This window comes from Capra hircus, chromosome 3 (assembly GCF_001704415.2).
Source record: "Capra hircus breed San Clemente chromosome 3, ASM170441v1, whole genome shotgun sequence".
Lineage (NCBI taxonomy): Eukaryota > Metazoa > Chordata > Mammalia > Artiodactyla > Bovidae > Capra > Capra hircus.
In genome coordinates this window covers 20,695,434-20,826,387 of record NC_030810.1, presented here as the reverse complement: position 1 = coordinate 20,826,387, position 130,954 = coordinate 20,695,434, and the positions used below count along the sequence as shown (strand labels likewise).

Here is a 130,954-nt window from a genome sequence, read left to right as displayed (position 1 = left end):
GGTTATATTTTGGGGATTCCATCCAGAATTTTTTTTTTTTTTGCTGATCGCTGGACTTTATTAAGATGAAATCACTGATAATTACACAGAAATTACTTGCCTAAGCCAAAATCCTTGAGATTCACATGAACTCCACCCAGAATTTTTATAAATCTTATTGAAATTATATCCATATCATGAACTCATCACTATATCTAGAAATAAAGCCAATAAATATTAGGATAATGACCAAGATAACATTAGAAAATTTGTGCATGGTGGTAGATGTAGACTTCTAGAAATCTCTATGCATTGTAGGATTTAAAAGAACTGTGAAAAACCTGAAATATAAGAGATGTGCAACTTTTCTGTTAGGTACCTGGGCAGATAGAGGGCCCAGTAAGGTCTTCAGGAGGAGAGAGAACACAGCCTTATTCAAGTTTCTAAAGATGTGAACTGGGCTGCAGTACTAGGAAGATACCAGGGAACAGAGTTCCAGTGTTGGATATGGTTAGAATTTCTCCTACATGAAAACAGACAGTTCCAACTCTCACCAGAGTCACTGGCCTAATTGCTGGGGACAGGTGAAAGGAAAGGCCATTCGGTCAGAGATTTATGAGATCCAAAAGTTGAGAGTATTTAGGGGGAAGGCAACCTCTGGCATGAGGAAACTCTGCTCCTGGTTGGGCCCTCTGCTGAGATACTGCAAATGGTGGATACCACTAGTGGAGAAGTGAGAGCAGAACCTCTGAGTCTGACAAAGGGAGTTTTCAAGGCTACCAAGGTCTCGGTATCAGCTGGCTGAGTGCCAAACACTCTGACTATTTTAGCACTTGGAAAGATTTATAGTCATAAGGTCATTCAGATTTTTTTCTATGCTCTATTGGAGGGTGCGGGAAAAGATGCATAGTTTTTTTTCTTTAAAGAAAGAAACAAAGTGAAGTCACTCAGTAGTGTCCAACTCTTTGTGACCCTGTGGACTGTGGCCTACAAGGCTCCGCCATCCATGGGCTTCTCCAGGCAAGAATGCTGGAGTGAGTTGCCATTTCCTTCTCCAGGGGATCTTCCTGACCCAGGGACCGAACCTGGATCTCCTGCATTGCAGGCAGATGCTTTACCCTCTGAGCCACCAGGGAAGCCCTTTTTCTTTAAAGGTGCCTACTTTTGAATTGGGGTTGGAGACACACTTACAGGAGGCAGAGTAAACAGAAGCCAAAGTTCTAAACAGTATGAATCAAGTTCTCTGTATAACAGGGAGGGACTAAAGTAAGGCTTTGGGGAAAATTTCAGCTGCAAGACCAAGAATAGTCTTTTAGGTTCTTCCAGTTATTGAAATTAACATAGGAAAAGGAGGAAGGGAGGCAGCTCAAGTCATGGGATGAAGGAAGCTCCATCAATTGAGGTGATTGTAGATAACCAGCAAGAACTCCAATGACTACTATCCATGAAGACTTCAAGGTACGTATGAAAGCCCTGCTAGTGCCCTTATAGGTTTGGAGAAAGAGCTGTGAGGGTGGATACTTCAGAGCCCTAAAAGGCAGAATGCTGGAGGAAGTGGGGGGTGAGGAGGTTCCAGAACAAGAAGAAATTCCAGTTATCCTAAGGTTGAAGAGCATCTGGGGAAGAGGGAGTGGAGATGGGCCTAGAGTTTGAGCTGTCTTCGACCCAGCCAGGAGCCCAAGGCAGGTGAAGAGCCCATCTTTGTCTTGTGGAGGGAGGATCCTAGGAAGATGAGGAGCCAAGAAAAACACCAAGCCGTAAGCATGGCTTGATAGTGAATTCATAAGTAGCAAGCTCCCAAGCCATTCCCCAAGACAAAAATAGAATGAATAAGATGTGGTTTTGCTTTAATATTGATTGTGAGGCATGAGTATCCTACAGGACTGGTGGAAATGATAGAAAAGATGAAAAATCTGTAGTTATATATTGGACCCTGGCAGTGCTTGGCAAAGGTAGGTACATTATAGGGATCAAGTCCAGACTCTTTAAAGTGTTCACTGGAAGTATTCCGTGGTGTTCTACCCTTACCCAGGAAAATCAAAGCAAGGAAGAGTCTAAAATTCCCACCCCCCGCCCCGTTTCCATTCTGGATCCTTTAACTGGGGGGTTCCTAAAATTCAAAAAGTGGAAATAGAAGGACCAAACCCGGAATAGTTTCTCTAAGAATGGGCTGTGACTGAGCATAAGGTATGCCCATAATCTTGAAGCTGGAAGCCCAGACCCTTCAGAAGATAGTGCAGGAAGTCTGTATTGTCTGAGAGGGATGATTTTTTAGATCACCTTAAAGACCTACTGATGAACTGCATCAGCTCTGGGTTCCACATCCCCTTTAGTGATAGTGAAGAAAAAAATTCAGGTAAATTCTGGGTTTGTGTGGATTTCCTGGCTCTGAACAGACAGTCTAAAATAGTTCAGCACACTGTGTTCCTTATACAGGATGGCTTAGCCACTTCCTATGGAGTCGGTTGTTTCCAGAATTGGATGTCAGAGCAGGTATTATAAAATCTCTATGACTGCAGAGAACATTAACGGGGTAGATTTTATCTGTCTTGTGTAGGTCTAGCAACGTGAAGGGATTGGGGTTTCAGGAATCCTTATTACTACTCAGAGGTTATTGTAGAAAGTGACTGGTCATTTGAATTTATCTGCAAGTGCTTATGTATTCATTTATATGTAATATTTATATATTCATTATTCATGTTCATATACATATATTCATATTCTCCCAAACCTTGGAAAAATGTGGACAGTGGGTCTTCAAGTAGTGAACATATATATAAAAAAAAGTAGTGAACGTTTTTTTTTTTTTTTGTCTGCCCGGATTTTCTTTAAAACTGCCCTTCCCAATCCTAAATCTATGTATCTTGGGTATAGCCGACCTCATACTCTGCTTCTAGGAGTGCCATATGACCAGCTGCTGCTGCTGCTAAGTCGCTTCAGTTGTGTTTGACTCTGTGCGACCCCATAGAAGGCAGCCCACCAGGCTCCTCTGTCCCTGGGATTCTCCAGACAAGAATGCTTGAGTGGGTTGCCATTTCCTTCTCCAATGCATGAAAGTGGAAAGTGAAAGGGAAGTCGCTCAGTCGTGTCTGACCCTTAGCGACCCCGTGGACTGCAGCCTACCAGAGTCCTCTGTCCATGGGATTTTCCAGGCAAGACTACTGGCGTGGGATTCCTGTCCAATTAGAACATTCCATCTAACTAGGCTCAGGGATTGGTTCAAGGTGAGTGTGTGATCCAAGTTAAGCCATTGAGACTTAACCCTCAGAATTTTTCTGTAACCATAAGGAGAAACTTGCACTTTGCTAGATGGCATTGCTGAGCGTGTGGAATGTAGGCCTGGGGTGCTGGATGCTCTCCTTGTCACCTCTTAGGGGAACATCAGAGGGAAGGAGGACTGAGAATGAATCTGATTCCTGGTAGCATTATTTGAGCACCTCAACTTAAGCTTAGGACTTTCCAGGTGGCTCAGTGGTAAAGAATTTGCCTGCCAATGTAGGAGCCACAGCAGCTGCGGGTTTGATTCCTGGGTTGGGAAGAGCCCCGGAGCAGGAACTGGCAACCCACTGTAATATTCTTGCCTGAAGAATCCCATGGTCAGAGGAGCCTGGCAGGCTACAGTCCATAGGATTGCAAATAGTCAGACATGACTAAGCATGCACATGCTCGACTTAAGCATGTTTATTTGACTTAACCAGATTTTATTTTCTTAGGCTCCAAAATCACTGTAAATGGTGACTGTAGCCACAAAATAAAAAGACACTTGCTCCTTGGAAGAAAAGCTATGACAAACCTAGACAGAGTATTAAAAAACAGAGACATCACTTTGCCAACAAAGGTCCATATAGTCAAAGCTATGGTTTTTCCAGTGTCATGTACGAATGTGAAAATCGAACCACAAAGAAGGCTGAGCACTGAAGAATTGATGCTTTCCAAATCTAGTGCTCAGGAAAATTCTTGAGTGTCCCTTGGACTGCAAGGAGATCAAACCGGTCAATTCTAAAGGAAATCAACCCTAAATATTCATTGGAAGGACTGATACTAAAGCTGAAGCTCCAATGCTTTGGCCACCTGATGCGAAGAGCCAAGTCACTGGGAAAAGACCCTGATGCTGGGAAAGATTTAGGGCAGGTGGAGAAGTGGGTAATAGAGGATGAGATGGTTGGATGGCATCATCGACTCAATGGACATGAATTTGAGCAAACTCCAGGAGATAGTGAAGGACAGGGAAGCCTGTTGTACTGCAGTCTATGGGGTTGTGAAGAGTTGGATACAACTTAGCAGCTGAACAACGACAACAAAGTTTCCTGTCACTTAAATCTGAAAATGTCAGGCTAATACAATAGTGATACTAGAACACATGGGAGACTTTACAAGTCGAGCTCAGTTAAAGAGAATGACATGTAATGTCACACAGCGTGTAAGAACAGGCCATGAGAAGATCTCTATTATTAACAACTAGTCCTACCCTATCAACTATGAAAATATGGAAATATTCATAAAGCTTATGAAGAACTCTTCCAGGATTACAGTAGTCTTGTGTTCTAACTTGGCATTATCAGGACAGACCCAGGGCACTGATTCATAAGTCAGCTTCCAGAAGGAAGTCAAATCCCTTACTCCTTTGACCCCTTTTGGGAGTTCAAGGCCTTGGCGACTTTGCTGAGCTCCTTAGCTTAAGGTTGTCCTAGCAATTGCTGATGCACACTAATATCAGTTTTGAGGACATCTAAGTAGGTGCTATGTTAGAAAAATAAAGAATAGAGGTCTACAGTTCTTGTTATCAAGTATGTCTGATAGTAAGACACCATTTAAATGGAACAAATGGAACACCATTTAAAACAGAGTTTCTGGATTGAAAGTGGGAAATCACAGGTAAATTCTGAGAGAAATAGCAGGTGTATCAAGTGCTAGACTAATCTCATTTGTCCATGTGTTTCCCAGTCCTAGGTTGATTGCTCTGGTCAGTCAGTGTTAGTCGCTCAGTCGTGTCCAACTCTTTGTGACCCCATGGACTGTAGCCCACCAGGCTCTTTTGTCCATGGAATTCTTCAGGCAAGAATACTGGAGTGGCTTGCCATTCCCTTCTCCAGGGATCAGACTCGGGTCTCCTGCATTGCAGGCTGATTCTTTACCATCTGAGCCATCAGGGGAGCCCAGGTTGCTCCTGGTACCTGGCTATTATTGACCTGTAGCATGCAGTGGTTTTTCTTCACTAGTTATATCCACAGGCCACCAAGAATCAGGCTCTGACACAGGTCTAGCAGGAAGGCTTGTACACCATGATCGTGGTGGCATTAGACTATGTGGTCGAAGGCAGATCATTACCATCCTAAGTGTGGGTGTAGAGTTGGAGAAAGGAATCATGGACAGGAGCCAAGCCTAGTATATGTGTGTGTGGGTTCTCTCCAAAGAAAATACTCACAACTTCCCAAGGGAGAGAACTAGAACATCCTCCAACAGAGATGGCTTCAAGACCTGATAAATGATGTAGTACCGAATATTTGACATTCTGTTTTGGAGGACTTGCAAGTCAGATGGGAGGCAGGGCCCACAAACTCTGATATGATGTTCAGTATGATGCCAGAAGATGCAAGAATGAAATAAAATGCTCTTTTAGGATTTGAGGCTGCCCATGAAGCTCAAAATAGATAATTGGAGGTATAACATATAGCCAGTGAGAGAGGAAAGTCACAGCGATTGACCAAAATAACTTACTACTAATAAAGAAATCAATCCTCCTTTCTTCTGGCCCACTTGGTAGGCATTAGAGTTCATGAGGAAGCCCTCCCCTGTCACTGCTCATTCACTCAGTTGCGTCCAACTTTTTGCAACCCCATGGACTGTAACCCACCAAACTCCTCTATTAGGAATACTGAACAAGAAAGCTAGAGTGGGTTGCCATGACCTTTTCTACCTTCTGTCACTAGTAGCGGCCTTATAGGGAACAGAGAGAGGAAATTGGACAGTGGTTCAGAGGGTAAAGACAGCAGCCTTCTTTAGGATTCTTGGGTTGCACGTAACAATCTACTTAATAAACAAGAAATTTATATAAACAGCCCCTATTAGAACTGAGAAAGAGGGGCCAGGGCAGGGCACATAGACTTTCTCCTCATCAGATGAGAAATCAGTATAGTTAAGGGAACTTATCCACCAAGAGCCTTTCTTCCTTCTTTTAGACCATGCTCTTGGAGTTCTTCACCCAAATGGCCCCAAGCCTGTTTCCAAGATTGCACTGGGTCTTTTCCCTGGACCTGTTCTCCTAAGGACAGATAGAATTGTCAACGTCAATACCTTTAGACCCAAGGGGTGATCAAGGGACAGCTGTTTATAGTGGAATGGATGGAAGGAGATTGGACATGTGCACAAGGATCCCCTTCACAGTGCAGGATGAAGCCAGGGGTGAAAAGAGATGGGAGTCAGAAATCCAAGGATTTGTGAATTCTAAATTTGAACGTAGTCTTTCAGGTTTGCATGGAGGTATATTTGGCAAGATAGGAGCATAGAATATATTTAGCTTAATCGCTTGTTCCTTCGATTTATAATTTTAAAGTATTTTGACATAAGGTATGTGTGCTTCTATTTATATTACTGTTGTGGGCCCTGAAAATGTTAGAGGTGAGCCTGACCTTAGAACAGGGACAAAGCTGGGCATTAGGAGGCTCGAGACTCAAGAAATTGACTATTGATCAGGTCCTTTCCATTCTACATCTTTGTTCCTTTCAGAGTGTTTCCTTCATCCTTCGTTGGCTTTCTGAACACTGGCCAGCTTCAGAGATTCCATGCTACAGATCCAAACCCCTGGAGAGACCAATTCTTGTTTTGGCCAACCCAATATTTGCAAATATTTGTGAAAGAAAATTTAACTCAACCTGTGTCCCTCAACTAAGGCCAGTGCAAGGTCATGTGCAAATTGGAAAAAGGAATGTCACATTGAACTGGAGAAAGGTCTTCAGCAGTGTGTACTGCTGCTGCTGCTACTGCTGTGTCACTTCAGTCCTGTCCAACTCCGTGCGACCCCACAGACGGCAGCCCCCATCCCTGGGATTCTCCAGGCAAGAACACTGGAGTGGGTTGCCATTTCCTTCTCCAATGCATGAAAGTGAAAAGTGAAAGTGAAGTCGCTCAGTCGTATCCGACTCTTCATGGCCCTATGGTCTGCAGCCCACCAGGCTCCTCTGTCCGTGGGATTTTCCAGGCAAGAGTACTGGAGTGGGGTGCCATTGCCTTCTCTGCAATGTGGACTACAATAGGGCAATTGACCATCCAGTCTGGGTCATCAATCCACTGACACCTTCAAGCCTTAACTCATAAACGGTATTCTTGGGGCTGGTTAATCTATCTAATGAAGTCCCAGAAGTGAGTGTACCAAGTGGAAAAGTGGAAGAGGAAAATACTACCAATAAAGAGAAAGAGTCTCAACAGAAAATTTGTAATCTTATTTCGTAGTGAGTAGTTTTTTAGGATGGGGATTTGCTGTTACCTAATCCTCACCAAATGTGGCCTTTTTTTACCTCCTATGTGTGTTCGTGCTACATTGCTTTAGTCGTGTCCAACTCTGTGTGACCCGCCAGGCTTCTCTGTCCATGGGATTTTCCTGACAAGAATACTGGAGTGAGTTGCCACATCCTCCTCCATGGGATGTTCCTGACCCAGGGACTGAACCTGTGTCTGTTGTGTCTCCTGCACTGGCAGGAGGGTTCTTTACCACGAGAAAACACCTTTCAAATCTACCTATGGCTCTCCGTCGTTTGCCTACATTGTTTCAAAAATGTTTTATCTTCAAATGATTTTCAGTTTGAATATTTAATTCACTCTGCAATCTGTAATGATTCTTGAACACAGATCTGCCCTCATTGGTCTGAACATAAGGAATGCATTCTTGGGAATTCCCTGGTGGTCCAGTGGTTAGGTCTTTGTGCTTTCACTGCTGAGGGCCAGGGTTCAACCTCTGGTAGGGGAATTAAGATCCTACAAGCTCTGTGGTGAAGCCAAAAAAAGCCCCCAAACAATACATTCTTTATCTTGGCTTACAAGGCTCTTCATGTTTACTTTGTGCTTCATCCCTCACCATCCTCTACCTCCTTCATGACGCAATTTCCAGGGTCCCCAAGAGACACTGGCTTCCCTCACGGCTCAGACAGTAAAGAATCTGCCTGCAATGCAGGAGATGCAGGAGACATGGGACAGATCCCTGGGCTGGGAAGATTCCTTGGAGTAGGAAATGGCAATTCGCTGCAGTATTCTTGCCTGGAAAATCCCATGGACAGAGGAGCCTGGTGAACTATAATCCATAGGGTCGCGAAGAGTCAAACACGACTGAACACGCACACAAGAGACACACGCTCTCTTCTGGGCCTTTGTACATGCTCTTCTCCTTGTGGGCCTACATTCCCATCTGGCCCTGTCACCCAGCTAGAAAAGAAACTGGCTTCGACATGATGATTTTGAGGTGTTCTGGGGCTATCTAGTAGGCATTTGGGTAGACAGAAGTAAGAATACTTTAGAAGGCTGATGAGGGTGCTACCTAGAGGTCAGAAAGGGTGACTAGCTTTCAACTGGAGGAAAGACATACTCCCTCAGAGAGGAAGGCAAGGAAGACAAGGATGGTACTCGTCGCTAAGCTCTGGAGGGGATGTAAGGAGGGAGGCGTGAAGCCTGATGATCTCTGTGAAATAAAAGGCCAGGTTACACTTACTGATCTGAGGGTGAAAGACAGTCATTTGTGATAAGTGATGACGGTTTGGAACGTCTGAGAAAGCACCTTGAGGATAAGTAAAAGAAACTGAAGTTATGGCCAGAGACCAGCCCAGAAGGAACTTGGCAAACTTTCTTTCTGTTTTAAATCTAAGCCCAGCTGCCTGAGTGTAAGAACAGAAGGAGGACTCATGTTTTGATCTGGAATTTGGCTTTGGCAGTGTGATTTTTGGAAGGACAAGGAAGAGAGACAATTGAAGGTACTGGGAGAAAATTGTTAAAAAGATACACCTTGGGTCTGGCCTGTGGTTCCTGGTACTGGGGCTAGCCTATGACAACGTTTCATTCATTTGAATAGCATGTTCAAAGCGACTTACAGGGTTCTCCCTGGTGGCTCAGTGGTAAGGATCTGCCTGCCAATGCAGGAGACATGGGTTTGGTCTTTGATCTGGGAAGATCCCACATGCTGCAGAACAACTAAGCCCCCACACACAATTACTGAGTCTGTGCTCTAGAGCCCAGGAACCACGACTGCTGGGCACATGAGCCACAATGACTGAAGCCGCCATGCCCTAGAGCCCATGCTGCGCACCCAGAGGAGCCAGCGCAATGAGAGCCCCGAGCGCCACAGCTAGGGCGTAGCCCCCACTCGCCACAGCTAGAGAAAAGCCCACAAAGCAACGAAAACCCGGCACCACCAAAAATAAATAACAAGTAAAATAAAAAGAAAAATAAAGTGACTTGCAAACATTTCTTGTGCAGGTTGGTCCTTTACTTTGAAGTTATATTCTTTCTATATCTTGCTTTTAAAATGTCTTAAAAAATTAAATTATTGGGCAATGTATTAGTTTCCTAGGGCTAGAATAATGAATAACCACAAACTGGGTGAATTAAAACAACAAAAATGTATTCTATCACAATTTTGGAAGTTAAAAGTCCGAAATCAAGTTGCTGGTAGTATTGGTTCTTTCTAAAGACTCCGAAGGAGAATCTGTTCTATGCCCCTCTCCCAGCTTTTGGTCGTTGTAGGCAGTTCTCGGTGCTTCTTGGCTTGGACGTGCATCTCTCCAGTTTCTGCCTGTGCTTCACGCTGTCTTACCCTCTGTGTCTGTGTCTCAAATCTCCCCTTGCCTTTTTCCTTATGGTACCTGTCTTTGCATCTAGCACTCACTCTAAATCTAGGATGATCTCATTTTAAGATCTTTATGTCTGCAAAGACCCTCTGTCCAAATAAGACCACATTCAGAGCTTCTGAAGGGTTAGGATGTAGACATATTTTTTGGGGGGGCCACTATTCACTACAGTGGTATTAGATGGCTGTCCTTTTCCTCCAATGCCTATGCCTGGTCAAAAAAAAAAAAGAGGTCAGGGAGGGCTGGAGAGAGTTGTCTGAGCTGAGATTTCAGATAAAGAGCAATTCATGGGTATAGTATCATATGATTCTCATTTGCAGAGTCCTGGAAGAACTCATAAGAAACATCAAGGCCCTATATCAGGGTAGGATATGGAGCTAGATTCCTCCATTGCCCTGGAAAAGAAGACAAGAAACATTTGAGTTGTGGTTAGGGAACACAGCCAGAAATCAGTGCTGCAAGAACAGAATCAGTGAAGAGCGTGAGGTTAAGATAATAGTCAAGGAGATCAGGAGGAGGCTAAACAGTAAAGCTATTGCAAAAGAAGATGAAGAGAGTAAATAGAGTGCGCTGTGTTGCCCTGACCTTTTGGCCTCAGGAGAGTTAGCTAGTCTAAAAGCACAAGGGTTGGGAGGGAAGGATAAATTGGAAATTTGGGATTAATAGATACATACTATTATATATAAAATAGATAAACAACAAGGACCTACTGTATAGCACAGGGAACTATCTTCAATATCTTATAATAATCTATAATGGAAAACAATCTGAAAGGGAACATGTAACTGAATCACTTTGCTTTACACCTGAAACATTGTAAATCGACTATACTTTGATTAAAAAAAATGAAAAAAGCACAAGGGTTGTTGAATGTATTACTACTTGTTCATGAGTCTCCCTTACCAGATGATGGGTTCATCAGGGACAGAATAGTGTCTTACTAAGTGTTGTTCATGCGTTGCTAAGTTGTGTCTCACTCTTTTTGACTCCACAGACTGCAGCACCCCAGCTTCCCTGTCCTTCACTATCTCCTGAAGTTTGCTCAAATTCATGTCCATTGAATTGGTGATGCTATCTAACCATCTCATCCTCTGCTGCCCTCTTCTTGTTTTGCCTCCAATCTTTCCCAGCATGAGAGTCGTCCAATGAGTCCTCTCTTCACATCAGGTGGCCAAAGTATTGGAGTTTCAGCTTCAGCATCAGTCCTTCCAATGAATATTCAGAGTTGATTTCCTTTAGGATTGATTGGTTTGGTCTTCTTGTAATCCAAGAACTCTCAAGAATCTTCTCCAGCATCACAATTCGAAAGCATCAATTCTTTGGCGCTCTTGTTGAGTATTCAGCATAAACTCTAGAACATGAAAGGATTTCAGCTGAGCTGAAAGAGCTTGTCATTTTGGATTGTTCTTCCCTTCTATCTTTAACATTTAATAAATCTACTTTGGGTATAATTATCATATTACATATTTGATATATGTGATGACCAGTTGATAGGGACAGAGTAGAGGGACAAAGTAGGTGATTAAATAGTTAATCCCACTGCTGCTGTTGCTGCTAAGTTGCTTCAGTCGTGTCCGACTCTGTGCGACCCCATAGACGGCAGCCCACCAGGCTCCCCCGTCCCTGGGATTCTCCAGGCGAGAACACTGGAGTGGGTTGCCATTTCCTTCTCCAATGCATGAAAGTGAAAAGTGAAAGTGAAGTCGCTCAGTCGTGTCCGACTCGTAGCGACCCCATGGACTGCAGCCCACCAGGCTCCTCTGCCCATGGGATTTTCCAGGCAAGAATACTGGAGTGGGGTGCCATTGCCTTCTCCGAGTTAATCCCACTAGGGGGGGTAAATAAAAAATATACTGGAAACCCCTGTAAGTTGATGGCTACTATAGAAAGCAGGTTCAGAAAAACAAATATCATATATTAATGCATATATATGGAATCTAGAAAAATGGTACTGACAACCCTATCTGCATGGAAGGATTGAGATACACATGTAGAGAATGGAAGCCTTGACATGTATGTACTACCATGCGTAAAATAGAATGCTACCATGAAGCTTCTGCATAATATAGGGAGCCCCAGCCTAGCACTCTGTAATGAGGGGTGGGATGGCAGTGAGGGTGAGAGGGAGGCTCAAATGGGAGGGGATATATGTGTGTGTGTGTGTGTATATATATATAGCTATGACTAATTTGCATTGATATATGGCAGAAACCACCACAACACTGTAAAACAATTATCCTCCAATTTAAAAAAATTAAAATAAGAAAGCAAGTTTGCTTAACTGCAAACCAAGCTGGCTTGCTTAGCAACAAAACCATATTGCAGAAGCATGAAACATGCCCCCAAACAATAAAACAATGGTGGCGTGAGACCCACATACTGCCCAGTGAGCTCAGTAAGTTAATGATCTCTAGGATATGCTGCCTGCACATATAAAAAACAATCATCTGTGGACCTAACTTGACCATGTAGGGACAAGAAAACTCCCCTGCTCAACCTGGAGGAAGAGCTGATGATGGAAGCATGACGTCTACTCAGGAAAGACAAAGAAGTTCTCCCCCTCTCCACTTTTCCTTTGATTATAATACCATAGCTCAATAAGTTCTTGGGGCACGATACCCCACCAGTCGCTTGTAAGCCTCACAAGCATCCTATTCTAATAAATCACTTCTTATCTGTCTCTTTACCTCTCACTGAATTCTTTTCTGAGACAATAAAGGACTATGGTACTGGAGCTCTTCGGATCCCCCTGAAACGACACCAAAAACGGTGTCAAATGGTGAGCATGACAGGACTGTGGTAAGATAAGAATAAAGGCTTGGGTCCTAGTAGGGGCATGGCATGCCATGGGCTAGGAGTTCCAGGGAGGATGCTTCACCCATGATAGCCCATTTCAGTCAGCCCGATCCACTCTGAATGCTTTGGGGCTCTGATTAGGTTCCCAGGTATAGGCCAGGGAGATAATGAATGGCATGAACGTCTAAAAAGACAGGGAACTGGAGGAACGGTGGCAATCAGCATGAGTTGCTATAAAAAGGTGGTGTGGATGTTTAGAGATGCCGAAGGGATCTTGTTGTTGTTGCAGGGGTCAAGAGAAATGGAATGTGAAAAGGAAGGAATTTCACAGTCTGGCTTGCTTTGGTCAGGTTTGAATCCTGGCCACATGGAAACATAAAACAGCAGTGAGGTGGTTATGCTTGTACACATTCAACAGCAAGCCTGGGATAAAGCCAGCTGCTGCGTGATATTACAGAATTTAGCCATCTATACTCTGCTCTTTCACTCTGAGGTTTTCCTTCTACGCTCTGTATCTGTTTCTGTTCCATTTCTTTTCCTTTTAATTCCAGAAAATTTTTTACTACATTCACTAGAAAAAATTCGTTCTTCTCTCTCAGTTTATTTGGCAAGAAACCAGCTAAACTCTGAGATTTTTCTTCTATACGTGATTAAAACTCAAGACTATGTGTTTCTCACAAGGCCCTTGCCTTTCAAGATGGCCCACATTCTGTCTACGAAGAGTTTCTTGTTAAATAAATACTCATCACTTTGTCTCTCACTGAATTCTTTCTTTCTATGATGAGACATCAAAAACCTAAACTTCATTAAGTCTTGAAACTAGATGTGTAAGTTCCAATTAAAAGACCCTGGGTTCAAGTCCAATCTGGCTTATGGCTGGGTTGGAGTTTTGGGTTATGTGAGTTCAAGTCCTAATCTGGGTTACACGGTTTCAGTATTAAATAAGAAAAACTGTAAATTGGCACCCACTTTGTTGGACAAAGTATACAAGCCTCTGTGATAAATTAACCAGATTTATTTTACAAACAAATCAATCTTAACTTGGCTATATTTGGTAAAAAATAAGGGCAATTTTGGGCTTCCCTGGTAGCTCAGCTGGAAAAGAATCCACCTGCAGGAGACCCCAGTTTGATTCCTGGGCTGGGAAGATCCCCTGGAAAAGGGATAGGCTACCCACTCCAGTATTCTTGGGCTTCCCTGGTGGCTCAGATGGTAAAGAAGCCACCCACAGTGTGGAAGACCTGGGTTCGATCCCTGGTTGGGAACATCCTCTGGAGAAGGGAATGGCTACCCACTCCAGTATTCTTGCCTGGAGAATTCCATGAACAGAGGAGCCTGGCAGGTTAAAGTCCATGGGGTCCCAAAGAGTTGGACATGCCTGAGCCACTTTCACTTTCAGGGTAATTTTAGAGAAAAAGTTATGTTTTAATAGATAATGCATTTTAGTTTTACTACTTGAGGTCCATATCTACTGTCTAAGATACACTTTTCAAATAGCTCTATGTTGTTATATTATTATAAAGCTTAACTGAGTTATTAAGAAGGTATTTTAAGCTTGTTACTGAAGCTGATCACTGTAATCTATCTTTGGATAAAGATTAAATGCTTATAATTTATAATCAGGGAACTTATATGTTAGAAAAAGAAATCATTTAAAGGACTGTGTCCCACCTAGATAAAAAACCTCTTATCAGGTATTCTTTAGTATATCATGCCCAAGAAAACTAAATGGAATCAACTTCCAAGACTTAAGGTACTTTCCCCTCAATTACTAAAGTGCCCCATGGAGGACTTCTTGAGCCCTGATGACAGTCTTCCTCTCCTTTCAACTCTTACAAGTGCTGACCCTTTATTTCCAGTTTGTAGCCAGACCAGCTCTCATTCACTGTCACCACCACTGGGGCACCTTCTGTCCTTCTGTCCTGTTCCCTTGCATCAGGTTCTCACGCATTGACACCTCGTTGGGAGACTACTTTGGAAGAGATAACATCTAAAGTTGCAAATATAAACCTTGATTAAATTACATGGTAGATTTTGACATGGGAAAGAAACTTTTGGACAGGTAGCTATTGCTCCAGTGAAAGCTGCTATATCCATAAAAACAGCTGCTCCAACAAGGGCTATCTCAAATGTGGGAGCCAAGGCTACAGCTGAGGATATCACAGCCAGAGCCCGTGTGAACCAAATGGTAGCCCAAGCCCAGAGGGCCATAGAGCACACCAGATGGGGAATAATGCTGTCCCTGAGGCAAATCCATCCGGACAAATTTTAGTGATAGGGATAGACGGGACTATATGGTTAATTGTTTAACAGCAGGTATAAAAACTTACAGTGAAACATTAATTATGAAAAAGTGAAAAAAGTCCAACAGGGACCAGATGAAAATCCTGTTTTTCAAGAGAGATTGAAGGAAGCTTTTAAAAAGTATACAAATGATTCCTAATCTGCCAAGGGACATGCCCTTTCAGCTATGCATTTCATTTACAGCTCAGTTTACCCTAGACATCCGGTGCAAAATTCAAAAAACAACTGTGGGTCCTCAGACCCCCTAAGAGAGATTTGCTCCAATGGACTTATTTGGTTTTCATTAATGTGGATATGGCCAAAAAGGCTGAATGCATCTAGAGGGATAAATGAAAGGCTCAAATGATGACAATGGCTTTCTCCACTCAGAGACCACCAAAGGGGAGGCTGGCTTTTCCAGGCCCATTTGGCTGTGGTAGACCACAAGGCCCATGGGTACACAGACAAAATCAGCTGGTCCTGTGTGGACAGAAAGGACGCTGGAGGAAATATTATGATCAATGTGCTCTTTACAAATAGCCCAGACATTGACAGAGGGAATGCCCCAGATGCCAGAGAGCAATGGGAGCCCCTCAGCCTTTAATGGTTTCACAATCAAAATACTAATGAGGCCCAAGGCCAAAAGTGACTCTGCCTAGTGGGGCCATCTACATAACTAATGCTGAGCCTCATGTGGACACTGAAAGGGTGAACCACTTGAAAATTTCTCATAGACACTGGTCCAACCTTCTTGGTCTTAACCCAAAGTATTGCAAACCTTAATGACTATAAGAAATATGTAATGGGAGTATCAAGAAAGAGACAAGGGCACACTTTCCTGAGACCCCTTTTGTGCCATATCAATGGCTAGTTGTTTCTTTATTCCTTTCTGTTTGTGCTTGATTGTCCTATTTCTCTAATGAAAGGGACTTATTAACTAGATTAGGGGCCACTTTGTGTCTCGAGGGACAAGGAAGCTACCCTTATCACCAAAGGATATTAACAAAAAATTTTTTAAAGCAGATTAAATCTATAACTGAAATAAAAGACTTCATAGACCCTAAGGTATTAATATAAAACACTGAGATTCTGAGACTAACCAAAAACAGATTGAGGCCTTAAGTGATGGGGGAAATGGTTTAGATCTTCAAAATCATGGATATAATCTCCTTTAACAACTTTTCTAATGCTTATTGCTGTATTTCTTCTCATTTGTATCTCTTTTGTGGACTCATCCTCCAGTGTTTTACACCTAAGAGGGCTAAAAGGATGATGCTAACCAGAGTGACATTGACTTGAAATTCTCCCAGTATAGAAGGGACAGTCAGCAAGGTGCTTTACTCCTTCCCTAGGCAGGCCTATGCCTCACCTCAGCTGGAAGTAACTAATGAGTGATCATTGCCCCTTACCCTCTTTTAAGCATAAAAGGATGAACACCTGAAGGGGGCAATGATATCAACAGAATAAGGGGGGCAAAGTAGGTGATTAAATAGTAAATCTCCCCAGGGGATTGTAAGTAGAAAAAATATGGGAGACCCCTATAAGTTAACAATTACTCAAGAAAGCAGGTTTGCTTAACCACAAAACCAAGTAGGCTTACTTAGCAACCAACCAACAGAAGCACCAACCATCCAACAGAAGCACAAGAACGCTCCCAAACAATAAAACAATGGTGGCATGAGTCTTACATCCTGCCCAATGAGCTCATTAAGTTAATGATCCCCAGGACATGCTCTCTGCACACATAAAAAACAATAATTTGTGGACCTAGCTTGACCACGTAGGGACAAAAAAACTCCCCTGCCCAACCTTGAGGAGAAGCTGATGATGAAAGCATGATGTCTACTAAAGAAAGACAAAGAAGTTCTCTTTCTCCCCACTTTTCCTTTGATTATAAAACTATAGCCCAAGCAAATGAAGCAACTGACAAACAACTAATCTCAAAAATATACAAGCAACTCCTGCAGCTCAATTCCAGAAAAATAAACAACCCAATCAAAAAATGGGCCAAAGAACTAAACAGACATTTCTCCAAAGAAGACATACAGATGGCTAACAAACACATGAAAAGATGCTCAACATCACTCATTATCAGAGAAATGCAAATCAAAACCACAATGAGGTACCATCTCACGCCAGTCAGAATGGCTGCAATCCAAAAGTCTACAAGCAATAAATGTGGGAGAGGGTGTGGAGAAAAGAGAACTGTCTTACACTGTTGGTGGGAATGCAAACTAGTACAGCCACTATGGAGAACAGTGTGCAAATTCCTTAAAAAACTGGAAATAGCACCGCCTTATGACCCAGCAATCCCACTGCTGGGCATACACACCGAGGAAACCAGAGTTGAAAGAGACATGTGTACCCCAATGTTCATCACAGCACTGTTTATAATAGCCAGGACATGGAAGCAACCTGTCCATCAGCAGATGAATGGATAAGAAAGCTGTGGTACAAAAAACAAACAAACAAAAAAAAGAAAGCTGTGGTACATATACACAATGGAGTATTACTCAGTCATTAAAAAGAATACATTTGAATCAGTTCTAATGAGGTGGATGAAACTGGAGCCTATTATACAGTGTGAGGTAAGCCAGAAAGAAAAACACCAATACAGTATACTAACGCATATATATGGAATTTAGAAAGATGGTAATGATAACCTTGTATGTGAGACAGTAAAAGAGATACAGATGTATAGAACAGTCTTTTGGACTCTGTGGGAGAGAGAGAGGGTGGGATGATTTGGGAGAATGGCACTGAAACATGTATAATATCATATAAGAAACGAATTGCCAGTCCAGGCTCAATTCAGGATACAGGATGCTTGGGGCTGGTGCACTAGGATGACCCAGAGGGATGGTACGGGGAGGGAGGTGGGAGGGGGGTTCAGGATGGGGAACAAGTGTACACCCATGGAGGATTCATGTTGATGTATGGCAAAACCAATACAATATTGTAAAGTGATTAGCCTCCAATTAAAATAAATAAATTTAAATAAAAAAAACTATAGCCCAGTAAGTTTTGGGGGCATGGCACCCCACTGCCTGCCTGCTTATAAGCCTCACAAACATCCTGTTCTAATAAATCATTTCTTATCTGTCACTTTGCTTCTCTCTGACTTCTTTTCTGCACTGAACAATAAAGGACTATAGTACTGGAGCTCTTCACAGCCTCTAAAACAACATCCAAATGGTTTCATGATTATATTTTCTTTTTTTCTCTTGCTCACTATATGAAAATATATTGCTTTTGAACTCCCAGTTCCTTATACTGGGAATATCTAAGGTGCTTTTACTTCTATTCCCAGGAACTTAGGTGCCTTTACTTCCCAGGTAGTCCTAGTGGTAAAGAATTCATCTGCCAATGCAAGAGTTGTAGCAGATAGGGGTTCAATCCCTGAGTTGGGAAAATCCCTGGAGGAGGGCATGGCAACCACTCCAGTATTCTTGCCTGAAGAATCCAATGGACAGAGAGGCCTGGTAGGCGCCAGTCCATAGGGTTCCAAAGAGTCAGAACATGACTGAAGTGACTTAGCCCACACACTTAGCTCTAAAATCTTAATGACCTGGATAACCATGATGGTGTGGTCACTAACCTGGAGCCAGACATCCTGGAGTGTGATGTCAGGTGGGCCTCAGGAAGCATTACTATTAACAAAGCTAGTGGAAGCAATGGAACTTCAGCTGAGCTATTTCAAATCCTGTGTGCTGCACTCAATATGCCAGCAAATTTGGAAAACTAAGCAGTGGCCACAGGACTGGAAAAGGTCAGTGTTCATTCCAATCCCAAAGAAGGACAATGCTAAAGAATGTTCAAACTACCACACAATTGCAATCAGTTCACATGCTAGCAAGTTCACATGATCAAAATCCTTCAAGCTAGACTTCAACCATATGTGAACTGAGAACTTCCAGATGTACAAACTGGATTTAGAAAAGGCAGAGGAACCAGAGGTCAAATTGCCAACATCCATTAGATCACAGAATAAGCAAGAGAATTCCAGAAAAACGTCTACTTCTGCTCGTTGACTACACTTAAGCCTTTGACTGTGTGGATCACAATAAACTGGAACATTCTTAAGGAGATGGGAATACCAGACCACCTTACCTGTCTCCTATGAAAACTGTATGCAGGTCAGGAGGCAACAGTTAGAACTGGACATGGAACAACAGACTGATTCAAAACTGGGTAAGAGTACCTCAAGGCTGTATATTGTAACGCAGCTTATTTAACTTATATGTCTACTACATCATGTGAAATGCTGGGCTGGATGAATCACAAGTTGGAATCAAGATTTCAGGGAGAAATATCAGTAACCTCAGATACACAGATGACACCACCCTTATGGCAGAAAGCAAGAGGAATTAAAGAGCCTCTTTTTTTTTTTTTTTTTTAAGAGCCTCTGATGAAGGTGAAAGAGGAGAGTGAAAAAGCTGGCTTAAAACTCAATATTCAGAAAAATCAGATAATGGCATCCAGTCCCATCACTTCATGGCAAATAGATGGGGAAACAAAGAATCAGTGACAGAGTTTTTTTCCCTGGACTCCAAAATCACTGCAGATGGTGACTGCAGCCATGAAATTAAAACATGTTTGCTCCTTGGAAGAAAAGCTATGACAAAACTAGACAGTATATGGAAAAGCAGAGACATCACTTTGGAAACAAAAGTCCCTCTAGTCAAAGCTATGGTTTTTCCAGTAGTCATGTAGGGATGTGAGAGTTGGACCATAAAGAAGGCTGAGGGCTAAAGAATTGATGCTTTTGAAGTGTGGTGCTGGAGAAGACCCTTGAGAGTCCCTTGGACAGCAAGGAAATCCAACCAGTCGATCTTAAAGGAGATCAGTCCTAAATATTCATTGGAAGGACTGATGCTGAAGCTGAAGCTGCAATATTTTGGCCACCTGATACAAAGAACTGACTCATTGGAAAAGACCCTGATTCTAGGAAAGATTGAAGGCAGGAGGAGAAGGGGATGACAGAGGATGAGATGGTTGGATGGCATCACCAACTCAATGGACATGAGTTCAAGCAAACCTGGGCAAATGGTGAAGACAGGAAAGCCTGCCATGCTGCAGTTCATGGGGTCACAAAGAGTTGAACACAACTTAGTGACTGAACAAGACTGCATAATTTAGAATTTCACACATTGGCATGAGAGAGGGAGAAACAGGATCCTGGATGAAGTCTGGGGAATAATAGTGATTTGTGTAGACTGATTCCTCTGCAAAAAGCATAAGATGGGCAGAATACAAGGTAGTTTCTACCCTCGAATTAAAAGAAAGTCATTATGATTATATCATTTTTCAATCAAATTCTTAGATCTGAACACACACATGACCAGGCCTTTTACATTCCATGCTGGTATTTTTATTACTCAAATGGTGATCTTTAAGCTCTAGAGGTTGCATCATTTTCCCAGGTTTCCCAAGATGCCCATGCAGAAGTGTTTGTGTGTATGTATGTGTTAGTTTCTCAGTCATGTCCGACTCTTTGCGACCTCTGTCCGTGGGATTCTCCAGGCAAGAATACTGGAGTGGTTTGCCATTTCCTTCTCCAGGGTATCATCCCAACCCAGGGATCGAGCCCAGGTCTCCCGCATTGTGGGAAGATTCTTAACCATCTGAGCCACCAGGGAAGCCTTAGAGGTGTCTGGGGAGGCTGCAAAAAGACTCTTTTTTTGAATATACATATTTTATAAAATATTTCTGAAGGCTGTTTGTGACTTTATTGTTCATAGAGGTGAGGTGATTCATAGAATCAATGAAAAATGCTATTAGTTTTTCGTTTTTTTTAAAACCAAAATTGTCCAATATGGGAACTGGACTGATTTTGCCCCCTAACAGTGAAATATCTGACAGTTTTTAGATTGAGACCCTAGAATTACAGGGAGATTATTGCACATTCCAGAAAGCAGACATGAACTACAAATTGTTTCAAACTATTGAAATAATGACCACAGAAAGTGAGCGTACTTTAAAGCCCTATATGGTGTTACATTTCAGAAATGAGCTGGACTGGAAAATGAAACCAGCTTCTCTTCTTGCTGCTGAGTTTTTCTGAATTTCCTACAAGCTGCTTGGAATTTTGCAAACAATTCACAGCTGATAAAATAAAAGGGCAGTGGAACTGAGTGTCTCCAGTGAAGACCCTAGAAGCACCCAGCAGGGCGTCACCGTCTGCCCCTTGCACTTGTGTAACCAAGAACTGTACAATTAAAATTTTTCATTTTGTCCTTTTAAATAAATGAGAGTCAATTGAGGAACTACAGAAAAAATTATCAGGCTAACTTGAACTTAGACTGCCCCAGAACCTTCTTGGAGGGTTTTGTTTCTTCTTGTGATTTTCGTTTATTCACTCAAAGAGCATTCACTGGTTGCCCACTGTGCACCAGGCCTGATGCAGGGCACTGATGGTTTGAGGACATGCTCTCCACTCCTGAGGAATTCCAAGAGCTGGAGGGGAGAGTTAGACTTGGAAACAGGCACTTTGAATGTGGTCTGCTAAGGGCTGCACAGAGGCCAATGCAGGGGACTGAGTGAGCACAATCTTCAAGATCAGATGCACATAAGTGGGAGTTTGCCACTTTGAAGTGGAGGGTGTTGTATGGAGGAGAAATTTCCTACTGTTCTGAGAACTGCAGTATTTCAATATAGCTAGTTCTTAGGAGGGACGGGAAGAAATAAATGTGTGAGAAGACTGGAGAGGTAGGCAAGGGTTAGACCACCAAAGCCTTGAACGCCAGGCTAAGAGACTGAAACCGTACCCTGAGGGCACTGGGCAGTTTCTGCAAGGGAGTGACATGTCCAGATTTTTTATTTAGAGCCATCAATCTAACTTTGTAGAATATGAATCAGACGAAGCAAGGCAGGGAGATTATGAGGGCTATTGCCGTCTGGTTAAAAATAATGAGACTGGTGATCTGATCTTTGGGTCAGTTTTCAGTGAAACTTTTTCAGGTTTTGAGCTAATCAAATGGATCTGACAAACTGAGAAGTAAAGAGACCACGTAAGTTTGCTGCTGCTGCTGCTGCTGTCGCTTCAGTCGTGTCTGACTCTGTGCGACCCCATAGACAGCAGCCCACCAGGCTCCCCCGTCCCCGGAATTCTCCAGGCAAGAACACTGGAGTGGGCTGCCATTTCCTTCTCCACCATGTAAGTTTAGGGCAGGCTAAATATTACCTCCTCTAGGAAGCCTTTACTCAGCTGCATGTGGGCAGAGATCATCATTGTTTGGGGGGCTCATAGAGTACTTTGTCAGTTTCTCTATTAGGTAATTCTATAATTACAGGTATATAATTGGACTCCTGCTCTGAGGAATCTGGAGGAATCAATGTTAGGCACTTTGTCTTATTCATTTTTTTATCCCCAGTGTTTAGAAGCATCAGTAAATATTTGTTAAATGAATGAAGGGGAGAAAGAAGCTGTGTGATGTAGTGGGAAAGGCATTGAGCTAGTTGTCGGGTCCTGGGGCTCTAATCCTGGGTCTGCTACTAAGTGGCTGTGTGACTCTGAACCAGTCTCCTTACTGCTCTGGGTCTCAATTTCCTCATCTGTAAAATGAGAATGGGTTTCCCTGGTAGCACAGACGGTAAAGAATCCGCCTGCCATGGGGGAGACCCAGGTTCGATCCCTTGGTTGGGAAGATCCCCTGGGGAAGAGAATGGCAACCCACTCCAGTATTCCTGCCTAGAGAATCCCCATGGACAGAAGAGCCTGGTGGGCTATAGTCCATGGGGTCGTAAAGAGTCGGACATGACTGAGTGACTAACACAGACATAGATACACACACACACAATAAAAATAAAAATACAGCCCTTCTCAGGGTTATGGAGATTCAACGAGATAACAGAGCTCACCAGCTGCCTGCCCTGTTTGTGCCCTGCCCTCATGAAACAGCCTGGACTATTGTTCCTGTCATCTGGATCTCATTTGCTCTCGTTCTCCTGGTGAGAGTCAAACTGAAAGCTGTTGCCTTGATGGAGGGGAAGTTTGCAGAAGCAGCATAACACATCATCCAGGTGGACATTGTGTTGCTAGTAGGGTAGACACCAAAAAGAGGCGAGCATGTTAGGCTAGAGAGAGACCTGCTATTTTTGGTGATCCCCAAAGCTGAAAAAGAACCCAAAGTGGGAGATCTATATCCCGTGCTGAGTCTGAAGAAGCCCTAAAACAGAGCCCTATAAACTCAGGAATTGAGCAGCATCTGGAGAAATGCCACTTCTATGAAAATCACTCATTCATCTCATGTCATAATTTCTCACTGCCTTGGGTTGATAGAATTAACCCTTTCCCCAAGTTTCAAGACAGATGTAGAGGAGAGATAAAAAAACTACAAATGCCAAATAAAAGGAGTACCATTCTGAAAAAAAAAAAAAAAAAAAAGGAAAGACAAGATGTTAGGCACTGTCATCTCAAGAGATTATGATCAATCCCTAGTGAAGATGTCCTTCTAGAAGATCCACTAGCACTGCTTTTTTTTTTTTACATTTTAAAGGCAAGCTTTTCCACAAAAACTTGATATATCCCTAACTTATAAGTCATGCAGTTGAGGAGGTCCTGAAATCTGCAACTGATAATTTGTAGTTTTATTGGAATTCCATTTATTGAGTTTATTTAGCTGCATGGACTTGGCCTTATCAGAAGACATGTGGTCAAGGGAAAATAATAAGAAAGGAAGAAAAAGAGGGGAATTGAGTCCAGCGATCCTTCCCCAAAGGCTAAAGCCAGTTTTGTGTTAAAGCCAGTGACCTTAAAAAAATAATAAAGTATGTTTCCATTTTGCAAGACTTAAAAAAAAATATTGTGTGCTCAGATGGCACCTTTAATCACGAAGAACTTTTGGCTGAGTTCCAGGCTGATTCTGCTGGCACAGAGAGCTCTGAGATCATAGCCTATATTCAGTGCATAGAAGACATATTTCATCCATCTCTGAAATACAGAGGGGAAACAGAGCATATTAGAACTGTTTCACAGCAAGACCAGACCAGGGTGAATCGTGAAGGACACCTGGTCCATTTGGAATCACAGAAAGGTACTATTAATTCAAAGTACTTAAGTGGCTTTCTTTTTTTTTTTTTTCCATTTTCAGAGTGTTTCACAATAAACTAAGTAGCTTGCATAAATCTGAAGGTAATCTCCAAGGCAGATTTTGTGATTTACCTAACACTACTTTAAAAGAGAAAGGAGGGCGGCAAATGGGAAAAAACCAGTTCTCAGAGTAGCCGGTGGTGACCCAGGAGTTTGAGCTCTTAGAGCTGAATTTAATCCACACCCAGGCCAAATATAATTCTCCAGGATGGAAATGGTCCAGGGCACCAGAGCTAACATTTGCCAAAAAGCCTGAGGCAGCTTGGTGACAAGTAGTCAGAACCTCACTTCTATTTCTCAACTGAAGGAAAGTAAAGCCAGCATCATATGACAGGCGCTTCCCACCATGGCAGGGCACTGGTTCAAGTCCATCTGAAAGAAGTGTGCTTCCCCTTGATTCATCCTTACCTCTTGCATCACTGTTATTCTTCAGAGGCCTCCTATTCAAAGGTTTATTTGTTGGGCAGCTGGGGCATATGATCTTAGGTGGCAAGGTTGAATCACACAGCTTTACTGTGTGTGTCAGTTTGGAGCACATATTATACACTTTCCTGCTTCTTTACTACATTTCCTGAAGCCTTAGTTGTGGGGAGGGCCTGGGTGATTGTTCTGTGTATTGAAAACTGAACCCCCACCACCAAACCATGAGAAGTGGTCCACACAAAAGCTATTATGGAAATCTCTAAGACATGATCTTTTCCACACTTCCTCTCTTCACCTTCATTTTGTTTGGGAATGCACAGGGACACCAGTGAACAAAAATAAAGCAACTTGCCCTGACTGATTGCTCTGCTTTTTGAGTTATCAAATGTGAGTACTTCTGGCTCCCAGATAGCAAGAAGTAAAGAGTCTGCTGGGAAGCCAGCCACAAATTGGGAGTTGATCTTCCAGCATCTTCTATCTGATGAATGGTCCAGGACATTCAAATTAATGCGCCCTGTCCCAGATAGATTTGCTTTCTGAATCGCATTTGAATTTCAGAAATGTAAGAAAGTAAGTCTATTAAGAATCCTGATATGTATTTTCAGCACAGTCCGGTCCATTCATTCTTCCTGGCTCTTTTCAACCCATGACTTTATACGCAGTCCATACACATTTTGACTGTCTGCTCCCAGGAACTGTCTCAACTCACAGTCAGAGCACTTTTAAGGAAGGCAGAACCACTTGAGGAGGTTGAGGGTGAAACGTGGCAACTTTCCCACAGGCATGTCCATATAGCAGAGCCACTCACGGTAGTTTTTGCTGGGGCTTAAATCAGGTTGTCAACCCAAACACAATGGGCTTTGTTATTCCTGCGTAAAGAGGAAATGGAGCAGTTTTTGGCCTCCTGACTGTATTGCAGAGTATGAAGAGCGGCAATTCCAGGCACAACCTTCAAGAGATCCTACTGTACCCCCGACCCCCAGCAAGTTAATTAGCAGTTTCTGAAATGCGTCAAAGTATTCAGCATTTCATACTTTAAGAATGAGGGGAGGGACTGGGTATACGTGGAAGAGGGTCTGTCGGGGGGTACAGAACAGAGCTCTTTCGGGGAGAGATTCCACCTGTGATTTATTTCGAAACTCACACACGCGCTGTAATTGCAAGGCTTTTCTGTTTTTGTTTTTTTTTTCCTCCTGGCTAGAGCACTCGAGTTGAGGGGCCTGCTGTGGTGCTCCACTATTTATTTCAGGTGTGGCGAGTTCCCCCTGGGTTCGAAAGTCCCGATGTGGAAAGCACAGAGGAACTACGAAATGCCTCCTTAAGAAGTGCCTTACTGCTCACGGGAAGAAATCGAGGCCGGGCTCAGGTTAGCGGCCGGGACTGCTGCACGGGGCCCACGGGCATGTCCTCTCACTGAGCAATAACGGTCCAGCAGTTGGCTTTAGGGACCTTTGCTTTATCTGACAACTTATCACGGGGGGTGGGTGAGGTGGAGCGGGCTGTCCTAGCAAGGGGAAGAGGTCCGTGGGGGAAGAACTCTGCCCGGGGACATCCTAAGGGCCAGAAGACCGCGCGTCCCGCCAAGTGACAGCACGCTCCCCTCTCGGTCCGCTCCCCTCCCCCGCGGCCAGTCTCCGGGCAGAGCTGTCTCGCGCCAGCCCGTCCTCCCCCTCTTCTACTCGTCCGAGCGGACCGAGCCTCAGCGGGAGCCCCGCCTGTCTCCGGGCAGCTTGAGCCCCCGAGCGCTCGTCCAGCCTGTCAGTAACCGCCGTTTGCGCTTTCTTTCTTTCTTTTTTTTTTTTCCTCCTCTTCTTTTCTTTCCCCCCTTCTGCCTTTGTCCCGCTTAGTAACTAGGCTCTGACCAATCGCCGCCACACCGGCCGGCGCCGGGTGGCTCCTGATTGGCCCGCTTGGGGCGCGCAGTCGTCTCCCGCTCCTTCGCTGGAGCAAGGCAGACAAAAGACGCAGGCTCCGGGCTCCGGCAACCCGGCTAAGCCAATCACCAGCCACTTTACTCTCTCTTCCCCCCTCCTCTCCTCCCTGCTCGCCTCTCCCTCCCGGCCCGGCTCGCGTGCTCCAGGCACTGACTCCTGGCGAGCAGCCAGCGCCCGGGCCCTACCATTCTGATTGAGGCTTGGGGGGGAAGAGGTTGGTGGGTTAAGGAGCCGAGGCCTAGGGAGCGATGGGGAGAATTGATAGCTGAGGCAGAGGACAGTTTTACTCACACTGTCTCAGGCACCTGACAGAAACCCCAACACTTCGACGCGGGATAGAGTGGGAGGAGCACTGGCGATGCTGGCCGTCTCCCCTGCTCGGCCTGGTTGGGTGGCGCCTCAGCGGGGGAGCTTGGGGGCGGGGAAGGGTGTCCCCCTCCGCGCCGTTAAAATGAAACTCTAGTGGCTGGAGTCAGGGCAGAGCGTGAGGGGATCAGGCGCTGGCGGGCTCGCTTACAGCCCGGCGGCAGCGTCCGGCCAAGCAGAGATAACTGGACTCTGGAACAGGACCCCATCCCAAGGCTGCGGCAGCTTCGGTTCCGAGTCCGAACGGAACGAAGCTCGGGTCCCGGCCTCTGAGGGGATCTCTCCTCGCAGACCAGTGGGACCCCGAAACTTGAACGCAATACCCAACCCCCTTTTTATTCCTTCCTTTGTCACTTCCCCACCTTTCTTGCAACGCGTTCTTTTTCCCCCTCTCTATTCTCCCTCTCGAAGGACACGAAAGTGGCTTCCGCGGAAAGATTTGAAGGCTATAGGAGCTTTTCTCTTTGCAGAACGACTGTGTAGAAGGGATTTTTGGAAAACCGCTTTTTAACACCTCTGCCCTCGCCCCCCCATCCACCCCCAAGCCTCTCTGTATCCCTTCGAAGAGAAAAGCCCATAGATTGAACATTCCGGAGGCATTTTGTTTGATGCCGGAGGAGAGGGGAGAAGGACCCCGTCCTCGTCCTGTTAGTTGGCTGGACTTGTACCGGCTGTTGGAAACCCCGAAGTACATTTTCCAGTGGGACTTTTACAGATATATATTTTTAGATTTTTAAAATAGCAGATAAAGAATATATATGCTTTCTATATATTTTCTGACGACCTGCCCCTGACAGCGCGATGTACAATACGGTGTGGAGTATGGACCGCGATGACGCAGACTGGAGGGAGGTGATGATGCCCTATTCGACAGAACTGATATTTTATATTGAAATGGATCCTCCAGGTACTTGGGAGAAAAAAAAGAATCTTGTGATGGGTCTGATTTGTGTTTAACAAGACCTTGGTGATGTTTTCCGGGCAGAAGTATTCTTGGGTGCTCTAGGTTCGGGATGAGGGGCAGATTTGCAGTTAGAGCTGCAGTAAAAACTGCTTCTGGTTTACACGTTTAAAGTTTGCAGTTAGGACCCCGATCCTATTGTCCTGTGAGAGTGGGGGTGGGGGCTGGGGTGGTGGGGGTGGGAGGAAGGACCCGTTTCTTTTACTTTGCCTTTGCTTCTCGTTCAGGTTTTCGTCGTACCCTCCACCCCCCCTTCCCCCCTCCCCGTTTCAGTTAAAGATTCTACCTGCAAAGGATGCTTTATATCCCAGTCTTAAAGTCAGTCTTTCCCTTTAGGGGAATTCTTTAAAGCTTGTCATTTCGTACGTTTGGCTCGCTGTGTTTTACCTTCGTTAACTTCTGAAACTGGGCTTGCCTATGTGATTATTCGTTTTAAAGACCCCCTTTTCTCTCGTGGAAACCGAGTGCCGGTTAGTGATTTTAAGGGGCTGGGCTTTTTTATTCAGTCATGGCCTTAGTCTGAGGTTTTTCTTTTCAGAATATAGTCACTCAGAGAGATCTGCGTGCACTGTTTTATTACTCTTTAATTTATGGTGATTTAACTTAATTTATGGGATAGTATTTAATGTAACTTCGATTCTTAGCGTAAGAAGAGGAAGAACCTTTTTTGTGTGACTATATGTGATGTGTACATATATGTGATAGGTTTGAGTCCCCATAATGTAAAGTATACATAGACTCTATTTTTACTTTAGAGCTTTGTCTGAGATCCTTACAGACATTTTGTGTATATGGTAGGACAAGCAAAGGAAGGAAAATGGAAAAGTTGGGTAATTTTTTTTCTTTTAAGTCTATGTCCTGATTATCAGCTGTCAGATTTTCAAATCCTGTTTGCAATTACAGACAGTGCTTTATGTAATGATTTTGAATAAGTAGAGGGCCTTTGTGACTATTTTTGTTGAGGATGAATTCGTTATGTCTTTTAAAAATGTGTTATAGCCAAGCCTACAGAATAAATTGTGTCATTGGGGAATCTCGGTTATCATAAGACTGTATGTTTTTGGAAACCTTTGAAAAGATCTGAGCCCATGAAAGTGTAATGAAGTATAACTGTCTTACAGGATGCATGTAGAAATTATTTCCTGTGTCCTTGTGAACAGTGAATTCTCCTCTTTGTGTGTTTTTTTCAATTAGTCATCGAGTGATAGAGTGTTAAATGATGTTATATTAAGAGCCAGTACTAATATTGAATCAACCTTTTTCACTCTCAATGATCACTTAGAATTTTTTTTCTTTCCCTTCATTTTGGAGCCTTATTTGCCTTTATAATTGTGACTGCAATCCAATACAGCTTTTTTCTTTGTATTTTGCAAAGTTTGTAAGATTTGCCACCCATCTATTGTGTGTATTTCCCTCTTTGTTTCCCCTTAATGGTAAAGCATCATTTCTACTAGATGCATTTGTCATTCACATAAATGGAAATTTAGTACATCATTGGTTCCTCTCCTCTAAAAAGTAAGGTTAATAATTCTAGATATCTGTTACTGTGAGAATCATATATTCAGACTGCCTGAGAATGATACTATGTTCATTTAATATCTGGCCTTGCAGACATACAAAGGGAATTTGTTGGGCGGAGAGGTGAGTGGGGAGGAGGGGAGAAAATGAAGAAGGCACTAATATTTGAAAAACATGGGCCTAGTAGAAATATAGACTGAGTTGAGTTGACTTGTCCAAAAATGATTTTAAGAAAAGTCAGCTGTTTTCATTATACAGTGCTGTGGGTCTTAAAAGGTTGTTTAGAAAATTCTGATCCAAACTTTGTGTATTCCATGGAAATAAACTTTTGAGTTTAGAATGTTTATTCTTAAATGAAATTTTGCATACTGAGATTCTAGTCAGAATATTAGAAGTATGTATATACTGTTCATTACCCATTTGTAGGCTTAATGTATTAATAGAATACAATTAGTTATTTCTAACAGCTTTTTGAAAAGGAAACATACTTGAGTATGCTAAAATATTGCCTATGGAATGAATGGTTTTTAATGTAAATAATGTGAACAGCCTTGTTTTGTGTGATAAATTAAGTTTTGAGATGTTTAAAACTAAGTAAATTTTTAGTGAAGAGGTTGCAGCATGTCTTGTATCCATCCTTTTCCTGGTTCCTATCATAGGATCCTAGATCAAGCTCCTGGACTGGTGTGTTAGTGCACTAACTGTTCTCCCCCTGTTTCTACTCTGTCCAGTCCACAGTGTTCTTAAAGTATCATGTAGTGATTTATCTTCCAATGGTAAACCTTCCAATGACTCAAAAACCTTCCAGCGCTTTTCCTTTGCCTACTGAAAAAAGCCACATCTTGCTTATCCTGTAATATAAGTCCCTTTATTTTTGCTTCCAACCTAATTTTCCAGTCTTTTCTCCTCCTGGAGTCCATCACAAGTTCTGTGGAAGCTGTTTTATACTTGCTGTTCCTTGACTGTGTGCTTTTCCCTCTTCCTGGGTGCCTTTCACTTTGGGTTGAAATCTCATACATGTTAAGGGTCCTGGTTAGATGACTTCTTTGCCAGAATGTGTGTTCCCTGATCCCTGCTGTTTGGAGACATCCTTCCTTTCTTTCCCTCCCTCTTCTAGCACTTCTCAGATAGAACTTTTTCCATTCTGCCTAGAGTAGCTTCTGCATTTATTTATGTATACTTCCCCCTTTGGAATTATGTTCCCACCAGTTTATGAGCTTCTTAGCTTGTCAAGGTCTTGCAAGTAGTAGACAATTTAATAAATTTGTGTTGAATTAACGAATGCCTAAGGAGTGTTGTTTCTTTCTAGCCTTTACCTGCATTTTTACTTAAGGTCTTCAGTCACTTCATTTCTTGGCTATTGCAGTAGCCTCTGTTTAAGTAACTTTCAAATTACACAGTTATTGACTTAGGGTCCTTAACTGTAATATTAATAGTACAGTTTTTAAAATATGACTTTCATTTTAGTTTTAGTCTGAAGTGTAAATGTGAAATTTTTGTCTATTATTGCTGTCAGCAGCCTCAAAAACTAGTTTTCGAAGGTCTTTCTTTCCAGCCTGTATTTTCAAAAACTACCATTACCATGTATCCTGAAGATTCTAATAACTGGCTGGATTGCTACATCTATTATAATTTACTAACAATGTAAGGGTTGGATCCAAATGAAACTTTGATGTCTTAATCTTTATATGTTTCCCAGAAATACTGGGAAATACCAAACTGTTTAGATGGAGTATAAAACGTTTTAATTTCAGAAATGTTAAGATTATGGTACAGAGAGTTGCTTATGAGCATCTTGGTTAGTCCTCTTGTGATTTGGAAATCAGGATTATTCCATAACAGAACAGTTGGTGTCCTTTCCAAGAGCCCTGTTTTTTGTTTTTTTTAGGTTTATTTATTTATTTTTTGGCTGTGATGGGTCTTCGTTGCTGTGTGCAGGCTTTCTCTAGTTGCGGCAAGTGGAGGCTACTCTTTGTTGTGGTGCTCTGGCTTCTCGTTGCAGTGGCTTCCCTTGTTACTCTTCTAGGCGTGTGGGGCTTCAGTAGTTTTGATATCATGGCACTTGGGGGCTTGGGCTTAGTTGCTTAGCAACATGTGGGATCCTCCCGGACCAGGAATTGAACTGGTTGACCCCTGCATTGCAAGGCATATTCTTAACCAGTGGACCACCAGGGAAGCCCCAGAGAGCCCTGTTTTTGGGATAAGAGCTATTGGAAGATTGCCAATATGCAGCTGATCATAAACTCATCCACAAAGCTTATAGGTAGTGGTCTGTAAGAGTGCACTTCAGTTTTGACATTGTATTTATTTTGAGAAGATGTAATAAATCATTTCTTTTTTAGACTAACATACAGTTCTTTTTAAGATTGTAGACTTTTTTGTTCTTATTTTTTTCTTATTAAGAACAAATTTCTGAATCTGTAGGGCAGCAGCAATCTCTTCAGTGATAATCAGAAAATTTTAAAAATTTAATTGCTTGGCAATACATAAATATAGGAAGGTCTGGAAAAGTGATTCTCATTTTTTAAAATCTCAGTACCCCTTTTATGGGCTTCCTGGGTGACTCGGTGGTAAAGGATCCACCTGCTAATGCACGAGACCCAGGTTTGATCCCTGGGTTGGGACAATCCCCTGAAGAAGGAAATGGCAACCCACTCCAGTGTTCTTGCCTGGGAAATCCCATGGACAGAGGAGCCTGGAGGGCTACAGTCCATGGGGTCTCAAAGAGTTGGACACGACTTAAGTGTTTAAACAACAACAACCCCTTTTATACTCTTAAAATTATTGAGGATCCCAAAGAGTTTCTGTTTAAGTGGGTTGTTTCTCTTGAAATTTGCTGTATATTAGAATAAAACTGAGAAGTTAAAAAGTATTTAATTCATTTAGAAATAATAAAGCATTGCATGTTAACATAACTTTAAAATGAGAAAATAGCTGTATTTCCCCAGAAACAAATGAAAAAAGTGAGAAGAATGGCATCATTTTATGTTTTTGCAAATAACTTAATGTCAGGCCTTTTAATCTTTAATGTATGGCTTAATAGAAGGCATATAAATTCCCATGTCTCCTCCTGCATTCAGTCTGTTGAGATATCACAGGTCATAGCCTCTGGAAAACTCCACTACATGGTTGTGAAAGAATGAGAGTAGAGAAGGCAAATAATGTCTTAGTAACACTCTGAAAAATTGTGTGAAAATTGGACCTTCTTGGGCCCTCTGAAAGGTCTTGGGGACCCTCAGTGGTCTCTGGATTACACTCAGAGAAATACTGGTTTAGTAGTTACTTGACTGCATAGTTTGATGGCCAACCTAGTGAAGTATTTTTGGAGCCAGATGAAAGGTTGTTTCAGCAAACTTACTTTTTTGGGCATACTTGATATTTTCATCCTGGTAAAATTCTAGATTAAGTAACATTCTGGTGGAGAACTAACATATTGGGCCTGTGATTGAAGAAAATGTCTGCTGAGAAACACACTGGAGAAATAGGTCACCTGCCACTGTGTAGTCCTTACTGTTAGCAAATTGGGCATCCTGCTTCTGTGATTGAATTTTTCTTTATAACTCTGAACATTTGATGGATTCATCTTACATAAAATGCTTCTCCTGTATGTATCGTAAGATATTTCTTTTATGAGCTAGGTGTCACTTTTTAATGATATTGTAGTATGGAAGGAATGTTTATATAATCAAATGATATAAAAAAGCCGTGCCAGCTTTTTCTGCATCTTCTTATTGAAAAAGATTAGTCATTGCTTTCATTTTAATATATTATAGTTTATAGTATATCCAAGTATGTTTCATTAGAAGTATGGTAAGTCTTCACTTGATAATAATTTTAAGGTTTATTCTCATTGTTTTTTTCATGCTTTATATTTTTCTTAGAATGTAGAAAATATTGGGCATCTTTATGGTCACCATATTTAACAAAGTATATAGAAAAATAATGACAAATATGTCTATGTGATATAATTTTTATTGATATTAAAGGAGGGGGCAGCCTGAATGTAGTAGAAAGAACACAGGCTTTGGAAACAGATGGTATGGGTCCCAAACCTAGCTTTGCTTCTTTCTTTGCTGTGAGCATCCCTTTCTCTTCTGTAGGATTGGATTAATACATCCCGTTCGCAGTTGCTCTGGAGATTAGAAGTACGATATCAATATCTTGTACGGTGTTTGGCATATGTTGTGTGCTGCATGTGTGCCTGCTCAGTTGTGTCCGACACTTTGTGACCCCATGGACTATGGCCAGCTAGGCTCCTTTGTCCATGACTAGGCAAGAATACTGGAGTGGATTGCCATTTCCTCCTCCCGGGAATCTTTCTGACCCAGGGATTGAACCCACATCTCCTGCATGCAGCTTCTGCATTGGCAGGTAGATTCTATACCACTGAGCCACCTGGAAGCCCTTTGGCACATGTAATGTACTCAATTCATTGTAGCTTATATCCTGGCATATTGCTAATATTCAGTTAACTCTATCTCTCTTTGCATATTCTTGCAGTCAAAACCTTTTGAGATATCTTGCTGCATGCTTTTCTTCATCCTTGACATTTAAACTGGAGCCATTTTGTTTTTGGAAGAATTCCCTAGGGTCTTTTCTAGACTCTCATGAGTCTATGGAAATATCACTCAAATCATCCTTTCTTTTTAGTTTCTATTGCCATTGTTCCTCATCACCTCACGTTTGAAATGATTTGTAATAAGGTAACAGTTGCCAGCATTTGTTGATTAGTTATTGTAGACCTGGCACTATGTTAAATGCTTTCATATGTATTATTTCTTTTAGCCACACAACAACCTTATAAAACAGGCATGATTATCATCCCACTTTACAGATGGGGAAACTGAGACAAATGTGTATATTAACTTATTCAGTTCCTCATAGTCAGCAAGTAGCAGAGCAAGTCTGTCTGCCTAACCAATGCCCAGGTTCTTAACTGGTACCTCCTAACTGGTTCTTTGTTTCTAATTTATTTTTCCCCTCCCCTATAAATTCATCCTGAATTCATCAGCCAGATTAATCCTACTAAAATGTTATTTTCATTGTTTTACAGCTCTATTTAGAAATCATTAGCAACTCTCCATTTATTTTAAGCAGAGGCCATATTCTTAAACTTGACATATGTAATCTTTAGTAATATGGTACCAATTTACATTTCCATCTTAATTACTAATCCTCTATTCCCATTTTTTTTCTTGCCCAATTCCTTGCTTATCACTTCACTATACCTTGCTTATTTCCATCTCCAGCCTTTTGCTTATGCTGCTTCTTATGTTAGATTATGCCTATCCTACCCCATCTTTAAATCAGGATCCTTTGTAAGTCCTTCTTCCTCCTTTTCTTCCTCTAAAAATTCCAGCATTGAACCCCTTTGATTATCTAGGGCTGTGGTCTGTTATTTTGACACAAAATCACTTTCTGTTTTGGCATTAATTATTTTGCAAATGTAATTTATTTCCCCAACAAGATAAGCTTAAACACCCAGTGTCTAAATATTTTGTTAACTCTTAGGCCTGTGGACCCAACCAGCTTTATTTTGTGACTCATTTAAAAATGTTGGTATTATTTATTATCAACATGTGATCTTTAAACTTATAAAGATAATTTATTGTAACAAAAGGAATAATGAAAAAATACAATACATAGTGTTATCAGCAAAATTTTATGGTTTTGCATAAAAGTCATATTTGAAATTTTGAAGTAGTAAAAATGAACAGTAAGTTTCTGAAAGTTTGGATTAAATATAGTTGTTTAATGTGTTACTATACCAATTAAATTTAGATTGTGTAGAACTTGACTTGGGATAACAAGGTAAGGTCTACCATAGAGCCTTATAAGATCAATTTTCAAATTGTTCGCCCATGGTATATTTTTTGGTTCCTTGTGCATTGTAAGTTCATATGAAGTGAGAGGGTTATCTTATTTTTTTTAACAAAAGGGGCAGTAGACTAGGTCTAGCCTGCTAGATCATACCATTTTGCATGTCCCATGTCAGTGTAAAAACTGCCCTGTGCCCTGGGACTATGAGCCAACACAAAGCCAAAGTCAACACTATGATGTCGTACCGTCCACCATTATCCTGCCTTGGATTTCTTGTCCGATGTTCTGTTTGTGGACCAGTTTAGTTGTCTACCTGTGTGTGAGAGTATAGGGCAACAAATCCAGGCTGTGTGATCTTAGGTACTTATTGTTATAGTTTCTTTCTTTCTTTTTGGCTGTACCAGGTGGCTTGCAGATCTTACTCAGTTCCCTGACCAGGGATTGAACCCAGGCCACAGAAGTGAAAGTGCTGAATCCTAACCACTGGACCAGGGAATTCCCTAGTTTCTTTTTTTTTTTTTTAATTTAGGAAAATATAAATCATGAGTCAAAATTAAAAATTTGTGTATAAATTATTTTGGAGAAGGCCGTATCAAAATGATTGTGTTACAGGAATACTGCTTTAGAGTTCATTCTTTCACATGTATCCTTCTTAGCTTTCTAACTGTACAGTCGAGTCACTCAGTATGGTATAATTCATATTGAACTTCTAACAAGGATTTGTAAAATGAACTACAGACTTCTTTTCCTGAGATTCGTCCTGGTCGTCCTGGGATATGTTTCATAAAAAAGTATATAGTTAGTATATTTTCATCTGTAAGCAGCAGAACCTCATTCAACATGGCTTAAGAAATAAGTTTTATCTTCTCATGTAATAAGCTTCAGCGTTGGTTGATTACAGAAATTCAACAATGTCAGTAAAAACCCATATTCTTTGCCTTGCCCAGTTCTGCTACTCTCCCTGGAACTGGCTCCTGTTTCCTTCTGAAAGAAGGAAGAGGTCTCTCTCTTTTTTTTTTTTTTTTAAATTTTAATTTTTACTTTATTTTGCTTTACAATACTGTATTGTTTTTGTCATACATTGGCATGAATCAGCCACGGGTGTACATGAGTTCCCAGTCCTGAACTCCCCTCCCACAGGAAGAGGTCTCTTTCTGTGCCACTGTATTTAGAGAGAGGAAACTTTCTCCAAAAGCCTCTAGCAGGCTTCTTTCATAGCTTTTTGGCCAGAATTTGGTCATATGTCCATTCCTGAACCAGTCATGAGTGGTTCAGTAGTGATTACTATCGAAATAACCGTGTTTGTGGAATCTGGAGTGGTGTTGACTTCCTCTGAGGCATTATCAGGGGAAGGATTCTGTTAGGAAGGAAGAGGAGGGGATGAATTCTAGGTTGGCAAACAACAGTGGCCACTCTAAAAAGTAATTTGGAGAACCATAGCTCTTTTCAAAGTTCTTGTCTCTGTGTTTGGAAATAAAGATAATTAGTGAGTTAATTTTTTTTCTTTTTCAAAACTAAAATCTAGTTGGTACAGTGATGTATTATGAAGCCCATTTTTATTTTATAAATTGGAATTCACAGGGTTACATAGTATTGAGAGTTAAATATGACAGGCCATTTCCTGTCTTACCAGTTGCTTTCTAGAAGATGAGGAAGCTAACATCTCTGGTTGACAGTTTCCTTATCTGAGGCTTGTAGGCGTTGGAATAGAGTAAATTAGTACATCTGGTAAATGAATGTAAGAAAGCATTTATAAAATTATAAATTTCATATTTCAAAGTTTAGTAAATTAAGTTTGATAAATTAAGCCTAAGACTTGATTTATGATTTGAATGACTAACCTTAAAAATTAGGACACTTAAAGTAACTCATAGATCATATCTTTTAATTAGATTGTATTAACTAGTTAGAAATTCAGAGGCAATATAGTGGGGCTGTTAAGAGAGAGGGTTCTGGAATCAGATTGCCAGAGTTCATGTTGGCTTCTGCCACTTCCTAGCATATATCACTAGACAATTTACTTATGTTTTCTGTGTTTTGGTTTCCTTGCCTAAAAATGGCAATGATGGTTGTCCCTACTTCAATAAGATTGTTTTGAGAATCCAGTGAATTAACAACTGTAAAGAAGCTAACATGATGCCCAGACCGTATTAAGCATCCAAAAATGTTTTTGTTCATGTGTATTAATTTAATTCATGTTTTTCAGCAAATATTTGATTGCCAGGCAGGTATAGCGTTCAACAGAACAGCAAAACTCCCTTTATTCATGGAGTATACATTTTTAAGGGAGGAGAGAGAACAAAGAATAGACAAAATCATAAGTGGAATACATAGTGATGGTGATAAATGTTATGAAGAAAAAGCAGAGCACAAAAATATGAGTGCTGGGTGAGGGAACTGCTGTTTTCAGTATTATTTATTTATTTACTCATTCATTCAGGCCACGCAGCATGCGGGATCTTAGTTCCCCAATCAGGGATCAAATCCATGCTCTCTTGCGGTAGAAGAGTGCAGTTCTAACCACTGGGCCACCGTGGATTTCCCCCGGAAGCTATTTTAGATACTAGGACAGGGAGGGCCTGACGTGAAGGAAGTGAGGGTGCTGGTCAGGTATATATATGGGAGGTAAGAGGGTAAGGGAGTGTGCCTGGCAGAGGGAATACCAGGTGACATGCAGGAGCATGCGTGTCAGGCAGTCAGGGATCGTTAGGAGGCCGGTGTGGCTGAAGTGGAGTGAGGGGAAGCTATTATATAGTAAGATTTCAAAGACAAGTAATAATGTGGATGGTGGGGAAGACTATATAGGACATTGTAAGAACTTGGGCTTTTAAAACTTGACTGAGAAATATAAATGGAGCACAGCATTTAAAAGCTGTGACTCACTCTTCTGTACATCTGTAACATATAATATTATATATCAAATATGCTTTAATGAAGAAAAAAGCTTGACTGTGATGAGAAGCCATCCAAGTGTGTTGAAGAAGGATGTGTTATGATTCCTGGCTTAAAAGGACAATTCTGGCTGCTGATGGGAGTGGAGAAACTGTTAGGAGGCCACGGCACTAAACAGGCTGAGGGGTGGTGGTGGCTTGGACAAGGGTGGATGCTGTGGAGACTGTGAAAAGTAGTTGGATTCTGAATATTATGACTAGTTATATAACTTGTCATTTCTAAACTGACTTATTTTCTATTTTTTAGCTTTAGGTATGCTTTAGTAATTAAAAGATTTAGCTTTTAAAATGATGTCAGTCTATATATTTTTGGATGGATTTTTCTATCTTTGAAGTGTTATGGTTTCTAATCTCTGACATGAGTGCAAAGCAGCATAATATGTGGCCTTAGTTATTTGATGAAGCCTTACTCATGAGTTGTTTTGATAAACATTACTGAATAAATCTAGACTGTACTATAATTTACTTTGAAAAGTAACTTTGAAAAGGAAATTATCTTGAAACTGTAAGTTTCTGTGGTGGGCTATGAAGGGGAGGGGAAATTAAAGAGAAGGAAGCCATGCCACTTATGTATCATTTTACTTTATGTGCTAAAGTTGTTGGTGTTTTAGAATAATGAAAATATATTTGTGTGTTTACGTATTAGTGGAATGATTAAGTGCCTGAGCATAGACATTGCTGAAGTGTTGCTCAGTGTTTAGGGGTTCTGGATTCAGATTATTTTGATTTCCAGTTGTATCCCTGTCTACTTCTAGTTTGTGACCCCTGGAGAGCAACTTTGAACAGTCATTGTTTTTGCTTCTTTCCTGACTTTCTCAAACTTATTAGTTTCTCTTCCAGGAGGACCGGCCCTTTCAGCTCTTTCCTTTGCCTGTTTGCTTACTGTGATCTGTATAATAAGGGCCAGGAACCAAGGGAGTAAAGAAAAGAAGCTGTGAGTACTCATATAGGAACATATTTGATTTTGTCACACTTAACCTGCCAGAGAGTTTGACATGTTTGACTTTTAGGAAGAAGTTTAAGACAGTCAGGTGATTCAGACCTATAGTAGGATGTAGTTCAGTACTTGGAGTTTACTCTTGTTCCTGAACTGTGTAAGAGCCGTTATCACTGCTGTCTGACTGAAATTGATCTGTGCCTCTCTTTTGATTCCGAGGTATCAACAGTGGGCATTTAGGGTAGCATTGCCAGATAAAATATATGCAGTATGTCCCCATGAAATACTTGGGACATATTTCTATTAAAAAGTTATTCATTGTTTATCTGAAATTCGAATTTAACTGGGTGTCTTGTATTTTTATTTGCTAATTTGCCAAGCCTAATTTAGAGAGAGGCTAGACAGTTGAATAAACACTATTTCTTAGTACATTCTCCCCATGGAGATAGATGTGTAGGAATAGACGTGTAACTTGTAAGTAATATCAGAATAGTTTTCAGACTGAGTAGCAAAAGTCCAACTCCAGTTGGTTTAAACAAAGAGAATTTATGGGTTTGTGTAATTGAAAAGTTCAAAGGGAGTGAGGGAATAAACAAGGGCCTCCTGGATAGCACAGGGAACTATATCCGATCTCCTGGGATAATCGCCATGGAAAAGTATATAAAAGAAGAATGTATAGATGTGTATAACTGAGCCACTTTTCTGCTCAGCAGAAATTAGCACAACATTGTAAATCAACTATACTGCAGTTTAAAAAAGGGAATGAGAGCCCCTGGCTAAGTTTGATCAAGACTGTCAGACTTTGGCCCAGTTTTTCTGCATTTGTTTTGGCTTTCCCCTATATCAGCTTTTTCCTCAGGCTGGCTTCTCTGGTAGTGTAAGATGACTGCTTTGGCTCCTGGGATTGCATGTTTCCTCAGTTCTTGGAGTTGGGTCGGGGGTAGGGAGGATGCTTCCCACAAATATAACACAGTGATCCTGAGTTTGTCACTAATTGGACTGTCCTGTGTCCCAAAAGATCACTGTCTTAAAATCGGGATTCCTTGAATTACTAATTGTAGCTTTCTCTGTCTCGTAAACTTGAGAGTGCATCAGAACCACCTGGAGGACTTGTGAAAAAAAAAAACCAAAAAAAACCAGAGGCCTTACCCGCAGAGTTTTTGATTTACTAGGTTCGGAGAAGGCAATGGCACCCCACTCCAGTACTCCTGCCTGGAAAATCCCAAGGACGGAGAAGCCTGGAAGGCTGCAGTCCATGGGGTCGCTGAGGGTCGGACACGACTGAGCGACTTCACTTTCACTTTCACTTTTCACTTTCATGCATTGGAGAAGGAAATGGCAACCCACTCCAGTGTTCTTGCCTGGAGAATCCCAGGGACGGGGGAGCCTGGTGGGCTGCCGTCTATGGGGTCACACAGAGTCGGACACGACTGAAGTGACTTAGCAGCAGCAGCAGCAGGTTTGGGTTTGGGTTCTAAAAATTTGTAACAAGTTTCCAGATGTTACTGCTTTGATGGGTCTGCACACCACACTTTGAGAACCACTGCTGTGTGGAATCAGGGCCTACTCCTGGAGCTGGGGAAGGGGTCAGACCCACATAATCTCCTTACCAGGGTGGGGAAGGAACAAGATATGTTTTGAGGTAATTACAGTGTCTGCTAAAGAGGACTGCTTGCTGTTTTTGCCTGTCCAACTAACCTTCCCTCTTATTTGGGTAACAAGCTTCCTGATTTTTGTTTTGGAACCGGTCCTCCCCCATTTGCAGTCAGTGTGGTTTATGTAGAGTTGATCTAATCCATTGGCTTTAAGGGTGGGCACATGACCCAGGTCTGGTCAATAAGAACACTGCATTCACCTGGCCAAAGGGATTAGTCTGAGAGTTAATAGGTCAGTGATCTTTGCAGTATACAATGCACGTTACTATACATTACTATTTCCTGTCCTAGCTAGTGATATAAAGATGGCATAATCCCTATCCTTAAGGAGCTCAGACTGTAATTAAGGAATACCCACCTGTAAACAAATGCATGTAGACTTCTTTTTATTACTTCCTCCATTTCTCATGGCTATCAGCTAACATACATTTCCATTATATACTGTATTACCCACTTTATAATCTTTAACTGCACTTACTATTAATTGTTGAGTGTCTTTAGTCCTCATTAGATTATAAATTTCCTGAGGATAAGGGCTGAGTCCGTAATTAACTGCTGGGTCTCCCATACATAGCCCTGTCTCTGGTATATAGAGGCGCTCAGTAAATATTGGTTAAGTGAATATTTTAAGTATAGTAATAAAAAAGTATAAACAGGAGAGGGAGTGATTTACTGGTCAGGTAGTAGAGAAGTAACAGCCTGGATGAATGGACACAACTTGATATATTTGGGGAACTATAATTCAGTTTTGCTGAAACAAGTATGAGGTGGGAAGTGGTGGTAAATGCATCTGGAGATATAGGTGAGGGCCAATTCATGGAAGGCCCTCAATGCTATACTTAGAGGTTGGATCTTTTTCCTATGGGTAGTTGGGGAGCTACTGACTGATTGGTTTCAAGTAGGGAAAAGAATACATTGGCTGCAAAGTGAAAAATAGATTGGAGGAAAGCCAGATTGAAGAAGGTAAACTCTCTAGGAGGCTATTTCAGTACAGATGAAAGATGTTATGAAAGCCTAAGGTAAAGGGGAGGAAAAAAAGAACAGCATGGAGGTGGGGAGACCTGTACACACCAGTTCATGTGGGCTTATGCAGATAGCTAATCTTAATTACCAACCCATATAGTTCTTCATCTATCCCCGTGTTAGATTTATAACCAGAGATTGTACTTCTGTTTTATCTCCTAATTATTTAAAAACAAATAAGTGGAAATGACAATTCCTCTCCCCCCACCCCCCAAAAAAGCCTAAGGGAAGATAGTAGCAGAGAGAATGAAGAGGAAGAGTTGTTTAAGAAGTAGAATAATGGGACTTAGAGATGTCTCTATCTTGAGAAAAATCAAAGACTCTCAAAAATCAAAGACTTAGTTTTCTGGCTTGGGAGATGGTGGTACCATAAACTAAGAGACCCAATTTAAAGAGGAAGGACAGGGACTTCCCTGGTGGTCCAGTGGTTAAGAATCCGCCTGCCGAATCAGGGGACGCGGGTTTGACCCCTGATCTAGGAAGATCTCACATGCTATGGAGCAGCTAAACCTGGGCGCTGCAACTACAGAAGCCCAAGTGCCCTAGAGCCCATGCTCCCCAAGATAAACCATCTCCATGAGCAGTTCCTGTGCTGCCACAAAGAATAGCCCCGGTTCACTGCAACTAAAGAAAACCCGTGTAGCAGTGAAGACCCAGAACAGCCAAAAATTTATTTAGTAAAATAAAGATGAAGGTTAGGCTTGGATCATATGGATAAAAGTATAGAGGTGTATTTTATTCTAGGTGCTTTTCTCATGGCTAGGAGCATGTGTGAAAAATGGGCTTTACCCTAGTGAGTCAGATGTTAAAGAATCTGCCTGCAATGCAGGAGACCCAGATTCGATCCCTGGGTTGGGAAGATCCCCTGGAGAATGGAATGGCAACCCAGTGTAAAGGTGTATTTTTTTCTAGGTACTCTTCTAATGGCTGGGAGTATAGCAATGGACAAAATGAAGTCCTTGCTTTATGCAGGAGGAAATATGACAGTAAATTAAGTAGATACATAGGTTATGTTAGGTGAAAACAAAGAAAGAAGAAAAAGAAGAAAAAAATCTACTGGCTATAGAAGGAAAAAATCTACTGGCTCAGAAATTTCCTGGCGGTCCAGTGTTTAGGACTCTGTACTCTCACTGCAGAGGGCCTGGGTTCAGTCCCTGGTCAGGGAACTAAAATTCCATAAACAGCTCAGGGTAGCCAAAAAAATGAGAGAAACAAAACAAAATGGCCACTGGCTTAGGGAGATGGAAATCAGAGAAGGAATTACTGTTTTATTTTGGGTAGTCAAGAGAAGGCCTCACCGATATGGTGATTTAGCCTTTGTATTGTGAAGTAAAATACACAATCCCATATAAAAATGGGCAAAAGACATGAAAAGGTATGTCTTTGAATAACTATATAAAATGTGTAAGTATATAAAACATAAATATACAGGTTACTGACTTCGTATAGTGTGCAACTTTGTAACCATCACTTAAAGATGTTGATGATAACTTCCCAGAAGCCAAAAGTGTACCCCTTTCCACTTATATACCCCTTCTCTTCTCCCTACCAGAGGTAACCATTGAGGTGACTTATTTATTTATTTATTTATTTTTGTTGAAGGATAGTTGCTTTACAAAATTTTGTTGTTTTCTGTCAAACCTCAGCATGTATCGCCCATCAGTTCAGTTTAGTCCAGTCCAGTTCACTCAGTCGTGTCCGACTCTTTGCAACCCTATGAATCGCAGCACGCGGGCCTCCCTGTCCATCACCAACTCCCAGAGTTTACCCAGACTCATGTCCATCAGGTCGGTGATGCCATCCAGCCATCTCATCGTCTGTTGTCCCCTTCTCCTCCTGCCCCCAGTCCCTTCCAGCATCAGGGTCTTTTCCAGTGAGTCAACTCTTCGCATGAGGTGGTCCAAGTTTTGGAGTTTCAGCTTCAGCATCAGTCCTTCCAATGAGTACCCAGGACTGATCTCCTTTAGGATGGACTGGTTGGATCTCCTTGCAGTCCAAGGGACTCTCAAGAGTTTTCTCCAGCACCACAGTTCAAAAGCATCGATTCTTCAGCCCTCAGCCTTCTTTATGGTCCAACTCTCACATCCATACATGACCACTGGCAAAACCATAGCCTTGACTAGACGGACATTTGTTGGCAAAATAATGTCTCTGCTTTTGAATATGCTATCTAGTTTAGTCATAAGTTTTCTTCCAAGGAGTAAGCGTCTTTTAATTTCATGGCTGCAGTCACCATCTGCAGTGATTTTGGAGCCCCCCAAAATAAAGACTGACACTGTTTCCACCGTTTCCCCATCTATTTCCCATGAAGTGATGGGACCAGATGCCATGATCTTAGTTTTCTGAACGTTGAGCTTTAAGCCAACTTTTTCACTCTCCTCTTTCACTTTCATCAAGAGGCTTTTTAGTTCCTCTTCACTTTCTACCATAAGGGTGGTGTCATCTGCATATCTGAGGTTATTGATATTTCTCCCAGCAGTCTTGATTCCAGCTTGTGCTTCTTCCAGCCCAGCATTTCTCATATAAGTTAAATAAGCAGGGTGACAATATACAGCCTTGATGTACTCCTTTTCCTGTTTGGAACCAGTCTGTTGTTCCATGTCCAGTTCTAACTGTTGCTTCCTGACCTGCATATAGGTTTCTCAAGAAGCAGGTCAGGTGGTCTGGTATTCCCATCTCTTTCAGAATTTTCCACAGTTTATTGTGACCCACACAATCAAAGGCTTTGGCATAGTCAATGAAGCAGAAATAGATGTTTTTCTGGAACTCTCTTGCTTTTTTGATGATCCAGTGGATGTTGGCCATTTGATCTCTGGTTCCTCTGCCTTTTCTAAAACCAGCTTGAATGTCTGGAAGTTCACGGTTCATGTACTGCTGAAGCCTGGCTTGGAGAATTTTGAGCATTACTTTACTAACTTGTGAAATGAGTGCAATTGTGCGGTAGTTTGAGCATCCTTTGGCATTGCCTTTCTTTGGGACTGGAATGAAAACTGACATTTTCCAGTCCTGTGGCCACTGCTGAGTTTTCCAAATTTGCTGGCATATTGAGTGCAGCACTTTCACAGCATCATCTTTCAGGATTTGAAATAGCTCAACTGGAATTCCATCCCCTCCACTAGCTTTGTTCTTAGTGATACTTTCTAAGGCCCACTTGACTTCACATTCCAGGATGTCTGGCTCTAGGTGAGTGATCATACCATCGTGATTATCTGGGTCCTGAAGATCTTTTTTGCACAGTTCTTCTGTGTATTCTTGCCACCTCTTCTTAATCTTCTGCTTCTGTTAGGTCCATACCATTTCTGTCCTTTATTGAAGCCATCTTTGCGTGAAATGTTCCCTTGCTGCTGCTGCTGCTAAGTTGCTTCAGTTGTGTCCGATCTGTGCGACCCCATAGACTGCAGCCCACCAGGTTCCCCTGTCCCTGGGATTCTCCAGGCAATAACACTGGAGTGGGTTGCCATTTCCTTCTCCAATGCATGAAAGTGAAAAATAAAATTGAAGTCGCTCAGTTGTGTCCAACCCTCAGCGACTCCATGGACTGCAGCCTTCCAGGCTCCTCCATCCATGGGACTTTCCAGGCAAGAGTACTGGAGTGGGGTACCATTGCCTTCTCCAGAAATGTTCCCTTGATATCTCTAATTTTCTTGAAGAGATCTTTAATCTTTCCCATTCTGTTGTTTTCCTCTATTTCCTTGCATTGATTGCTGAGGAAGATTTTCTTATCTCTCCTTGCTATTCTTTGGAACTCTGCATTCAGATGCTTATATCTTTCCTTTTCTCCTTTGCTTTTTGCTTCTCTCCTTTTCAGAGCTATTTGTAAGGCCTACTCAGACAGCCATTTTGCTTTTTTGCATTTCTTTTCTATGGGGACGGTCTTGATCCCTGTCTTCTCTACAATGTCATGCACCTCCGTCCATAGTTCATCAGGCACTCTATCAGATCATATTATCCCCTCTTTTGAACCTCCCTCCCATCTTCCTCCCCATCCCACACCTCTAGGTTGATACAGAGCCCCTGTCTTGAGTTTCCTGAGCCATACATTAAATTTCTGTTGGCTTGACTTGACTTTGTAATGCAATTACTTCCTTGTTTTTCTTGGATTCAGAATTCTGGTTTATAGAATATATGTAGAGAATGCCAAATTATTGCCTTCTGTAACAGTATATGTTATTCGACATCTACAATAACCCTTGGTATTGTCAGACCCTTAAATTTTTGCAGATCTCATAAGTGTGTAGTGGTGTCTCATTGTAGTTCTTTTATTTTTAAAAGTATTTATTTATTTATTTATTTTTGGTGGCACCAGCTGTTAGTTGTGGCATGTGGGCTTCTCTCTAGCTGTGGCTCACAGCCTCAGTAGTTGTGGTTCCCACGCTCTAGAGCACAGGCTAAATAGCTGTGGCCCGTGGGCTTAGTTGCTCCACGGCATGTGGGATCCATGATGCTGGGGGAACGTTAGTTCCCCTAGCCAGCATCAAGCCACATCCTAAGCATTGGAAGGTGATTTCCTAACCACTGGACCACCAGGGAAATCCCTTAGATTCATTTGCATTTTCCTTATTCTTAATAACATTTATAATCTTTTATAGCCATTTGTTTATCCTCTTATAAAATACCTTTTCATATCTTTTGCCCATTTTTCTATGGGATTGTTTAGTTTTTCTTAGGTTTGTAGGAATTATAAATATGAGTCTCAGTTCTTATTTATTACATGTATGCAAATATTTTAAGGTGACATTTTGGGCAGAGACCTAAAGGAAATGAAGAAGTGAGCCATGGGGATTGTTGAATGAAGGGTATTACAGGCCGAATGAACAGCAATAACATACAAAGACCTTGAGCTAGGAGTAGTTTTGAAATGTTGCAGGAGCAACAAAGGAAGCTTATGTGAGGTTGGAAAGGAGAGGGGTAGAAGGATTGCTGAAAAAAAAATGAAGCAAAATGAAAAAAAACAACTCATGGAATATTATTAAAGTGTAGGCTATAATATCCATTTCTTGCTATTGCTACCAATATGTAAAAATGGAATACAGTGAAGGAAAAGAACTAGAATATGATCAAATGAAAAGAGTAATAATAGGATTGTGGATGATTTTGTCCTAGATTTGTTATTATACATCAAAAGCAATGTTAAAAGTACATTTAATTTTATTCACTCATTTTTGGCTCTGCTGGTTCTCTTTGCTGCACGGGCTTTTCTCTGCCTGTGGTGGGCGGGGGCTACTCTCTAGTTGCGGTTCTCGCGGCTTCTCTTTTTGTGAAGCACAGGCATGAGGGCACCTCGACTTCAGTAGTTGCGGCTCCTGGCCGCTAGAGCACAGGCTCAGTAGTTTTTGCGCACAGGCTTAGCTGTTCCACGTCATGTGGGATCTTCCTACAGGGATTGAACCCGTGTCTTCTGGGTTGGCAGGCAGACTCTTTCTGAGCCACCTGGGAAGTCCCTAAAAGTATATTTAAAAAGAGAAAAGATTTATGAGTAGATATTACAGTTAAGTTAAAAAAATTAATCTTCAGAAAGATAACCTTGAAGCTGGCTCTTACTCTCAGGCATTGTTTTGTAGAAATTCTGTATTAATTTCCTATTGCTACCATAACCAGTTACCTTAAAGTTTGTGGCTTAAAACATTGTTATCTTGCAGTTCTGGAGGTCAGAATTCTAAAATCAAGGTGTTGGTCGCGTATTCCTTTTGGAAGCACTGGAGAAGAAATCATTTTCTTGCTTTTCCCACTTTCTAGAAGACATCTGTGTTCTTGGCTCCTGGTCCCTTATTCTGTTTCAAAGTCAGTAGCATTGCATCTTCAAAGCTTTCTCTCTCTCTGACCTCTGCCTCAGTTGTCATATCACCTTCTCTAACTCTGATATTCTTGCCTTCCTCTTATGAATACCTTTGTGATTTCTCTAGCCCACTTGGATAATCCAAGATGATCTTCCCATCTCAATATTCTTGACTTAATCACATCTACAAAAAGTCCCTTTTGGCATGTAATGTAACATATTCACAGGTTGCAGGGACATTTTAGGGATGTCGACATCCTCGGAGGGCCCTTATTCTATCTACTGTAGACTCGAAAGTTGAGAATAAAAAGTTCACTAATCCCTGTTTCTTAGGCTTTGATGAATGAGGAATTATAAGTACAGATAGAGAGAACCCTTATTAACAGAGAAGAAGCTTGGTGAATGTCTTATCTTAATTTTGAATATTCAACAACATCTGCCATAGAGGGACAGCTTAAAGGTAGCCTTAAACATGATATGAAAGATCACTGGAAACTTTTAAGTCATATTTCTTGTAGTTGATGGCTTGAGAGAGACGATTGTGCTTTTTTAGAAGACTGGTTTGAATTTTGTCTGCTTAACAACTGCATGACATTGAACAGTCTTCATCTATGAAATGGGAATTGTTCAGTCACTCAGTCGCGTCCCGCTCTCTGTGACCCCACGGACTGCAGCACGCCAGGCTTCCCTGTCCTTCATCTCCCGGAGCTTGCTCAAACTCATGTCCATTGAGCTGGTGATGCCATCCAGCCATCTTGTTTTCTGTCGTCCCCTTCTCCTCCTGCCTTCAATCTTTCCCAGCGTCAGGGTCTTTAATGAGTTGGCTCTTTGTATCAGGTGACCAAAGTGTTGGAGCTTCAGCATCAGTCCTTCTAATGAATATTCACGATTGATTTCCTTTAGGATTGACTGGTTTGATCTTCTTGCAGTCCAAGAGACTCTCAGGAGTCTTCTCCAACACCACAGCGCAAAAGCATCAATTCTTCGGTGTTCAGCCTTTCTTAAGATCCAGCTCTCGCATCCATACATGACTACTGGAAAAACCATAAGTTTGACAGTATGGAACTTTGTTGGCAAAGTAATGTCTCTGCTTTTTAATATGCTGTCTAGGTTTGTCATAGCTTTTCTTCCAAGCAGCAGGCGTCTTTTAATTCCGTGGCTTGCAGTCACCATCTGCAGTGATTTTGGAGCCCCCCAAAATAAAGTCTGTCAGGAGTTCAGTTCAGCTCAGTTCAGTCACTCAGTCATGTCCGACTCTTTGTGACCCATGAATCGCAGCACGCCAAGCCTCCCTGTCCATCACCAACTCCTGGAGTTCACTCAAACTCGCATTCATCAAGTCAGTGATGCCATACAACCATCTCATCCTCTGTTGTCCCCTTCTCCTCCTGCCCCCAATCCCTCCCAGCATCAAAGCCTTTTCCAATGAGTCAACTCTTTGCATGAGGTGGCCAGAGTACTGGAGTTTCAGCTTTAGCATCAGTCCTTCCGAAGAAATCCCAGGGCTGATCTCCTTCAGAATGGACAGGTTGGACCTCCTTGTAGTCCAAGGGACTCTCAAGAGTCTTCTCCAACACCACAGTTCAAAAGCATCAATTCTTTGGTGCTCAGCCTTCTTCACAGTCCAACTCTCACATCCATACATGACTACTGGAAAAACCATAGCCTTCACTAGACGGGCCTTAGTCGGCAAAGTAATGTCTCTGCTTTTGAATATGCTATCTAGGTTGGTTATAACTTTCCTTCCAAGGAGTAAGCGTCTTTTAATTTCATGGCTGCAATCACCATCTGCAGTGATTTTGGAGCTCCAAAAAATAAAGTCTGACACTGTTTCCACTGTCAGGAGTAGTAGTGCTTAATTCACAAAGATTTTTATAAGAATTATAAAATATAAATACCCACACATATATACACATATAACAAACTGATATTTAGTATCTGGCATATAGCAGGTACTCTTCTTGCAATTCAGTGCTTTTGTGACATAATGGTAGGGAAGTGTTAGCAAGGTTAAGGTGAGGGGCTTGTGCTGGAGGTTTTGCCAGAGGCAGCTGCGCATCTTACTTGTTAGAAGCTGTCTAACTCTAGTGTGTGCTTGGCTCTACCAGACTGGCCTTTTCTTCTTTTCCTGCCTTAAGAAAAGTCTACTGCTGTTCTTTCAGCATAATTATTCTTGAATCTTCCCTTTTTCTTCATGGTTAACCTAAATGCTGACCATCTCATGCATTCATTCAACAAATATTTATTGAAGGCCTTGTATCAGTGGAGACTCAGCACTGGAGACACAGAGATAAATGAGAAAAGGTGTGTCCTCAAGGAGTTCCAGTTTCAGTGCAAAGACAGGTCAACAGCTGCACTGTAATGAATAAGGTTTATGTTAAAAGGTTCAGCAGAGCTCTATGGAATCAAAGAGGGAGTAAGTGCTTACCTAGGTCTAAAAGTGTAATGGAAAGTTTCATTGATAAAATTGTATAAGACCTGAGTCTTAACAATAGCTGGATAGGAGAGTGTGGTGGGAAATGGAAAGGAGAGGGAAAGAGAGGAGACAGAGGGAGAGAAAGAGTGAGGGAGAGAGAGGGAGGGGAGAGAAGCAGGAGAGAGGAAGAAAGAGGAGAAACAGATTCCCCATGGTACAGGGAACCGTATGTACAGAGGCGTGAGAGCGTGTTGGATGAGCTGTGGGTATTTAGGTGTGGCTAGGGTGAAAGGTGACTGTGGGAAAGTCATAGGAAAATGAGCTTAGAAAAGTAAGCAGGGCCAGACTTTGAAGGCCCTTATATGGCACCCCACTCCAGTACTTTTGCCTGGAAAATCCCATGGACGGAGGAGCCTGGAAGGCTGCAGTCCATGGGGTCGCTGAGGGTCGGACACGACTGAGTGACTTCACTTTCACTTTTCACTTTCATGCATTGGAGAAGGAAATGGCAACCCACTCCAGTGTTCTTGCCTGGAGAATCCCAGGGACGGGGAAGCCTGGTGGGCTGCCGTCTGTGGGGTTGCACAGAGTCAGAGATGGCTGAAGCGACTTAGCAGCATATTCCATACCAAAGAATTTGGACTTGATCTTATAGGTAGTATAGAACTCCTGAAACATAGTATGCTAAAGCAGTATGATTAGATTAAAGACTCAAAGCAGCAGGAAAGGTAGAAAAAGAAGATGGATCTCTGGGGAAAGTTTTAGGAAGAAAAAAGTGACTTAGCATGTACCTAAGGTGAGTTTGTGACATGAAGATAAAAACGTTTCTGCTGGATTTTGTTATTGGGAAGAGTTTAACAAGACATATCTTTAGTGAATGGGTTGGAAATCATATTACAGTTGGTTGAAGAGTGGATGAGAGGTGAGAATGTAGAGACTACAAATATAGACCACTCTTAGAACATTTGCTGTGAGGGAGAAGTGAGAGGTAGCAAAAGAGAGGGACATAGATCTGAGAAACATATATATATATATATATATATTTTTTTTTTTTTTTAAGACAGAGGAATCTGGGGCTTACCTGGTGGTCCAGTGGCTAAGACTCTGTGCTTCCAGTGCAGGGGACCTACGTCTGGTCCCTAATCAGCGAACTAGGTGCCCCAGCTAAAGATCCTGCATGCCACAACTAAGACCTGGCACAGCCAAATAAATAAGTAAATATTTTAAAAATCATAAAAGCAGAAGAGTTGAACATGTGATATTTTGGTGAAGATGGTAAAGCAGAGATGAGATTGAATATATGGGAGGGTGTGATTTGATGGAACAGGAAAGTAATGTGTTTGCAGGTGAGAGGAATTGTTAACCCAACCTTTGTCTAACACTTAGAAGAAAGAAGATGAGTTTGAAGAACAATGTAGGTTGGAAAATTGGGTGAGATCAGACTTCTTTTTCTCTGGTAGAAGGCAGTTATAATAGAAGAGATGTATAGAGTAATCACTGTGTGGAATGGGAAGGGCCACTGATCAGAGGCATAGAAATGATTTACTAATAAGATAGTTAATGTCAGTGAAGGTTAGAGACTTACAGATTTGCAGTGGCACAGATTCCCAGCTCGTTGTAATTTTCTTTAGCAGCACTCAGCAGTTGTGGTATGGGAACAGAGGAAGCAGATGGTTGGATGACTTTCCATGGTTGAAGAGATGTACTGAGCTGGTGTGATAGAAGAAACAAACAGCAAGGAGCTGGGTAGAGATATTGGTAAGAAAGTGGTTGATGCTCAACACTGAGGACATAAGTGAATTATGACACATTCATATAAAAACTGACAGTTATTAAAATTTATGTTTATAAAGTGCTTATTTTATAGTATTAAAGTAATAAAAGTGCTATAGGTTGTACAAAGATTTGGTAATGATCAACTGTAGTACTTTAGGGGTTGTCTTGGGCATAATGATGAACAAACTTCTCAAAGCCAAGAGTCTTGGTTGCCCCTGTTAACACATAGACAATCATTTGACAGGGATTATTATCTCTGCTTTACAGGTGAAGAAAATGAGATTTAGCAAAGGTGATTGTTCAGAGTTATAAATTTGGTGAATGGCAGAGTAATAACTATTATAGTACTTATTGAGTAGTTGCTGTGTCAGGCATTATTTTATTTAAATAGTCTTATTTAATATTTTCCTCACATACTGCTTGAATTTTCATTTCTCAGTTAAGAAAACAGACTCAGGAGAGTAATAATATAAGCAATAGATGACTATCAAAATATGATCCCAACAAGTGCTTTTAGAAGTTCAAGAGAAGAGGGAGATCGTGGGTGGATGAAGGACTTTGGAGATGATCTTTGAACTTAGACTGTGAAGGATAGGTTGTTGTTGTTTTAGTTGCTAAACTGTGCCGACTCTTTTGTGATCCCATGGGCTGTGTAGCCCACCAGATTCCTCTGTTCATGGGGTTTCCCAGGCAAGTATTCTTGGAGTGAGTTGCCATTTCCTTCTCCAGGGGATCTTCCCAACCCAGGGACTGAACCCATGCCTCCTACATTGGCAGGCAGATTCTTTACCACTGAGCCACCTGGGAAGCCCATGAAGGATAGGTAGGATAGTCTTTTTTTGGGAAGCTGGGGGAGTTTCTTTGATTTACATTTTCCACGTTAAGAAAAGGTTCTCTATAATAGTCTAGTATACCATGTTTTGGGAGAAGGCAATGGCAACCCACTCCAGTACTCTCGCCTGGAAAATCCCATGGACAGAGGAACCTGGTAGGCTGCAGTCCATGGGGTTGCTAAGAGTCGGACACGACTGAGTGACTTCACTTTCACTTTTCACTTTCATGCATTGGAGAAGGAAATGGCAACCCACTCCAGTGTTCTTGCCTGGAGAATCTCAGGGACTGGGGAGCCTGATGGGCTGCCGTCTGTGGGGTCGCATAGTGTCGGACACAACTGAAGCGACTTAGCAGCAGCAGCAGCAGCAGCAGCAGCAGCGGCGGCATGTCGTGTTTCTGGGGGCCTTTTGCTCAGATTAAAAAAAAATTATTTGTGCTTATTTTTAGTGAAAAGACCAAGGCTATCTATAGATGTCATAAGGACTCAACATAATTTCCAGATCTTAAGTGTATTGTGTTCAAGACTGCTTTAGAAGGAATGGAAGAAATTTGCTTCCAGTCAGCTTTGCTAGTTGACTCATGAACTCCTTAGTAGGTCTTCTAGGACAGGTTTCAAATATAAATATAAATCAGCCTATTTATCTACATATTAATCTTAGGTTATTTTTCTCCTTACACAATAATTTTTATCTGGGTATTATTTTTACCTTGGTTAGTAGAAAACAGTTTACTTAAAACAACAATGAAAAGGCCACCGAAAATTAGTTTTTTTCATGCTGAATTGAAATGGTGAAAAATAAGGACTTTTTAAGGTTTAAAATTCCGTAAACCTTGAAGTAGGTTTAAATTTCCTTTCCTTCAGTCTTGACACTTTCCTTTTATTGTTTTAGTGGAAGAAACATTTGAATATAGAATATTTTACATTAAGGAATCTTCAAGAACACATCAGAAAGGATTTAGTAAGTATGATCTCACATTACTCATAGTAGGAGTTGCTCTGTGTGGATTTATTATTTATCAGGTTTTATACTTGGAGATGTGAACTCTTCGCATGAGGTGGCCAAAGTACTGGAGTTTCAGCTTTAGCATCATTCCTTCCAAAGAAATCCCAGGGCTGATCCCCGTATCACTGACTTGATGGACGTGAGTCTGAGTGAGCTCTGGGAGTTGGTGATGGACAGGGAGGCCTGGCATGCTGCGATTCATGGGGTCGCAAAGAGTCAAACATGACTGAGCGACTGAACTGAACTGAATACTTGGAGATGCCTATAATTGCTGTCTGTAAATTTCTGCAAAGTAGTCACCATTGCAGTTTGTCTCATTTTCAGATGAAGTTAGTATGTAATAGATTGTGGCTTCAAATGAGTACTTGATGCTTTGTAATATAGGACTAGTAACTGCAAAGAAGTAAAGATAAAACAATTTAATGAGCTGTGTAAAGGTAGCTTCCATAGGGAAAGCACATTTTGAAAACAACTATGAAAAACTTACTGATTTGAGAAGAAATTAAAAAATCTTTATAGTCTTTTAACCATAAAAGAAATTGAATTAGTGATTAAAGGAATATACCCTACTAAAAACAATTCCAGGTCCATATATTTTTTAAAATCATAATTTAAAAAAAAACTTTAGAAATTTACCAGCTTAACCATTTTTAAGTGTGTAAATTCAGTAGAGTTAAGGATATTCACATTATTATAGAACATATCTCCAGCACTTTTTCATCTTGCAGATCTGAACAACAACATTAAACAACTCCCTTTTCTGCCTCACCTTGGCACCTGGTAACCATGGTTCTACTTCGTGCTACTATGAATTTGACTACTTTAGATACCTCATATAAGAAGAATCATACAGTGTTTGTCTATTTATGAGTGCTTATTCACTTCCTATAATGTCCTTAAGATTCATCTGTTTTGTAGACTGTGACATGTTTTCCTTCCTTTTTAAGGCTGATATTTCATTGTATGTATATGCCACATTTTCTTCATCCATTCATCTCTCAGGGGACATTAGGGTTCTTTTCACTGGTGGCAATTGTGAATAGTGCTGTTGTGAAGGTAGATATCCAGTATCTCTTTTGAGATCTCGCTTTCAATTCTTTTGAATATATCAGATTGGAATTGTTGGATCAAATGGTATTTCTTTTTAAATTCTTTTTTACTCATTTATTTTTTCCTTTTAATTTTTTAATTTTCGGGTGCTATACTGCACATCATGTGGGATCTTGGTTCCCTGACCAGGGATTGACCTGTGACCCTGGCAGTGGATGTGCAGAGTCTTAACCACTGTATCTCCAGAGAAGTCCCTCAAATGGTATTTCTATTTTTAATTTTTTGAGGTACCTCCATACTGTTTTCCCTAGTCGTTGGACCATTTTACAGTCCTACCAACAGTGCACCAACAGAAGGGTTCCAGCTTCTCTAGATCCTCACCAACACTTGTGTTTTCTGTTTTGTTTGTTTTTAATAGTAGCCACCCTTATCAGACTTATGAGTTCAGACTTTACAAGTTAGTTCTATCAAACGTTCATGGATAATTATAACTTTAGATAAATTCTTCTAGAGTCTAGAAAAATAATTATGCATTTGAATGTTCTGGATATTTTGTATAAATGGAATCATAATTTTTTGTCCTTTTATGTCTGGTTTATTTCATTTGGCCTGATGTTTCCAAGATTTATCCATTTTGTAGTATGTATCAGAACTGCATTCCTTTTTGTGGCTGAATACTGTTCTTTTATATGTATATATTACTTTTTGTATATCTATCAATCTGTTGATGGACACTTGTTTTCACAACAAATATAATTTTAAAAAGATATAATTTACTATAGCAGCAACAGCAATTTAAAAAATACCTAGGAACAAAATCAGTACAAGATGTTCATGCCCTTTTATGGAGAAGATTATAAAATTTCATTGAAAGACATTAGAGAAGATCTAAATAAATTGGGATACCATATTAATGAACAGGAAGACTCAGTATCATAAAAAACATTAGTTCTTTCCAAATTAATTTATAAGTTCAGTACAATTCTATTTAATAATAGGATATTTCATTTAACTTGACAACCTCTGTCCAAAATTTACATAGGAGAGCAAACTGCCAATAAAAATTAGGAGAATTTTTTAGATAGTGTGACTTGAAAAACCGTGCTATTTGAACACTGTAATATTGGCACAGAATAGACCACAATGGAGCAGAATAGAGGCCAGAAACAGAACCTGTTCATGTAAGGAAATTTAATATATGACAGTGAGATTTTTGCAGATGAGTGAGGAAATAATAGACTGACTAAACAGTCTAAATGGTAATGAAATAATGAGATCTATATGAAAATAATGGAATTTCTATTCACAGCATATATACAAGTAAGAAAGTGAAAGTGTTAGTTGCTCTGTAGTAATTAAAGATGTAAATATGAAACTTTTAGAAATAATTTGTAATTTGAATGATAGAGAAAAATACAAATATATCTATTATCAAAATAAAAAAATGTACAGTTGTTAAAACATGAAATGAAATATACCCTATCATCTAGGAGAAAATGTTTGTAAAATACTTAACTAAAACGAATAGGGACTTCCGTGGTGGTCCAGTGGTTAAGAATCTGCCTTGCAATGCAGGGAATGCAGATTCAATCCCTGTGGGGGAACTAAGATCCCAAATGCCTTGGGGCAACTACTGAGCCCTCTTGCCAGAGTTAAGACCTGGCGCAGCCAAAAATAAATAAATATATATATTTTAAAGAATTGATATACAGATACACAAAGAATATTTTATAAACCAGTAATGATAGTGGGCTGGAAATTCATAGAAGAAGAAATGCAAATGAAGTATAAACATGAAGAAGTCTTTAATCTTAGTCATGAAAATGCAAATTAAAACCTCAAATAATACATTATACTTGTCATTTTGGTAAGGAGGTGGAATAATGGAAACTCTCATGTACTGCTGTGGGGAGTGGAGTATCACTTGAAACTCCACTTTAGAAGATAGTTTAGAAGTATCTGACATAGTGTATGCCCTAGGGAAACTTGAGAAGGTGGGCAAGAGTTTGTATGTGTAACAATATGAGAAAATTCGTAGCAATATTATTTATTAAAGCAAAAAACTGCCAACTGTTCAAAAGGCATCAGTAATAGAGTGAAGGAATTGTAGAATATTTATATAGTAGTAGGGAACAGCGAAAATAACCACAGCTACATGTAATTGGCAACATCCATTGGATCATAGAAAAAGCAAGAGAATTCCAGAAAAACATCTGCTTCATTGACTATGCTAAAGCCTTTAACTATGTGGATCACAACAAACTGTGGAAAAAATTCTTAAAGAGATGGGTATACCAGACCACCTTACTGCCTCCTGAGAAACCTGTATGCAGGTCAAGAAACAGCTGCTAGAACCAGACATGGAACAATTGGACTGGTTCCAAATTGGGAAGGGAGTACGTTAAGATTGTATATTGTTGCCTGGCTTATTTAACTTATATGCCGAATACATTATGCAAAGTTCCAGGCTGGATGAATTACAAACTAGAATCAAGTTTGCTGGGAGAAATACCAATAACCTCAGAGTTGCAGATGACACCGCCCTTCTGGCAGAAAGCGAAGAGGAATTAAAGAGCCTCTTGATGAAAGTGAAAGAGGAGAGTAAAAGAGTTGGCTTAAAACTCAGCATTCGAAAAACCAAGATCATGGCATCCAGTCCCATCACTTCCTGGCAAGTAGATGGGGAAACAATGGAAACAGTGACAGACTTTATTTTCTTGGGCTCCAAAATCACTGCAGATGGTGACTGTAGTCATGAAATTAAAAGATGTTTGCTCCTTGGAAGAAAAGTTATGGCCAACCTAGACACCATATTAAAAAGCAGAGACATTACTTTGCCAACAAAGGTCCATGTAGTCAAAGCTGTAGTTTTTCCAGTAGTTAGGTATGGATGTGAGAGTTGGACCAGTTGAGCGCTGAAGAATTGATGCTTTTGAACTGTGGTGTTGGAGAAGACTCTTGAGAGTCCCTTGGACTGCAAGGAGATCCAACAGTCCATCCTAAAGGCAGTCAGTCCTGAGTATTCATTGGAAGGAATGATGCTGAAGCTGAAGTTCCAATACTTCAGCGAAAACCTGATGCAAAGAGCTGACTCATTAGAAAAGACCATGTTGCTGAGAAAGACTGAAGGCAAGAGGAGAAGGGGATAGCAGAAGACAAGATGATTGGATGGCATCACTGACTCAATGGACGTGAGTTTGAACAAGCTCCAGGAGATGGTGAAGGACAGGGAAGCCTGGTATGCTGCAGTCCATGGGGTTGTAAAGAGTCAGACACAATTGAGCACCCGAACAACAACAACACATGTATTAATATAAATGAATCTTAAAGACATGTACAGAATGATTCAGGCTGTGGAATGATTCTTCCTTCTGAAAGTTACAAAGAGACAAAATATTTTAGGAGATAGAGCCCCTGGGGAAAAATAATAAGGGAATTTGGGGGATTTAAAAAGCAGTGGCAGAGGAAGAAAAGTTTGGCAAGGAATCTGAAAAGCAACAGCCAGACATACAACTAAGTATAACTGAAAAGGATCAAGACCAGGTAGTTTTTCTGTCATACATGCAATTGTAGTACTGGGTTGAAGGTAAGGCTTGAATTGAAACACATCACTCTTTCTGTGATTGGTCTTTATGTGTGTGTATTTTTATATTTTCTTTGTTATGAGGTTACAGAAGGTCTATTAAAAAGGGCTGATATAAGTCTGTTTTAAATTGGAATTTTAAAAGTAACTTTGTTTGCCTTCTTTTCTATTATTGAGATATAATTCACATGCTGTTATAGTCATCATTTTAAAATATACAATTCAGCCGCTTTTAGTATATTCATAAAGTTATGCAGCCAACTAATTCCAGAACACTCAAAAATGTAGGCATTTCCTTGGTGGTCCAGTAGTTAAGAATCTGCGTTTCTACTGCAGGGGACGTGGGAACTAAGATGCCACATGCTGCATGTAGCACAGAGCACCCTCCAAAATGTTGTAAACCTTGTAGCCTTAGCAGTCACTCCCTATTCTGCTTACCCAAGCCCATAGCAACCACTGACCTACTCCTGTCTCTATGGATTTGCCTGTTCTGGACATTTCATATAAATGGAATGATACAGTATATAGCCATTTGTGTTTGAATTCTTCAGATAGCAAAATGTTTTCAAGGTTCATCTATTTGTAGCATATATCAGTACTTCATTTCTTCTTATGGCTGAGTAATATTCCACTTTATGTATCTACCATATTTGTTTAAGTGGTAAAGAATCCGCCTGCCAATACAGGAGTCACAAGAGATACAGGTTCGATCACTGGGTAGGAAAGATCCTGGATAAGGAAGTGGCAACCTACTCCAGTATTCTTGCCTGGAAAATTCCATGGACAGAGAATCCTGGTGGGCTCCAGTTCATGGGATTGTAAAGAGTCAGACATGACTGAGTGACTGAACACACATTTGGTTTTCCTTCATCAGTTGATAGATATTCGGGTTGTTTCTGCTTTTCAGCTCTAATGAAGAATGCTGCTATGAACATTCATGTGCAGAATTTTTAATTTCCGGTTTTCTTGGGTAAATACCTTGGAGCAGAGTTGCTGAGTCATATGGTAACTTTATGTTTAAGTTTTTGAGGAACTGCCAAACTGTTTTCCACAGTGGCTGCTGCATGATCTTACATCCTTGCCAGCAACGTATGACGGTTCCATTTCTTCTGCATCCTCATCAACACTGTTATCTGTCATTTTTATTGTAGACATTCTAGCAGATGTGAAGTAGTATCTCATTGTAGTTTTGATTTACATTTCCTTGATGACTAGTGAAGTTGAGCATTTTTCATGTGCATATTGGACATTTGTATATCTTCTTTGCTGAAATGTCTGTTCAATATTTTATTCCCTGTGGGGGCTATTCTAGGTAGAATTGTTTTCTAAATTTTTTATTTATTTATTGACTTTTGACTGTGCTGGGTCTTCATTGCTACAGACTTTTTTCTAGTTGCAGTAAGCAGGGTCTAGTCTCTAGTTGCGGTGAGTGGGGACTGTTCTCTAGTTGCAGTGCACAGGCTTCTCATTGCAGTGGCTTCTCTTATTGTGGAGCACGGGCTCCGGGGCATGTGGGCATTAGTTGCTGTGGCATGCGGGCTCAGTGGTATGGCTCCCTGACTGTAGAATACAGGCTCAGTTGTTGTAGCACACAGGCCTAGTTGCTCCGCAGTATGTGGGAGCTTCCCAGATCAGGGATTGAACCCATGTCAACTGCATTGGTAGGCAGACTGGTCACCACTGAGCCACCAGAGAATTGTTTTCTTAATTTCAGTTTTGATTGTTAATTGCTAGTGTATAGAAATTCAATTGACTTTTTCTTTACTAACTAAATTAATAGTGGTTTCTTTTGGGTTATGATTATAGGAGGCTTACCCTTTTTTTAAAGTTCCTGTTAGGAACTAGGCCACACAGCAGGAAGTGAGCAACAAACGAGCAAGCCAAGCTTTGCTGCTGCTGCTGCTGCTAAGTCGCTTCAGTCGTGTCCGACTCTGTGCGACCCCATAGACAGCAGCCCACCAGCAGCTCCCCATAATTCCCCGCTGCTTGTATTACTGCTTAAAACATATTTCCCTGCCCTCCCTCCCTTCCATAGAAAAATTGTCTTCCATGAAACTGGTCCCTGGTGCCAAAAATGTTGGGGACCGCTGCATTATCAGGTTGAAGAAAATCCCTTCTGCTCCTAGTTTGTTGAGTGTTTTTATGTTGAAAGATTGTTTGATTTTTGTCAAGTGCTTTTTCTGCATGCATTGTGATGACTAAACCTTTATTCTTTTATTTTGTTAATAAGGTATGATGTCATTGATTTCTGTTTGTTGAACACCTTGCATTCCTGGACCAAATCTCACCTAGTCATGGTGTATGATCCTTTTTATGTTTTGTTGGAGTTGGTTTGCTAGTATTTAGTTGAGGGTTTTTGTATTGTTGTTCATATTGGGATATTGGGTCCATAGTTTTCTTCTCTTTTGTTGTCTTTTTCTGGTCTTGGTGTCAGATGCAATGAGTTGGAAGGAGTTCCCTCCTCTGTTTTGCTAATTCCTCTTTCCCCCTAATGTCCAATCCTAGTTTTCTTCAGTTCTGTTGTTACTTCAAAAATTTTAGTGCTATTTTTTGGTTCTGTTTTTTTTTTTTTTTGGAATAAACACCTAAAAATACTTTATAGTCTTCATAATTGCATTTAGTGTATCAATTGGGAGTATGATTCATGGTACACAGCAAACTTTAAATGAAATCTACCTAAGATACTATCTTTCTTGGACAGTCAAGTACAAGGACAGGAGGAACTATTTAGATGTAATAAAAAATTTTATAGGTAAGACGAGAGAGTTTAAGAGGATTGTTCAAGGTTACATTACTAGATTATGGCCAAGCTTGGAGATTTTATTTTAGACCTGTAGCTTTCTATGTGTTTGTGAGCAATACTAAGAAATAGTATTCTGTTTAGTTGAATGGACTATGTCTAAAACTTATCATGTTGTAAGCATCATATTTTCCAATGGAGAAGTCCTTAGAAATATAATGAATTCATTGCTGTCAGGAAGATATTATTGGAATCTTCAAAGCAGTTAATTTTAACTGAAGGAATTGCTGTTTACCTAAATTATATCATGTGAGTGGACAAAAAATAAAGTCAGTGTCAAAATAAATTGAAATCTGAAGGAACTCTTGTCTCTAGGTTGGGGAAAGGAACAAAGGGAACAGAAATCACCTTACTATTTCAACTTAAATTTTTTTTTTAATATTAAAAAAGTCTGAGGTTTATTTAGCATTTTATCTGAGGTGCTAATGAGAGTAAAAGAAGAACATGAAGATCAATCCCGCATTCAATTTTAAGGAGTCTTGCGATAGTGAAAGCACTCAGACTAACAATTTTGAAAGTATGAAATGCCTATGTTTACAACACACAGAAAATACTGAAAGGATTTCCTGTCCAAAGGAGATAATCTGAATATCTGCAAAATCTTTCCAGTCTGAAGACTCCCAACACCCATGGTTCTGCTGTTTTTCCCAATTCTAACCTGGAACTCTGGACAAAACAAGTAGTACAGAAAGCTCTTCTAGGCAGAAGAGTCTCTGCTGCTGCTGTTTAGTCACAAAGTCTGACTCTGCGACCCCATGGACTGTAGCCCACCAGGCTGCTTTGCGTCCATGGGATTTTCCAGGCAAGAATACTGGAGTGGATTGCCATTTCCTTCTCCACAACCTAGATATTTTAACTTTAAATTATTAATTAAATGTTACTTCTATTAACTTAAAAAAAAGTTTTTTTTGCTTATGAGACAGTCTTTCAGAAAAATACATTTTCAAAGAAAAAAATAAGCAATATAATTTTAAGAAAATAACATATATGTTTCTAAAGATAAAATCATAACTTCAATTTTACTGAGCCAAGAAGCTGAACTAGAAGTACTTGCTGGAAATTGCAGTTTTCTGTCTCAATGTCAATAATGTATGAATGAAATTCTGTGTTGTGATTGGCTTATGTACTGTTTTCATTCAGAGATTAGTTTTGCCAGCAATATCTGATTTGGGATTGGAATTTATCTCACAAAGCAGGTTGGTTTTTGGGACGTAGGAAAGGGTCAGTGTTACTAATGAGCATGCTACAGAGAGAAAATTTCAGTGGAGAAAAATAGCATTTGTTCATGCATGAACAAAATTGTGCTGTAATTCAGTGTTGTATGCCAAATAGCCTGTGAAGTCTGGATTGGAGTGTGGCAGCTGGGGGCGGGGGGTTGTATTTAACCATTATCGTTGAAAAAGAAGTTGGTTAAAGATGTCAGTTGTTTTTCTTTTAGAAAGATGAAACGTTTTTGTTTTTTTTTAATCTCCTGTTTTCATAATTTTATTTTTAGATTTTCAAAAAGCTGAAGATTTAAGTAAAATTGTTTTTCTTCCTTCTGTTTAGTCGGTTTTTTCCTCTGGATAGTCCGATCCACCAGTTATTCTTTTCTAAGCGTTTTTCTATATCTAACATTATATCAGCATCCACAGTAGTTCTAGTTCTTTTTAAAAAGTTCTCTAAAATGAAACAGGTTCATAAGTTTTAGGAACTGTATTCTATTCATTATTTATTTATATTTATTTATATATGTTTGATTTCATTGGGTCTTAGTTGCGGCACACAGGATCTTTGTTGTGGTGCAAGGGCTTCACGGTAGTTGTCATTTGTGGTGCGTGGGCTTAGTTGCCCCTTGGCATGTGGGATCTTAGTTCCCCGACCAGGGATTGAACCCATATCCCCTGCATTGGAAGGCGGATTCTTAAACACTGGACCACCAGGGAAGTCCCTAGGAACTGAATTTTAATACAATTATTTAGTTTTGTTACTTTTGTATTTCTTCTACCCTCCCTGGTGGCTCAGATGGTAAAGTGTCTGCCTACAATGCAGGAGACCCAGGTTCGATTCCTGGGTCAGGAAGATCCCCTGGAGAAGGAAATGGCAACCCACTCCAGTATTCTTGCCTGGAAGATCCCATGGACAGAGGAACCTGGTAGGCTACAGTCCATGGGGTTGCAAAGAGTCGGACACGACTGAGCAACTTCACTCACTTTTGTATTTAAAACCTTGTGTAATTTCAGATTATTCACAAACACATGTACTGGGAATTTTTCTCTTGTTCCCTGGTTCCTTAGCAGTGGTTAGTAACTGCTGTTTTCATGTTTCCAGAAATTCAGAGTAATTTTTTAATAAAATGGCCATCTAAAGTACCATGGTTAAGACTTTATTCAGGTAGTCAGAATTTATCATCTGATGAAATATTTCAGATCTGTTATGTGTACTTGATAACATCGTTTGCCTTTGACAATGGAGGTGGTGGTTTAGTCGCTGAGTCGTGTCCAACTTTTGTGACCCTATGGACTGTAGCCTGCCGGGCTCCTCTGTCCATGAGATTTTCCAGGCAAGAATACTGAAGTGGGTTGCCATTTCCTTCTCCAGTGGATCTTCCCGACCCAGGAATTGAACCCGGGTCTCCTGCGTTGCAGGCAGATTCTTTCCCAACTGAGCTACAAGGGAAGCCTTTGACAGTACTTCACAAGATAATTTCTTTATTTACTTGGTTTTATTTACACAGTACTCTCAATAACATATGGCCAAGGTTTATATAAATGAAACATTTTTCTTAAACAGAATTTTTAGGTCAAGGATATTTGTAGAAGGTAGAATTAAAAAACAAATGTAAGAGGTTGATACAGAAAGATTTAAAGAAAGCATTGCAAGCTCCTTTTTGACTTTTAGGTGATTGATCAGAATCAGTATCTAAATATTAACTTAAATTAGTTAAATGTAAAGAGGAAACATGAATTAGTAGTAGTTTGTTTCTTGTCATTATTAAGTTAAAAGTTTCTGATCTACTAGTTTGCCATCTCTAGTTATACTAAACTGCCAGTAACAGTTGACTAAGCTAGAGATCCTAGGGACTTTTTTCCAAATACAGAGATGACTGCTTTTATGTTTGCCTTTTGGTTCTGCATATGTTACTTAGGTCTGGTTTGGTGGTAACTTAAACATCCTGTTAATGCCTAAAAAATGGTTTTGGTGTCCACTGTGTCACCTCTAGGTAAGAAAAAAACCTTTTTCTCTACCTTTATATGTTCAGTTACTGGGGATTTCAAATTAAATTCACAATTGCCAGATTAAGAAAGGAAAAGTTTTACCCCTCGTGCACAGGAGTGTCACAGAAAAAAGAAGTGAAAACCCAAAGAAGCAGTTAGGCCTAAGAGCTTCTATGCCATATTTTTTCTTTTAAATTGGACTATAATTGATATATAACATTATGTTTCAGGTATGCAGTATAATGATTTGATATATGTATATATTGTGAAGTGATCACAGCAAGTCTAGTTAACATCTATCACCATGTATAGTTACAGATTTTTTTCTCATGATGATAACTTTTAAGACTTTTTCTCTTAGTAACTTTCGAATATACTATGTAGAATTATTGACTGTGGTCATCAGGCTGTACATTACATTTCCAGGACTTATTTGTTTCATACCTGGAAGTTTGTCTCTTTTCACTGCCCTCACCCATTTCGCTTGTCTCTCATTCCTTGCCTCTGGCAGTCACCAATCTGTTCTATCTAGGAGTTATGTTTTTTCTTTTTATTTCAGATTCTACATACAAGTGAGATCATAGAGTGTTTGTCTGTCTGTCTTATTTCACTAGCATAATGCTTTCAAGGTCCATCCATGTTGCCACAAATCGCATGGTTATTTTCTTTTTATGACTGAATAATATTCCATTATATATGTGTGTGTGTGTGCTATATATATATATATATATATATATGTATGTATGTATGTATGGCTGTGCCATGTGGCTTGTGGGATTAAGATCCCTGACCAGGGATTGAACCCAGGCCACAGCAGTGAAAGCCTGAAAGCACTGAGTCCTAACCACGGGACCTCCAGGAAATTCCCTCCATTGTATATGTTTTCTTTATCTGTGCATCCATCTGTGGACATTTAGATTGTTTCTGTATCTTGGCTATTGTAAATAATGCTGCAATGTACATGGGGCTCCTTCTGTCTTGTTGAATGAATATTCTCTTTGTTTTTGGATAAATACCCAGAAGTAGAGATGCTGGTTTGTACATCAATTCCATTTTTCATTTTTTAAGGAATCTTCATACTCTTTTCTATAGTTGCTATACCAGTTTACATTCCATACTGACAGTTCATGAGGGCTTTCTTTTCTCCACATCCTTGCCAGCACTTGTTATTTCTTGTCCTTTTGTTTATTTTTGGCTGTTCTGGGTCTTTGTTGCTGCATGGGCTTCTTCTCTAGTTGCGGTGTGTGGGCTTCTTACTGTAGTTGCCTCTCTTGAGCATAGGTTCTGGGGCATTTGGGCCTCCGTAGCTGTGGCTCCTGGCTCTATAGCACAGGCTCAGTGGTGTGGCTCATGCGCTTAGTTGCTCTGTAGCATATGTGGGATCTTCCCAGATCAGGGATCAAACCCATGTCTAATGCATTGGCAGGTGGATTCTTTACCACTAAGGTACCAGGGAAGCTGCTTTGTCTTTTTCATAATGGCCATTTTAACAGGTGTGACATGATATCTATTGTTTCATTTGGATTTCCTTGATAATTAGTGATGTTGAGCACCTTTTCATGTAACAGCCATCTGTATGTCTTTTTGAAAAAGTGGCTGTGCAGATCCTCTGCCCATTTTTTATCAGATTTTTTGCTATTGAGTTGCATAACTTTTAAATATATTTTAGATATTAAACTCTTATCAGATATATGATTTGCAAATATTTTCTCCCATTCAGTTGGTTGCTTTTTCATTTTGTTGATGGGTTTCTTTGCTGTACAGAAGCTTTTTAGTTTTATGTAGTCCCAGTTGTTGATTTTTGCTTTTGTTGCCTTTGCTTTGGTGTCAAATCCAAAAAACCATTGCCAAGGTTTATGTCAAGGACCTTACCTTCTGTTTTCTTCTGGGAATTTTATGGTTTCAGCTCTTATGTGTGATTGTTTAATCCATTTAGAAAATGTTTGTTTATTTGGCTGTACTGGGTCTTAGTTGCAGCATGCAGGATCTTTAGTTGTGGCATGTGAACTCTTAGTTGTAACATGTAGGCTCCAGTTCCCTGACCAGGGATTGAACCCAGGGCCCCTGCATTGGGAGCATGGCATGTTCTGTTCTATAACACATCTGGCCTTCTGAATAGGGTGTCAGATCAGAATCTGAGCCTCCTCTTTATCCTCGCTCTCTCTTTTTTTTTTTGGTTTAACAATTCAGTTATATATAAACCTTTTGTACATGAACAAAAAGTGGTGATAAGAAAAAAAAAATCCCTTTTTCAACACAGGCCTGATTAAATTAGCAGTTCTTAAGCTTTTTGGTTTGGGGCCTTTACACTCTTAAACATTTTTGAAGACCCTAAAGAATTTTTGTTTATGAAAGTTATATCTATTGTTACTGTATTAGAAACTAAAACTGGGAAAATTTGAAAATGATTACTTTATTCATTTAAAAATAACAGTAACAAAACTATTACATTAACATAAATGAAATATTTCAAATGAAAAATAATTTAATTTCTAAATCAAATTTAGTTAGAAGAATGGCATTGGTTTTCTTTTTTTTCAAATCTCTTTACTCTCTGGTTAATAAAGGGCAGATGGATTCTTATATCTACTTCTTTCATATGTTGTGATATGTTGTCTTGGTTGAAGTTTATGAAGAAAAATCTAGTCTTAACAGATACGTAGTTGCAAAAGGGAGGAATATTTTAACATAATTAATATTAGTGTTTAAGCTCTTCCTTGACATTACAGCAAAACTTTAATAGTTTCTTAAAGGTTGGTTGAAATGTGGAATCAAAAACCATATCCGGCTTCCTTTGTGGTCCAGTCGTTAAGAATTCACCTTGCAGTGCAAGGGACACTAATGCCATCCCTGGTCCAGGAAGGCCCTCATGCCATGGAGCAGCTAAGCCCATGTGCTGCAACTACTGAAGCCTTTGTGGCTAGAGCCCATGATCTGCAGTAAGAGAAGCCACCACAATGAGAAGCCCGTGCACTGTGATGAAGAGCTGTCCTTGCTCACCACAGAGAAAACCCATGCGCAGCAACAAAGGCCTACCACAGCCAAATAACTAAAATCTTAAAGGGAATTTCCGGGTGGTTCAGTGGTTAAGACTGCGCTTCCAGTGCAGGGGGAGTGGGTTTGATCCCTGGTCTGGGAATAAGATCCCGCATGCTGCACAGCGCAGCTGAAAAATAAAAACTTACCAAACAACTTTTCAAACTCTTATTATATTATAGTCCATTGGTCTGTCTTGTACTTTAGTGGAATTCTTAGCCATGCATGATTTTAAAACATCATAAATTGTTGTAGTCCATTTGGGTTACATTAACAAGAATATTTTAGACAAGGTAGCTTATCAACAGCAGAAATTTATTGTCCACAGTTCTGGAGGCTGAGAAATCTATAATCAAGGTGCCATCAGATTTGGCATCTGGTGAGAACTCAGTTTCAATTCATAGGTGGCTATGCTCTCTGAGTCCTTATGTGGTAGAAGGGGGGTCTAGACTGCTAAGGGAGGTCTCTGGGGTCTTCTTTTATAAGGATCCTGATCCCATTAATGAAGGCTACATCCTCATGACCTAATCACCTCGCAGAGACCCCCACCTCCAAAAAACATCATATTGGGAATTAGGGTTTAACATATGAAATTTGTGGGCATATGTTAGGCTGTACCCTGCAGGCCTGTAAGCCCTGCCTGTTCTTGCCCCACTTAAAGACTAAAGAAAGAGCTCGGAGTCAGCAACAGAGATATCAATAGTTTCATAGGTGGGTGAATCTTACATAGACAGCAGATGGCTACTGGAGGAAGGGGAGGTGGGTGATTCACATCATGTTGGCTCATTGGTTACCAGGGAAACCAACAGAGGGGGATAGGCCTTTGATAAGCTATCACAGTGGAGATAATTTTGCTTTAAAGATTGAGAAGATCACTAGCTGGTGTGGAGCAGGTGATTGATTAGATTCTATGATTAACACGGAATCATAAGTCATGTGAATAAAGTGAAGCAGGGACTGGATGGCCTGGTCGTACACAATACACACAGTCAGCCTGTAGCGGTCTTTTTGAGAATATTGGCTGACTTAATTAGGTAGGTCTTCCAACATGTTTTCACGTTTAATTCTGCAATATTAAGTAAACATATTAATACCACTGTTGACCTCACTAGTAAAGTTTTAAAGTATTGGGAAGCTTTTAAGTTTTTCAGAAGTTGTAATATTCTTTTGAAAGCTCAGTTTTGTTATAATGGCAGCAAATACTATCCATAGTTTTCTGTAAAGTGAGAGCCTTTATTTTTAAGAAAAATGTCTGCCAAATACCCATCTTAATAATTATAGTTTGTTAGCCATTTTTAAAGTTAAAAATAGAATTCTGTGGAGAAAATAGCTTTCAAGTCAATCACTTAAGTGTTTTCTTCAACATAACTGTCATATAATGTTGTGCAGAACTGCTTTATGTGTATTTTTCATTTTGTCACATAGAATATTAAAAAGATATTAAGGTCAAGGTTTATAAAAGTTTAGGTATATATATTTTAATAATAAAATAAATATAGCGATGTAATAAAATATTTTACTACTTTATGTTGGACATTTTTGAGTCCAACTGACTTTTTTTTAAGACTCAGATGTGTGACAATAAAGAATTGAGTGACTAAAATGATAAAATAGTACAGTTTCATTCCACTGCTTTTATTTATCTTTTATCCAGTATACTTATACATTCTCAGTGAACCATAACTAAGTAAAAAAGGAAATACTAACATGAAAATAGTTTTGATTTTTATGTTCCTTGAAAAAAGTCTCAGGGGCTCTTGGGGGTTTGTGGAACACACTTTGAAAGCTGTTGCACTGTCATCAGGAGAAGAGTGCTCTTTCTATGTCATGACGATTTTAGTGGGAATCATCTTAGCCATTTATTTGGTCCTGTGTAGGAAAACGAAAGGAAATGATTATGATTGTGCAGGTGAAAAAATTGTTCTAATATATACAAAATATAAGATTTATAATTTTAACCATTTTAAGTATGCAGTTCAGTGGCATTAAGTAAATTCATGATGCTGTGCAACCAATACCACTGTGCATTTCCAGAATTTGTCATCATCCCTAACAGAAAGTCAGTACCTTTTAGACAGTAATTCCTCTATTCTCCCTATCCCACAGGTCCTCTACGTTTTGTCTCTATTAATTTGCCTCTGCTGGGAGCATCATTTAAGCTGCGTTAACAGTGTTTATCTCTTTTTGTCTGGTTTCTTTCACTTCACGTTATGTGTTCAGGATTTGTTCATGTTGTCGCTTGCGTCAGAATTACGTCCTTTTTTAAGGCTGAATAATAGTCCCTTTATTTGTATACTACGTGCTGTCGGTCTGTTCTTCTGTTGATGGAGTCAGCTTGTTTCTGTCTTCGGCTATTGCGAATAATGCTGCTATGAACATTGGTGTACAAGTATCTGAGCCCTTGCTTTGAATTCTTTTGAGTATATGCCTAGAAGTGAAATTGCTGGATAATCTGGTAATTTTATATGTTTAACTTTTTAAGGAGCCACAGCATCTGTACCATTTTTACATTCCCATAGCAGTGTACCAGGGTTCCAATTTCTTCAGATTTTTGCCATCACTTGCTGTTTTGTTATTTTGATAATAGCCATCCTAATGAATATGAAGCAATAATTCATTGTGGTTTTGATTTGCAGTTCCCTAATAACCAATGATAATCTTTTCATGTGTTTATTGGTCTTTTGTGTATCTTCTTTGGAAAAATATCTATCATGTCCTTTGGCTATTTTTTAGATTGAGTTGTTTGTTTATTAGCTCTAGTAGTTTTTTGTTTTATTTTTGATTGATATTTTCTATATTTAGAGTATGTCATCTGCAAACAGAGGTAGTTTTGCATTTTTTTTTTTTCCATGCTGCCTGACTTGTAGCATCTTAGTTCCCTGATCAGGGATTGAACCCAGGCCATCTAAGTGAATGTACCGAATCTTAACCACTGGACCACCGTGGTATTCTCTTGCCTTTTTTTTTTTTTTCATTCCCTTTTTTAAAAAAATTTTTATTTTTACTTTATTTTACTTTACAATACTGTATTAGTTTTGCCATACATTGACATGAATCTGCCAGGGGTGTACATGAGTTCCCAATCCTGAACCCCCCTCCCACCTCCCACCCTATTCTCTTGCTTTTTAGTTTCCAATTTGGATGCCTCTTATTTCTTTTTCTTGCCTAATTTCTGGCTAGAACCTCCAGTCCCATCCAACTTTTACATCATTTTACTCAGGTTTCAAAATCCTGTGAGAAGAGATTCAGTTTGTTTTATTCAAATTCCATGTCCATCCCTGAATCCCTTAGCCTTGGGGATAACAGGATACCTTGATTTACCAAGACATGTACAGGGAAGGAGTCATTCTACCAGGTAAAAGTACAGTACTGTTATAAAGAAGGGCAGGTGGCTGGGTCAACAACCAGAAACAAACGAACTGCCATTCACTCCAAGGCCCTTTTTGGTCACAGTTGATTGGGGCAAATCCAGGATTAGAACCCAAGTCCTTTGACTCATAGGCCAGTAGCTTTGTTCTGTATTCTAGCAGTTCTTTATTATACATTAACCATGAAATTAATTTTCTTAGAATGCTCAGTTCACTTTATTTGAATGTTCTTTGTTACCAGTTGCCACAATTTAATAAGGCTTTCAAGCAGCGTTTTCTGTTACACAGAAAAAAGTTTGTTGGATAATATTGAATTTTTTATAAGTCCTTATGTTAATCTAAAAATTTATGTTCAATATGTGTATATGGAATTTCATGTTAAGTTTTTATTCTTTGTCCAATAAGACTCATGGCATGTATCAAAACTTGATTTTGGCATTTGCATTTAAACATTTCTCTATTTTAATTTATTTAGGATGTTGACTTATAAAGGGATGACCAGTTTCATTCAAAAGCATCTCCCAAAACATGTTGTAGATTATTTTCTTAAGAAAGGATTATTCCTTCCTGTATAAGAAAGAGGTTGTCTTTGAAGTGGTTAAAATGTAGCTCCAACCCTTATTAGGGCTTCCCTGGTGGCTCAGCTGGTACAGAATCCGCCTGTACTGTGGGAGACCTGGGTTCGATCCTTAGGTTGGGAAGATCCCCTGGAGAAGGAAAAAGCTACCCACTCCAGTATTCTGGCCTGGAGAATTCCATGGACTGTATATAGCCCATGGGATTGCAAAGAGTCAGACACGACTGAGTGACTTTCACTTCACTTCCAACCCTTATTAGTTGGGCATGGGCTATATATCTTTTTGTGCTTCAGTTTTGTATTTGTAACATGTGTATAATAATAGTATCTCCTTTATAAGATTATTGTGAGGGTCAGATTAACTAATATGTATAAAGCACTTAGAACAATGCTTGTCAAATAGTAAGTAAACACTCAGTGAATATTAGCATATGTCCCCACTGGAGAGGCATCTTGGTCCCAATATTTTTCAATAAGCTCCACACAGCAAGATTTGTAGTGTTTGTTTGCTTTGATAGATTTAGGGTGAATTAGTATACCAGGAGGGCTTCCCTGGTGGCTCAGATGGTAAGGAATTCACCTGCAATGTGGGAGTCCTGGGTTCAATCCCTGGGTTGGGAAGATCCCCTGGAGGAGGGCAGGGCAACACACTCCAGTATTCTTGCCTGGAGAATCCTCATGGACAGAGGAGCCTGACGGGCTTCAGTCCATGGAGTCACAAAGAGTTGAACATGACTGAGCAACTAAGTACGGTATACCAGGAAATTTCATTACTAACTCAACAAAATACGAGCTTCTGACATTTATTAGAAACTATATTAGGTATTGAGGTTACAATGATGACTAGTATACGCTTCTTACTAGGAGCTTGTAGTCTACTGGGAATCACAAAAGAGCAAGATAATAGAGACTGACCGGTACTATAATAAGAATAAGCAAGCAGGTTATCGAATAGAGGGACACTGAGTCTTGCCAGGAGAGAGAGAGGGCATTTGAGAAGTTTCCTTGAAGAGGTGTTGAAAATGAATTACATATAGGATTTACCAGGTAGAAATTGGGTGGCTGGAGATAAGATTTGGAGGTCTACAACATGAAACTACCCCTGTGAAGTGTAGAGAACATACTGTTGCACACTTACTGTATACAGGTAGCGATGAGTGAAGCAGACTATATATTTTAAACATGTGCTACACTAGCAAAATCAAAGTGATAGCTGATACTTGGCCTTAGGTATCTTGGGAGACCCTAGGGAGTAGTTTTTGCTTTGTGGCAATATGGGTTTAGGATTTCCAGACCTTCAGTTTTTAAAGAGAAGCCTGAAATTAAGATTTTGTGTCATTTCAGTTCAGTTCAGTCGCTCAGTCGTGTCCGACTCTTTGCTACCCATGGACTACAGCACACCAGGCTTCCCTGTCCATCACCAACTCCCGGAGCTTGCTCGAATTCATGTCCATCAAATTGGTGATACCATCCAGCCATCTAATTCTCTGTCATGCTGTTCTCTCGCTTTCAATCTTTCCCAGCATCAGGGTCTTTTCTAATGAGTCAGTTCTTTGCATCAGGTGGCCAGTGTAGTGGAGCTTCAGCTTCAGCCTCAGCCTCAGTCCTTCCCATGAATATTCAGGACTGATTTCCTCTAGAATTGACTGGTTTGATCTCCTTGCAGTCCAAGGGACTGTCAAGAGTCTTCTCCAACACCACAGCTCAAAAGCATCAATTCTTTGATGCTCAGCTTTCTTTATAGTCCAACTCTCACATCCATACATGACCACTGGAAAAACTATAGCCTTGACTAATCGGACCTTTTTTGGCAAAGTAATGTCTCTGATTTTGAATATGCTATCTAGGTTGGTCATAACTTTTCTTCCAAGGAGCAAGCGTCTTCTAATTTCATGGCTTTCAGTCACCATTTGCAGTGATTTTGGAGCCCCCAAAATAAAGTCTGTCACTGTTTCCACTGTTTCCTCATCTATTTGCCATGAAATGATGGGACCAGATGCCATGATCTTAGTTTTCTGAATGTTGAACTTTAAGCCAACTTTTTCACTCTCCTCTTTCACCTTCATCAAGAGGCTATTTAGTTCTTCACTTTCTGCCATGAGGTTGGTGTCATCTGCATATCTGAGGTTATTGATATTTCTCCCGGCAATCTTGATTCCAGCTTGTGCTTCATCCAGCCCAGCATTTCTCATGATGTACTCTGCATAGAAGTTAAATAAACAGGGTGACAATATACAGCCTCGATGTACTCCTTTCCCAGTTCGTTGTTCCCTGTCCAGTTCTAACTGTTGGTTCTTGACGTGCATACAGATTTCTCAGGAGGCAGGTCAGGTGGTCTGGTATTCCTATCTCTTGAAAAATTTTCCATAGTTTGTGGTGCTCCATCCAGTGAAAGGATATGGCACAGTCAATAAAGCAGAAGTAGATGTTTTTCTGGAATTCTCTTGCTTTTTCTATGAACCAGTGAATGTTGGCAATTTGATCTCTGGTTCCTCTGCCTTTTCTAAATCCAGCTTGAACATCTGGAAGTCACGGTTCATGTATTGTTGAAGCCTGCCTTGGAGAATTTTGAACATTACTAGCGTGTGAGATGAGTGCAGTTGTGTGGTAGTGTGAACATTCTTTGGCATTGCCTTTCTTTGGGATTGGAATGAAAACTGACCTTTCCCAGTCCTGTGGCCACTGCCGAGTTTTCCAAATTTGCTGGCATATTGAGTGCAGCACTTTCACAGCATCATCTTTCAGGATTTGAAATAGCTCAACTGGAATTCCATCACCCTCACTAGCTTTGTTCATAGTGATACTTCTTAAGGCCCACTTGACTTCACATTCCAGGATGTCTGGCTCTAGTCTGGTGATCACACCATCGTGATTATCTGGGTCATGAAGATCTTTTTTGTACAGTTCTTCTGTGTATTCTTGCCACCTCTTCTTAATATCTTCTGCTTCTGTTAGGTCCATACCATTTCTGTCCTTTATTGAGCCCATCTTTGCATGAAATGTTCCCCTGGTATCTCTAATTTTCTTTAAGAGATCTCTAATCTATCCCATTCTGTTGTTTTCTTCTATTTCTTTGCATCACCGGATATTCAGTACTGAAGTCAGATTGATTATGTTCTTTGCAGCCAAAGATGGAGAAGCTCTATACATTCAGCAGAAACAAGACTGGGAACTGACTGTGGCTTAGATTTTGATGTGGAATTCCCTAATTTTTAAGTGTTGGGAAATCAAAACACTCTGGGAGTAGAGTTGGGGGGAAAATACTAATTGTGTGGTCAAACAATACAATTCTGACCACTAAAGTCAGCCTTGTGGATTGCCAGTTTGTGATGTCTTGGTCTAGAGTGGTGGGATGGACGAGGCAGCTAGCCTGGGAAGAGGAGCCAGTAACAGGTTTAGAAAGAATGACCAGAGAGATAGAAAAAGCATGCAAAGGTATAGGGTCTCTGATGCTGAGTAAAGAGGGTATTTCAAAGAGGAGGGAATTAGTACTAGTATCAGATGCTGCAGATAAGGAATGAAAACTGTCTATCACGTTTAGCAATTGGGTCACTGCCTTGGGCAAAAATGTTTCAGTGGAGTTGGGAGGCAGGATTGCAATGCATTCAAGAGGAAATTTAAATGGCGACACAGGTAGTATGCAGCTCTTTGATAAAAGTTGGGTAGAAAGAGAAGTTATAGGATATGAGTCCTTAATTTGGGACTTATGGATCCTCCTCCATCAGTATTATATGTACACTGAGTATGTGTGTACATTTTCTTCTGGACAGAAGTCTTAAAGGTTTCATCAGCTTTTCAAAAGAGTTTATAACTCCAAAGAACCACTGGTGTCAGGAGGCCTGTAGCTGAGAGATTTGGGTGTATTTATGAGCTTGTAGCAAGGAGCCAGTAAAGCATGAGCGACTGGAGAGTAGGAATAGGGTGTTGGAGAACTGTTGCCCCTCTGGTGGTAAAAGGAGATGAGATCTGGAGTATTAGGTAGAAGGACTAATTTAGATAAAGAATGGGTACAGATGCATATATATTTATAGGTAAATGGCAGGAAACTGAAGTAGCTCAGTTCACAATGTTTATTTTTTCTGTTATATAGTATATTTTTAATATATAACATATTATATTGTAATATACAAATACAACATATATAATATATAACATATATTTATAGTATATGTTGTTTCTGTTATATAGGTCTACCAAAAGATGAGTGAAGAGAGGTGGAATATGATGTTTGAGGAAGGTGGAGAAGGTTTAAAATACCCATAGTGAAGAGTGAGAAAGAGGCAAATATAGGGAAAGTCTTTTGGATTGCATTGAGGGGTTCTGTGTGTGATTGGAGATCATTATTAGTAAAACCAAATTGAAAATGTATCCGCATTTTCCCCATCTTGCAGCCTAAAGAGAGAGCAGAAAAATCATGAAAATGGATTGAGCTGTGATAGGGGTCTTGCCAGCCAGGTGCATTTAGGAGAATAGGAGGAATAAAAGAGATGAGAGTATTAGTTGAGATCAGGAGGGAGTGAATACCAGCATTGTATCGAAAGTAATGAGTTCAAGGAATTGGAAATCTCATAGAAGTGGAAGAACAGGGGGAGAACTGGAGTAAGTGAGCAAACTGTAGAGATAGAAGTCAGAGTGCATTTATGAGATTAGGACTGGGTTCTTTCCCTAGTTTGTTTTTGGGTTTTTTTGTTCTTTAATCAGAATTACCAGTTGTGTTTAAAAAACACAGATGCCCAGGTCTTATTCTGGATCAATAGATTCAGAATCTGTAGGGAGTTGGACCAAGGCATCTTCATTTAAAAAGTTTTACATGATTTAAATAAATTTTTTAAAAGTTTACATATAGTAAAATTTACTTTTTTTGGTGTACAGTTCTGAGTTTTGACAAATGCATAGAGTAGATAGGAGGAGCAGGCATGGTGAGGAAGGTACATTTGTTTTTGACCATATGATTTCTTGTTACACTGAAGATGCAGCACATGGAGTTAAGATTATTACACTGAATTAACATTTTTTGATCACTTTCTGAAGTCTGGATCAGGAATGGGCATACTTTTTCAAAGAGCCAGGTAAATACTTTAGGCATTGTGTATGCTTTGTTGCTCAGTCAGGTTTGATTCTTTGAGACCCTTTGGACTGTAACCTGCCAGGCTCCTCTGTCTATGGGATTCTGCAGGCAAGTATACTGGAGTGGGTTGCTCCAGGGGATTTTTCTGACCCAGGGATTGAACCCATGGCTACTGTGTCTCCTGCCTTGCAGGTGGAATTTTTACCCGCTGAGCTGTTGGAGAAGCCCTTAGGCATTGTAGGCCACTTACGGCCTCTATTGCCTGGTTTATGTGTGTGTGTGTATGTGTTCCCAACTATTAAAAATATGTAAAAATACATTCTTTGCACTGTACAAAATAGGCAGAGGGCCATCATGTACTGACCCCTGGTGCACAATCAGTACAACAGTAAATCAAGCTCTGATTTGTAGTATTTGCTGATTCTAGACGTATAGAGACTCCTGGGGCTGATTTCAAGCTGCCAGTGTGATATCCTGAATGCAGAGTTTGAAAGAGATGTGCAGTAGCACAAAGTATTTCTGCTGTATAAATAAAGTAGATGTAAATTACTTTGAATGCATAGTTGATAAAATATAGTAGCTGAAGCTGCAACACTTTGGCCGCCTGATGCGAATAGCTGACTCATTGGAAAAGACACTGATGCTGGGAAAGATTGAAGGCAGAAGGAGAAAGAGGGTGACAGAGAATAAGATGGTTGTATGGCATCATCAATACAATGGACATGAACTTGAGCAAACTCTGGGAGATGGTGAGGGACTGGGAAACCTGCTATGCTGCAGTCCATGGAGTTGCAAAGAGCCTGACATGACTGAGCAACTGAACAACCACAACAAATGCCATACACACATCTTCCCAGTATAGATATATCACAGTTATAATTGTTTCTTAAATTATCTTTTAGTGTTTACACTATTATAACTATGTAAGTAGCATTCATGTCATTTGTATGTTATGATTATATTTTGTTTATTATATGTTTTTGGAATTAATTATTGCCTTAATTTTTAAACATTTGCTGAATTCTTTTTATGTGCTTATGACAGTGTTATTCTCATATTCCATGACAGAACTATAAAACTCATCACAGGGGGATTAAACATAAGATAATCTATTATTTTAATTTTTTCCTTCAACACACCTCCTGAGTCCCCCATTGTTCCCTTGCTAGAGTCCCAGTTATTGTTTCCAGCTATCGTCCTGATACTCTTTGTTTTCCTAGTGATTACTTTTGCTTCTCTCCTGTGTTGGTGTCCATTTTCCTGAATCCTGCACCATTTTCTTCTAGGTTTATTTCTTAATTTTGCTAGAGGACATTGTAAAGGAGCTTCTTAAGAAAGGTACTAAGAGAAGTTTCCGAGACTTTGTATGTCTGAAAATGACAATTCTATGCTCATGTGTAATTGATAATTTGGCAGGATATATAATTCTTGGTTGAAAAGCCATTTTCCCTTAGAACTTGAAGGTTTTCCCTCCAGTATTATTAATTTGCAGTATTGCTGTTGAGGAATCCAAAGACATTCCAGGCCTTAGTTCTTTGTGATCAGCCTTCCCCTGCTACCCCCACCCCATCTAGCTATGATAGATTTTAAGATCTTCTCTTTATTGCTTAAGTGAAATTCCACTGAGATGTACCTTGATGGGGATCTTTTTCATTCATTTTTTGGGATTCTTGGCACTTTCCTTTTGGAAATGTATGTCCTTCATTTCTAAGAAATTTTTTTTCTTATTTTAAATGGTTCTGTTTTTTGGAACTTCTTTTAATTCGGTTTTGGGTCTTCTTAGTTTAATTCTCTTGCCTTTTCTCCTATTTTTCATTACTTTCTCTTTCTGTTCTGCTTCTTGGGAGATTTTCTTAACTTTATTTGCTAGCTTGTCAATTAAAGTTTTTTTAAAAAAACTTTTATAATTTTAGTATATCAGGGCTTTGTTCTTTAGTGTTACTTTGTTATAGATCTTGTTTGTATTTCATAGATGCAGTATTTCCTTTTGTATTTCTGATACACTTTTTTGGTCTGAAGAAATTTTCTTCTTGAATTTTTGGTTTACGCTTAAGTTCCTTTTATTTATTTATTTATTTATGGTCTTCTTTAATGTTGTTGACTTTCCTTATATGTCTCATAGTTTTTTATTTAAAAAAAAACCCCTGAGGTAAATATGCATAATGTAAAATTTATTATTTTAACAGTTTTTAAGTGTGCAATTCTGTGGCATTAAGTTCTTTGACACTGTTGTGTGGCCATCACTGTCATCCATCTCCAGCACTTTTTCGTCTTATCTGACTGAAATTTTGAACCCATTGAACACTGACTCCCCATTCCCCCTCCCTATCAGCCTGCTGCTGCTGCTGCTAAGTCACTTCAGTCGTGTCCGACTCTGTGTGACCCCATAGATGGCAGCCCACTAGGCTGCCCCGTCCCGGGATTCTCCAGGCAAGAACACTGGAGTGGGTTGCCATTTCCTTCTCCAATGCATGAAAGTGAAAAGTGAAAGGGAAGTTGCCCAGTCATGTTTGACTCTTAGCGACACCATGGACTGCAGCCTACCAGGCTCCTCCGTCCATGGGATTTTCTAGGCAAGAGTACTGGAGTGGGGTGCCATTGCCTTCTCCCCCCATCAGCCTAGGCAAGCACTATTCTACTTTCTGTGTCTATGAATATGACAGGCACCACATATAAGAGGAATTATGCAGCGTTTGTGCTTTTGTGACTGGCTTATTTCTTCAAGGTTCTTCATATCTCCATGAAGACGTGTCTTCAAGATTTGTCCTTGTGTAGCATGTTAGATTTTTAAAGAGTTTGCGTTCTCTCTCTCTCTCTGTTTATTTTTTGGTTGTGCCATGCAGCATGTGGGATCTTAGTTCCTCTACCAGGGATTGAACTTGTGCAGTGGAAGTATGGAGTCTTAACCACTGGTCCCCCAGGGAAGTGCCGAAAGATACTGAATAGCTGTATTGAAGCTCCATGTAAGTAGGAAGGACTTAGTAACTGGAGGCCTTCACTGAAAGGTGTTAAGATGATGAACATCTTTTTTTAAAGAGCATCTTATTTTACTTATATATTTTAAAATTTTTATTTTATCTTTATTATTTTTGGCTGCGCTGGATCTTGCTGCATGGAGGCTATTCTCTAGTTGTGGTGAGAATAGTTGTGGTTATTCTCTTATTGTGGTGGCTTCTCTTGTTCTGGAGCATGAGGCTCTCGCATGGGCTCCACAGCTGAGATCTTATCAGTTTCTCCAGAGAAAAATCTCCCTAACTGATACCTTGGGGTAGAAGCTCTGTGGCTCATTGTTTAGAGAACTGAAATGGGGAAGGGGTTTGGGAAATCTACCTACTTTGTAGACTTTTCGTTAACTTTGCTGTTTTCAGTAAAGGATTTATCTCTTGACCCAGTTGCACTTAGTGTTCCCCGAGTCCAGAGCCTCTGTAACTGTTTCTGTGAACTGATGAGTGACAGGTAGCCTTTGTGTAGGAGGAGGGAGAGGTAGCTGTCTGATTGCATGGGGGCTGGGGAGGAGAACTAGGGATCTTGCTGCTCTTTGTGTACACTTTCAGTCAGTTCTCCTATTTTTGGCCCCTTCCCTCAATTCTCCCTTTAGAGATACAGTGTGCCTCCAAGTCCTGGTCTTTACAGAGTACAGTGGTGTGATTCCTTTTTTATTGGATTTTCTCTCTTCAGGCTTAGGTTTCAGTTTTTTGCAATCTACCAAGTCATATTCATTTGGTTGCTCTTTGTGTGTTAAAAGTTTTGTTGCTATCATCTGATGTTGTTTCCTCTGATCGCTTTTGCTATTGAGTGCTTATGCCTTTAAAATATGTATTTTATTGCCAGTTTGGAATGATTAATAGAGGGACTGAAGAATCACATGTATTTAATCTGTGTTCTAGCTACTGTTCTATACTTGCCTAATTTTTTCTTTTTAGCTCCGTAAAAACTTTTCAAAGAGAATCTGTAAGCTCCTTATTTCTGAAAAGCTTGGACTAGCAGCATTGGCATTACCTGGGAACTTGCTAGAAATGCAGAATTCCAGGCCCCAACCCATACCTAGCAATCAGTGTTCTATATTTTACAGCATCCCTGGGTGATTTATAAGCACATTAGAGTGTGAAAAGTACTGTTCTGATTCACTGTGCCTGCTACAATGCTTGACACATGTTAGGTGTCTTCTATCGGATAATCAGAAATTTACAAAAGACGCTCTAGTTAGAAACACTGTTTTGGGATCAGCATATAGGTATTATTTATAGAAGGTATGGGAGTAGGTGAGAATATAGATTAAAAGAAGGTCAAGGAAATGTCAGTTGTATGGATGAAGGAAGAGAGGACTTTCTGGGAAAACTGAGCGAGAAAGAACAGAGGCCTTGAGGATACAAGATGTAGGAAAACGAGCAACCTTCCACGAGAATGGGCTGCAAGGTTAGAAGTGTCTTTACGGAGTTCAAAACTTCAGAAATGGCTAAGAAGTGGGAAAAAACACTTTCTGGGAAGACATTCAAGTTACAGAATAGTTTAATTAGAATATGGGGAGAATAATCTAGGAGGATGCTCCAGAGGACATAATGGAATGATCAGCAGTGAGAAGATGGTGTAGTGATGAATTATCTTGAAGTTTATCCTTTTGAATTACAAAGTCCATAAGTATAAAGACTGTGTCTGTCTAGTTCATTGCCATATTCCCAGCTCTTAGAACATACGAGGTATTCACTAAATACTTGTTACATACATATGGAATGATGATAGACTGTGAAAATAGGCCAGCATTTCATTCCTTCTTATTGTGTTCTTTTAGCAACTTTATGTAGAAACAGCTTTGTAATCATTTTGTTCTACTTGTATTTCTGCAGATGAGAAAAAATACAAGGAGGCTGTGGGCAGCCCTCTGTGATAAAGGTGACATGTTCCTTATCTGTTTGTTGGTAGTGGAACTACCACAGAACTGTCATCCATAAATAGCAGCTTCCCTGTGCTGCTGGTCAACTCAGTTCTGTATAGAGCTCCCCCAGAGAAGGAATACAGACAGCAGCAAGTCTTTGTGGTTCCTTTCAGTGATTTGGTTCTTGTTGGGCCCTGCTGGTCATGGCATTCAGTTCAGTGAGGACTTGGTTTGACAAGCCCAGTGTTTGAACTTTTCCCAGGAGAGAATCAGTTGTTCTCTTTGCTGGGTTTCAGTTGCTCTTACTGGGTTTCCATCACACCTTACTTGCACTTTTATTACAGTATTTGCCTTGTTCTGCTGAGAATTATGGTCATGTGTTTCTAAGTGTCATTCCCTCTAGATTTCTTTTGAGTGTCTTGTCTTTGTACCTTTCATAGTAATAGCACAGTTCTTTTGTATAGCACAAGTTTAAACTATTAATCCTTATAAGTAGAAGAATTTTAAATTCTGTAAAATTATATTTCCAACTGTAGCTACTTTTATATGCCACATCCCTTTCAAAGAAGATAGGTATAAATAAGTAGCTACTTAGGAAAAAAGAATGGATTATAGCAAGCTCTCCCCATCTAGTCATTTTAGAAGTCTGATATTTGTTTTTTTAGATAATAGCCTTTTTGAAATGTGATTCACATACCATTCAGTTCATCCACTTAACAAGTATATAATTCAGTAGTGTTTAGTATATTCACAGAGTTGGGCAGCCATCACCACAAGCAATGGGAATGTTTTCATTACCTCTCAAAGAAACCTGCATACATTAGCTGCCATTCCCTTTCCCCCTTTAGTCCAACCCTACACAACCATATACTTTGTTGCTGTAGATTTTCATGTTCCGGACAGTGGAATTGTACAATATGTGGCTTTCATGATTGCTTTTTGTTTCGTTTAGTCTAATGTGTTCATGGTTCATCCATGTTACAACATGTTTTGATTCCTTCTTACTGCCTAATAATACTGTATATGTATATTCACACATACATACATACTACATTGTATATATTCATTTACCTTTGATGGATATTTGGGTTATTTCCAGTTTTTGGCTATAATACAGCTTTGAACATTTGTATCCCGTTTTTTGTATGGTTTTATGTTTTCTTTCTTTTAAAATATAGAGCTAGGATCCAAATTGCTGGGTTATGTGGTGACTCTTCATTTAACCTTTTCAGGACCTGCTAGACTGTTTTCCAGCCAGTTGCATCATTTTACATGTCCATCAGCAGTGAACCGAGAGTTCCAATTTCTTTACATCCTCACCAACATTTGTTGTTATCTGTTTCTTTGATTATAATCATCCAAGTAGGTATGAGGTGGTATTTCATTGGTTTCATTTTCATTTCCCTGATGGTTAATACTGTTGAATATATTTTCATGTGCTTGTGGGCCATTTGTGTATCTTCTTTGGAGAGATGTCTGTTCAGATGCTTTGCCCATGTTTAATTTTAGTCATTTTTTGTTATTAAGTTGCAAGGGTTCTTTATGTGTTCTAGATACAATTTTTTATCAGATACATAATTTATGAAGATTTTCTCCCATTCTGTGGGTTGCCTTTTCACTTTCTTGATGGTGTCCCTTGAAGCACAGAATTTTAAATTTTGATGAAATTCAGTTTTCTATTTTCTCTTGTTTGTGCTTTTGATGTCATACCTAAGAAACTATTGTCTAATCCAAGGTCATGAAGACTTAAGCTTATTTTCTTCTAAAAGTTTTATAGTTTTGGCTCTTAACATTTAGGTCTTTGATCCATTTTGAGTTAATTTTTAAATATGTACAGTATGAGAAAGGGGACCAACTACATTCTTATATTTGTGTTGTTCCCTTTTTCCTACAATATTATCTTTAACTTTTTTGTTAATTAAAAAGTTTTTGAGCAACCTAAAACTTAGAAAAAAGTTGAACGTATAGGAGAAATAACTTGGTTTCTAGAACCATTTAGAGTAGGCTGCCGACATGATAGTCCATCATGTCCATGTTTGTATTTCCCACAAACGAGAACTTTCTCCAACATAACCACAATGCAGCTATCAAAATCAGAAAATGAACAATGATGCATTATTACCGTCTCATCCTCAGATTCCATTCAGGTTTTTCCATTGTCCCAGTAATGTCCTTTATAACAAAAAGATCCAGTCCAGACTCACACGCTGTGTTTAATTGGCATGATTCTCTAGTTTTTCTCAATCTAGAACAGTCCCTCAGTCTTTCTTGAGTTTCCCGACCTTGATGTTTTTGAAGATTCCAAGCCAGTTATTTTGTAGAATGTCTTTCACGTGTGGTTGGTTTGTCTGATGTTTCCTTATGACTAGATTCAGTTTATGTATATTTGTTGTGTCCTTGGTGCATCCTGTTGGTGGCCCATGATCTCACCATTACTGTTGGTAGTTACCTTGATTGCTTGAATAAGGTTTGTTTCCCTAGTTTCTCCACTATTGTATTAATCTTTTTACTTTCCTGATTAATAAGCATTTGTGGGAAGGCCTTCAAAATTATATAAAGCTTCTGCGTTAATCTTTCTGTTTTTTCATTTATTTGTTTACATCTGTGTGGACACATGGATTCCTGTTTTGTTTACTGGTTCATATTCCCTTACTATTGTTATTTGTATTGATGCTCCAGTCATTCCAGATTGGGTAGTAGGAGCCCCTTCAAGCTGGCTACTTTGTTGTTTTGTCATGGCCCCTCATTCTTTGATATTTGGTTACTTTTTGTCACAACATGATGTTCCCAGTTCATTTGGTACTTGGTTTACTCCACCCCCGCCGTTTCTTCACAGAGCCCTGGTTCCTTTTAGTAGAGAATGGCATTAGAAGCCAAGAACTGGGTGTTAGGTGTGCATATTAGGACTTTGCCGGTTCTAAGACCTCTTAGAGGAAAGAGCTAGGAAATAGTTGTATTTTCTGTAAGCATAGACATTTACATGCATCTGTCTGTCTGTCTGTTGATTTCCATGAGTTCACATCAGTAGCTGAAATTGCAGTCCAAACCAGAGGGTTCATTCTTTTTTTCTACCTTTCTGTATTTGTAACTTCCTTTTTACACTATTAGTAGTTTTGCTTACTAATATTTGGCCCATTTCTCTGTATTTAGAACTGGACATGGAACAACAGACTGGTTCCAAATAGGAAAAGGAGTATGTCAAGGCTGTATATTGTCACCCTGCTTATTTAACTTATATGCAGAGTACATCATGAGAAATGCTGGGCTGGATGAAGCATAAGCTGGAATCAAGATTGCCAGGAGAAATATCAATAACCTCAGATATGCAGATAACACCATCCTTATGGCAGAAAGCGAAGAACTAAAGAGCCTCCTGATGAAAGTGAAAGAGGAGAGTGAAAAAGTTGGCTTAAAGGTCAACATTCAGAAAATGAAGATCATGGCATCTGGTCCCATCACTTCTTGGGAAATAGATGGAGAAACAGCGTCAGACTTTATTTTTGGGGGCTCCAAAATCACTGCAGATGGTGATTGCAGCCATGAAATTAAAAGACGCTTACTCCTTGGAAGGAAAGTTTTGACCAACCTAGACAGCATATTAAAAAGCAGAGACATTACTTTGCCAACAAAGGTCCATCTAGTCAAGGCTATGGTTTTTCCACTAGTCATGTATGGATGTCAGAGTTGGACTGTGAAGAAAGCTGAGCACTGAAGAATTGATGCTTTTGAACTGTGGTGTTGGAGAAGACTCTGGAGAGTCCCTTGGATTGCAAGGAGATCCAACCAGTCCATTCTAAAGGAGATCAGTCCTGGGATTTCTTTGGAAGGACTGATGCTGAAGCTGAAACACCAATACTTTGGCCACCTCATGTGAAGAGTTGACTCATTGGAAAAGCCTCTGATGTTGGGAGGGATTGGGGGCAGGAGGAGAAGGGGACGACAGAGGATGAGATGGCTGGATGGCATCACCAACTCGATGGATGAGAGTTTGAGTGAACTCCGGGAGTTGGTGATGGACAGGGAGGCCTGGCGTGCTGCGATTCATGGGGTTGCAGAGTCGGACACGACTGAGCGACTGAACTGAACTGACTCTGTATTTACCCAGTGTTGCATAGCTGTTGCTGCATTCCCCCTGCTACCTCTCTTCCCCTGCCCAGTTAGGAACTCTTTTCCATCCTAATCTGGCTTTGGCTCCCTGTGTTGGGATGCCTGACTCCTAGGTCTGTGTCCTTATTGGCTTGGTCTCCAACACTCTGTGCCTCCAGGCCCTGCCCATTGCCCGTCACTCAGCTTCAACACTCTGTGCCACGCTGCCCTTGTGAGGACTGCCTCCTCACCCGCCGGAGCTCCGAGGTCCTTGCTGTGCTGCTGCCCTCATGCGAGGACATAGTCCTCCCGCGCCTGCTTTGGGCTCTGACACCAGCTCTTGGCTGTCATGACCAGTCCCCTTCTTAATGGCTTTTGGACTGAATTGTTTGTGAAGGGGCTTCATGTTGTCTTTTGAGAGGGAAGTTTCTTGTACATCTGTTAGAATTCAAAGTTAGTATTTTATTTTATTTTTTTTCTAATTTAGAACTATTTTATTTGAAGAGATTTTCTTCTGTAGTTCTAGTTGTAAACACAGAACAAATACTGTTTGAGTGCTTCAGAGGCATCATTATATTTAAATGAATCATGTGATATGTTTACATCTTAAGCCACACCTGAAATCAAAGACTCAATACAATGTTTTTCCCAAGGAAAGTATCGGTCATAACAAAACATAACTACTCATTCTGTAGATTATCATTTTTCCTAACATGACCACTAAATGTGAAAACGTTGTGGAGATACCTAAAGAGCCGCTATATATATATTTTTTTTTAGAGAAAATGGCACCATAATGCAAAATACATTTTCCTTTTCTTTACTAGTAATGAACTGTGACATCCATTTGACAAAATACTGTCCAGCCCTACCAAAGTTATTTCAGCATCATTTGCAAATCAAAATTGACCATTGTTCGTACTTACTCTGTATCCTGTAGGGAAAGGATAAAATAGTGTATCAAGTGCAGAAGTTAGCCTGTGTCAATTGGTGTGTATTTTACATTGTGTTAACACCAGAAATTGAAAAATAAGTACTCTTATGTGAATGAAACATATCCTTGATAATTATCACAAAGGCAAAATCAACTGACTTTCAGTCAGGGCTAGTGTCTCACGTCCAGTTCAGTTTGGTTGCTCAGTTGTGTCCGACTCTTTGTGACCCCATGGACTACCAGGCCTCCCTGTCCATCGCCAACTCCCACAGTTTACTCAAATTCATGTCCGTTGAGTTGGTGATGCCATCCAACCATCTCATCCTCTGTCGTCCCCTTCTCCTCCCAACTTCAATCTTTCCCAGCATCAGGGTCTTTTCAAATGACTCAGTTCTTCACATCAGGTGGCCGAAGGATTGAAGTTTCAGCTTCCACGTCAGTCCTTCAATGAATATTCAGGACTGATCTCCTTTAGGATGGACTGGTTAGATCTCCTTGCAGTCCAAGGGACTCTCAAGAGTCTTCTCCAGCACCACAGTTCAAAAGGATCAGTTCTTCGGTGCTCAGCTTTATAGTTCAACTCTCACATCCATACATGACCACTGGAAAAACCGTAGCTTGACTAGATGGACCTTTGTTGGCAAAGTAATGTCTCTGCTTTTTAATATACTGTCTATGTTGGTCATAACTTTTCTTCCAAGGAGCAAGTGTCTTTTAATTTCATGGCTGCAGTCAACATCTGCAGTGATTTGGGAGCTCCCCAAAATAAAGTCTGTCACTGTTTCTACTGTTTCCCCATCTATTTGCCATGAAGTGATGGGACCAGATGCGTGATCTTAGTGTTCTGAATGTTGAGCTTTAAGCCAACTTTTTCATTCTCTTCTTTGACTTTCATCAAGAGGCTGTTTAGTTCTTCTTCACTTTCTGCCATAAGGGTGGTGTCATCTGCATATCTGAGGTTATTGATATTTCTCCCGGCAGTCTTGATTCCAGCTTGTGCCTCATCCAGCCCAGCATTTTTCATGATGTACTCTGCATAGGAGTTAAATAAGCCGGGTGATAATATACAGCCTTGATGTACTCCTTTCCCAATTTGGAACCAGTCAGTTGTTCCATGTCCAGTTTTAACTGTTGCTTCTTGACCTGCATACAGATTTCTCAAAAAGACAGGTCAGGTGATCTGATATTCTCATCTCTTGAAGAATTTTCCACAGTTTGTTGTGATCCACACAGTCAAAGGCTTTGGCATAGTCAATAAAGCAGAAGTAGATGTTTTTCTGGAACTCTCTTGCTTTTTCAGTATTCCAACGCATGTTGGCAATTTGATCTCTGGTTCCTCTGTCTTTTCTAAATCCAGCTTGAACATCTGGAAGTTCACAGTTCACACACTGTTGATTTATTTATTTTTATTTTAAAGACATTGGTATAAACACACCCTTGAATAGCTTGCTAAATACCTGCTTCCCTGGCCTTGCTGCTCCTTTTCCTGTTGACCAAGCTGCTGAGCCCTCAGCTACATAGGCTGTGGTGCCAGTGTGTTTAAATAAAACACTGGAAATTGAAGTACAGAGAAGACTGGAAAGTAGTGAGAAAGAGCATACTGAGAAAAACAAAATCCATAGGATATGATGTTCAAATTTAGAGACGAGGTGGTTCATGATGATTATTGGGGACATAAAATAGGGGACAGATTGGCCAGGACTGAAGAAACAAGAGGGCCAGGGAGTCCCATTGTGCCTGACAAAGGTGGGCATCCTCCAGATGGAGAGTCTTAATTACATCCGTTACAGTGAACATCTTCACAATGCTGTGAGCTCTTCGAGGCCAGGTGCATGGCTTTCTTATGTCTGTATCCCCACTGTTTAACACTTTCTTGCATATGGTAGATTTTTAATACATATATTTGGGAACCAGGAAACTGAGCTGAATCAGCTCACTACTTTCAAAGCCATTTTGGGTGATGTCTGTTCATGCAGTCCATTCGCTCCTCTACCTAAGGCAAGGGTGACAGACTTCATCTCACTCTGATGAACTGATAATGGATACCTGGAAGCATTAATGATGCAGATTTTGAGGGGACTCCCCTGGCAGTCCAGTCGTTAAGATTCCATGTTTCCACTGCAGGGAGCATGGGTTTGATCAATGGCACAGGAGAAAGGAGTACCACTCATTCACAGCGCCACCTTGAAAGAAGGGTGGCACAGGTGTTCTCTACTCCCCACCCTGGTCTAGAAGAAAGGCATCCAACAAGAAGTTAGTATTTTATAAGAAGGAGAAAAACGCAGATAGCTTGAATATTTCATTTTTTCAGGCAATTATTGGTAGCGTTCTAAAAGGATTCTTTCATTGGCTAATGTTTAACCTGTAACATAAAATAATCCTTATTTTGATTTATAATTATCTGGAACCTTAATGTACATTGGTTAATGAACTGTTTTTAAGGACATTAGAAAGCAAATAATAATTTACATTACAAAATAATAATATTAATTTCTCTTCTAGCTCTTCCACCAAAGCCACCTAAGCCAATGACTTCAGCCATTACAAATGGAATAAAGGACAGTTCTGTTTCTCTTCAGGATGCAGAATGGTACTGGGGGGATATTTCAAGGTAATTAGACTAAGTATTATAGTTGAATGGAGTTTAAAAAATAATTCTTGAGATTAGTAGTTTAAAAAAATATTTTTAATGCCCCACAAGTTGTCATTTAAAGATTAGCATTTAAAAAACTGTGTAGGAGAACCTTTTAAATTTTCTAAATGGTTTTCTTCCCACACATATAAAAAGACAAGATAATCTTTAAATTGTAGGTATGGTTATTACTTTTAATACTGTATTGAGGATAGGGTTCTGAATAAGTGAAACTTATACATTTAGGATAGATGTATGTGTTTTGGGATAAAATATTTATCTATGCTTAATTTTCCTTATGTTTCTGTTTCTAAGGTAATGGTTCCTCAGCATTTGCTCACATAAAAATCAATGGAGTAGGGTTCAGGAATCTGCATTTGTAACCTCCCCAGTTGATTTTTATGTCTCTTCACCTCCTTTTGAGAAACAGGACTCTAGGACAGATTTGCTTTTTGGGTAAAATGTGGTTTTGGAAATCTCAGAATGTAGAGAAAAAAAAAGATACATCTATATTTTATAGATAAATACATATATATATTTTAAATTCCAACAGTGTATTTTCTTGTTTTTAAAAAGTTATATCCACTTTTGCCAAATCAGATTTCAAATTGCTTCTGCGTTCCTCAATATGCTTGTCCTTCTCTTTCTCTTGTCTGTTCTTTCCCATTACCAAAGTAGCACTCATTTTTTTTTTCTATATCATTTTAATCATCTAAAGATGTACAGCTCAGTGGCATCAAGTACATTCACATTATTGTTCATCCATCGCCACCCTCCATCTCTGCAAGTGTCGTCTTCCCACAGTGAAGCTCTGTACTCATTAAACACGAACTCACTTTTCCTTCTATCTTCCCCAGCACCTGCCTTCTCTTTCTGTGAATTTGATTTTTCTGGGTACCTCATATAAGTGGAATCATATAACATTTGTTCTTTGTGTTTGACTTGTTTTACTTAGCACAATGCCTTCAAGATTAATCCATGTTGTAGCATGTGTCAGAATTTCCTTTTTAAGGCTGAATAATATTCCATTATATATACCTACAACATTTTAATTTATTCATTCTTATGGACATTTGGCTTTGATGAACACTTGGGTTATTTCTAGCTTTTGGCTATTGTGAATAATGCTGCTATGAACATTGATGTATAAATGTTCAAGATTCTGCTTTCAGTTCTTTGGGCATATACCCAGAAGTGGAATTTCTGGGTCATACAGTAATTCTGTATCTAATTTTTTAAAAAAGACTTAATATATTTGATATTAAACATAAAATTTAAATTTTAGCAACATACAAAAAAAAGATCTACTATATTTACATACTTCCCTGGTGGCTCAGAGGTTAAAGCGTCTGCTTGCAGTGTGGGAAACCCGGGTTCGATCCCTGGGTCAGGAAGATCCCCTGGAGAAGGAAATGGCAACCCACTCCAGTATTCTTGCCTGGAGAATCCCATGGACAGAGGAGCCTGGTGGGCTGCAGTCCATGGGGTCGCAAAGAGTTGGACGCAACTGAGCGACTTCACTTTCTTAATTTATATTTTAAGACCATGTGGTTCTGTAACTCAGGGTTCTTTGATGTCCTGCCATTTTCTTTGAGTCTTCTAGTGTTGTTCCTTAAAGTCCTAAACCATCTCTGCAGAAGAAATTTTTTGTCAGTATAAATTCAAATTGGAGAGTATTATTGAAAGATTGTGAACTGAGTAAATTATCCCCACTCTGATCTGACCCAGCTGCCACTGTTGGTTAAACTTAATCTTTCTAAACAGCTGCTGTTTTTTTCTGACACTCTACAAGTTCATACCTGCCTAAGGAAGCCCTAAAGGCTTAATGGAAACAGGTATTCCCTACAGACATTTGAAACCTGGAAGAGTTTAAAAATCAAATACTCATCCTGGGATTGCATAACACCGAAAATCAAAACAAAAGCATATCTGGGGGAGGAACTAAATGACCTCTGACAGCCCCATGATTCTGTAATCTTAGACCCCACCTCCCAATTAGTCTTAGTGATAATATGTGAAGAAAACAACCAACACTTAAAAAATTTTTTTTTTCCTATAATTCCTTTCTTCAGGGAGGAGGTAAATGACAAATTACGGGACATGCCAGATGGTACCTTCTTGGTCAGAGATGCCTCAACCAAAATGCAGGGAGATTACACTTTGACCTTGCGGTGAGTATTTTTTAGCATTTTGTCTAGTGTTCTACTAGCATGATTTATTTCTGGTATACAAAGATGCCTGCATTTTATTTAAATCTTTATGTACAAATTTTTTCATATTTTTATTTAATTTAGATACATAATTTTAGTTGTTTGGCTAACTATCTTTTTCCTACACATTTAAATATTTAATACTAAAAAGGCAACAATTTTTATTTTTATGTAGCAGTAAAAGAAAAAGCTTTAAAATCCCTAAATATGATGAAGTAAGATGTATACTGTTGACCTTGAGTGAAGTAGAAGTCATGGGCACAGCCTAAAGTTATTGATGATATGCTGGGAATCCACCCCTCCAATAACTCTATTGTTTTCCTCAATCTAGACTTCAGAGAGTAAAACTCAACCTAATTTAGGTTGATGAGGATGGGTAGAGGATAAGACAATTTTCATGGCCTCCGTGTGGACATATTAGAATCTCATAAGGTGGATGTATCAGTCTTTATATTTACAAAGATGGCATGTATAATTAAATAGATTAGGGAAACTGTATTAGATATTTCTACATTTAGTTTTAACATTTAACATAGCCTAAGGACAATAAAAGAAACTGCCTGCCAATATAGGAGATGTGGATTTGATCCCTAGGCTGGGAAAACCCCCTGGAGAAGGAAATAGCAACCCACTCCAGTATTCTTGCCTGGGAAATCCCATGGACAGAGCAGGCTAGCAGGCTACAGTCCCTGGGGTCAGAAAAGAGTTGGAAACCACTTAGCAACTAAACAGCAACAAGGGCAATAAAGTCTTGCATTCTGTTTTGTTTTTTAAAAAGGGACTGTCTAAAGAATAATGGCAACAATAACAACTTCCTTGTACTAAGCATTTTACATGCAGTATCTATATCAAAACAACCTTATGAGGTAGGTATTGTTAATACTATTAATATTTCCATTTTATAGATGAAGCAACTGAAGCTTAACTTGGTTAAGAAACTTGTCCTAAAGACACTTAGCTTGTAAGTGTCAGAGGACAGGTTCAAACTCAGACTTATTTGTCTTTTTGCCGCCTTTCCAGCCTACCATCTTTAGGAAAAATAATCCCACATTTTATCCTAGAATTTGGGATTACTATGTATCAGCTTCTGGTAAAGAAATTAAGAAGTTAATGAAGCTAGGACTTCAGCTGTGCTGAGGAATAATCCGTATTCTGCAGTGATTCATTCAACATAAATTTTTCCCATTCCAGTCAGGCTTCTGTCTCTACTGCTGTTCACAGACTGCTGGACCAATGGCCACTTCTCTCTTCTTACCTTTCTGACCTCTTAGCAGAATTAGTCATAGACATGTCTTCTTAGAAACAGTTTATTGTCTTGGCTGTTCTGAGATCACACTCTCCTAATGTTCTTCCTAACTCATTTGAGATTATTCCAGGGCTCAGAACTGGGCTTCATTCTCTTCTCCCAAGAGTGAGTATTCATTCTCCCAAGGTGAGCTTGTCCTGTCCCATGGCTTTAAAGTACATCTTCATAGTGATGATTCATAACCCTTATCTTCTAGCTCTGACCTTCTGGACTCCAGATGCGTATATCCAGTAGCCACTCTGATAGCTAGAGCACATACTAACTTTAATATAGTCAAAGCAGAATTCTTGATTTCTAATGTGGCTCCCCCTACCCAAACTGTTTCTCTTCTAGTGTCCTTTTTTTCAGAAGCAGAACCACCATCTCCATTACTACCACTATTTTGTGCTACTCGAGTCACAAAATCTTTTTTTTCCTCACATCCAATCTGTCATTAAACAAGCCCTGCCAACTCTACCTCCAAATCTATATCCATAATCTCTTCACACTTGTCTACCATCCAAATCTAAGCCACCATTTTCTTGCTTGATATTTCATAGTTACCTCCTAACAGGTTTGGATATGCAGAAAGTTGGAGAGAGGTTGCAGGATTAGGTAGCAACAGAAACAAAGATATGGAGGTGAGAAACTGTAGAGCTCTGTTCTGTGAGATGCAATTCCATTTGGCTAGAGAGTAACATTTGAAGAGGGAAAAGTGGCAGGGGTTAGAAAGTTGGAAAGGGTCATGTTGAAGAGGGCCTTGAATTCTAAACTTAGGAATTTGTGTTTAATATTGTATGGAGGCAGGGGGAACCATTTCATTTTTCAATGGAGGTGTTTTACAGTTAGACTGTGTTTGAATAGAAAAAATAAAGGATGGAGCTAGATGGTTGTTATGAATTGAGAGGGAATGATGTTCTAGAATTAGGTTTATTCTTTAATCATTTAATATTGTTAAGTGCCCACAGTGTTCCAGGAAAAGAAAACACTGGACAAGCCAAAAATGGTTTCTTGTCTATAGTGTTTATATTTGGGGGTTGGTAATAGTCAGGGAGAGGGAGACAAAAGAAACACATTAAAAAAAAAAATGAAATAGTTCCCTGGTGGTCGAGTGGTTAGGACTCTAGCATTCACTGTGGGGTTGGGAAATAAGATGCTGCAAGCCATGTGACACAGCCAAAAAAGAAAAGAAATACCAAGTCACTTTGTTGTACACCTGAAACTAACACAATATTGTAAATCGGCTATAGTTCAATTAAAAAAAAAATAAAAAGAAGTAATTTCACAGTATATGAAGGGCTATGTAGGGAATACATAATGTATACATAACAGTTTTGAGGAGAGGCTGTCTGAGGATATGACCTCTGAAAACTGAAGTATTAGAAAGAGCTGGCCAGAAAAGTGTTCCAAGGAGAGGGAACAGAAAATGCAAAGACACTGATTTTGGAAAGATCTTGTGAATCCAATAAATGCAGACACCGATGTTCCTGGCTTTCAGTGTGAATCAGAGTAGTAGGAGATGAAGTTGAAAGTGGGAAAGAGCCAGATGCAAAGAGCCTAATGAGCCATGGTAAGGAATTTGAACTTTATTTCTAAGTGCAAAAAAAATAAAAGGTTTTAAGCAGGGCAGTGACGTGATCAAAAGATTGAATACACTATTACCTAGGATTGTGGCTCTAGGAAAGGAGTTGAGAATCAAAGTAAGAGGCAATGTTGAGCTGAGAGCTAAAGGGATTTGATAATAGAAAAGGTATGAGGTTAAGGAGGAGTTAAAAGTGACTGTGAAAAAAAAAAGTGACTGTGGTTTGAGCCTGCTGGGCTTAGAATGAATGTGCCATTTATAGAAATAGGAGAGTCAGGAGCAGTTGATTTTTAGCTTCAGAACTTCCAGGTAAAAATTTATCTAGAGTACAGCTAGAAATTTAGGTTTAATGCTTAGGGGAGAATATAGGGCCAGAAAAAGATTCAGGTACATATCTACATAGAATAATTGGAATTTTAAGGAAAGAGTTTATATAGAAAAAAAAGGGTGGAGGATTGAAGGCAAATTTTTTTTAGGGAATAAACTGTGTAGCAGCAGGATGAGAAAGAGCGATTAAGAGGTTGAGAGAAAAGAGCAAGCCACAGAAGCCAGAGAAGCATGGAAGACTGAGAAGGAAGTGGGAGTAGAGGAAGGAAAGGGAACGTGGAAATTTCAGGCACTGCAAAGAATCTGAGCCTGGGACAGAGCGGGAGAGCAGAGTCCGAACTTGGTAAAAAGTCACTGGTGACCCTCAAATGAGAGAAAAGAGCATGAGATCAGACTGCAGACAATAGGTGAGAGGAAGTACAGCTTTTTCAATTCAGTGACCATTTAAAAAATCAACAAATGGTATTTATAGTAGAAAATCTGGATAGTTAACAAATCTTTAGGAATCTGATATATGCCGGCATTGGACCAGGTGCTAGGATGTAAGAAGGAGTAGCTATGTTCTTCTGTTAAGGTTACAGCATGGGAGAGACATAATTAAAAACCCACTATTCCTCAGTTCCTTCATGTCTACTTCCTTCTCTCTTTAAAGTTAGCAGTCTAATATTAAAATAACCTTGTTGAGTATATCCTTTCTCCAGACTTGTGCCTCTCTCCCTTATAGTAGTCGTCTAAATATTGATGTATTCCAACACTTCTTAAATTCAACTCTCCATCTGTTTTTTGCCTATACCTGGGCAGCTGAATGTGGAGAAAAATACATCATGCAGACTGTTGTGCAGCCACTAAGTCCTGTCCAACTCTTTATTGAGTGTGTGTGTGCTCAGTCATGTCCAACTCTTTGCGACCCTATGGACTGCAGCCCACCAGGCTCCTCTGTCCATGGAATTTTCCAGGCAAGAATACTGGAGTGGGTTGCCATTTCCTACTCCAGGGGTCCAACTCTTTACCACCCTATGAATGCCAGTCTCGTCTGTCCTCCGCTGTCTCCCAGAGTTTGCGAAAATTCATATCCATTGAGTTGGTGATGCTGTGTAACCATCTCATCCTCTGCTGCCCTCTTCTCCTTTTGTCTTCAGTCTTTCCCAGCATCAGGGTCTTTTCCAATGAGTTGGCTTGTGACTAACAATCTTAAATGGGCATTTAGTACTGCCCAGCTGAATTTACATTTTCACGATCCATTTGCTCTCTTACTTTTCCTAGATGATAATTTCACACGTTCTTTTTTTCTCTTCAGATCAACAACCCACATATTCTTTAGTTAAACCCCCTTTTAACTAAAGAAGTTGCTTCCTGTTTCTCTGAGGATATGGAAGCAGTTAGAAGAGATCTAATTCCATCATGCTCCTGTTGCTACAGCCATCAACATGAATATGAATACTCTGCCTTTCTCCTGTTCCAGTGATGACTGTTCATTTCCTTGTCCAGGATCCCGTTGTGGATGAGATCCCATCCCATCCCTCTAACCTCAAGGAATCACCCTAGGAATTACCTTGTTCTTTCTTTTGGATCAGCAGTTTTTGTCTCTACTGAGCCATTCACATAAGTATATAAATTATACGCTTTACAATCTCTCACTTAAGAATAATAAATAAAGAAAATTCCTTTGACTCTTTTCAGCTGTTTCCCTATTTCTCTGCTTCCATTTACAGCAGTGTTCCTCAAGACAGTTGTCTGTAGGCATTTCTTCTTCCTCTTCTTTCATTCTCTTTAATCCATTCCAATTGGTCTTCCATCCTTACCATTCTATTGAAGCCATTTTGTCAAGACCCCTTAGTGATCTCTACTTTGCCAAACCCCCAAATCATTTACCCAGTTGATCATATACTCTTTGAAAAAATGTTTTTTTAAAAAACAGGTTTTTAAGATACTATTTACTTCAGTGATTGCTCAGTAATTCTCCTTTTACTTCATTAATTGCTCTATCTTGGTTTCCTTTCTCATCTCCCTGACCACTAAACATTGGTGTACCCCAGGACTTAGACCTCGGACCTTTTCTCTTATTCAGCTATGTTCATCTTCAAATAACATCTATAGGCTGACAGCTCCTGATTTTATACATCTGGCCCAGAACTTGCTCCTGAACTTTAGATTCTTTACGTAGGCTGCAGGATCCTCTGCTCTTGGATATTCACTGGGCATTTCAAATGTTAACAAATCTAAAGTTAAAATGCTTTTTTCCTCTTTAAACATGTTCCTTTTATATATATCCTTCTTCTTTCTGATAAATGACAATTCCATTCTGACTGCTTAAGATAAAAACCATGAGATCATCTTTACTTTTGTCTCCTTTCATGCCTATATCTAGGCCACAGCGCATCCTGTCAACTCTCTCCTCAGCATATATTCAGAATCCCACCATTTCTCAGTATCTCCACAGCTACTACCCTTGTCTAAGACGCCATCATGTCTTGCCTAGATTATTTTACAGGTCTCCCAGCTGATCTTTCTACTTCTACCCCTGCCCACTTTGAATGGTCTTATCAACTTAGCAGCTAGAATGAGCCTTGTAAAACACAAAATAGATGATATCATTCTGCTCAGACTTTCTTGTGTTCCCCATCTTAGTCAGCAAAAGCAAAAGCCATTACAGTGATCTACAGGCGATTATATGATCCAGGTTCCTTTTACTTTGTCTCCTACTACTCTCCTGTTTGCTTTTTTTAGCTCCAGCATTGCTGACCTCATTGCTGTTCCTGGAACATGCCCAGCTTGCTTCCACCTCAGGGCTTTGTACTTGCTATTCCCTGTCTGGAAAACTTCTCCCCCAGATATCTGCTGTGCCAGACTGCTCACATCATTTAGGACTCCGCTAAATGTTGCCTGAACAGAGTGGTTTTCCTTGTGCAACATATATGAAGTAGCCATTTCTCCACCCCCAGAATAATCTCTTTCCTTTGCTCTGCTTTTTATTTTTCTGAAAAGACCAGTTGATATATCTAGTTGTTTATTTTTATGTTCTATCTTAATGAAAAATTCTTTATCCTCTTTAAAAAAATGGGGATATGTTCCACCTGCTCCTAAACTGAAAGTTCTGTGAGAGCATGGACTGTATCTGGCCTGTTTATCACTGTGTCCACTGTGCCTCATACAGTCTGGACATATAATAGATGTGCAAAAAGTTTTTTTGAATGAATAAGTACCTTCTAGTTTTCCTCTAGCAGAAAGAGCAGCTTGCATTATCCATACCCTCTATGGGTATATGCATGGGAATACACACCTATAGAAACTGCTTACGATTAGGTGGTCCTTCTAAGGTAACCTTTTATAGGATAGTTCTTCTTCCATCTAAACTGACCATCTAAGCATTAAATTTAAATCATCCACAGATTCAAACCTACTGTGTTTGACCTTTTACAAATCCCAGTGCTTCATTTATCATGTGTAATGGCATGGCATAAAGAGATAAAGAAGCATATTTTCCCCCCATTAAGTCTGTATGCTGTAAGAACAGCTGAGTGAGAATTGTGCAGTATTTTGCTATGATATAATGAATCAGTCTATTCTGCTTTTAGATTATACCTTAGGGGACTTGGAAAACATGGCCATTTTAAGCTTTGGTTATAAATTATCTTTTAAGGGACCATTGGATATGTCTCAGTAAACAAAAGTGGTCTAAACTATTCAAGCATCTGATATAAACGGCTCTTCAAAAGCTATACTTTGTAAAACAGTTGAATGACAGTTGAATCATTACATATTGTGATGGCCTAAATAAATAGTCTTTCCAAGTATTATAAGCGAATCTAAAAGACAAAGTAATGTAGGGTGCTGGATTAATTACTCAGTTATAAATCATTCAAGGAGCTTAATTATGTGTGTGCATTAACAATGATGCACACACATAATTGAGTGCTTGAGTGTTATGCTGGTGTATGTGTGACAAATGGTTATCACCCTCTTCATATAGAGATTGCTTCTGTGTCCCTCCAGAGACACACAACCACATATCTTTAGATCCTGAAGAGATTGTCTCTGTTCTTCTTGATACAGAATTTACATTTTAAAAATTTGTTCAGAAAATAAACAAAAGATACAATTTACTTTTGTTTTAGTTTTTTTTAGTGATTATTTTTGTGAAATTTGTTAATACTGAAAGTTGTGTATGTTGACCTTTAGTAACCATGATACTTTACAGACAGAAGAAATAATTGTAAAAATAATATGTATGCTTCTACACATATAATATATGCCTTTTCACCCATTCCAGTCTTGTTAACATAGTAAAACTTGTTTATAATGTGACACCAAGCTATCATATCCCCAAGTGAAAGAGTACTTCAACAGAATTTTTTGGGAAAAAAAATCTACAGTTATGTCTTGTTGTTCACAGGAAGGGAGGCAATAATAAGCTAATAAAGATTTATCATCGAGATGGTAAATATGGCTTTTCTGATCCTCTGACATTTAATTCTGTGGTGGAGCTCATTAGCCACTATCATCATGAATCTCTTGCCCAGTACAATCCCAAACTTGATGTGAAACTGATGTACCCAGTGTCCAGATACCAACAGGTAGGTATGATTACATAAGTTTGGGATTTTTTTTTTTTTGGCTGTGCTCTGTGGCATGCAGAATCTTATTTCCCTGACCATGAATCGAACCCATACTCCTGCAGTGGAAGTACAAAGTCAACTACTGGAGCACCAGGGAAGTCCTGTGGTTACACAGGCTCTTAATAGCTAATCAGCAAGTCATTTAACAAAATCATTTGATTCTAACTTACCAGGTTTATCAGGAAAAAAAAAGAAATGCTAGATGCTTAAATTTTCCCACAAGATTTAAGATATGTTTAGAATTTATTTTGTGACTACTATTCCTTAATATCTTGTTGCATGTGTTTGTTAACTTTATGATACAGGATGCTCGGGGCTGGTGCACTGGGGTGACTCAGAGGGATGGTACGGGGAGGGAGGTGGGAGGGGGCGTTCAGGATGGGGAACACAAGTACACCCGTGGCAGATTCATGTCTATGTATGGCAAAATCAATACAATATTGTAAAGTAATTAGCCTCCAATTAAAACAAATAAATTTATATTAAAAAAATAAAATCTTTGTGTTTGTGTTTCCTATTTGTATTTCATTAAAATTTTTTTAAGTATTACCTATTTTGATGTGATCTAAAGAGGTTGGTCTTAGTGTTAACAAAAGGATTTAGTGGTTTCCCATACTTGGTACTAATACAGTAGCTGAAACTTACTACAGAAATACAATTTAAAAATAAATAGTTGTGGAAAAACCCATGTTTTAGAAATATTGGCATTCTTCATTTCTTTTGTTTACCTATATAGGATCAGTTGGTAAAAGAAGACAATATTGATGCCGTCGGTAAAAAACTGCAGGAGTATCACTCTCAGTATCAGGAAAAGAGTAAAGAATATGACAGACTATATGAAGAATATACCAGAACATCCCAGGTTAGTATATTTTTGTTGTTTAGGCCAGTAAGTAGGCAGTAAGGCTTATAGTTATCTTGGATTTTCTATAATATTATTTTCCATAGTTCACTTGATAGTCTTTATCTGCCTTGATATCTTTTTTAAACTAAAAAAATTTATTGAAGTATAGTTGATTTACATATATAAATTCTTATGTATGAATTCTTTTCCAGATTCTTTTCCAGTATAGGTTGTTTCAAGATATTGAATCTAGTTCCCTGTGTTATACAGTGAGGCCTTGTTTTAGGCTTCCTTGGTATCTCAGAAGGTAAAGCGTCTTCCTGCAATGTGGGAGACGTGGGTTCGACTCCTGGGTTGGGAAGATCCCCTGGAGAAGGAAATGGCAGCTCACTCCAGGACTCTTGCTTAGAAAATCCCATGGACAGAGGAGCCACGGTAGACTACAGCCCATGGGGTGGCAAAGAATCAGACATGACTGAGCGACTTCAGTTTCACTTTGTTGTTTAAGCTATCTTAGCATCTCTTTTTAAAAATTAAACTAAATTAAATTATTTATTGACTGTTCTGGGTCTTTATTGCTGCACTTGGGTTTTCTCTAACTGTGGTGAGCAGGACCATCTCTTGTTGCAGAATACAGATGCTAGGTGCGTGGACTTAGCAGTTGTGGCTCACAGGCTTAGTTGCCCTGCGCCATGTGGAATCTTTCCAGACCAGGGATCAAATTTGTGTCCCCTGCATTGTCAGGTGGACTCCCAACCACTGGACCACCAGGGAAGTCCAGTACCAACATAGTGTTGAAAAAGTTTTCAGTAGGGTTTAAACACTCCGTATATGCTCCTTTATTCCTTTCCTCTTATATTGTTATCACTACTGATTACATTTTTATACATTGTCTGCCCATTAGCATAGATTTATAATTATAGTTTTATACATTTGTCCTTTAAAACATATAGAACATGGACAGAGGAGCCTGCAGGCTGTAGTCGTAGGGTCGCAAAGAGTCAGGCATGACCGAAGCTACTTAGCATGCATGCAACCAAAAGTACAAAACTACTGGCTTCTATATTTGCTTATGCAGTTGCTTTTACCAGTGTTCTTTATTTATTCATGTAGCTTTGAGTTACTGTCTAGTGTCCTTTCATTTCATCCCAAAGGAGTCTCTTGAGCATTTCTTGTAGGGCAAATCTTGGGGTAACAGACTCCTTTAACTTTTGTCTTTCTGGGCTTATCTTATATAATTTCTCTTTCTTCATTCTTGAAGGACAGTACTTCTAGTTACAGAATTCTTGGCTGACAGTTTTTTTTTCCCCCCAGGGCTTTAAATATTGCCCACCCGCTGCCTTATGGCCTGAATATTTTGGATGGCAGATTAGCTATTATTTTTTATTGAAGGCCATTTGTATATGACAAGTCACTTCTTTTTTGCTGCTTTCAAGATTCTCTCTTTGTGTTTTGACAATTCGATTACAGTTGTGAAATACTTAGTTTTTTAAAAAATATCTTTGTCTAATAGTTTGTTAACTGTTAAGGGTTAGTCAGCTGTGAGCTCTTCCAGTATTACTGTGCTTCATGGTGCCTTGTTTTGACCCTAGAATTAATGTTCTTGATTCTCAGCCCCAAAGCCCTTGATCTTGTTTCTAAGCTAGTGTCTGTGGTGTGCAGTGTAAATGCAGAGACTGCACCAGGAGCCTCTGGACTGGAGGAGCTTATTAGGAGATATTGGTCTGTGCGAATTACAGGTTAGGTGTGCAATACAGTGCTGACTAGGGGAAGGTGTGGGATTACAGTGGTCAGAGTTACTGTGATGGTCCATTTTTCTTTGTGAAGTGTTTGGTTTCATTTTTTTCAGGTTTTCTTCTGTTAGCTAAGTAGTTGTTCTGAATGACTGTAATAACCTTTTTGTCCCCTTCCTATCTGATACTTGTGCTGTGTCTGTGGTGTGACTGTGTGTGTATGCTGTTTTTTACACTGCAGATTTCAGGTTTTCTGTGTTCCTTTGCCTCTTCTAAGTGAATTATCTGTGATGAGACTAGTATTTGATTTAGAATGGAGAAAAAGTTACTGAGGTTTCTTCAGATTGAATCAACATAAGTGGTCAATGTTAGGGGATGGTGAAATTATCATACATATACATATATGTAGCTATTAGAAGAGTTTTCAGAAATTACTTTAAAACTTGATTTTTAAAACATACAAAAGTTATATATAAGTATGTATGTTAAACATAAATATTGCTGAATTCTATGAATTAGATCACACAGCATGGAAGTCCCCATTCCCCAGAGGCAACTACTGATATTAAATGCTTCTTAGGAATTCCTCATGGCCTCAGAAATGCTAACGATGTAGCCTCATGTAAAGGGTGGGAACTTAAACATAGACAGACTCTCTCATAGGACACCAGTAGTTTCTAACATAGCCAGTTTTAGAAAATAATTCTCCTAAATTCCAGTTTAGTTCATTTTATATTTTTAAGAAAGGTAATCTGTGTGTGTATGCCTAAGGGAGGATGGGGAGAGAGGGAGAATCAGGTACAAAAGATTAGTGCAACCATCCAAAAATATGTATTGAATACCTAGTCTAGGTAGGAAACGATATTTGACTCCAGCTATACAGAGGGAGCAGTGAGGCCTTATTTTTCAGAAGTGCAAGGTGCTCTGACATATTTGTTAACTGTATTGTGCATTAGTCAAAATGGCATGCTTTAATTTAATCCCTTTCCTCTGCATTAAATAAAGCAGTGATGGGTTACTATAATCGTGTGGGTGAATTTATTTAAAGGGCAATGTATAACACTATGTTTAATCTCACAGAAATATTAAGTAAAAGATTCAAAAGATATATGAGTATATTCTATAAGGTACAAAACCAAGCAAATGTTAACATTTTCATTTTGACTAGGAATATAAAATGGTAAGGTTCCAGAAGAACAGAAGTTTTCAAATTTGTTCACTTACGTATCCCAAGTGCTTCAAATAATGCCTGGCATATAGTTGTTGTTGTTTATTCGCTAGGTTGTTTCTGACTCTTTGTGACCCCATGGACTGTAGTCCACCAGGCTCCTCTGTCCATGGGATTTTCTAGGCAAGAATTCCAGAGTGGGTTGCCATTTCTTTCTCCAGGGGATCTTCCCAACCTAGGGATCAAACTCACGTATCTTGCATTGGCAGGCAGATTCTTTACCAGTGAGCCACCATTCAATTTTTTGTTGAATGAATTTATGCAAGATAATGAACCAAAGCATTCCACCTTTGTCAAGAGCCTGAAATCAGATCTCAGTGTGGACTACAGTCCTGGGGAAGGTTAACACTTCTATGAATGGAGATTAGAAAAAAAATAGCCACCATTGCATATGGCTTTGGCTTGTGTAGAGTTGCATTTCTTTCTTATCATGACTGGAGAAAACTGAGAAAACTCCACATGTTGCACACATGCCCAATAATATCCTCATATTTAACAGCAGAATATGAGTGCTGAGCAGCTGATATGAGACTGGGTTCTGCTTAGGGAACTGGGAATGGGGCTGGATGGAGGCAATCAAAAAAGCTAGAAGGCCAAAGCTAGAAGAGGGCTAATTTCTGTGAGAACTGAGAGCATGACCTGAGATGGACCACACAGAGAAGAGCCTTGGAGGCTTAAAGCTTTGGGAGGTAGGAGAAGAGAGGGAGGGATCCAGAGGGATCCAGTGATTAGCAGTTTAGGAGAGACAATGAGTGTTAAAGGGAGCTTAAAGAACTGACCTCCTCCATTTGTGTTACAGTGTTTCTAAATGTTGTAGACCTTCTCCATGTTTTCTTTTTCTATAAAAGGAAAGATTTCATTTTAGATAAAATCTAGTTTGCTGTGGTATAATCAGATTCTTCCCAGAGAATGGGAAGAGATGGTATACCCAGAGTTAGAGTTGGCACAGAGTGAGAATAGGCTGCATGTGGGGATATTTACATCTGGATTACATATAATTATGAGGCAAAGTGATAGGATTTAGTGATGATTTGGGATTAGACACCGGAATTCAGCCATGAGATCATTGGTGATCTTGGAAAGAGCAGTGTCTGTGGAATGGTGAGTGCAGAAGCCAGAATAGAGTTGGTTGGAGTATGAATGAGAGATGAGGAAAGAGAGAGAGCCCATATAAACAATTCTTTTAAGAAGCTGAAAAGAGAAATCAGGGTTAAGGAACTTTATTTTTTTTCAAAGTGGTGTTAAATTAGAACCTGTGTGAGAAGGAACCCTAGACTGGGAGAGTGAATGTTGTGAGGGGGACTAGTTGATATGATGTGAAGTACCAGAGGAAGGGACAGGAGGTAAGGCCAGAGAAGAGAAGAAGGGGTAGGATGGATTACAGTTTTGATGGTAGGCATAGTCGCATTGTTTATTGGGGAGCTGCTGCTTTGGCAGTGACACCAAATATTATTTCCTTTGCTGCTCTGCCTGCCAACACACACAACAGTCAGACTGTTGGTTTTTTCTTTGAGGGTCTAGGGGCAGAACTTTAATTAGTTCAGTTCAGTTGTTCAGTCATGTCCAATTCTTTGCAACCCCATGGACTGCAGCACACCAGGCCTACCTGTCCATCACCAACTCCCAGAGTTTACTCAAACTTACATCCATTGAGTTGGTGATGCCATCCAACCATCTCATCCTCTGTCGTCCCCTTCTCCTCCTGCCTTCAATCTTTCTCAGCATCAGGGTCTTTTCCAATGAGTTAGTTCTTCTCATCAGGTGGCCAAAGTATTGGAACTTCAGCTTCAGCATCCATCCTTCCAATGAACAATCAGGACTGATTTCCTTTAGGATGGACTGGTTGGATCTCCTTGCAGTCCAAGGGACTCTCAAGAGTCTTCTCCAGCACCACAGTTCAAAACCTTCAACTCTTCGGTGCTCAGATTTCTTTATAGTCCAGCTCTCACATCCATACGTGACTCTAGAAAAACCATAGCTTTGACTAGACGGACCTTTGTTGGCAAAGTAATGTCTCTGCTTTTTAATATGCTGTCTAGGTTGGTCATAACTTTTCTTCCAAGGAGCAAGTGTCTTTTAAATTCATGGCTGCAGTCACCATCTGCAGTGATTTTTGAGCCCCCAAAAATAAAGTCTGTCACTGTTTTCAGTTTCCCCATCTATTTGCCATGAAGTGATGGGACCAGAGGCCATGATCTTAGTTTTCTGAATGTTGAGTGTTAAGCCAACTTTTTCACTCTCCTCTTTCACTTTCATCAAGAGGCTCTTTAGTTCTTTGCTTTCTGCCATAAGGGTGATGCCATTTACATATCTGAGGTTATTGATATTTCTCCCAGCAATCTTGATCCTAGCTTGTGCTTCATCTGGTCCAGCATTTCTCATGATACACTCTGCATGTAAGTTAAATAAGCAGGGTGACAATATACAGCCTCAACATACTTCTTCCCCTATTTGGAACCAGTCTGTTGTTGCATGTCCAGTTCTAGCTGTTGCTTCTTGACCTGCATACAGATTTCTCAGGAGGCAGGTCAAGTGGTCTGATATTCCCATCTCTTGAAGAATTTTCCGGTTTGTTGTGATCCACACAGTCAAAAGCTTTGGCATAGTCAATAAAGCAGAAGTAGATGTTTTTCTGGAATTCTCTTTTTCGATGATCCAGCAGATGTTGGCAATTTGATCTCTGGTTCTTCTGTCTTTTCTAAATCCAGCTTGAACATCTGGAAGTTCCCGGTTCATGTACTGTTAAAGCCTGCCTTGGAGAATTTTGAATATTACTTTCCTAGTGTGTGAGATGAGTGCAAATGTGTGGTAGTTTGAGCATTCTTTGGCATTGCCTTTCTTTGGGATTGGAGTAAAAAACTGACCTTTTCTAGTCCTGTGGCCACTGCTGAGTTTTCCTACTTTGCTGGCATATTATGTGCAGCACTTTCACAGCATCATCTTTTAGGATTTCCATCACCTCCACTAGCTTTGTTCGTAGTGATGCTTCCTAAGGCCCACTCTACTTTGCACTCCAGGATGTCTGGCTCTAGGTCAGTGATCACACCATCATGATTATCTGGGTCATGAAGATCTTTTTTGTATAGTTCTTTTGTGTATTCTTGCCACCTTTTCTTAACCTGCAAGGGAGCCAAAACCCTCCACCATATTTGAGAATTGTAGAATTTATAGCTAAATATTTAGATACAGGGATTCCAATAAGTTTACAGTACTACTTGAAATATATATATATCTCCTCAGCTATATGAAGCATCACAAGGTTCTAGTGTCCCTCATCTGCTAATTCCCTTATGTGCCAGCCCTACTGAGCAATTGCAGATCCCTAATATCCACTTTTATTTTGTATAAGTCATGCCATGCCATGTGTGTGCAATGCTGAATTTTCTTCTTCTACCCCAGTTCTTTAAGACCTAACTCAGATGTCGCCTCCTCCATGAAGTCTCTGTAAAGCAATAAGTAACTAATTTACCCCACTTTATTTCCTCTATCATGACATGAAACAAAACCTTATTAGAGTTCAGAAATCTATTTTGCCTGTGTATTCTGAATCCTGGAGGGCAGGCCCCTTTTGTGACTCTCTTTAACACCAGATGGTACTTTCTGTGGAGTGGATTCTCAGTGATCATTTGTTGAAATTAATCAGTCAAATTAATCAATTAATAATTTGTTGAAAATAATCAGTGAAATTAATCAGAGCTTTCCTGGTGGCTCAGTGGTAAAGAATCCTCCTGCCAATGCAGGACACATGGGTTTGATCCCTGGTCTGGGAAGATCCCACATGCCTCAGAGCAACTAAGCCCATGCACCCCAACTATTGAGCCTGTGCTCTAGAGCCCAGGAACTGCAACTACTGTGCCCATTTGCCACAGCTTCTGAAGCCTGCGTGCCCTAGAGCCTGTGGTCTGCAAGAAGAGAAGCCGCCATAATGAGAAGCCTGCACACTGCAACCAGAGAGTAGCCCACTCTTGCCACAACTAGAGAAGAGCCCAAGCAGCAACGAAAGACCCAGCATAGCCAAAATTAACTACATAATAAGTAAAACATAGAATTATTAAAAAGGAATTAATCAGTGCTGAATAGTTGATGAATTGTCCCATGAGCATTGAAACTTTTAAACTTATAAACATTCAGGATCGCAGTCTTTCTAGACCTTTACACATATTTTCTTGACTTTCTAAAGTAAACAAAATTTAGCCCTCTTTGAAAATTTTAGGGGAGTCATGATTCAGATGCTAAAGTGTACAGATACCCTCAGAGCTTATTGGAACGTGGAGGACTACTTACCCTAGTGTGAGGGGCTTAGCCTCCTGGGCTTCTGTTTTGTGGTGTTTTTAGTTTTTCATCTTATTTTGCATCTGATTTTAGCAGCTTTCTTCCCCTTCCTCATTTTCTTCTTCTAATGAGATGAATCTGCTAATGAATCTATTTGGAAAATGACATGCTTTAGAAATGAAGAAAGACTAAATAGACTCTATAAGGCTTTTCTGGAAAATAAGGTTTTGCATGCTGGTGCACAAACTCTGTTCTGTCTCTTCACTCCATCAGCACTTTTCAGGGGTCAGTACTGCAGCAGTTAAAAAGGAGGAACTTGATCTTGTCTTCAGGGTATGCAGGGTTAATCTCTTAGCAGCTCAGAGGCCTTTCTGTGGTTCTCAGCTATATTTCAAGTAATAGTTATTTTTCTTTCATTTTAGGGTTTTAATGATATATTTCATATATAAATAATGGTAGCAGGGTCTTGTTTTGGCCCCCTTAATTTGATCTCATATGGAATCATAACTAGAATTTTAAGATTTGTTTTAAGACTAAGGTTACAAAAAGAAATACAAAGATAATGAAGTGTGTTTATCTTTTTTTTTCCTATAGGAAATACAGATGAAGAGGACTGCAATTGAAGCTTTTAATGAAACAATTAAAATATTTGAAGAGCAGTGTCATACACAAGAACAACATAGCAAAGAATATATTGAGCGATTTCGAAAAGAAGGGAATGAAAAGGAAATTGAACGGTAAATCTACCTAATATCTCCAAGTGCATCAGTGAGCCAAGACTTTTTTCTTCTTTAATCATCTTTGTCATGTCTGCTTTTACCTCCTCGGACTTGACAGTCCTGCCATATGGAGTTACTTGGTGTTCACACTAATGGTACCAAGCTGAACCTTCTTTCTTCTGCATTCTTTCTCCATCCTCCTAAATTGTTGACCCCTTTAGCACTCAGCTTAGACATGACTTTCTAGAAAATTTTCTCTGATTCCCTAGATTGTTTTAGGGGCTTTTTGTCCCCTTTTCTGTAGCATCTGATCCTGATCCTTACTGTAACATTTACTGAAAGTCACACTCACAGAATTGTGAGCTTGTTGAGTGAGGGTGGTGGCTTATTTTCCTTGATAGCTTCAGAATGTGTTACAGTGTCTGAGAGTACATAGTGGTGAATAGAGTTAATAGAAATGCTGAGGACTGTATGCCTGACCAGATATGGCAGGTGTGGGAGAAGCCAAAGACTATTCCTAGATTTCTGGTATTAGTGACTAAGGGATGGTGTAATTCACCAAAATGGGAAGTACATGAGGGGAGTTTGGAGTGGGAACCAGTGAGTTTTGAGGTTCTTATGAGAACCCAAATGGAATTGTCTGAGTGGTAGGCAGTTGATTATTTGGATTTGGAACTCTACAGAAAGGATTTGAGGGGCAAAAGTGTGTAGATTATGGTAGATGATAAGGATGAGATGACACAGAGAATGAGAAACATGAGAAGTATTGAATCTGGCAACTAAAAGAATACTGGGAACGTTTGTCAAAGCAAATTTAGTGGAGCGTTAAAAAATGAGCCAAGTAACAGCAGGTTGAGAGGTGCAAAAGTAGATAATAAACCTGAATCATGAAGGGAAAGCAAAATTATTGCTCATATTAGCACCAAAGTGTTAGTGAACTTTTGTGTCTAAGAATAGTATTAAGTGCTGTGAGGCAGTATAGCTTAATAGCTTAAGTTCAGTTCGGTTTAGCCACTCAGTCCTGTCCCACTCTTTGCAACCCCATGGACTGCAGCACGCCAGGCCTACCTGTCCATCACCAACTCCCAGAGTTTACTCAAACCCATGTGCATAGAGTCGGTGATGCCATCCAAGCATCTCATCCTCTGTCGTCCCCTTCTCCTCCTGCCCTCAATCTTTCCAAGTGTCAGGGTCTTTTCAAATGAGTCGGTTCTTTGCATCAGGTGGCCAAAGTATTGGAGTTTCAGCTTCAGCATCCATCCTTCCAATGAGCAATCAGGACTGATTTCCTTTAAGATGGATTGGTTGAATCTCCTTGCAGTCCAAGGGACTCTCAAGAGTCTTCTCCAACACCACAGTTCAAAAGCATCAGTTCTTCTACGCTCAGCTTTCTTTATAGTCCAGCTCTCAACATCCATACATGACTACTAGAAAAACCATAGCTTTGACTAGACGGACCTTTGTTGGCAAAGTAATGTCTCTGCTTTTTAATATGCTGTCTAGGTTGGTCATAACTTTTCTTCCAAGGAGCAAGTGTCTTTTAATTTCATGGCTGCAGTCACCATCTGCAGTGATTTTCGAGCCCCCCAAAATAAAGTCAGCCACTGTTTCCACTGTTTTCCCATCTATTTGCCATGAAGTGATGGACTGGATGCCATGATCTTCATTTTCTGAATGTTGAATTTTAAGCCAACTTTTTGACTCTCCTCTTTCACGTTCATCAAGAGGCTCTTTAGTTCTTTGCTTTCTGCTATAAGTGTGGTGTCATCTGCATATCTGAGGTTATTGATATTTCTCCAGCAATCTTGATCCCAACTTGTGCTTCATCCAGCCCAGCGTTTCTCATGATGTACTCTGCATGTAAGTTAAATAAGCAGGGTGACAATATACAGCCTTGATGTACTCCTTTTCCTATTTGGAACCAGTCTGTTGTTCCATGTCCAGTTCTAACTGTTGCTTCTTGACCTGCATACAGATTTCTCAAGAGGCAGGTCAGGTGGTCTGATATTCCCATCTCTTGAAGAATTTTCCACAGTTTGTTGTGATCCACACAGTCAAAGACTTTGGCATAGTCAATAAAGCAGAAATAGATGTTTTTCTGGAACTCCTGCTTTTTCGATGATCCAGCCGATGTTGGCAATTTGATCTCTGGTTCCTCTGTCTTTTCTTGAACATCTGGAAGTTCATGGTTCACATATTGCTGAAGCCTGGCTTGGAGAATTTTGAGCATTACTTTACTAGCATGTGAGATGAGTGCAATTGTGTGCTAGTTTGAGCATTCTTTGGCATTGCCTTTCTTTGGGACTGGAACGAAAACTGACCGTTTCTAGTTCTGTGGCCACTACTGAGTTTTCCAAATTTGCTGAGATATTGAGTGCAGCACTTTCACAGCATCATCTTTTAGGATTTGAAATAGGTCAGCTGGAATTCCATCACCTCCACTAGCTTTGTCCATAGTGATGCTTTCTAAGGCCTGCTCTGCTTTGCACTCCAGGATGTCTGGGTCTAGGTCAGTGATCACACCATCATGATTATCTGGGTCATGAAGATCTTTTTTGTATAGTTCTCCTGTGTATTCTTGCCACCTCTCTTAATATTTTCTGCTTCTGTTAGGTCCATACCATTTTTGTCCTTTATCAAGCCCATCTTTGCATAAAATGTTCCCTTGGTATCTCTAATTTTGAAGCGATCTCTAGTCTTTTCCATTCTTTTGTTTTCCTCTATTTCTTTGCATTGGTCACTGAGGAAGGCTTTCTTATCTCTCATTGCTGTTCTTTGGAACTCTGCGTTCAAATGGGTGTATCTTTTTCCTTTTCTTCTTTGCCTTTTGCTTCTCTTCTTTTCACAGCTATTTGTAAGACCTCCTCAGACAACCATTTTGCCTTTTTACATTTCTTTTTGTGTTTAATGGCTTAAACCATGGGCTTAAATTCTGTGCATGCATGCTAAGTCACTTCAGTTGTGTCCAACTCTGCGACCCCATGGACTGTAGCCCACTAGGCTCCTCTGTCCATGGGATTCTCCAGGCAAGAATACTGGAGTGGGTTGTCATGCCCTTCTTCCGGGGATCTTCCTGATCCAGAGATGGAACCCCTGATCTCCTGCATTAACAGGTGTGTTCTTTACCATTAGCGCCACCTGGCTGTGTTGCCTTCGTTGAGTTACTAACTCTCTGGACTTGTTTCTTTCTCCGTAAAACTATGGATAAAATCTTGTTGAAATGCTCTGAGGACTAAGTAATACACACATACACTTTATGGTAGAGAAAGCTGTGTATATGTGTGAGTGTGTGTGAGTATCTTGACATTACAGTACCAATAAGTGACCATTATTAATAGTGAAGAAATGGAAAAGAACTTGTAGTTTAGTTGCATAGGGAGTTAAAGTATCATGATGAAGTTTTAATGGTAATATGAAACTGTTTATTATTGAGTGACAAGTGAGTAATGGGCAGTTGTTGCCTTAGGGTTCAGAGCACAGCAAAACTTTGTGTGGTGGAAAAGCTTAGGGTCATCATCTACTGAGTGCTTACCAAGATGTCCCAGACACTGTTTGGTCCTTTCACATGTTATGAGAACATTTAGTTCACACAGTAACCCAGCTTTACTTGTTCATTCATGGCTGGGTCCAGGGCCCAAACAACATTGTCAGGATTCTCCTTGTTCTCTGTCTGTTGGCTCAGTTTTCTTCTGTGTTGGCTTCATCCTCAGGCAGGCTTTCCCTTCAAGGCAGTAGTATAAACTGTTGGGAGGCCTAGAATCACGTTAACAACTCAACAATCTCAGTGGAAAGAGAGAATCTGTCTACAATATTTCTAGCAAGAGCCCTAGATTTGACTGTCATTGGGTCAGTTTGGGTATTATTCTGAACAAGTCACTGTGGCCTGAGGCAGGGGTAGGATGGAACAGAACAGTCTTCTTGGCCAGGAGGGGTTGTGTGGATCTTCACCAATGAATCTGAGATGGGAACAGGAGTCCTTCCCTACAGGGAACATGACAGTGCTCTTCCCAGAGGGGTGAGAATAAATATGTGCCAGGCAAAAACAGCAGATGTCCACCACATTGAGGGTGTTAGGACCGTGTGCACACTGTAGAACGCTTCTGCTTGGTTTCTGTTTTAGCCTTAATATGTCAAATATTTTCACAGAATTATGATGAATTATGACAAGTTGAAATCACGTCTGGGTGAGATTCATGATAGCAAAATGCGTCTCGAACAGGATTTGAAGAAACAAGCTTTGGATAACCGAGAAATAGACAAAAAAATGAATAGTATCAAACCTGACCTGATCCAGCTGCGCAAGATCAGAGATCAGCACCTTGTGTGAGTATTCTGGGCCTGTGGGGAGGACACCCCGGCAACACCTGATCCTGCTGCATGAGAGACATTAGAGGTAGAAGAAGAGATTTGTAATTGAGACCTGGCCAGTGGGACTGTAAGAATTTAGGAGAGTGGTCCTGTTAGTAGTAGGGTGTTACAGTCCACTAAAGTCAAGCGTGTGGGGATCAGGAGGTAGGGCTGTAATCCATACAAATGAACAGTGATGGAGCGTAAAAAGTGCAGATTAATTAAAGTTTGCCTAAAACACAAAACCCAGAATCTTTGGTTATCTAGAAACTACCCCTGACAGGCAAGGAAACTAAAGGTGGGAACCTACAAGTAAGTATACAGAATGGTCCACTGAAGAGTTTTTATTTTTAAGGAAAAAATTCTATATTTAAGTAATAGAAATGTTTGAAAACACTTACGAAAAATGGCACACCTGAGGAGTGATGGAATATTATATGATTTAGCTAGATATAGGGATATTATCTAAATATAGATGGAAAGATATATTATCAGAACAAGATATATGGATTAGATTTTTAGGCCAGATGACTGCTTCATAGAAGGAGATCATCAGTGAGAAAGAAAATTGTATTAGGTTTAGTTCTAGGTAATGAACAGACTGTTTTGTAATATATTTATGGGTGACTTCTGCACATGTAACACGGTTCACACTCCTTGGCAGGAGGAGGCAGAATAAAGACCTCTGGCTGGGTTTTCTATAGACTTCAGGGTTTCTTTGTGTGAGAAGGAGGGAGGGGATAAAATACGAGTTTAAAGGTTGGAACGTTGGCTGTTGAGTTTCAGGAGAGGAAAATTTAAGGTGATTGTTTCGGAAGCAAACAATTACTGAGTAGTGTTTAGTAACACTCCTCTAGAGATCTTTCAGTTTGCTACTGTGGCCACTGAGAGTCAAGCAAGCACACATAGCATCAGAAGAGCTTGGGAAGCAAGGCCAGGAGGTGGCTTTGTGTACAAGTAGGGTGTGTCTGCTCTTGGAATATTTATAAGGTTTTGGTCACATGATGAAGCTAAAGAAAAGCCCCAGAAGGCTGTGCCATGGACCAAAGGAATGAATGGAAGCATTTCTTTGCCCTGGAAAGTGATGAGATACTGAGAAACCTACCATTTCTAGATGCATGACTACGTATGGCAAACTAGACCTTGAAAATTCCTTTAACAAGTTCTGTAAGCTAAATATAAAATAGAATTTAGGTACCATCATGGGTGATAAGCCATGACCTATTTATATCCTGCTAGAATGTTTAGGGAGACACAGAAACCATTACCTCTTTTGGAACCATTGCTTCAGGGAGAACAGTCCAGTGTCCATACTCCATGCTTTGATGTTTGTACCAAAGGCAACACTAGGATTGATGCGCTTGATCTGCTCTAACACTGGAATTGTATAGTCAGTCCTGGAAGAGACTGGTTGTACTGCTACCTGATACTGTATATGACCTCTCTTTGGTCCTGTTTTGAAGTTGGAATAGGTTGGAATTCTGCCTCACCTAAGAAGAGATTGTCATTAGTTCATCAAGTCCTCTTTGCATGTGGCCATTTCTCTGATTTCTTGCTATATATATAGCCCATAAGGACTTTTTGAGATTTTTTTTTCTGCTGAGATTCCAGTGTACTGTTTCTAGAATATTCTTGAATGCCTAAATCAGGATTTCATTTCTTAAATATAAAATAAGTCAGTTCAGTTAAGTCACTCAGTCGTGTCCAACTCTTTGCAACCCCGTTAACTGCAGCACACCAGGCCTCCCTGTCCATCACCAACTCCCGGAGCCTATACAAACTCATGTCCATTGAGTCAGTGATGCCATCCAACCATCTCATCCTCTGTCATCCCCTTCTCCTCCTGCCCTCAATCTTTCCCAGCATCAGGGTCTTTTCAAATGGGTTAGCTCTTCTCATCAGGTGGCCAAAGTATTGGAGTTTCAGCTTCAACATCAGTCCTTCCAATGAACACCCAGGACTGATCTCCTTTAGGATGGACTGGTTGGACCTCCTTGCAGTCCAAGGGACTCTCAAGAGTCTTCTCCAACACCACAGCTCAAAAGCATCAATTCTTTGATGCTCAGCTTTCTTTATAGTCCAACTCTCACATCCATACATGACCACAGGAAAAACCATAGCCTTGACTAGATGGACCTTTATTGGCAAAGTAATGTCTCTGCTTTTTAATATGATTGGTCATAACTCTAGGTTGGTCATAACTTTCCCTCCAAGGAGTAAGTGTCTTTTAATTTCATGGCTGCAGTCACCATCTGCAGTGGTTTTGGAACCCCAAAAAATAAAGTCAGCCACTGTTTCTACTGTTTCCCCATCTATTTGCCATGAAGTGATGGGACTGGATGCCATGATTTTAGTTTTCTGAATGTTGAGTTTTAAGCCAACTTTTTCACTCTCCTCTTTCACTTTCATCAGGAGGCTCTTTAGTTCTTCACTTTCTACCATAAGGGTGGTGTCATCTGCATATCTGAGGTTATTGATATTTCTCCCAGAAATCTTGATTCCACCTTGTGCTTCATCCAGCCCAGCGTTTCTCATGATGTACTCTGCATGTAAGTTAAATAAGCAGGGTGACAATATACAGCCTTGACGTACTCCTTTTCCTATTTGGAGCCAGTCTGTTGTTCCATGTCCAGTTCTAACTGTTGCTTCCTGACCTGCATACAGATTTCTCAAAAGGCAGGTCAGGTGGTCTGGTATTCCTATCTCTTTCACAATTTTCCACAGTTTATTGTGATCCACACAGTCAAAGGCTTTGGCATAGTCAATAAAGCAGAAATAGATGTTTTTCTGGAACTCGCTGGCTTTTTCAATGATCCAGTGGATGTTGGCAGTTCAATCTCTGGTTCCTCTGCCTTTTCTAAATCCAACTTGAACATCTGGAAGTTCACGGTTCATGTGTTGCTGAAGCCTGGCTTGGAGAATTTTGAGCATTACCTTACTAGCGTGTGTGAGTGCAATTGTGCGGTAGTTTGAGCATTCTTTGTCATTGCCCTTCTTTGGGATGGGAATGAAAACTGACCTTTTCTAGTCCTGTGGCCACTGCTGAGTTTTCCAAATTTGCTGATATATTGAGTACAGCACTTTCACAGCATCATCTTTTAGGATTTGAAATAGCTCAACTGGAATTCCATCCCCTCCACTAGCTTTGTTCTTAGTGATGGTTCCTAAGGCCCACTTGGCTTCACATTCCAGGATCTGGCTCCAGGTGAGTGATCACACCATCGTGATTATCTGGGTCGTGAAGATCATTTTGTACAGTTCTTCTTTGTATTCTTGCCACTCCTTCTTAACATCTTCTACTTCTGTCAGGTCCATACTATTTCTGTCCTTTATTGAGCCCATCTTTGCATGAAATGTTCCCTTGGTATCTCTAAGTTTCTTGAAGAGATCTCTAGTCTTTCCCATTCTGTTGTTTTCCTCTATTTCTTTGCATTGATCGCTGAGGAAGGCTTTCTTATCTCTCCTTGCTATTCTTTAGAATAAAATATTTCTTAAATATAAAAGCCTTTATTTATTTTAATTTTATTTTTTGCTTGCCATCCGTGGCTTGCAGGATCTTGGTTCCCCAATCAGGGATTGAAGCCAGGCCCACGACAGTGAAAGTGCCAAGTCCTAACCACTGAACCACCAGGGAATTTCCTAAAATCCTTTAAAATTCCTTTTTTATAAAAGGGGTTCATTTGCAATTCTTTTCCATTAGGAGTTAGTTTTCATGATTATTGCTTCCTTTTCCTGGTTTTCATAAACCTAAATTCATAAATTCAAAATAAAGAATAACTTGCCATAATATAACTTAGTCTAACTTGACTGATAAACTGTGACTTACTGCCATCCTAGAATAGGCTCTGTGTAGTGTGCATCAGTCCATCCACAGCAATGCCCTAAGTAACATTGTTATCAAAAATTAGATGGTCATTAGCAGTTGATCATATTTTTAAAAGCTGGGAGAAACAGCTGATCAGATAGATGATAAGATATTAGAGACTAGAAAGATTCCAGGAGATTGAAACTATGATCCAGATTGAGTATCATAAAACTTAATTTGGATAAATATCATCTTACACATTCAACTTCCCAAATATAAAATTAGAGTGGCGAGATGGGGCAGCAGCGTGAAGGAATTCTGAAGGATATTACCATGCCAATAATTGTTCAGTTAAGATACAGATTGTGACTAGAAAAGTTAGTTTAATCTTACCTTAAAATGTATCCTAAATAAGCCATCCTCTTATGCTGTGCAAACAGTCCTTGAGTACAGGAAGCCATCTCTTTATCAGAGGATCATAGGTTCTGGGAAAAAAGTCCGCTTAAAGTTAATCCATTTCATTGGGTGTGCTGGAATTTTCCATTTGCCTTCACAATTTCTATTCTTTTTTTCCTACCCTGCTCTGTGCATAAGAAAACGGATCTCTTTGCCCTCTGGCTTCTCATTAGCTTTGGCCATTTGAAGGCACAGGCAGGAGATGAGAGAGCAGAAGGAAAGGAAAGTAAGAATATTTTATATTCTAACTTCTTCCCCTTGTGATCCCTATGAGATGGCTGTGTCCTCATTTTCTACCAAAGGTGGCACTCCCCAAATGGTACTCTCTGGCTTCAAGTCACTGCTGTCTACAGCCGATTCTTCAATTCTAGGATACCTTGGCCTCACACTGTTGCTAGCCCCAGGGAGTTTCTCTAAAACATCTCCTGGCCTTTGTAAATAGTGAACTCTCCTCAGCTGCCAGTTTGACTGTGCCTTATCCTTCTAGCTAAGACCCTAACTGATACAAACTAAGTGAAATGTCATCACTTCAGTTCAGTTCAGTTGCTCAGTCGTGGCCGACTCTTTGTGACCCCATGAATCGCAGCACTCCAGGCCTCCCTGTCTATCACCAACTCCCGGATTTCGCTCAGACTCATGTCCATCGAGTTGGTGATGCCATCCAGCCATCTCATACTCTGTCATCCCCTTCTCCTCCTGCCCCCAATCCCTCCCAGCATCAGAGTCTTTTCCAATGAGTCAACTCTTCTCCAATGAGTCAACTCTTCACATGAGGTGGCCAAAGTACTGGAGTTTCAGCTTTAGCATCATTCCTTCCAAAGAACACCAGGGCTAATCTCCTTTAGAATGGACTGGTTGGATCTCCTTGCAGTCCAAGGGACTCTCAAGAGTCTTCTCCAACGCCACAGTTCAAAAGCATCAGTTCTTCGGCGCTCAGCTTTCTTCACAGTCCAACTCTCACATCCATACCTGACTACTGGAAAAACCATAGCCTTGACTAGACAGACTTTTGTTGGCAAAGTAATGTCTCTGCTTTTGAATATGGGCTATCTAGGTTGGTCATAACTTTCCTTCTAAGGAATAAGCATCTTTTAATTTCATGGCTGCAGTCACCATCTGCAGTGACTTTGGAGCCCAAAAAAATAAAGTCTGATACTGTTTCCACTGGACATAGTAGATAGTAAACACAATTATAGTTTGATTAGAGATTTTAAGTTCAAAATGAAACTGAAGATAAAGAGAATAAGTTCATCTTATGTGCACTGAATTTGTAACTTCAACTTTATATCTTTTTTAGAATAAACAAACAAAAAAGGACCACATATTTAGTAATAGAATGTTAGTTGGATGATGCTTTGTTCAGGTTTTGTCTCTAAAATGTATTGTTTTATACATGATAAGGAAAATAAGGAAAAGTGTAGAGAGTGACTGGTGGACTGCCTTAGTTGGGACAATTAGGGTAGTCCTCCCCAAGGAGATGTTTATGATGAGATCTGAATGAACAGGGGCTTGGTTGGGGGATGATGATGAATGAAAGAGTTTTTATACTCAAGTTTTAGGCCATTGTCCATCTCAGTGAAGCTAAATGAAATGGTTTATATCATTTTACATCTAAAATGTTGGTATATTTTAAAATACTGTGATTTTCCTGGTGATGAAGTAAATTTGCATTAATTATTCAGATTGCTACCCTGAATTTCTTGGGGCTTGCTTTGCATGTAAAAATAGACCTTGAAATTCTGTTTTAGAATTTTAAACTCAATGTATTAACAGTAGGTCATGGAGGAATTGCATCCTGTGGCTCAGTGGAGATTGCAAAGGTGACACACACTCACCTAACTAACAATTTCAAAAACAACTGTCCCGTGGTGTTTGAGTGCAAGGATGTGTGTGCTTGTGGTGATATAACCTTCTAGAAAAGGAAAGTGAAAAATGAAGAACGTGCCTGATTTCAAGTAGCTTTCTGTTTCTGCCTTTTTGCTGAAAGTTGAAGGAAAAGTAATAGAGAAACTATTAAATTTAGGGAAATCTCTGGCCATTCTTAGTGGCACTGGGGAAAGCAAGCTCCTGGGCCTGGATGTTTGGTTGGCTTGGATGTGTCTACTTTGCACCGATGCTGACACTGGTGTCTTTCTTCTGGTAGGTGGCTCAATCACAAAGGAGTGAGACAGAAGCGCCTAAATGCCTGGCTGGGAATCAAGAATGAGGATGCTGATGAGTAAGTTCTCACTGTACCTTTCCGTCAGAGGGCTTTGTTCCCAGTGTAAGACATAGGCCTTCTTAATGCTTCCTGAGTTACTTGAGCAAATGTCCTCTCTGTTATTTGAGGACATTTGAATCAAGGCCTTTGCACCTCTTTAAATTGATTTGCTTCATGAGTATGCTATAGGCACTTGAGTTCACAGACCTGCCAAGCCATATGAAACCTGGATACTTAAGCATCGCTTATTTAGACAGTCAGGAGTCAGAGTCTTGGGTGAGACACATGAATCTTGTGCTTTCTGCATGATAGCAAATAATGAAATTTTTTTTATCTTATTTTTGGAAACTCTTTTTAAAAAATCCAACTACTTGCAATTCTACTTTGTTATTTTGTGGTTAAGATTTAGAAGAGTTTTATTCATGAATTTGCTTTTAGATAGAAGTAAACTGATTGTTAGAATAATATTTTAACATTTAATTTTTAGGACCTATTTTATCAGTGAGGAAGATGAAAACCTGCCCCATTATGATGAGAAAACCTGGTTTGTTGAGGATATCAACCGAGTACAAGCAGAGGACTTGCTTTATGGGAAACCTGACGGTGCATTCTTAATCCGTGAGAGTAGCAAGAAAGGATGTTATGCTTGCTCTGTGGTGTAAGTCTTCTCTGGGGATATGACCTTTTGAAAACTTCTACATTGATTAATAGAAAATCAACCACTCATAAAGTTCAGATCAAATTAGTTGAAGTATGGTAAAATGAGTAACCATGGCTTAGACCTTTAATATTTGTACAAAGAAAAGTTAGTTGCTTTAGGAGATATATAACCTGAAATTATTTGGGGGATTTTAATTTAAATGGTAAGCAGGCTAGGCCCTGCAGTTGTTTGTTGTTGGATTTCAGGTTATCTGAAAAATAATTGGAGATTTTTCAATTGAAAAGATCACGTAATTCTTAATAGTCTCCTGCATGCCTAACTTGGCTTCCGTTGTCAGATTATGAAGACTTGATTAAATAGAACTGTTTTTACTTCAGAAGAAAAACTATCTAAGTTTTGTACTTAAATAGTATTGTGTTGAGTTAGTGATAGAAAATGTTGGATGTTTTCTTATGACTGTTTGGAAAAGCTTATTTTCTTTTTAATGGAAAGTGAAATTCTAGGGACAACTAATTATGCCTCAGTCAGATTTTGCTGTTTTATATATATATATATATAACATAATTATATAGCATATATATATAAAACAGTTGCCTTTTTAAAGAATATATATATATATATATTTTTTGCTATTAATATGTTTTCATTGACAATGACCATACCTAGAGAGGAGGTATATATAGTATGATGGTCATGAGAGAAGCTTTGGGATCAGATATATAGGATTCAAATCCTGATACTACTACTTAACCATACATGTGACCTAGGGTAAATTATTTAACTTTTCTTTTCCTAGTTTCTTTATCTATAAAAGAAGCATAATAATAATATCTACTTAATAGATATTAATAATCTTAATAATATCTATTAAGTAGATTTCTAAACTATCACATGAGTTAATATATGTGATATAATATGCTTTGATCAGTGCTGGAACATAATAAGTAAATGTTGTTTACTAATATTATTATGATAATGATGCTTCTGCTGGACATGCCAGAGGCAAGCAAGGATCACAAATGATTTGAGGACAAAGTGGTGAGGCTAGACAAAAGACACTTGTATTAACAGAGTGCGTTACATGATCATCTTATCCTTAGCTATCTATCTCTGTCATGCAGAGTTTGAATCCAGTTTTACCTGGTTTCAAAACCCAAATTGGTTTTTTTTTTTGGCACCACGCTTTCTTCATTTCACAGTTAAATATCCAAGATAAATGAAATCACCGTGACATAGGTATCACCAGTAGGCTGTGTGCATGAAAAACTGAGTCTGGTGGAGAAAGGGTTGCAAGATTTTGTGGAAGAGATGGTGTTGAGCTGGACGTGGAAAGGATGAATAGTGGGGTGTCTGTGGGCAAAATGTAAGGGAGGTATTGGATTAGTGTTATCCCTGGATAGAGCTACTTGAAACATTTCATTTCTTTGTGACCTGGGCTCAGATCCTCAAGTTATCTGAGTGGAAATGGCAGGAGAAGATGGCTCTTGTGGGATCTGAGATCTGTAAGAACATTAAAAACAAGACAGTAAGCCCAGTACATCAGCCCCTCACCCTTATCCAGGTCCCTGGGTGGCAGCTTTGTGGATTGTGGACTTGGCTGGTGGAAAGTGCTGCTCAGCAGCTCAGGTAATTCCCGAGAGACCAGAGAACAGCTTGAGTATCTTGGGGAGCTGTATTATTTTTCCCTTCCCTTTAGTCATAGACTTGACCAGTAGTGTGGATTTCTGTTGCCTATGAAACCAGCTTCAGTCATATATCATATTGGGGTTCACCTTGGGGGGACATTGGAAGCAAAGAGTCTGACATCACAGACTTCCACTTGTTTGTCAGCCACTGCAGCTATAGAAAGCCTGCTTATAGTGATTTTTCAATTTACTTAGGACTAAGTTGAGGACTTGCTTAACTCCAGAGCCTTCTCAGGCTAGAGACCTGTAGCCAACAATGAATGTGTTAGGTAGTGAGCAGTTGTGATTCTTCCATTGTTATTGCCATTTGGCGTTAAGAAATTTGATTAGGGATAGAACATATAGATCAACAAGGAAACAGAAGACTTGAAAACTCTATAGAACAACTAGACATAGGTGGTGCTAGTGGTGAGGAACCAGTCTGCCGATGCAGGAGGTGTAAGAGATGCAGGTTTGATCCCTGGGTCGGGAGGATCCCCTGGAGAAAGAAATGGCAACCTGCTCTAGTATTCTTGCCTGGAAAATTCCATGGACAGAGGAGCCTGGTGGACTACAGTCCATGGGGTCACAAAGAGCTGGGCACAATTGAACTCACCCACATCCACACAGAGACATCTTTAGAACACTCCACCTAACAACAGCAGAACACACATTTTTCTCAAGTGCACATGAAACATTATCCAGGCTAGACCACACTTTAGGCCACAAGTCTCAATAAATAGGGTTGAGATCATATAAAATATGTTGTCTATAACCACAATGGAAAGAAATTAGAAATAAAAAATAAGGAAATTTGGGAAATTCACAGAGTGGACAATAAATAACATATTCCTAAATAACCAATAGATTGAAAAAGGAAAACAAGGGAAATTAGAAAATACTTTGGGTTAAAAGAGAAGCACAGAATAGTGAAACTTACTTAATATAGCTAAAGCAGTGCTAAGAGGGAAATTTATAACTGAAGCTCTCAAATCAATAACCTACCTTCTTCCACCTTAAGAAACTGAAAAAAAGAAGAGCAAACTAAACCCAAACAAGCAGAAAGAAGGGAATAATAAAGATTAGAACAGAAGTAAATAAAATAGAGAATAGAAAATAATTGAGGAAATCAATGAAACTGGAAGATGGGATGATGGGATGAATAAAATTGATAATCTCTTTTCTAGTAGTCATGTACAGATGTGACAGCTGGACTGTAAAGAAGGCTGAGCACCAAAGAATTGATGCTTTTGAATTGTGGTGCTGGAAAAGACTTTCTAGAGTCCCTTGGACAGCAAGGAGATCAAACCAGTCAGTCCTAAAGGAAATCAATCCTCAATATTCAGTAGAAGGACTAATGCTGAAGCTGAAGCTCCAAGACTTTGGCTACCTGATGCAAAGAGCTGACTCATTGGAAAAGACCCTGATGCTGGGAAAGATTGAAGGCAGAAGAAGGGGGTGGCAGATGATGAGATGAACCGACTCAGTAGACACGAGTTTGAGCAAACCAACTCGATGCACGTGAATTTGAGCAAACTCCAGGAGATAGTGAAGGGCATAGGAACCTTGCATGCTGCATTCCATAGGGTCGCAAAGAGTTGGACATGACTTAATGACTGAACAACAACAAAGCTAAACTCATACACACACACACACATACACACACACGGGAGAGAGAGAAGACACAAATTAGTAAAATCAGGGTGAAAGAGGGGACACTTGTTGTAGTCCTTACAGAGATTAAAAAAAAATGATGGAATACTATAAATAATTATATGCTAACAAATTAAACAACCTAAATGAAATAGACAAATGCCTGGAAGCACACAAACTACCAAAACTGACTTAACAGGAAGTAGAAAATCTGAATAGAACTATAATAAGTAAAGAAATTGAATCACTAATTTAAAAAACTATCCACAAAGAAAACCCCAGGCCTAGTTAGTTTTACTGGTAAATTCTACCAAATGTTATAAAAAGAATTAATACAATTCTTTCAGACTTTCCCAAAAAATTGGAGCAAATACATCGCAGTTTGTTTAATGAGGGCATATTCCTTATGAATATAGACATAAAAATCTTTAACAAAACACTAGCAAAGCAACTCCAGCAGCATATAAGAAGGATTATAAACCATGACTAAGTAGAATTCATCTTAGGAATGCCAGTTGATTCAACATTAAAAAAATCAGTGTAAATAAACCATATAACTAGATTAAGGACAAAAATCAACTGACAAAAATCTACTAATTATTTCAGTAGATTCAGAAGAAGTATTTTTACACTTTTATTTAAACACACTGAAAAAACTAGAGATAGGCAGGTATTTCTCAGCCTGATAAAGGACATGAAAAACCCACAGCTGACATCATACTTAGTGGTAAAAAACTGAGTACTTTTAAGAGCAGGAAGAGACTAAGGATGTCTTTTCTCACCACTTCTAATCATTGTACAGAAAATTCTAGCTGAGACATTTAGGCAAGAAAAAGAAAAGGCATCCAAATGAGAAAGGAAGAAGTAAACTATTAGAACTAATACATGCATTCACCAGGGTGCAGGTTAAAAGATTAGAAAACAAAAGTTAGTCGTATTTCTGTATACTAGCAGTGAACAACCTGAAAATGAAATGAAAACGTACTATTTGTAATAGCATAAAAATGATAAAATGCCTAGGTTCAAAGTGTAAGAGCTGTACAGTGAAAACTATGAAACATCATTGGAACAACTTAAAAAAAATTCTAAATAAGTGGGAAAACATCCCGTGTTCATAGATGGCAGTACTTTCCACATTAATCTGTGTGTTTGGTATAATCCCCATAAACAGTACCAGCTGGCTTTGTACAGAAATGACAAGCTGATCTTAAAATTGATATGATAATACAAGGGATCCAGAGCAGCTAAAATAATCTGAAGGAACAGAAAAGAGTTGAAGTACATCTCCCAATTTGAAAACTTACTACAGTTGTAGTAATTAAAATTGTGAAGTACTAAAATAAGATAAAAGTTATGACCAACCTAGACAGCATGTTAAAAAGCAGAGACATTACTTTGCCAACAAAGGTCCATCTAGTCAAGGCTATGGTTTTTCCAGTAGTCACGTATGGATGTGAGAGTTGGACTGTAAAGAAAGCTGAGCACTGAAGAATTGATGCTTTTGAATTGTGGTGTTGGAGAAAACTCTTGAGAGTCCCTTGGACTGCTAGGAGATCCAACTAGTCCATCCTAAAGGAAATCAGTCCTGAATATTCATTGGAAAGACTGATGTTGAAGCTGAAACTCAATACTTTGGCCCCCTGATGCAAAGAACTGACTCATTTGAAAAGACCCTATGTTGGGAAAGATTGAAGGCAGGAGAGGGGGACGACAGAGGATGAGATGGTTGGATGGCATCACTGACTCAATGGACATGAGTTTGAGTAAACTCCAGGAGTTGGTGATGGACAGGGAGCCTGGCGTGGTGCAGTCCATGGGGTCGCAAAGAATTGGACAGGACTGAGTGGCATCCAGTACCATCACTTCATGGGAAATAGGTGGGGAAACAGTGGCTCACTTTATCTTTCTGGGCTCCAAAATCACTGCAGATGGTGACTGCAGCCATGAAATTAAAAGATGCTTACTCCTTGGAAGGAAAGTTATGACCAACCTAGACAGCATATTAAAAAGCAGAGACATTCCTTTGCCAACAAAGGTCCATCTAGTCAAGGCTATGGTTTTTCCAATGGTCATGTATGGATGTGAGAGTTGGACTATAAAGAAAGCTGAGCGCCAAAGAACTGATGCTTTTGAACTGTGGTGTTGGAGAAGACTCTTGAGAGTCCCTTGGACTGCAAGGAGATCCAGCCTGTACATCCTAAAGGAGATCAGTCCTGGGTGTTCATTGGAAAGAGTGATGTTGAAGCTAAAACTCGAATACTTTGGCCACCTGATGGGAAGAGTTGACTCATTTGAAAAGACCTTGATGCTGGGAAAGATTGAGGGCAGGAGAAGAAGGGGACGACAGAGGATGAGATGGTTGGATGACATCACCGACTCAATGGACATGGGTTCAGGTGGACTCTGGGAGTTGGTGATGGACAGGAAGGCCTGGCATGGTGCAGTTCATGGGGTTGCAGAGAGTCGGACACAACGGAGTGACTGAAATGAACTGAACTGAACTGAACTGAGCGACTGAACTGAACTGAACTGAGGGCTTCCCTGATAGCTCTACTGGTAAAGAATCCTGCAATGCAGAAGATCCGGGTTCGATCCCTGAGTAGGGAAGATTACCTGGAGAAGAAAATGGCAACCCACTCCAGTATTCCTGCCTGGAGAATTTCATGGACAGGGGAGCCTTGGTGGTCTACAGTCCATGGGGTTGCAAAGAGTCAGACACAACTGAGTAAGTAAGCACAGCACAACATAAGATTAAACATGTGAATCAATGAATAGAAATGACAGCCAAGAGATAATCCCCTACAGTTATGGTCAGTTTGTTTTCAACAAGGTTCTCAAGACCATTCAAAAGAGAAAAAATAGTCATTTCAACACATGGTGCTGGGACAGCTAGTGAGCCACATGCAAAAGAATGGATTTGGACCTCAGTTCATGCCACATACAAAATCTAACTCAAAATGTGTCAGATAGCTAAAAGTAAGGGCTAAAAGATACAACACTTAGAGAACGTAGGCAGAAATCTTTGTCACTTTGGAATGGCCAGTGGTCTCTTACACATCAAAAGCACGAGTGACAAAAAGATGAATTGGGCTTCCCCACAATTAAAGACTGTCTGCATCAAAGGACACAGTCGGGAAAGTGGAAAGACAGCCCACAGAATGGGAGAAAATATTTGCAAATCATACATCTAATCAACTAGTATCTATACGTAAAGAACTCTTAATAAAAAGACAACTGCCCCAATTTAAAAATGGGCAACGGCAAATAGACATTTCTTTAAAGAAGATATAAAGATGGTTAATAAACATATGAAAAGATGCTCAACATTATTAGTCATTGCTGCTAAGCTGTTAAGTCGCTTCAGTCGTGTCCGACTCTGTGCGACCTCATAGACGGCAGCCCACCAGGCTCCCCCGTCCCTGGGATTCTCCAGGCAAGAATACTGGAGTGGGTTGCCATTTCCTTCTCCAATACATGAAAGTGAAAAGTGAAAGGGAAGTCGCTCAGTCGTGTCCAACTCTTAGCGACCCCACGGACTGCAGCCTACCAGGCTCCACCGTCCGTGGGATTTTCCAGCAAGAGTACTGGAGTGGGGTGCATTGCCTTCTCTGTTATTAGTCATTAGGGAGCTGTAGATCAAAACTACAATGAGATACCACAAGGATAACTGTAATCAAAAAGATGGGCAATAACAGGTGTTGACAGGGATGTGGAGAAAGCTGCTGGCAGGAATTTAAAGTGGTGCAACACTTCAGAAAACAGTTTGGCAGTTCCTCAAAAGGTTTGACTTTCTTTGGCAGGCAGGGTGGGAGTACATTCCCATGTGGCTTGTGGGATCTTAGTTCCCCAACGAGGGATTGAACCCGGGGCCATAGCCGTGAAAGCAGAGTCCTTGCCACTGGACTGCCAGGGATTTCCCAAAAAGTTTGTTTCACTTATGGCTCAACAGTTCCCCTCTTAGGTATACATCTAAGAGGACTGAAAACATGTGTCCATACAAAAACTTATACATAAATATTCATTATAGCCAAACCATGTTAACAACCCAAGTGACCCATAAATCGATGAATGGGATAACCAAATTGTAGCATATCTATACAATAGAATATTAGTCAACCCTGAGGAGAAATCAAGTCTCCATACATGATACCACATAAGAGAACTTTGAAAATGGTGTGCCAAGTGAAAGTAGCCAGACAAAAGATTGAGTAATACTGTGTGATTCTGTTTATATAAAATGTCCAGGATAGGCAAAGCCATAGTGACAGGAAGTAGACTGGTCACCGGGGTCTAAGGGGAGGGAGGAAGACAGTGAATGCTGATGACTACGTGGTTTCTCTTTTAGGGTGATGAAAATATTCTGGAAGTAGTAGTGATTGTTGCACAATCTTGTGACTATTTTAAAAACAACCGATTTGTACATTAAATTTTTTTTTTTTGGTTTGGTTTGCCCTCTCCAGTGCCTTCTTACCTAATTTAGGTCCAGAGCTGAGTGACTGAACGCAGCCAGCCATTTTAGCCCTTCCAAGTCTTGAGAAGTGAAGGGTGTCTCTGTGACCAGTGTGGAAGGGGCTGGGGGGACACAAGGGTGTGATATCATACAAGCTCCGATGGACGAAAGGCTGCTGCTGCTTTGCAGAGCAACTGCTGTCAGACTTCTGGTCTTTGGGGCCCTTTATGTTGCCCTCTGCCTTCATTCCCCGTGGTGTCTGTGTTGTGTCGTTGCAGCGCCGACGGAGAGGTGAAGCACTGCGTCATCTACAGCACTGCTCGGGGCTACGGCTTCGCAGAGCCCTACAACCTGTACAGCTCCCTGAAGGAGCTGGTGCTCCACTACCAGCAGACGTCCCTCGTGCAGCACAACGACTCTCTCAACGTCAGGCTCGCCTACCCTGTCCACGCACAGATGCCCTCGCTCTGCAGATAAAGAGGGAGCAGAGGCTCTCTCGCAAAACTTTTCTACAGTTTTTATTAGACTATGAGGGCATTCTTTCTACGTAGACTGCTTGTTTTGCACAAGAAGTGATTCTGTGAATGTGAAGTGGAGAGGCCGAGCAGCAGCTGGCCAGGATGGGGACGTACAGGGCCTGGGGTTCTCGGGGACTCAGCCGTGCCACTGCACTGACATAGGAAGCTGGGAGCAGATGCTGGTTTTTGGGAAAGTCTTTCATTGGGGTTTTTGTTTTACTTAGCCAGGCACCTTCAACAGAACATGTTAGGCCTGATTGGGGTGGGGGTTGTAGTGGGAAGCCTCTTGAGTAGTCCCTGTCCTCTTCTGAGAGGCCAAGGTGCTTTTTAAGACTGTGGTGAGGCTTGGCCCTGTTGGGAGTCTGTTTTGGTCTGGCAGTCTCTCTTCCTCCCAAAAAGAAGGTGGTTTTGGTTTAGTGGTAGAACGGCATTTGGTGAAAAAGACAACCAAAGGAAAATGGGGAGGCTTGGGATTTCATTTAAAGAATTGTAATCTGTAGGTAAAAAAACTTTTAACCGAAGGTACCTAACGAGTATAGTTTAGGTGTCAGCATCTCAATAGTTCCTCTCTCTAAAGAAGCATTATGTTTAGAAACCATATTGGTCCCAGCAAAACAATGATTGCTGCCAGACCAAGGTGTGGTGGAAGATGGTGGCACTAGTGTCTGAACGCACACTTCTGAACCAAAACTTGAAAATAAAAGGAAAACCAGAGACTGTTAGTTTTAGCAGACACTAAAATTGGTCAGTGTAATTCCCTTTTGCCCTGCCCTTGTTTCTCAGAGATGAGGAATAGTGTTCTTTTTGTGGGCTGGTGAGCTTTGAATTATAAAATGAAGTTGGTGCTTGTGTGGTGGTGTTTTCTTAGCCTAAAGAATGGTCTGTTGTTTGAAACCTTTGTAACTTGTGTGTATGAGTAAAGAAAAGGTGCAATCCAGTGCTTTTAGATGGCTTGATATACCAAATAATGATCTAGAGCAACATTCTTCTGTGTGCTTCCACAAGTTGAAAGGTCCTGCAGAAACAGTCAATGTGTTTAATTTCCCGTCATCTCCTGTCCTTTTCTGGGTAGGGCCAGGGGAGCCATAGGTGGCTAGGGCTGTGGCTAGAAGGGAGCCAGCTGTGGTCAGGGACTTTAGTCGGTCCCAGGCCCGGGGCTCTGGTGACCCGAGCAAGGGCCTTACCCCACCCTTGTGCTTCCACATAGTGGTTGCTGAAACTTCTGCAAGGAGAGGAACGGATGGCCTGGCATTCAGACTGTTAGCTGAAGTCATCTGGAAGCTGTTCTTTGCCTTTTTTGTGATCCTGCCATTAAGATGATGTACACAGACTGTCCTCATGCTCCAGTGGCCCTGACTCTAGGCCAAGAACCTTCTGCTTCGTGTGGTTTAAGCCTTCCAGCTGAGTGAAGCTGGGGCAGATGGAGTTGGGGCAGCATCTACTCCTACCTCCATCGTGCTCCACCCCCATCAGTCAACACTCATTTGACAGACAAGAGGGTCCAGCTGCCTCTGAGCCAATCCTAGAGCCGTAATAGGCTTGAATGAGTCAGCTGTTTGAGCCCAAAGCTGTGCAGTCAGGCTTCCTGGTTGAGTAGGGAGGTCAGTATCTGAGTCTTATTGAATCAGGTTTACACCTAGGGGAGCTCTAGTTTGGGGGATGAAAGAAAAATTTCGCTTTCCCTGAGCACTTATCTTGGTGACAGGATCTAGAATGTGCCACAATGTAGATAGAAATAGATTAAAATCTGGGGGAGAACCTCCCATTACTAACAATGAAGACAGAAAGGCAAGGAGGCATATCTTTGGCTTTTCCTTGGTTACGTTGCAGTTTCAGGACTGGATGAGGCAGACAGATGAAACCTCCTGCAGTGGCTCTGTTCTAACCTGAGCCCTTAACTGATACCAGCCAGCTGGACATTCCTTCCCTAGATGGCCAGATTGAAATCTTGCTAAGAGTTTTACTGAGAAATAAGGCCAGACCAACTACTGTGAGGCATGCCTGATGGCTTTGTGGCTTAAGCAGTTAGATGCTCAAGATGGGGTGCCAGGAATGCCTTCTTTCTGGTATTAAAATTTAGTGTGTTCTGGTTATCTCTTAAATGAAAACAAGAACCAGGATACACGCTGTAATGTTGACCCACGCTGTGTTGCTTGTCAGGCAGCATTAAGGGTGTATAGGGAGCGAGCAAGCGCGGTCTGTCACCTGCACTTGGGCTGCTGTGGAGGAGGGCCACTCGTTTTTAAGTCCTGCATTCCTTCACCTGTTTGTTGCTTTCCTGCTTTTCATTCTTGAATTTGTCGCTTTGTGGGAACTAAGACGTAGGGATCATTTGAGAAGTTTGAAAGTCTCTTTTCTGACTAGTTGCCACATGATTTGCTTGATCTTGACCAGTGGAGATAGCAGAGGGACCAGTCTGCTAACCCCTGGGAGGGTAGTATGCAGCTCCTTTATCCTATGGTCCTGGCCTCCTTCATCAGAACTTAGCTCCATGTCTTATCCCGTGATCTGGGCCCTGGGATTCTCACTTGGCATCTTCAGTGCAGTCTCATTGAGTCAGAGGGTAAAAAAACAGTCCAAGACCAGAGGGGCTCATTGTCTTCCTGGCTAGGGAAGCTGGCCACCAGCATGGAAGCAGCTCGAGGCTGGCTGGACACTGGTCAGAGGCCTATCTATTCTGGGTGGAGCTTTCATCACAGAACAATGCTCTGTCTCCATCTGGCTACAGATGCTAACTCAGCCTCGACCATAGCTCAGGCCTGTATAGACTAGCAGTGTCCTTACCCCTAATTTGGCCAAGATTGAGGACTTCCGATACTGCCCCTACTCTGTCTCCAAGCCTCGATGAGACCCTCACAGGCTTTGCAGAAGCTCTGAGAACCAGTGTGGTGTCTTCCATGGGTCTCCTTGCCGCAAGGAACGAGCCTCATTGGTCCTTTTGGGCCAAGAACTGCATCTGGGCAAATTACTGTTTTTTCAAGGTGTTTTCTGTTGCCAATTAAGACTCCTTATTAGCTAGCTCTCTGTGAGGCTTCAATGGCCTCAAAGCAGAGGGTCCAGATGGGGGCCTAGCTGGGCCCTCTGCTGTCAACTGCTCAGCCTTGCTCTAGCTCCAGCCACTTGTGACGAAAAACAACCTTGTTTCCTTACAAATTGCAGCATGTGACTTTGGTGCCCTGTTGTTACTTGTGAAAAACCTATTCTTCTGTTGTCTTTGATGTAGTCAAAAAAATTCATGTAGTTACGTAAAAATATCTGATTCACCAGGAAGCCAACTATATGTCTTGTGTTGGGACAGTTCATAATGTAGTTCCTAGACCACTTTTGCAAATTGTTCTTGTCACCAGGGGTGTTCAGACATTGCTGTGCAGTTGTGGGGGAGGGTGGGGGGAAGGCGAGGGGAGATACTTTTTGGTCTTTTTGTTTTTTACCTTCCCCAAGAGGGGACAGTCTGGCCAACTTGCTCCAGTAATGCAATAAAGACATTGCAATAAAGCACCTTTTGTTCTCATGCTATGGAGAGGTGGGCTGGGGTGGGGGCAAAAGGGAGAGGACTGGGGTACTGATAAGTCCTGAAGCTGCCAAACCTTCTCTCCCATGAGCACCAGAAGATCGGTCCTGGGGCTGAACTGGGGCTACAAAAATGCTTCCACCAACCCTGGGGGACTCAGAAACGAGCCCTGAGAAACTTTAACACTGGAGCCCTTTCATCGCCACCCCGTTCCTATTAGAAAGCCCACTGAGTTGATTCTCATCATATCTCTTTGCCCAGAATGTGTTTGCACATTCTGTTGTGGGGGTAGAGGA

General features: G+C 40.2%; 1 protein-coding gene and 1 non-coding gene across 2 annotated transcripts; both read left to right on the top strand.

The window, feature by feature from the left end:
• Positions 26,755–130,645, top strand: PIK3R3 (phosphoinositide-3-kinase regulatory subunit 3). Its single transcript, XM_005678520.3, has 10 exons — positions 26,755–27,609; positions 88,448–88,556; positions 90,650–90,748; positions 98,375–98,555; positions 99,334–99,459; positions 107,269–107,411; positions 111,540–111,716; positions 118,145–118,219; positions 118,689–118,859; positions 126,908–130,645. The coding sequence occupies exons 1-10, from the start codon at positions 27,504–27,506 to the stop codon at positions 127,104–127,106; spliced, it is 1,386 nt and encodes a 461-aa protein (XP_005678577.1). The 5' UTR covers positions 26,755–27,503; the 3' UTR covers positions 127,107–130,645.
• TRNAC-ACA lies at positions 62,796–62,868 on the top strand. Its single transcript has one exon. It is a non-coding gene; the product is annotated as a tRNA-Cys (tRNA).

Bases quoted from the DNA above. Each gene is read 5' to 3' on its own strand.
- PIK3R3 (XM_005678520.3), top strand. From the start codon at position 27,504: ATGTACAATACGGTGTGGAGTATGGACCGCGATGACGCAGACTGGAGG. The intron at 90,749-98,374 runs GTGAGTATTTTT...TGTTGTTCACAG, and splicing joins GATTACACTTTGACCTTGCG to GAAGGGAGGCAATAATAAGC. The intron at 118,220-118,688 runs GTAAGTTCTCAC...TTTAATTTTTAG, and splicing joins AAGAATGAGGATGCTGATGA to GACCTATTTTATCAGTGAGG.